Source organism: Mirounga leonina, unplaced genomic scaffold, assembly GCF_011800145.1.
Source record: "Mirounga leonina isolate KUSES-001 unplaced genomic scaffold, KU_Mleo_1.0 Mir_127, whole genome shotgun sequence".
In the NCBI taxonomy this organism is placed as follows: domain Eukaryota; kingdom Metazoa; phylum Chordata; class Mammalia; order Carnivora; family Phocidae; genus Mirounga; species Mirounga leonina.
In genome coordinates, this window is record NW_023270316.1 from 45,555,423 (window position 1) to 45,699,601 (window position 144,179).

Consider the following 144,179-nt stretch of genomic DNA (forward strand, 5'->3'; position numbering starts at 1 on the left):
TAGGACCGCCTCCCTCCAAGTCCCTGTGGCCAAGAGCTTGATGATTAAATCTCTGAGGGAAACCATTTTTGGCTGGGGCTTTGTCACAGGGCTGTAGGACTCTTTGGGAGTCTAGGTATTCATGGGACCTAAGTATTTGGTGGTTCATACCAACTGGACCTGTCTTCTTCCCTGGGAAAACAGACCGCCCTTGTTTAGGACGGTATTTGAGTATTAGGTTTACTCTTGAGCAGGAGAATTCTTCCTTGTGGGACACTTGTCCTGTGCCTTGCAGAACATCTAGCAGCATTCCTGGCCACTCTTCCGTAGATGCCAGTAGCCCTCTCCCCTGCTCCCAGTGTGGCTATCAAAAATGTCTCCAGACATTGCCGAATATCTCATGGGTGACAGAATCACTCCCCCCCCACCCCCCCCCCCGAAAACCAATGGGTTTAAAGGACTATTTCACAACATCCTGATGTTAGTACTTGGATTTTCCATCTCATTGGAGTTAACACATAGTAACAGTGTATTGCATATATAATTTGCAAAGTGCTTTTCACTTAGAGCATTATATTTAAGTCTCCCAAGAGCTCAAGACACATTTTGTTGATGTTCTTCTTTTAAAACTGAGAGACTGGCTCAGGGTGGGTAAGTAAGTACACTCTTAAAGTGACAGGTGACAAAACACTTAAGGTGGGATTTCTGAAACATTCATTTTGGCCCCCACCCCCACATTCCTGTCTTTCCGTTTGTCTGATGTAACTGCGCACTGGTTTGTCGTATTAATTTCTCTTATGCTAGTGCTGGAAGGGATTGTAGAGTTTCTCTGGTCCATCTTCCGTCTTGGGAGAAAACTGGGCTGTAGATGGAGGAACTAGGTGACTTGTCCAAGTAACGAATGTGACAAAGTCAGGACTTAAAGCCCAGTGTTCTTTTCATTAGGTGCTGCTTGGTCCATATTACAGAAATAAATGAAGAAATAAGATGCAAATAAATACATTTCAGGGTGTGTGTGTGTATGTGTGCGTACGTGCGTGCACTGATGAGGGTTGAGCTACTGTGTTCTTCAGTGTTCAAAATGGTTGTGGCTGATCTCTTCCACTATTATTAGGCATCATATTTCTGCCTTGGAATGAATATCAGAGGGTGAAAAAAGGTGGCGGGAGGAGGGGAGCCCTTTAGGAAAAGACTAATTATTGTGCTTAAGAAGACAGCCTTTCTAGTCAACCTCTTTCCACACCCCAACTCCCTAACCCCTCCCCTTTCTGTCGATGAGAAACTGTCAAATCCTATAAACTCAGCGGGTGTGGTGAAGGTGCTGGATTGTTTGCCAGGCTGGGCTGTCTGAAAATCCGAATGCTCTATGCTAATAGTACTCTAGTCATGCACACTGATCCTTTGTTTCCGTGCCCCCAAAGTCTTTGCTATGCAAATCAAACCACCGGGACACTTTAACATGTAAATCACATAATCTCCCTCACGTGGGATGGATTGACAGGATTTTAAGCTCCTTGACTGTGGGGAGGCAATGAACGGTACTTATTTAACCGGCATTATTGCACTGGGCGCATCTCCTACACTGGGCTTCTTTACTCGGTGGTGCCGCCACGCCAGGGGAAAACTGGTACAATTATTAACATCGCTGTCAAAGGAACCAGAGGACCTCAAACCTCAGAAATTCGGACCCCCTTTGGGGAGGAAAGAAATGGTCAGAAACGGTGCTGGGTTCTATGTCCCCCTTGGGGGCGGGTTTTTCTTCTTTGATTAGTGAATGAACACTGAACCTTCCTGGGAATGGCTGTTTCCAGCCTGTTTCACAGGTAACTGAGCCAAGGAGAGTGAGAGGGACATTTCCGGCCCCACAGCTGGGAGGGAGTCCAGGCGGAGGTGGGGAGACAAGCCGCGTGGAGGCGGGGGCAGGCTGGGCGTTCACCAGCTGCTTGCTGCAGGCTTGACCCCTAGTTTGGGGCTAAGTCACTTCAGCGCCTCATGCCAGCTTCCTTCCCAGTAAAACAGGGATAATGCTAGGGATAGAGGGAGCAGTGACCAGATCCTGTTTGTAATGACAGTTGAGCTGCCTGGGCAAGATGTGCTTGTTCCAGAAATGAAGTGTGATTCCATTAAAATGTGTGATCTCTCGAAACAGCCTACCTTGTTTTGGAGTGTGTGGTACTGGATTTATTTGTTGGGAACAAATTGATGAGAACAATATTTTGCCCTCCAGCGTCAGTTTGCACCGGGCACAGTTAAAAGGCAACTTCAGCTCTTAATGGGCTGATGCTCTCCCTACGTGTGTTTGAAGGGTTTGACAATTATAACGTGCTCGTTGCAGCCATTACCTGTGCGGCCAGCCCCACCTGGGCACTGTTCCAAGCCTTCTTTTGAGCTTTTGGAACTCAATATACATTTTCCCATAGAAACAACGGCTGTAAGGCTTCTTGGACGGTGGACAAAAATCAATTGGACCCAAATGTAGCCGAAATACTGTGCATTTGCAATTAAAAGCTAGCAATAAAAATTAGAAGCGAGTATTAGAAATTCCTTTTTTTCTAAAAAATATATATATATATCACCTAATCTATTTAAACCTATCAAAGCACTGCATTAAGTTTTGCAAACTTAACATCACAAGACCCATGGCCTAAGCCGCCTGCCTTAGTCTGACACTTTTGAAGGCGCGGAGACAGGAGTCCATTGGAGCACTCCTCTAACACACCACTAGAATTTAGGGCAGAGGAAAGGGGATAAAGGGGATGCTGATCTAAATAGAGAGGGGAGAAAAAGCAGCTAAATGGCCCTCAGCCAGATTCCCTCTACCCCTTGGGCTGCTCCTCACATTATTGGGGTGAGAGGATATGGAAGATGCTTGGGGCACCGTTCGAGTCCCCCTTTGGTCCAAGACACCCATTCCCCAGATTCTGGGGGTGTCTCTGCTGAGGCCTCACAGTTGAGCCCTCCCCAGAGATTGCCTTCCCCAAGGTCATGACCCTTTGCTGGAGCAGCCATCACCTAATCACCTCTCAGTTTAGGAATATAAAGCCCCGCCTCCCTGCCTTACTATGGGACAACTCTGAAAGGTGATGCTAGCTTCCGAGTTCCCTGTAAGATCTGCCTCTCCCGTGATTCCATATCAGTTCAACTTCTTCCTCCACCTGAAACCTGTTTGCTTCACTTCCTTGCACAAGTTGGTGGAAGGGCTGATAACTAATCGAGAGGAAAGAGGAGAACCTGGAAAGATATTAGCAGAGAGAATATAGCACTAGAAGTGATAATAGCTATTCTGGCAGGGTACTCATTTAATATCATTTCTATATGAAATAGATCCAATGCCTTGGCCAAGCTACCACAGAGCCTTACACAAAGCCTGGCAGAGAATTTCAAGCGAGCTGGTCCTTTCCGCCTGCACCATCTGATCTTCCTCCAGAATTTCAGCTGGGTTGATTGACATAGCTCTGTCTCTGAAGTAATTTGGGAGTCTCCTTGCTTTCTCAGGAAGATTCTCTCAGTGAGTTCCAAGCCTGATGTTTCTGAATAGGATATTCAAAGATCACTGATCACAGAAACATCTTTTCTCCAAACGACTTCTTGCTGTCAGCTGCAATCAGCCGTGGTGCCAGGTTTGGGTGGGGCTTTTCTCACCTTATCAACCTGAGGTTTGAGCCACAGTACTCATCCCATAGCTCTAGTTCTTAGTTTTATCCCTCTGAGCTTTCCCTTGTGCACCAGACACACACTATAGGAAATGGACGGTTTGAAAAAGTATTGTGAAGATATCCGAGAGCTAGCATCTTCCCCAAAGGCTGAGACTAAGGTATGTCCAGCATGTAGTGGACTCTCAATAGCCTTGAGTTCAGAGAGCTGTGGGGGGATTTTGGAGGTATCAAAGATCCTGAAATCAAAGTGTAACTATCTCACATGCTTGGGTGGCTGGAAGGATATACCTAAGAAACTGGCTATCAGGGTCCATCAACTCTTGTTTTCAAAGTCTGTTTTCCTGAAGATCAAATGTGGTGCAATGCTATTATGGGAGTTCACAGAACAATTCGAAGGCCAAAAAAAAGGAGAATTTGACCTGACATGCTTGGCAGACCCCTGAACAAAATATTATTTCATGCTCTGATATTTAGCTATTGTTTTCCGGCAGGATGAAAAATGTAAAACTGTAGTGGTAATACTCATCCAAGAATCAGCAGCTTGCAGAAGGTGCAAGAATACACAGAACTGTTCTGGAGGTCAGAGTGGATGTTTTAAACTTGATCTTCACAAATCCAGCACTGTCTTGGCTGGTCTGCAAGGGCTCAGTTTTAGGAGGCAACCCGAACGTGAACCTGAATTTTAGGGCAGAGTTATTATATGGATTGTTTCAGAGAAAGACTCTCTTACAATGTCAATAACAGATTAAAAAACCCTCTGATTTGGAACGTGGGCACACTGTGATGGTAAGACAAGGATTATAATATCCTCAGAAAAGGCCTAAACCCATCATTTATTAAACAAATGTCACTGAAAGCTAACCATGTGGTGCTGAGCAAATGTTTGAAAAACTGCAAAAGTGGAAATTTCCTTCCAGATAGTTTGCAAATTACATAAAACAAATGATTCCAGTTATTATTAATTTTTAATATCGTAGGAACATTATAGCATTTTTATGGATCTCAGGGTAAAACCTAAACTTCTTATGAAGGTTTATAAAAGACCTATTGTGCCTGCCACTGCTGATCTCTTCACGTGCTGTGCCCCTCCCACTTGATAGTCCACTCAGGGTGCACCTGCTCTTCTCCTCGCTTGGCAAACCGTCCCCACTCAGTACCTTCCCCCAGCCCCTCTACCACCTTTCCCTTTGACTTGCTAACTCTTACTCATCCTTTAGACCTAAGAGTAAATTTCATTTTCTCTTAGGAGGACTTTTATGAACTCTAAGATGGGGTTAGGCGCTCCTGTAACGCTCTGCAATTTTCCTATTATATTAGTCAGCTAAGGCTGCCATTACAAAACACCACAGACTCGGTGGCTTAAAGAACAGAAATTTTGGGGCACCTGGGTGGCTCAGTCGTTAAGCATCTGCCTTCGGCTCAGGTCATGATCCCAGCCCCGCATGGGGCTCCCTGCTCCGCGGGAAGCCTGCTTCTCCCTCTCCCACTCCCCCTGCTTGTGTTCCCTCTCTTGCTGTGTCTCTCTCCGTCAAATAAATAAATAAAATCTTAAAAAAAAAAAAAAGAACAGAAATTTATTTTCTCACAGTTCTGGAGCCTGGAAGTTTCAGATCAAGGTCTCTCAGCATTGGTTTCTCGTGAGATCTCTCCTCCTGGTTTGTAGACAGCTGACTTCTTGCTGTGTGCTCATGTGTTGGAAAGAGATCGTGAGCTCTCCCTAGTTACGTCACTTCATGTAAGGACACTAATCCTATCAGATTAAGGCTCTACTCTTTTGACCTCATTTGACCTTAAGTACTTTCATAAAGGTCCTATCTTTGAATATAGTCACATTAGGGATTGAGGCTTCACATATGAATTAGGAGAGGAGACACAAACATTCAGTCCACAATACCCATTATATTTCTCATTCAGAGCACCACAAACATTATGGTTTGTATTTCAAGGAAAATGCAAATGTACGCTGACAGAAAACAACGTGCCCTCTAAATAGTGCACTCAGCATATCACACTGTACTGCAACAGATTGTTGACTTGTCTTTATCCTTCACTAGAACTTAAGCTTCAGGCAGGCAGGATGATGCTTATCTTTTTTATCACTGTCTTCTCAGTACTGACCACAGAGCTTCATCAATATAGACACTCAATGAACATTTACGAGTAAATGACCTTGACAACAAACACAACGTAATCAAACTTGTTTGCAACATTTGTTCCATTCCTTTGGGGACCATTGATGTAATTGGATCATGAGTTCTGGTACAAAGTCTTTAGCTACACCCTCCTGTCCTATTGTTTTCCTCAAATGGATGTCTTTATCAGTTGCACTTTCTCTAGAATGTACTTCCTTCTGACATGTTATTTCCTCTCCGATGTTATCTTCCTCCATCAGCTTACTTTTTCCTTTTGTGCCTCACAGGTTCCGACTATCTGGACTTTTAATCTTGACTTCTCCAAATGTTTCTCTGGAAGTTTCTATAGGTAGAAAGAAACCCACGGAGGTTGAGACTTCCCCCAAAGCCATTTGGTAATGCAGAGGCAGTGCTAAAACTGGAAGCTGGGAGAGTTTTGAGCATGGCAAGACAGAGGTATTTGCAATCGTTTGGAAATTCCCAGGCTTTCTTCTCTATATTAGGTCAAGGGGTGGTGGGGGTTAGGCTGGGGAACCAGAAACAAGGTGGGCAGTATAGTGTACTGGAAAGAGCACTCCGCTAACCAGGGGCTATTTGAATAATTACTACATACAAAGCACAGAGCTAGGTGGAGTAGAGCTATAAAAAAACATTCTTGGAGATTATAACCATTTGGAAGATGCACATTTATGAAAAGTTAATCTTTGGTGCAAGACAGGATGTGTAGGACTGAATGATTATCCAGGGAGCTAGAATATTAGGAGTTAAAAGGAGGGAGACCACCCTGGGCAGGATAGTCCAGAGAAGAGTCGTGTATGAGGTGGAGCTAGAACTTTTCCTAAAGGATGGCTTTAGAAAGGTTGACTTTAAATGCCTCTCAAATTCATCCTTTCCACTCAAGGCCACAGAAGTAGGTCACTTGGTCATTATTTCTTTAATTTTCTGTCTTTAAATTTTACAACTCAAAATTTTCATTTAAAAAAATCAGACAGAATATATGTAGTAAAATGTGAAATGACACATAGGCACATAAATAATGAAGATTAAAAAAAACTAAAACAAGATCATATTATACAAATTATTTTGCAATGAGGTTTTATCCTTTAAAAGTATTCCTCTAAAATATTTTTTATGTCAGGATATATAAGCTCTTTCTTTTGACTTCCCTTCTTGTGTGGATTCTGGTGAAAGACTGTTCTACTCACTTCTGGCCTCTCTTGGTACATCTTTTTCCCAGCTGCTACAAGTAATATTTTTATAAAACATATATAGTGTTATGTTGCTTTGCTTAGAGTCTTTCATTGGCACCTATATCAGTTAAAAATCTTTTTCTTAAAAGTAACAGAAAACAGAACTCAAACTTGTTAATATAATAAATAGAATTTTATTGGTTCACGTAATTGAAGATCACAAAGTAGGTGGACTTCAGGCAAAGTTAGACTTAGGGGTTCAATATAGTCATCAGGAGCCTGGTTTCTTCCTCTCTCTCCAGTGCCTGCCAGGATGTCGACTTTATTCTAGAGCTGTTCTCCCTCTTGGCCACAAAGCTTTGTGTACAGTTGTTTCTGCATCATCAATAACATTCCTGGGTTTCATTCTGTTTGTACGGCCCTTAGGGCTATGCAAATCTCCAAATGAAAACAAGGAGCTGATAGAAAGTGTTGAAGGTATGTTAAAGCAACAATCATATATTTACACTAAAGCACTTTGTTGTTTTAAGAATGAAGTGCAAATTCTTTGGCATGGTTTGCAAGGCCATTCATCATGTGGTCTCGTTTATCTTTTCAATTTCATTTTTCTGTCTTATATATACTCTATCTACTATGGCAGTGGTGCTCTTACAATTCCATATTCGTTTCATGTATTCTCATGCACTTCTTCTCTTTTCTGAAGTGACCTAGATTCAACATGACCTCTATGAAGCCTTAATTAACCTTTTTCTGTTACCAGCAGGATTGCTGTGTATGGCTTCTTGGGTGGTGCATTACACCCCTCTAGGGTTGTCATCACTCACATACACTGGGACATAAAGGTTGTCCCCTGGATTGTGCAGTGTAAAACCTTCACAGCTATATGTGGTGGCCCTGGCCTGCTTTCCTTAATATCACACTACATTCTAATGGTTTATTTAAATGTCTACCATCCTTCATGTCTGTGAGCTTCGTGAAGGCTGGCACTGTATCTTAACAGGATAGCTGTATTACTTGCCTCTTCTAGATTTGTATTTTTTTGTCTGTCAACTGCTAAAAACAGTGAAGTATTTGCTGAACGAGTGGATGAATAAATAGCTATAATTTTTGAGTGCAGTTATTTCTTTTAAGTTTATTTAACTATCACACCACTCTTAAGAAGTAGGTATTATTTCCTTTATTTTGCAGTTGGGGAAACTGAGGCTCAGAGAAGTTTGGTCAGTTGTCCAGGGTTATACAGCTAGTAAGTAACAGAACTGAGTCTGTTTCTGTTTCTCTCTCTCAAGTTAGAGTTTTTTCATTGTGATGAATGGTGGACAATAAAGTTTCAGCATTGAGAACGATCATGTCTTGTTCAGCTGCCTTAATTACATAGTGGAAAGACTAATCATGCAATCTACCTCACCAAGTTCCCAGGATTAAGTGAGATTAGGTCCGTGACTGTGCTCTGAAGCACAGAGGTACATAACACTATGCAAATATAAGGTATTATTTTATAATGATGGCTTGGTATTAATAGCTTCCAACTTCATAATTAGTTTTGGATGCATGTTTTAAAGAGATGCATGTTTTAATATTTTTATGGATGCACAAATGGAATCTTCAAATACATTTGCAGATCAGTGCTGCGGTCCCAAAGGGAAGCAAGGCAGCCTAATTTTATGGCCCATATACAGGACCAAGACGAAGCAGCTTTGCTAGACGTCTTCCTTTGCTGTTAGTTCTCATTAGCTGAATTCAAATTCCAGTGGTGATAATACATAATTCTTCAGCTGCATATAGATTCTGCCTCTATAAAAGGAAAAAAAAATCTATAAATGTAATCATCTCTCCCTTGTCAGCTAATGTAACACAGTAGTAACTATAAAACAGTTTTCTTTAGGCTCTTTTGTGCAATTTGTTCCTCCTGGCATGGATGGGGATATGAGCAGCATTTTGTTTCAATAGAGCCTTTCTTTAGCTTTTAACCAGTCACAAAGGGTGTCTTTCTGTACCTGGACACAATCCGGCCACAGAAATCAAATAGGCTTTTTAAGCCTTGAAAGAAAAGAAACTAGAAGGCCAGTGGCAAATATTTCATCATTTTGTGGGGCAAATATTATATATCTGGGAAAAAGATTTTTTTTAAGTATATAATTTAGGAGTGTCTAAAGGTGTTTTGTTAGGTCAATTGTATATCAGGAATTTAAAAGGAAGGGCCTATAGATCTTTAAATGCCTCCCCAGATAAGGTGAGCCTAATCTATTGTAAATTACACTTCCCACTCTCTGATCTCCGAGAAAGGCTTTCTGTCTCGCTTTCAGTATTTAAAATCTGAAATAATATAGACCTGACTACCCAGGGGTCTGCCTCTTGGCCTGGTGCTTTGTCACCACAATTGAGACGGGCAAGTTGGAAGCAGCGGCATGTCCCCCAACGTAATTCATGAGAGCAAGAGGTAGTGTTGTCTGCGATTTTTCCTGAGGCTGGCTATAACTACACTCCCCTTGAGTTTCTGCCAAGGCACACCACTAAATAAGGAGGTAAAATAAGGATAAAATTTTAACTGCTTCTTTCCAGGGAAGCTTGGAGACAGTCTCGCTTCCTTTTTTAAAGTTGGAGGCAATTTTATTTGTTTAGGCAAATCCTATGGGAAATGAATAAGTAAAGTACCAACTGACATGCTTCACTAGGCTGAAAATAGATCCCAGTACACGATTTCTTTTTTATTTATCCGCCATATGTATTTATTTCAGGTTTCCTTCTCACAGACTCCCAGACTGGGAGAATCAGAGATAGTAATAGCTAGGAAGCACAGATTATTATTATTTTTTTGGTTTGTTTGTTTTGGGGGTTACCTTCCAAACTTTTTACTTTGAAAAAAATTTAAACCTACAGAATAGTTGAAAGACTAATATGAACATTTTGTACATTTGCTTTCTCTCTCTCTCTCTTTTTGCTTATAGTATGAAAGTAAGTTTCATGCAGAATCCTGATAGCTCATCTCTAAATACTTCAGCATGTATCTTCAAAGAACAAAGACACCCTATCATGATCATACCCAAGGAACTTAACATTGATATAATAATATGTTGTAACATACAGTCCACATGCAAATTTCCCCCAGTTGTCCCAACAATGGCCTTTATAGCTATTCTTCTGTTGAATGCAAGATCCAAAGAAGGAGCACACATATGTTCAGTTATTCCACCTTTTTGGTCTCTGTACATTCAGAACAGCCCCCCCACCCCATTCTGCCACCTAATTTGTCAATTGCAACATTAATATTTTTGAAGATTCCAGGGCACATGCCGTATAGAAAGACCCACCTCGGAACTGTCTGGTAAGTTTTCACCAAGTGTGTTGTCAGACTTCTGTGTTCAAAACCTACTACTTTTCTGTGTGGTTATATCATCAAGTTGATATATGGTTAGGTTCATTTGTTTCTGTCTGTATTCAATTTTGGGTTTTGCTTTTGGTCTATCTTTTTAAATTTAAATTTAATTTTTGGATATGTAAAACATTTACATGGCTCAAAAGGCAACAATTAAAAATAAAATTAAACATTAAAAATATCTACCAAGAGAAGTCTTCTTTCTATTTCTGTCTTTCTCCCAATTCCCATCCACCTCTTATGAGTAACTATTCTCATTAGTTTCTGGTTTATCCTTACCATATTTCATTCTGCAAAAACAAGTAAATAAGTTACATATATATGCATATGTATATATCTTTATATGTATAGCTATGTGTTTATATATGTGTATAGAGATATATATGTCTGATTTTCTTTATGATAAAGGTTATATAGATATATTATGATATTATTTTGCATTTACTTTTTTCATTTAATATATTATAAAAATCCCTCCATTGCAATTCATAGAAGTACTTCTCATTCTTTTCATAACTGCATAGTACTTCATTGTGTCAATGAGTCTTCTGTGATTACCCATTTTGTTTTTTTTCCATTATCTTGCTATTACAAATAAAGCCTTGACAAGTAACCTTGTACCTATGTTGTATTGTACTTATGGAGGTGCCCTTGTAGGTGTGATGCTGGGCCAAATGGTGAATGCTTGTGTAGTTTTGTTATATACTGCAAATTCCTCTCCATAGGGTTGCATTATTCTGCACCTTCCCAAAGAATATATGAGCATGTCTGGCACAAATAGGAACACTTTACCTTATCTTACTGAATCCTCATGACAACTTTCTCAGGAAGATACTTTTATTACCCCCATTTTATATGTAGGACGGTAAGGCTCAGAGAGCTTGACAAACATCTCCAGGTTCACATGGCTAGAAAATGGCACAGTAGGATTTGTACCCAAGCTCATGCAACTAACCACCTCACTGTGCCATATGTCGCTGCATTAAGCTACATGAATCATAATTTTGTGTCTTGATAAAATTAATGGAAATCTTTTGTTTCAGAAATGGTGTTCTTGAAAATATCAAGGAATACTGGGGAATCAAGAGAACTTACAATCTCAAGGAATGTTGGAGAAGTAAAAGAATAATCTTCATGTTTCTTAAGGAGGTCAGTGTTCAATCAAAGTTTCTAGGTACAAGCCAAAGATTCTGACCTCATGAGTTTAGCTATGATAGCAAGAGTTTCTTAAAGATAAGAAGTTTCAGGAAGGCCCCTCTGTGGAGACAAGGCATGAAGATATAGGATGTTATGTCTAGTTCTGAGACAGAGGGTGCTAGTAAGGGGAAGACAGGGATTAGGGCCAAACATGATCAGCTCAGGATTTTAGACAGGTTCCAGTCCCAGCAGAGAGTTGAGGGAAGAGACCAGAAACCTGGAGAGAATCTAGGGACCAGACTTAGATGATCAGGATGGAGGAGAAAGCCTCCCAAGGTGGAGAGAATGAGGCTATCCAGGGACTCATCCTAAGGCAGACAGCAACAAGTAAATAAATGATGTCAGATACAGATCAGGCTCTGATCCAGGGCAATGGCATGGAGAGTAGTTAGGATGTTTAGAGAAGACCTCTCCAAGGATGTGTCCTTTGAGGTCAGACATGAATGATGAGAAATAGCAGGCCATCTAAAGATTTGGGGGAAACAACTTTCCTGACAGAGGGAACAGCAAATGTAAGGGTTTTGAGGGGGAAAATTAGCCTTGCAAGTCATGTAACATGAAGACTGGTATGACTATAAGATACTAAATAAGGCAGTGATCATTTATGAGGGTGGGTGCATGGACAGATCAGGTAGGGCCTTGTCAGTCAGGTAAAAGAGTCTGGATTTATTCTAAGTGCATCTAGGCAGGTTTAGGGGAGGCTAGTTCCAATGGACTTCTGGAATGAGTTGCATTTTAGTCATTAAGAAATGTATTTAAATTCAATTCTATGAGGTATGATGAGTTCCAAGGAGATAGAAATAGAAAGAAGTGCTATTGATTCCCATATATTTATTTATTTTTAAGTCAGAATTATTTTTTGTAAAGCAGCCTATAAAATGAGGCTGAACATGAAGTTTGGTCAGCAGCGTGGTTAAAGGACATTTACACAAACATAAATACATTGCTATTTACATTTACCACCTCCAGATGATTCATCAAGAGATGCATGCTCTTCACTTTCAAGTATGAATAACTATTTGTTTCAGGGATATATGCATAGTAAACATATTTCATTTCATGGAAAGAAGTAAGAATTTAAAAATACCTTGTAATGTGCCACATGGGAAGCTCGAAATATATGCCACTGATGAATTGAAATAGTACCACATCCCCATCCTGTTCATCAATCTTCATATTTTTGTGAAATCAGGTAACAGAAACTTTCTTTTGATTTTATCTCTCATTTTGCACTTGGTATTTTTTATAGATTCCTGAAATCAAGGAAGTTTGTAACATGAAGTAAGAAATCAAGCTAAGTTAAAGACATAAATCCTTCAGAAATAAAGAGTGAAAAAAGTTAATGAAATGAATGACAGTAAATATATTTAAAAAGTCTGGGCGCCTGGGTGGCTCAGTCGTTAAGCGTCTGCCTTCGGCTCAGGTCATGATCCCAGCGTCCTGGGATCGAGCCCCACATCGGCCTCTCTGCTCCGCGGGAAGCCTGCTTCTCCCTCTCCCATTCCCCCTGCTTGTGTTCCCTCTCTCGCTGTGTCTCTCTCTGTCAAATAAATAAATAAAATCTTAAAAAATATATATATATATATTTAAAAAGTCATGAGAGGTACATCAAAAATAAGGATAATTTAGTATCAAGTCAACTTACAAAAAAAAAAAACCCAAACATAATATTTAACTTTAAAGCAAAATCATAATTAGCCTTTAAAGCAAAATCATAATTAGCCAAGTAAAAATTTAGCAGGAGCACTAAAAATATATAAATATGCTTTGAATCTCCCAATTTTCTTTCTTTCTTAGGCTGATCTATAAGATATATCAAAGGTCCAACTATTTTTATTTTTGTTTTTTTAAAGATCCATTTATTTATTTTAGAGAGAGAGAGAGAGCATGAGTCAGGGGAGGAGCAGAGGGAGAGGGACAAGCAGACTCTGCACTGAGCACAGCGCAGATGCAGGGCTAAATCCCAGGATCATGACCTGAGCCACAATCAAGTTGGACGCTTAACTGACTGTGCCATCTAGGTGCCCCCAGGTATTTTTAAATATCTAGGTGTTTGATTTCATGTAGACCAAAATGCAGACATTTGAGTGAATTTTGTACTTTCAGCTGGCTATTTGAAATCATATGGAGGGACGCCTGGGTGGCTCAGTCGGTTAAGCATCTGCCTTTGACGCAGGTCATGATCTCAGGGTCCTGGGATTGAGTCCTGCATGGGCTCCTTGTTCCGCAGGAGCCTGCTTCTTCTTCTGCCTGCTACTCCCCCTGCTTGTGCTCTCTCTCTCTCTCTTTTTCTCTTTGACAAACAAATAAATAAAATCTTTTTTTTTTTTTTAATAAAGATTTTGTTTATTTGACAGAGAGAGATACAGCTAGAGAGGGAACACAAGCAGGGAGAGTGATTGGTGAGAAGCAGGCTTCCCACGGACCAGGGAGCCCAATGTGGGGCTCGATCCCAGGACCCCGGGATCATGACCTGAGCCAAAGGCAGACGCTTAACATCTGAGCCACCCAGGTGCCCCCAAATAAATAAAATCTTAAAAAAATAAAATAAAATCATATGGAAATAGACTAAGCCACCTTTTTAAATCTATAAATTAGGCACAGATAATTTTCTTTGTAGGTAACATATAATGTAATGAAACCTGAAGAGTGATCATGCAATCAGCTAAAAATTATAACTGGTTGATTATGGAGGAACACTACCATAGATCTATTTAATAAGCAATTTTTAAAAAAGTCTTTCTGTGGAAATGAATCTGATAGATATGTGTGGTTGGTGGAAATACCCACTGAGACAAGAAAAATATTCAAGTTATTTTCAAATTATTTAAATGCAAGTAAAGGATACAACTTATTGTATATAGATGGCCTTCTCTAAAGAAGTATAATAACCCTCACTGTGAGAATGAATTTTTCATGGCCCTCAAATCCTCCTGAGGATATCTGATGGCTCCTGATAGCATGTAACTGGGGTGAGGATCACTTCAAGCTCTTCCAAGAAGCTTGCTCCATTTTTGGGGAGATTGCCTCTTGGTCTCTATGACATCTATGGAGACTCTGGCTCCCTGTCTTCTCTCTCCCTAGTATAGCACTTTCCAGAGTGTTTGCTGTGAGATTGGCTGAACCATGGGCCAGCTTCCCAAGCATCTCATTCCCATAACAGGTCTATTCCTATAGGCTGTTACCAGTTCTTTTTTAAAATAATGATCAGATCTACAAAATGGAAAAGTCAGTTCAAGACTATAAAATGTAGTCAGTCTAATTGGCTGAAGCCTAATGAAACCCAGGATCTGAGTTAGGAGTTTAGATCTGGTGTCTGGTAGGCAATAGGGAGTCACCATATATTCCTGAGGAAGGCAGTGCTAAGATGAAAATGATGTTTGAGAGACCGATGACCTCTGTGGACTGACCTGGAGATGGGAGAAATGGAAGAGAGGGAGAAGAAGTGATAACAATGATATGTATAGTTCTGTCTACTTATCTTTACTACCTTTGGTTTCAACAATTTTCTCAGCTGTGTTACAAGGCTGAGTACAAGGCTTTTACAGGTGATCTTGCAGAGAGGTAAGAAGCAAGGGGAAATGATTGGTGGCAACCAGGTATAAGAGACAACAGTCTAATAACTAGGAAACTTGGCATAGGTACTAGTTTGTGTGCTGGGTGTCATAAATAAAGCGGAGTGATGAGGGGACACTTGCCATGGGCATTCTTTGACAGAACATGATTGAGACAAATGATGAGCTCAGGGCCTCTTCCAGAGCAAAGACATATACATCTTGAGATTAGGAGAAGCTGATGGTGAATAATCACAATACTGTCACTAACACCATTTCATAAGCACCTTTCATGTGTTAGGGAAAGTTAGGAATATTATCTCACTTACTTTTCATATCCATGGAATGAGGGTAGATATTATTATCCCCATTTTGCAGATGAGGAAAGAGGAATGAGGAGGGACACCGAATATGATTGGTAGATCATGATTCAAACCAAAGTCTTTCTGATTCTAAAGCCTAGGAAGTAAACTAGTATTTGGGTTTGATTCATGATTTTTAGCTCTATCAAGTTCCTTAAAAATAGCTATTGGGTATTGCTTTAGTAAATTTTCAACTATCAACATGGGAGAGTGTGTCTAGAAGAACATGGAGAGAATCAAAATTTGTCTTGAAAATGGAAAAGCTCATTCAAAAAACGGTAGCTATTGCATGTGGGGACTTTGTGGCAACCCTGTGAATGTTCCATAAAATTGTTAAAAAACAACAACAACAACAACAACAAAAAAGAGAAACAAAAAATGAAGCACTGCTTTTTCCTATGTATGTTTTTTCTTCTTTCTACTTGTTTGTTTTGGCATGTTGTAAGTCTTCCTCAAAAGTTTGATGATATTTGGTTGATTATTCATACTTTAGTGTGAGGCACTGAAAATCTGATGAAATCTGTGTTTTGTTGGTAGAGCTTATTGACTGGGGTCTTCTGGCAGTTTATTGACTTTTTGGGGGGAGTCTCTAGATATCAGTAGCTGTAGGTATTTTCTCTGAGTACTAAAAGAGAAAAAAATTAAGTTTACAGAAACATTTTAAGAATAGTGCAAATACACCTCCCCCCCCACCCCGGCACCATTTGAGAGTAAGTGACTGCCATATTTTTGTGTGTATTTCCTATATACCCTGTAACCAAATTGTATCCATCAAAATCAGGACATTAACATTGCTACCATTTGATCTCTAGACCCATTATGTCCATTATAGGAAGAGTCCAAGAAGAATTATGTTTTGCCTTTTGTTGTCATATCTTTTAGTCCCCTTCAGTCTAGAAAAGTTCATCAGTTCTTGCTCCACTTCTTTGTTTTTTTAATATTTTTGAATGTCAGTTATTTTGTGGAATGTCTTTCAGTTTTATGTTTTATAAATATTTCTTCATGATTTTTTTCCAGTTATCATCTTCAGCAGGAATATCACAGTGGTGGCTTTTTATTGCATCTTCGCCTTGTGGTTGTGCACAATTTTGATTTGTCCTATTACTGATGATATTGAGTTTGATCACTTGAGTAAGGCAGTGTCTGCCAAGGTTCTCCACAGTAATGTTACTCTTTTTCTCTTTGTAATTAAGTGTTTTGTGTGGGAGGTACTTCAAAATTTGTAGATATCCTGTTTTTCATCAAATTTAATTAGTTAATGTTGGAATGAACTCACAGATTTATATTTTGTTCAATGGTTATAATTTGTTACTATATTATTTCTTTTGATGCTTAAATTGTCTCAGATTTGACCAGTAGGAGCCCCTTCAAGATGACCTCTATTTCCTTTTTTTTTTTTTTTAAGATTTATTTATTTATTTATTTGACAGAGAGAGACATAGCGAGAGCAGGAACACAAGCAGGGGGAGTGGGAGAGGGAGAAGCAGGCTTCCCGCAGAGCAGGGAGCCCGATGCGGGGCTCGATCCCAGGACCCAGGGATCATGACCTGAGCCGAAGGCAGACGCTTAACGACTGAGCCACCCAGGCGCCCTGTTTCCTTTTTTGAACCTCAACTGTTCTCATCCTACTTATTACCTAATTCCCCATGCGCTGTTGCTGTGGCTTCCCTCCTTCCTCATGCAAAACTACCTGCCTGGGCTGCCCCAGCTACTGATTTGAAGTGAAATTTTCAGGAAGGGAATAGAAGAGGAAGATCTAAGACCCATATTCTAGGTGAAACTTTCAGAGGAATGAAGAAACTTCTGGAATTTGGAATGGGAAGGCAGAACCACACTGTTGAGCTCCACTATCATTTCAACTCTAAGAATACATACACACAGACTTATGTACACATATACATAGTATACAGTCTCTAAATCAAGTCAATTATACTACCAGGTCCTCAGCCAAAAAGGAACAATTTGTTTCCATATTCACTGAATGAAAACACGGCTATAACGGATTTATCTAAAGGTGTCTTAGTTTGAATTCCCCAGAAGCTGACTCTGACACGAGCATTCAAATCTAAATAACGTATTTGGGGGTGGGGGGTTTCATCCCAGGAAATACTGGGAGAGTGGAGATGTAAATCAGGAAAGGGAATGAAGACAATAAAAGGTATGTTCTGTGCCAGTTATCTGAGGATATCCAGCTCAGCCCCTCAAGGGAACTCCGGGAGACAGTGAGAACACATCTAATTTATTCTGACTGATGGCCAAAGAAGCAGTGATATTTACCTTTCAACTCCTTGTTTGTCATTGGTTGAGGATTCTGAGAGACATTAACTCTCCAGACTTCTGGTTGACCTCCACCACAGGCTGAGGGTGCTCCCACTGCCAGATGAAAATCCTTACGCAGAGAGTTGCAGGTGTTTGCACGCGGTAAGTGACGCACAGAAGGGTATCAATAGGGCAGTGACAGTTTGCTGAAGATGTTGTTTCTTTTCAAGGCTCTGCACCTGAGAGAGTACATACTACTTTAGTGAGATTTTCAAGATCATGTTAGATTATGTTATAATTTTTGTTATACTCTGATGAGACTCCAGTGAACCAGAAAGAACTAATAATATATACATATAATATGCATAATAATAGCTTATAACATCTCATATTTTGAGAGCTTACTATAGTATTGTCATGTTTTTACAGATGAGTTAATGATCAAAGCAACTCCTTAAAGCCAGTACTGTTAAGTATTTACGTTCAATGTATAAGGAAACTAAGACTTTGAGGGGATTAGCAACTCGCTCAAGCTGACACTAATGGTAAGGGGTACTGTTGGGTTATAAATCGAGGCTCACACTCACAGTCATTTTCTTGGTTTACTAAAGCAAAGTCCATCAGAGTTTCCTAAAAAGCAATAGGAAGTAGACCTCTAAGGAGGAAACCTCTGAAATGCTCTCACAAGCAATCATCTAGTGGAGAAACATCGATCTAGTGATGAAGAGAGCTAGGATTTAGACAGGAGGCCTCTAAATGCAAGTAATCAGCCTTAGGTTCTAATTGGAGCCCTGGTGTAAAATTTTACCCTGAAGAAACCTATTGAGTTCAAAGCATCAGTCCCTTCTGTGGAACTTATGCCCAGCTTCTGGGAACTGCTAATGAGAGCATCCCAACAGATGCAACAGGGATCGCGAGGCTGGGGAAACACTGTTTGTGGCTCCAGCACTCAATTGAAAGTTGCTAAGTGCAAGCTGTGCGTTTGGGATCATTCACTCATTTTTCGGTTAAAAAAAAAAAAAAGTTGCCACGCATGTGCCTTTTGATCCTGATTCTGACAGGGTAGAAATTCTTAAGCAAGTAAGACTCTTATTTGCAACGTAGAGAAATAATTCTTGTCTCCAAAAAATCTAAAAAAGAATGGAAGATGAGTATTGATTGTAGAGTTAATCTAAGTTTCATTCTGAATGGAAGTGATTGAAATCCATGTTAAGATGCTATAGAATAACATACCGCATTTTAAATGTCTCTACGAAATTAGCAAACCGTCCTTGGAACATAGGTGCAGTATGATGTGAATATATTTTTGGTTGAAACTAGGTCACTTCCTATTTTAACTGGGAAACTTTTGTTTCAGCTTTAGTGTATTTTTACATACTGTATTGAAAAATACAGTTGTTCCGTCATTACTTATATCTGAGCTGATGATCACTTTAAGTATGTGCCTAGGAAAATGAGTATAGCTATGAATCTGATAAATGTGGATCTGAATTGAAGAGGTTAAAGGAGTTTATTAATCCAGCTTAAGCAGAAGCATTTACCAAGGGGAAGTAGATAAAAATTACTGGGGAATCAAGAGGAAAAAGAAAACCGTGGGAAGGATGATGCTAACCTGACATCAAAAAACTATTTATAACATCCATACCACTGTCCACCAGACTTTTCACACCGTAAAGCTATCAAACAATTATCTAATATTCTAGGTCCTCAACTGGACTAGTGCGTAAATCATTTAACTTTGATCACAGTGAGGACCCAAATGGAGCAGGAAGATGTTTTTTGGTTATATTCAATCCCATGGAAAAAAAAATGTGTACAAAGAAAAAAAAATCAAACATGTCTGCACCTTTTTTCCTTGAGGAAGACGGATACATTTTGGAAGTGCTGTACTTGGTTTTACTGAGACATATACTCCAGTGATCTAAGTGAGTAAACGCTAAAAATTTCCCACTTCCCTCTACAGATTTTGAGCAATTGTCTTAGCTTCTTTCTTAGCCCTGTAGAAGGAAACTTTCAAATAGTAACCACTAAAATCCCAATAAAGTAAAGAAATAATTAAAAAAAAAAAAGAAAATGTTTCCATCTGTAATCTCTTCAGATTTCAGGGTGAATAAATTGGCAGATACCTGGTAGAGCCCTGGGGCCAAAACTGAGCTTATTTTGTTTCTGTTTTCATTTCTCCTTTTTTTGCCTTGTCAGTTGAATAACATCTCTGCTGATTTTCTGGAGACTCAAGTCTTCCCAATGGCCATTTGTCACTCTCTCAGCTTCCATGGCTGCTGGCTATGGGTACTAAAAAAGCATCAAGGTGAAGGAAAAAAAAAAAAAATCAGGGAATAATGTTTATCTGAACATTCTCTTCCAGAATTTTGACTAAATTTGGAAACCCAAGCCAAGTGGGAAAGTAAAGATTTTCTTTCCATGGATCCTGTAATTGCCCCCAAAAGGCAGCCCTTGGGAGCATTGCGGATTTTAAGCATTCAAGGTGTGTTGACTGTAGACTGGTAGTCATAAGGCAGATGGCAGGGAATCTGCTGGAAGGCTGAATTTTCACTGGTGCCAAATAGGGCTGACTGCACAGTAGTTAAGTGGGTTAGCTGTCAAGGAAAGAGACGCTTTGCTTTCCCTCCCCTACAGGGACAGTTGAACCACACACTTCCCTCCTTCTCTGGTTCCCAGTTGCCCTGGGCATTTTTCTCTGTTACAGCATTTCACTCCTGAAATGAATGGCACTTAGCAGGGAAGGTGTCTTTGGTAAGTATTTTACAACAGTGCAGGAGTTAACAGTTTCTTTTTTCATTAAAAGTGAGTTTTTGGTGGCTTTGTGACTGGCAGCCTGGAAACTTCTTACTTCCCTTTGATGCAGTGATCTCATAAAAAGTCTCCTTTTCCCAGACATCTGCCAAAGGGAAGGTTATGCTCCTTACCTCCCTTCCTTCTGCCTTTGTTCCCTGCTTCCCTTCCCTCCCAAGAGTCATAGGAGAGATTTTTGTAAAATTCCTGTGAATATGCACCAGCGGTAGATGCCAGATAATACCACAAACAACACACAGACACCAAATGAATCGTTTACTAAGGGGTATGTGTATGTGTGTGTGTGTTTGTGTGTGTCTGTGTATGGGGGAGAGTTTCCAAAAAAGCGTTGGGGGACATGGGAGTTACAGCTCATTATAGAAGATAGCATAAAGAAGAAAAGAAGAGAAAAGTAGTATTTAGCCATCTTACAACATCAGTGGACATACCAATGGTAACTTTTTAAAATGTAGATCTGCTGCTGTTAATATTCCACTTACAGCCAATTAAATATTGACAAGGTAATGCTATTGCAAGGCGGATAATGTAGTGTTCCAAAGTCAGAATGTGTCCTCCTTAAAGACGGGCATTATATCACACTTATTACTGCTGCCCAGAGCTTACCACAGGGCTTGGCACAAAGAAAGCTCTAGATAAAGATTTGTTAACTTGAGTTGAAAAAAAAAAGTTAGATCACTACATCATGAACTCCACAAAAGTATTTATGAGAATTAGGATAGTGATTATGTGTAAGTGGAAGCTAATTTATCTGTTATTCTTTTGACCTACACTTCATTAGCACTATCAGTCTTCTGCAGGATGATGCACCTGAGACATTACAAGGGTTTAAAGTATCATCTGAAATGTCCAAGAAAAATTTGATTATATTCTGTATAATTTTAGTACTTTTAGTCTTTGGGGTATTTTACTAGACTTTAATTCTTTGAAAATTAGCAATCCATTAATGATATATAGGATAAATTGCTCTAATCGGAGGCTATAATTAACCAGAACTCCGAATGTGTAGCGATTAAAAAAATGTTTTTAGGTGGACAGAGCTGGGTTGGAATGTGGATTTGGCTGTCGCCACCTTTGTGATCTTGGGCAGACCCTTTAGCCTCTCTACACTTTGGATTCCTCGTCTCCGAAAATGGGGAGAAAAACACCTTCTCTCTCCAGGGCTGTTGGAAGATTAAAGGAGATAATGTATGTGCTTGGCATGGTGACAGGTACTTGGCAATCCCTCCTAAGTACTTGGAATAGGAACCAGTAGCCACCCCGTGTTCCCCACTTACTGTATGGACCATGTACTGGGAAAGAGGAAACCCTGGGTGTATGCCATTGGGCACCCTATATTCCTGCTCTAGGACTTGTAGCTTTATACTAAAAAGGGAAGTGCTAGGTACTGAAAAAGCTTTCCCGGTGTTTGGCAGCATGTTATTAGTATCACAAGTGGAATTAGTCTAGATGTATATTTTCCAAATATAATTTGTTATTTTCTAAGGTGGATCTAGACACATACCTGTATTTTTTCCTCCAGTCCCACAGGCAATTTTAGATCAGTACACGGAAAATGCCATCTGTTCTTCGTAGTCAGAAATGAAAAGAAACTGAGTTTTCAGCATCACTATGAGATTTGCATTTGAATAATAGGTGTCAGATACATTGGTACCCATTTCTTTTAAGTGTGAAGTTAAATGCTGGTGACTTCACTAAGTGTTGGGAAGCAAGATGTTAATATTGTAATTATCTTTTTCCTTAATGAGATATTGAGAAGCAGGTTTAGAAAAATTTACTGAATAAGATGCTGAATAGGAAAGAAAGATGAGTTGGCTGGCTTTCCTTTTTTCTCTTAGTGGAGCCCAGGTTAGAGAGATGGAGAAGAATCTATGTGTTGTTGCTTAGAAACTTGGGCTACCTTTTGCGGATCCCCCAGACCCCTTTCTGTGAGCTGGATAAGGACTGAAAGTCTGAGGACACTCTACCTTCTGACAACAGTGGCATTTTGTGGGGACAAAACCCTCAGAAAGCCACTGCAGACATTCTGGAGACTTCCATATTCTCCCCCATCCCTCTACCCACCTCCACCTGCATTTTCAGGAGTCCCCAAGACCACCCTCACTTCTGACACCAAATGCAAGTTCTAAGTTCCCCAAATCATCCCCAAGTTCAATAATTCACTAGATGGACTCATAGAACTTAGAAAAGCTGTTATACTTAGGGTTTGTTTCAGTGAAAGGATGCAAATAAAATTAACGGAGGAAAGACTAGGCATGGCACTTCTGGTTTTCTCCCAGTGGAGTTGTGGGAGGACTGCGTCTGTTTCTCTCAACAACAATGTGTGGCAATACACATGAAGTATTGCCAACCAGAGAAGCTTACTTGATTCTGGGTGGCCAGAATTTTATTGGGGCTTGGTCACAAAGACATGGTTGACCATTTATGCAGCTAACCTTAGTCTCCAGCCCTAGCTGATACCATGTGGAACAAGGCTTTCCACCATAAATCACTTTGTTAGTTAGCATAGCCTATCTAGTGTGGCTCAAATCCCGCTGATGAACAAAGACATTCATATCAGAGACGACATTCCAAGGGTTCAAAGATTACTTCCCGAGAGCTGATGGCAAACGCTAAACCTCGATCTGGGCAAAGATAATCCTCTAGTGCACACGACCCTGTCCTCTTCCAAAACAGAAACATAATTTAAGATCCTGATATAGAATTCAAGTGAGGGGGCTACACAGAGCAAGTCAAGAAGTATCACATCCAGGCTAGGTTCAACTTATTTCCCGTCCTTGATCTCCTCAACGAATTTGCAAGTGTCAGTGACACTTTCTATGTAGGTAGGATCCTGCCAAAATTGAGGAAAAGGACAAATTTTTGTAATTCCACTGCCCGTTTTCCTCAGACATTACCTTACCACACCATAAAACACAGTCTGAGAATCCATGCAATTTGATTTAAGAGATTATAAGTATTATTTTCCTGATCCTTGAGCACTGGAAAGCAGCATCCTCGTATTTGAGACAATGTGCGTATCCCTGCGAGTGTCTACTAAAGGAGAGCATTCTTCTAAGTATGCAGGCTTACTCATCCCCAACACTGCAGAAAGCTCTCTTGGGAAGGACCAAGAAAATAGAATGGCTTCCTTCCTTTAGGTCATCCTATTTATTCATCCATATGAAGAAGGTGTGGGAGAGTGAGCCTTAACCAAACTTTGCATTTTCTTACTGCATTTCAACCAAACCTAGTATTAGGATGTTTTGAGCTATTATCAAAAGCTCATGTCCCTCCATATCTCACCTCCCACTTGGGTCCAATTTTATACTCAAGAATCATAAATCCAAATGCCCATGGAATTAGGTGAGCATATCAACATGTGAAGTGTAACAAGAATGTGACAATAGATATTACTGGAGAAAGGAGAGTATGGCAAAGTGGAGATTAGCAGACTGTGTGAAAATTCATATACAAATTTTAAAATATTTTACAGGCAAATCAGACACATCTTTTGGTGGACAATGGCCCATGAAGCATTGGTTTGGGACTCTCGTAACAAGGATAGAAGAGCAAATGCCCAAATATTAGTAGGATAAAAGATAGAGCTTATCCTTTGCCTCAACATTTCAAATATTTTCAGATTACACAATCTGGCTTAATGTTGACTATAAAGATTCAGTTTTCCAATTTTCCTGAGAAATGTAAAAGAAAAGAGAGTTAAACAAAGAAATGTACTCAATACTGAATGGGAACATCAAGCAAAAGGAATTACCTTTGCTATCCCATTCATCTTTTGTTCTTGATGGTATGGATTTGACCCAGAAAGGGAGAGTCAATGAAGAGTTTTGATTTAAAAGCACCTAAGCTGCTCTGTGATGGGGATAATAGAAATACACATTATAAGGTAACAGGAAGTAAGTAATAATATCTAATCTTTAAATTAAATTCTAGACAGTGAAACAAGAGTGGTAGGGAGACTTATGCAGTAATATTTTTGACATTTCTAGTCTAATTTAAGGTCACACGAAATATACAATCTGTAAAATATATTTATGAAGAGTAAATCTGGAATTATGGAGATTGAAGTAAAGTCCAGCTTTTTGCATTTCCAGCACATAGTAGGCATCCAATAAATCTTTACTGAATGAATTAAAAAAAAAAATACCTTTTTACGTCCTCTCTGAGAGCCCTACTGGGTTTTCTAATCATGCATAGCCCATGTCAAATGAAAGATAAACTGTGCACAGTGAACAATGGCCATTGTCTTTTTACCTTACCCAAAATAAGAAGTAGAAAGGCCAGTGTTTGAGGGGAAATTATTCTCTTGATAAAACTTCAAGTACTTGAACTTTTATAAGGCAGGCCTTCCCAGTGAGATTTTAGATCCAAGGAGTTTCAGTAAAGAATCCGCATAAGCACTCACAAGTTTGGGTGCTTATCCAAACTGAAATTAATCTCTGAACCTTTTGAGGTTTTCTGAATTCTAAAGAAAGCTGAGAAAGCCAGAGAGGGCAGAGAAAACACAGAGAAAAACCAAGGAGAGTGATCATAGGAAACGCTGCAGAGGCCAGAAAGATCACAGGGGTGCGGGGGTGTGTGTGGGGGGCATAGAAGGGGTTACCGAAATGGAGGAGGAGGAAAACCGGGGAGCAGAGGTAGCTTGGAGGGAGCCAAGGAGTCCAGAGCAATCACAGCAGAGATGCTGAGGGCAGAGGGAGCACTAAGAAAACAGAGCTGAGTGGAGATTACACAGGTGCAATCAGTTCAGAGGAGGAGGGCAAGAAACGTGCCCTCAAGAAGAGCTCGACTCCAAACTCTGACTGCTTAAAGGGAAGAATGGCAAGAGCTTTCATTTGGATGTGATCCTTTGAAATCTGGAAAAACTTTTCCTCTCCCTCCCTTTCCTCTCTTTTCTTCTCCCCCCATCTCCTATAAAAAAGAGGTAAGAGAAGAAAGAAAGGAGGTGATTTGATTTTTTTTTTCCCATAGTTGTTTTGCAGTTTGATTACCAATATGTCATGCAAGACTTAAGATGAAATGCAATGTGAGGCTTAAAAGATGAAACTGACTTGAAACAGAATATAAGCTATCTTTCTTCCTTTGGAATATTCCCCATCCTTCTTCCTTCCGAAAATTCAAGGTGAACAAACTACTATATTTGGGAAGAAGCAAAAAAGCACATTTTTTAAATAAACAAAATGCTAGTAATACTACAGCAAACTAACTGTTTTGAGTATTAAACAATAATATTGTTTACTGGACAGACCCCCTTCATTCCATGATAAGAGAATAGTTTGAGTGAATCACGTCAGTGAAATGCACTCTGTTGTGGACTATTTAGGCATGCCCCTGTGCCCCGCATCACAGCTTTAGCTGATCTCCTTGGAGTGTATAGTGTATATCTTTTCCCAATTGGATCCCCTCTTTTACAGTGGAGAAATAGACATCCAGAGAAAATGGCATGCTGTCTTAAGGCCACTACTGAATAGTAAGACTTTAAACTCTATCTGTACTAAACACAATTCTGACAAGATGTGTAACTTTTTACACCTCAGTCTCTGAATCATGGTTCATTTGTAGGCTGTGTTGAGGTAGGCTGTCAGAGGTAATTGAAATTAAAAGCAGAAAAGCAGCTATTTTAGTCTGACCCATAAAATAACCCCCTTGGCCTAGCTTCTGGGTACTCTTGGTGGGATGTCTGTTCCATTGTAACATGTTGATAAAAGCCAGCTCTCTTTCTTTTCCCCAGATAGGTCTCATATGGACACCCTAACCCAGTCCATCCGGGTTTGTTTTGTTCTGTTCTGTGATTGTAAATGTGTGATGTTTATTGAGACTCGGGGTGGGAGGAAGGGGTCAAGTAAGAGAGTACATGAATAAACCATACCTACCACCAGTATAAAAATATGCAACTAAGATTATAACAGGGAAAGGCAGTTATCTTCATATTCAAAATACCATATGGAATTTTTATCATTATAAAACCTTCCTATTCTCTACCTTGTTTTATTGCTGAATAAGAAACCATAATGGCATAGTCCTTCCTCTTCCTGATTTCTTAGACTTGCTGGCTAAGCACATGCCACTGTTGAACTCCATCAATAATTTTCATTTCAGACCTTGGTCCTGAGTTAACACAATGGAAACTTTTTTTTTTTTTTAATCTTATTATTTGAGGGACAGAGAGAGGGAGAGAGCAAGTGTGGGGGAGGGAGAAGGATAAGCAGACTCTGTGCTGAGCAAGGACCTCATTGTGGGGCTCAATCCCAGGACCCTGAGTTCGTGACCTGAGCCGAAATCCAGAGTTGGACACTTAACTTACTGAGCCACCCAAGCGCCCCCAACACAATGGAAACTTTTAAAATGGCTTCTAACTTGCAGCGGCAACTGGATTACAATGGCTCCTCAAACTACAGCATTATTGTACTCATCAAAACAAAGCTTTTTCTATCCGTTCCAAGATCCTTTCAGCGACCTTATTATGCTATTTATTCTTTTCTCAATAATAATTTAATAATTTCTTTAGTATTAATCACATGCTAGTCATCTACTGGAGTGAAAGGATTCAAAAAGTTGGAAGGTGGTGACCATTTTCAAGTGTCTCCCCAGGAAATAAGTTGGAGCGATATGAAACCTTGTTCTCATTTATATTGACTTACATACATCTGTCTCTTCTTCAAATTGGAAGCTCTTTAAGTAGAGAGAGTTTGGTTTCTCCTCCTTATCTAGCTCCTTATCTAGCCCATGGTATGGCATACAGAACACAATCTTATGATTTGTTGGCTAACAGGCTTCTGCCTAGCCTCTCCAGGATAAACCATCATTTCTGTTCAGCAGAACAGAATGGTATGCGCAAGCCAGCTTGAATTTTTTCAGTCACTGTTCCATTGTTTTCCCTCCTTCTTATATTTTCCAGAACAGATCCTGGTGACTATTGTCTTTGATTTTCCCATGCCTAGTTCTTTGTCCTTTTTTCTGAGAAAATAACACCTATATTACTTCGTGGATTTGCTGGGAGGACCAAAAGCAATGCTGTATACATTTGGAAGGTAGCTATAGAAAACTTTACAAGCAGGTGTTATTTTTATAGAGCTGTTTCCTTTGGTGTGAAAGTAGAGAATATAAGCAATGTACTTGTGAAACTGGGTACAAATATATTATTCATAAATTTGGGATATAGAAATGTTAGCAATTCTATACATTTAATAACAATTAGAAACAAATTCTTATCAGGCCAACTATCAGTCATGGTAATCATGAAAAACAACAGGTAATAGAAAAGCAATTTTGTTTTACTACAGATGCAAGCACCACTTAAGTGTGCATGATGCATGATCATATGCACCCTCCGTTATCCTTGCAGGCTCAGTAAATATTGTCAGGTAAGAGTGTAGACTCTGGAGCAAGAATGCCTAAGTCAGAATCTGGCTCTTTCACTTAGCAGGTGAGAGATCTGTCTGCCCCCTTGTTCCCTATCTGTGAGAGTGAGGGGATGGAAATGAGAGTACCTAAATTTTCAGGTAGTTGAGTTGATTAAATGAGGTATCTATACAGTAATAATTTTAGAAAAGGGTCTGACATATAGCAAGCACTATGTAGTTGTTAGCTGGAATTGTTCTATTATTTCAGAACATCTCAATGAACGTTCAGAAGTGTAGCCAACCATTTTAGGTTTTGTTAAGACATTTAACATTAGGCCAGGTGAATATATCGATGGTAAGGTGGTGCTGCACGCTCACTTCCAGCCCTGGTTGAGCTTTCCTGGTGAAGGCAGGTGTCAGGTTCTGGATTCTGCTGATTGAGGATGAGGATGGGAAGGAGCAGAACACAGTAGACTGATTCAATAAGTGAATGTTGTACAAGATGAAATCAAACTAGATAACCTGCCACTGCCAAATGGCCAAGAGCACAAGCATTGGAGTTACCCCTGAGTTCTGATCCCAGCTCTACCCTTTGACCAGCTGCATGGATGACACGTTCCAAACTGGGCGGCTGGGTTGCTGTGGGCACAGCACTGAACATGAAGCATGGCTGCTAAGGCATCTGCATGAATGTTAGTTTCCGTTCAGTGTGGCCAACTACACATGGTTCTGTTTTGTTTCAACTCTCTGGCTTTGCTTTAATGACTTGAGAGAAATAGCAGATTTCCATTCCTTTTTGCAAATATTTTAGCACTTAAAGATTGTCATTCGCACAGTTGTTACATCGATAACAAAGCGAGCCTGAGCCCTGCTTGAGCAGGGTCTGTTCCTGGGGAAATAGCTTGTCTTTCTGCTTTGCCTCATCTGCCATGTATATTTCAGTTGTTAATTGGAGATGGAAACATTTCCAAGTTTTCTTCTTCCCTAGGTATTGATCTCTTGGGTGAACATAAAGTCTTAACCCCTTAAGCTTTATCACCATGCTTCCTCTACCTTATCAATTCAAATGGATTTAGCATGTATTATCGGTATTTAGATCTTGAATTTCTTTCTACTTCTTTCTCCTTTAAAGCAATCTGTCTAGCTGCAAACCTCTTGTTAGAAGAGATTATATGATTGTTTTTTGGTTTTATAATCTGTTTGAAGAAGTGGCTGCACACTTAAGGATTTAAAATGTCTCAACAGGAAACAGCTTCTCTGTTGAAAACCTGATTTCTCACAGAGCTGCTTTTTCTTTCTTTATAACAAAATTTTCAGATTTGATCACACTGCTACCAGGACATTTCGTTTTATTTAAGTGCGACAACACAAACATCACTAATCTGGTTTCCCCAAATTCATTTGCGCACTCCCTGTCAACAATGGTTTTATCAGCCATCAAAAATCTAATTGAAATGGCAGTGCTGCATGTAGTCATCCAATAATTATAAAATAAACAGACTGAAAATTCAGATGCATTTGAACAAAAGCCATCAAAGTAACATTAACAGGAGAAAAGGTAATTAAAGAGCTTTCTCTCTTCAGCTTTCAACATTACAGGTTTATTTAAATGCAGCTCTAGCAGGAGACCTGAGATGGATTGATTGGCCAAATTTGTTGGCTGACGCTATTCCTAAATGTGTCCCATTAAAAATGAGGTGAAGAAATTTAAAAAGCACGATAATCACAGCACCTCAAAAAGCATGCTTTACTTCCTCCTCTGAGAACTTCTATGGTCATGCGCACAGATGACAGATAATAATGGATGACAAAAGGCACTGCCCTTTATTTAAACAGCGCATCTTCAGAGGTTGGGGCAGATAGAGCAGTCTGGTCCCTGACTACAAAAGCATGATGTCAAAGGGTTGCCCAGCATATGCTGCAAACCGCCACTTGAATTTTTCACCTGCTGGAGAAAAGGAAGCTGCCTATCAGAGGCTGTAATGCTTGCATGCAAGCAGTTTAGCAATAAGAGATTCAAACTTTTGAAAGAGAGGTAACAAAGCCCTAAGAATAAGCCCCGGTCGGTCATGAATGTATATATAGTCCTAGGGCTGGTTGGCATAGCAACTGTTTCTGAGAACCCCGGTGCTGCTTAAGTAAACAGCTGAAGCACAGAGCGTGCCTCAGCTAAGCTGGGTCCATCTGTAGTATCAGCATGTGAGGATCAGAACAGGAACATTTTCTCCAGGGAATCGATGATATTTTGGTATCACCTCCTAATAACTCCATTGTTCTTAGCACGTTGTGGCAAGCCTCTGGTTCTCTCTCTTCTTCCGCATGGCCATTTTGTCGAGCAATCTCAATGTAGGTGAATCTGACTGAGTTGGTTTGGGGATAACTAAAAGGGATCTAAGCTTAGTACCTTGCCTCTGTTATTTGTCGAGAGCTTGCAAGGAAAACAATCGATGCTTCAACAGCAACTCATTATGATGATCCAACAGAAATGATAGCTGCCCAAGTTCTTACTTCAAAGTCCAGCACACTGGGTCATTGCAGAGGTTTTGGAATCAGACAAACCTAGCTATAGTTTGTGGTTCCACTATGAAAAGTGGTGTGACATTGAGCATATTGGGCATGTTCTCTCCTTTCGGCAACTGTTTTCTCAAATGTAACATGAAGATAGTAACAAACACCTCATGGGCACTGGAGGATTAAAGAAGATACTGTATTTAAAATGCTACATGCAGTACTCAAGAAATGGTAGTGCTCACACCCCCTGCTGGGTTCTTACCCAATGGCATTTTAGAAGGACGTGTCCAGTGCCTGCCCTTTTTCATGTGATTCAGCAGTAACTCCTGACTCCTTTAAGCCAAATGTTGTGGTCTAATTCCCCTCACCAGTGGCTGATTTGTGGTGGGTGTGTGGTCCTAGTTCTTGCCACTGATATAGGAGGGGAGTTCTTGGAAGACAGGTTAGTGGTAAGATATTAGATCCACTTGGACTATAGTAGTAAGAGGTCCCCACAGGATTTAAGGTACAGAATAGATGAAAAAACACATTATAAGAGCTTTAATGTGCTTGTAAGTGGATGCCCTTAGATATCTAGGATTTGTAAGTAACAACTGGAAATTTCTGTTTGGGCTGGGCTTCATTATTTGTGATATTCTTCTGGAACTGAACTATGCAAGCCATTGTTTTATAAGCATTTTAAAAGTACACACTATAATGCTTGGAAAAAATATGTAGTTGAATAATTCACCTGTGTCTTATCCCTGTGGAGAAAGGCAAAAAAAAAAAAAAAAAAAAAAAAAAGCAGCTATAGCTCTTGGAAACTTGAGTTCTTTCTGGAAAGTTCTTTTTGGACATGTGAGAGAATGTAAGGGTTATAACTAGTGGGTCTTTCCTTCCTTGAGGATCTTCTCTACCACCCATTTCTGATGCGGGAAGAGACTTTAATGGGAAAGAATCAGTAGTAAGGCCAATTGAAGTCTCTTTTATTGATATCAAAACATCTGTGCTTCCTGAGAAAAAAGAACGGAGAATCATCATAATTCTGAGTGTCTGGAAAAGAATTCTCAGTGTTTTATATTCACACTCCCATTCTTTGATCCCCCTTATAAATCTTTGCCCCCAAAAGAGTCCTTATCAGTCCAAAATGATTTATTTTTATCTTGCCTTTACCCCGATAATTTGAAAGTGTTGTGTTTCCAAAAATTTGTATTGTTTTCATGAATCACATCTTTTTTCTGATTATTGTAAGTTAAGATTTTTCTTACTTTGTACAACTCAATACTCTACAAACAAGGATGAGATAACAAAGGATGAAAGCTGGAGTCTGTTTGTGACCCATGAGTTCTTTTCCTTGGTAGTTTCACTGAATAATCTGCCACTAATATGATGCATGATATTGTCTTGGCAGTTTATTATTTTGAGGCAATAGAACACAACAGATTGGAAGGAACTATCTTGATCTATTATATCAAGAATCCACAATTTATAGCTCTGTCTATTTACTGGTAAAAAGACACTCCCTGAGAGTAGAAGGCATGTGCATCTATGTAGTGATAAGACTGTGGTCCTTTAAAAATTTTTTGATATCCTTACATTTGTACAGTGTCTGTGATTAGGGACAAAATTCCTTGTATTTTATGTAAACACACGAAATACATGTATTTGTTAAATATATATTATTACGTTGACTCTCCACAATAACCCTGTGAAATAAGTTCTGTAAATTGTCAATGCAGAGATGAAGAGCCTGAGATACAGAGGAAGTTAGATAACTTGCCTAAAGTCACATAGCAAATGAGTGGCAGAGGGATTCCACCCCGGGGTCTTTTGATTCTTAATGATATTGTTTAATTTATTTTTTCTTCACAGCTGCTTCTACGAGGGCTTTTGCGGTTTAGCCTAGGGCTAACACTATTTATTCATAACCACTTATAATATAATTTTTTGGAGATGCTGTCTTTGCCCAGTTTAAAGTCCATGGCTAAAGGCTGGTCAGTTTCCCTTTTCAAAGAAGAACAACTAGTTAAGTCCACATCTCAACCCTTATGGAACCCCCACACTCGGGCTACTGTGCATCCACCCCAATCGCAGGCCAGACACCAGACACCCCCTAGGGCAGCCCCTATGCCCTGGAACACGAGGAATCATTCAAATTATCCAATCCACAGGAAGCTCAAAAAACCTAGCTAACCCCACCCTACCTGCCTTACTTATGCTCCCTCCTCCATCTCCAGCCTGCTGTTCTTCTTCCATCCAGTTGCCTATGTGGCCCTACCTGGCAGACTTCTCCCATTTGGAGTCCAAGTAATAGAGTTTTGCCTTTCATCTACCCAAGTTTCATTGGGTTGTGTCTCACCCTCAAAAGAATCTTTAAATCTTATACACCACCACTTTGGAGTTTAGATTTGTCTCCAACCTTTTCAGATACACTGTGATATAACTGGAAAAGCTTTGGATAGAGAGACAGGTGTCTGAGCTTCTACTATAGGTTTGGTGTGGTCTTGAGCAGGTTTATTTAACCCCTTGGAGTCTCAGCATCTCACCTATAAAATGAACAATCACCCTCAATGCAGTGGTTCCTGTTCTGGATTGATCTATCATTTTGTGGTATAAATTTCTTTCATTTTGTGGTATAAATTGGTGTTGCCAAAGTACAAGGGTATCTGAGGACAAATTGAAAGAGAAATATTCAACCGGAAAGTAGTGCCTATGTCCTCTGGATGTGAATCTCTCAGTATGGCTGATTCACATTGAAGTCATGACAACATGATAAAAGGTATCATGAAGAAATCCTTTTGTCAAAATGATAGAATAGCACACAAAACTGGACTCTAGCTAATAAAACAATAATGACTGGTAACTCTCCAGGCTGGTTGGTAGCCCATCATTATAGCAACAGAAACTTGCTTGTTATTGGGTTTTGAAAGTCTCCTTTCCAGAATGTAGCCTATGAATTCTGAGACCATTTGTTAAAGTTCCTTTGAGATTGTATTTTTCTTTTTTTCATTCTCTCCCTCTCTTTCTTTTTCTTTTTCTTTTATTTTTCTGGTCAGGAACTTCAGAAGCTGCTGAAGCTGCAGATTTTGGTGTCATTGACCTGCCTTCCTCTTTGTTTGGTGGCTGATGAATCCTTGGGGAGAGGTGTCCGCAACCCTGATGGAGGGCTAGAAAATAGAGCTGCTGTGAACCGCACGCAGTTCCTGGACGCCTGATTTTTCTGAAAGATAGGCTCTTGATCAGGCAAGCAGGGACTTAATGATTTATGCCTTTATGCTCAACTCCAGATAAAGTTAGACTATATCCTAAAGCGTATATAGGAGGAAAAGCTATTACAGCATGTGGCTTGTCAGTGATAAATTTTAAAAAAAGAAAAGAGAGAGGGAGAATGAGAGAGAGAGAGAGAGAGACAGTAAATAGCCTGTACTTGAAATGATTTCCAAATTTCAGCAACCTAGGAATAATAATAGAAGAGAGAGACTTTTTTCTTTTTTTAAAGATTTTATTTATTTATTTGACAGAGAGAGAGAGAGGGAGAGAGAGGGAGAGTGGTAGAGGGAGAGGGAGAAGCAGACTCCCCACTGAGCAGGGAGGCCAACTCGGGGCTCGATCCCAGGACCTGAGCCGAAGGCAGACGCTTAACCAACTGAGCCACCCAGGTGCCCCTAGAAGAGAAAGTCTTAAAACACTTGTGTGGCCTCATCCTCTTTCACCAGGATTTCTTTTTATTCAAGGTTGAGGTCAGAGTTTTATGATGTATTTGTATTTTAGAACCAGAATGGATAAAAACTAGCATTGCAACGGCTTGGCAGAAGCATGAGTTTTTTGTTTTTGTTTTTTAACCTCTCCCTATCTCTTTTCCAAAGACAAATGATTGTGTTTTAATAACCTAAATAAGAGATGGGTTCAAAATCTCTCATCAAGATTAGAAATAGAATTAAGAGTCAAAGTTATAATACCAAATCATTCTAGAGTGCCTGAGAGGTTCTGCTAGTTTTGTAATTGGTTAGTTCTCCCATTTAGATTCTTTAAAATACTTTCTCCTTCATGTCTAGCCTAATTTTCCCTCTCCTGTAAGGGTTGGTACAGGTGAAGAGCCATCTCCTTGAAAGGAACTTTCTCTAAAGAGCAGACCTTCATACTCTATGCAGATGGTCTCACATCTCTTCACCATTTCTGTGTTCTCTGTTGGTTTCAGTGTGCTCTTCCTTCTGACCACGGACACCTGCTTTCTTCTTTGGAGGACTTCCCTCAGGCTACTGGAACCACTTTGCCTGCATGCTCAAGAGCTTCTGCAGACAGCTGGAGTGCCCGGGCACTTACCTATCCTTCAGGGGCATTTGGCCAGCGGGTGACTGGTGTACAAGTATGGAAGCGCATCTCCTCTGCCTCGGTGCATTCCAGATTTCCCATGCAGGATCAGGTTGAAGCCATCATCTATGAGACTTTGAAATATTACCCTGGCTTGGCTTCCTCCCCCTTCCCTGTCCTGCTTTCCTCCTTCCCTTAGCCCTTTATTTTGAGAGTACTTTCATAATGCAAATCCTATCTCAAGGTTTGCTTCCGGGGAACTTGACTTAAAACACAACCTTTCTGGTATCCCTTTTTGTGGAATTCTAATAACAATCTCTACATGGTTGGACACTAGTATTAGACCATGTCATAGGACTTGCTCTCTTTTCACTCCAAGGAAACTGTGATCTCTCTGATGGTTGATGGAATCCTAGCTGGTGTCTACTATTTTTACTTTATTGTTTCATCCTGCATCTATTTCCAAAAAAAGTCTGTAGGAGCTTTACAATAAATGAGTAGGTAAAATAAAACCAAAATCAGTGGACAGAAGATAAATGATGGGAACCAAAAAATAAAGGGAGGAGGAAGAAGGAAAAATCACCAACTCCAGACTGAGGAAAGCAGCCCAAATCAAGAATAATATTTAGATTGTACTTCTTAGCAGCTAGGATAAAGATGGAAATATGATCTTTTTTTTTTTTTTTTTGGTAGTTTTCAATGTTTAGTAGCATGAAGTTGTCTTAGTTATCCATTGCTGTGTAACAAATTATCCCAAAAGTAAGCAGTTTGAAACAACAAACATTTATTAGCTCTCACAGTTTCTAAGGCACAGGAAATGGGGAGCAGCTTAGCTGGATGGTTCTGGCTCATGGTCTCAAGCTGCAGTCAAGCTGTTGCGACAGCTGCAGTCACATCAAGTCTTGACTGGGAGTGGAGAATCCATTTCGAAGCTCACTCATGTGGTTGTTGGCGGGCCTCAGTTCCTCACTGTTTGTTGTCCAGAGGCCTCCCTTCTTTGCCACATTGCCTCCTCACATGTGGCCTGAAAGTCCTCAAGACATAGCAGCTGGCTTTCCCCAGAATGAGAGACCTGAGAGAAAGCCAAAACAGAGCTGCAGTCTTTTCTAAAGTACCCTGGACTATGATAACCCACCACTTCTGCTCTATGCCACTGGTCTCACGGAAAAACCCTCATACGGTGTTGGAGGGACTACACAGTGTACCAATGCCAGGGGGTGGAGATCCCTGGGGCCATCTTGGAGGATGAGGACCACAGAAGTATATTGCATGTATTCATTTCTCCTGAAAGAGTGAAAAAGATTGTTCAAAGGAGGACCCCATGTGTACATTTTTTTGGTATGTTCCATGTACTTGTCATATAAAAGGTTCTCAATGAATATTATGGATACTCAAATATACTAGTCTTCCAGGATGTTTTCTCCATAATGAAGAGTAAGACAACTAAAACTATTGAGGATATAGTATCTGTACTAGATACTACATTGGATGCTGATTTGGGTACTTATAAGTCAATCTTTAAAAAAGTATTGTAGATATGCCACTTCTATATTTCTAATGCTCGCACTCTAAAGCAGTGCTCAGATCGCTTCAATCTGAGCTTCAGCAGCCTCTCAATGTACCTTCCTTGGTCTCAATTCTCTTCATCTTATATTTCACTTTCATCATCATTATTGCTTAATGACTCATTACTAGTATAATAAAATCCAATGTCCTTGACTTTTCAAAAGCAGAATTCAAGTACCCAAGTCTCTATCCCATTGCTTCCATCATGAGCCTTGTCTTCAACCTGGTTGAAGTATTCTCACTGTATTCCAAGTGTCCATGCTAATTTTTAACTAATAACTTATTCTTGCTGCCATTTCACCTACTGAGAGTTTCTTATTCCATTATTTGTTATCTTCAAATCCTTGTTGAATTGTCTTCCTCAATATTTCTTTATCTTCACCACTTCTGCATTAGTTCAAGTCCTAGTACTTCTTAGGTGGATTACCTTCTTTTTTTTTTTTCTCCCATTTTTTTAGGTCCTTTCTGCTCCAATCCATTCTCCATATTGCTCCATTATTTTTTATAACATGTCACACTGATTACTGATTATATCATTTCCTTGCTTAAAGTGAACAAATCACTTTGAGGGCTTGACATTTAGTAGGTGCTCAGTAATTGTTAATTGCATGAATGAAAGGACCAGGTAAAGTCCCACTCTCTATTGCCATGAAGTCTTCCTATAATTCTGACTCTCACTTTGATCTTTCTCTCTTTTGAGGTCCTGTGATTGTCTGTGTTCTCTCTCTCATTTTGATGTTCTCCTGTTAATCACTTAACTCTTTCTTTCTTTCTTTCTTTCTTTCTTTCTTTCTTTCTTTCTTTCTTTCTTTCTTTCTTTCTTTCTTTCTTTCTTTCTTTCTTCAAAGATTTATTTATTTTAGAGAGAAAGAGAGCTTGGGGCTTGATCTCAGGACCCTGAGACCATGACTTGAGCCAAAATCAAGAGTCTGATGCTTAACTGACTGAGCCACCCAGGCACCCCCAACTCTCTCTTTCATTCATTTATTCTTCATTTGTTTATTAACTCCACACATTTCTTTAGTACCTACTATATGCCATATACCATGCTAAGTCTTGGGGTACAATTATTAGGAAAAACAGAGGCTTTCCACCTTCATGGCCCTTAGAGTCTAGTTGCAAATAAGGATGAAATTAAATAATCACATCAAGGAAGGTATAATGACAGACTGAGGAAAGTGCTGCAAAGGAGTGGTTGTATGGAGGCATGTCACACAGGACCCAGCCGTGGACTCAGACCTGAGAGAGGCTTCTCTGAAGAAGTGACTACTTTTGAGCTAAGATTGGAATGATGAGTAGAAACCACACAACAAAGAGGACTGGGGCAAGGAGTGAGGATAAAAGACCCTGTTGTAAGCAATGCAGTGGGAATACATAAGGACTGTGTAATGGGATAAAAATTTAAAAGAAGGCCAGGTTGATTGGGCCCAGGAAGAAAAAAAGGACATTAATGGAAAAACTGATGAAATCTGAATTATGCATGGAGTTTAGTTAATAGCAATGTACTAATGGTAATGTTAAAGGTTTCTAAGGTTTGACAAACATTGCAGTAATGGAAGATGATAATGTTAGGGGAAACGGAAACTGAGTGAGCAGTATATGGGAACTCTCTACTCTCTATGCAACTTTTATGCAAATCTAACATTATTCCCAATTAAAAGTTTATTTAAAAAAATAATAAGGCCAGAATGAAAGAAGCTCAGTGTGTAAAGGAAGAAGGGTGCAAGATAAGGCTGAAGATTAAGACAAGGCCAAGATTTCTGCAGACCTTGTGCACCATTTTAAGAATGTTAGTCTTCATCTTGCAGTAAGGGAGGACCATGATAGTTTTAAATAGAGGATGTCACAGCAGAGCTGCATTTGAAAGTATCGCTGGCCTGGGGGCAGTGTGGACAGTGGATTAGAGGGATACTGGGGTGGGACACTTGTAGTTAATCAGACAAGAAATTAATTAAAGATGGGGCAGACTCTTAGCAACGTGTATGTTTTTGGACTTCATTTACCTTTTATTTCTCTTTAATGTCTGTCACAGGATTCTGCACATAATATCTATGGGACACATTTATTGAACGAATAAATGAATAGGTAAATAGATGAATTCATGAAAAGGGATCAGATCAGGTTAAGCAGCCCCTTGGCAATATCATGGTGGCACGAGGGCTGGCACTGGTGATTTCTGAAAGAATCAATAGACTTTCCCTCATGGTTTCCCCTCTTGCTTTCAAAAACCCTTCATTACTCCAGAAATGAGTGATTTCTTGTCTTATGTTTGGAATACCTAGTGCTTGCACAAAGGTTTAAGGAGGAACACTGATGGAAAAGCGGAGGTTCAAGAACACTTTGAAAGAAAACTTGGAAGTGTTTGATACCTGGGAATGCAAGAAATAAGTCAAGACGTGGTGAGTCATCAATCGGCACAATGGCTTCTTTTTTTGAGCATTTTCATTCTGCATATAATTCATATTTCCCCCTTTTTCGGCACTAGAAGTAATCTTAGCTTTCTTAGAGACATCCTTAATTAGGAGTTCTTCTCCTAAGAGAAGAGGAAGAAATTAGGAGAAGACTCCTAATTTCCCAGTAGATAAAGGAAGCCCAGGGAAAGGCTGTAGCGTGTGTATGAGGAAGGCGCCATACCATGAGTTCTGTTTGCTCACTTCAGCTGAGAGCCAGCAGGTTAGGCAGTGGCAGGTCTGAGTTTTCTGGGAGCCTTTTAGCACAGGTTTCTGAAGAACATCTCTTGAGCTAATTGGTTTGAAGATCAGGAGACTGCTGAGTTCCTTTCAACCTAGAGGAAGAAGGAACTAAGAATGATTAACATTCCAAGATTGTTTCAGCCAGGCAACCCTAAAGATCCCGGTTTCTGTCCCAGAATCTTAGCTCGGAACACTTGCGCTCAGTGTTTGGGGAAGTCTATCCCTACCCATGTTTGTTTTCTAACACACGACCAATTTTAGCCAATGGAGCTTATATCATGGATCTCAGAGGTTAATCTTTTCCCTTTCTTGTCTCCTCTCCTTTCCAGACATGCATTCATTTGACTGGCAGCCTGGAAAATTGAAAAATGCCACAGGGGTTATTAAGGTTGAAATCGTTTCTGCTTTGAAGCTCTGCAAGCTAGTTATTGCTGCACTCTAATATCCAGGCCTCAGAATAGCACGTATTGTTCTTAGGCTTGCCTGACATAGGCCTGTACCAGCCGTAACACCCAAATAGAATGAAGGGGTCTCAAGATGTCATTTCTCCACTCTGAAATATATCCCTTTAGTCGATTAAAACAGAGTCCCTGAAGTTATTAGAATGTATTCTGTGTCTTTGTGCACACACGTTTGATTTACTTTTGTTCTTATTAAAAGGGTAAGCCTAGAGAAAAGGAGAAAAGAGAATCTTCCATAATCCATATTTTAATAATTGCCTGAGTGCACATTTACTATACAGAGACTTTCCTGTTTCTGTAACTATTTACTTGGCTCTTCTGCAAAATGTGTATTACTTACCTGGCCTGGTAGACCATGACACAGCTTCTGGCCTATCATGTAATCCTGTATTTGGCTCCCCCTGAGCCATTATGGTGTTCTGAGTCTGTCTGTAGGATGGAGATATTATTTTAATGGGTCTTTTTTTTTTTTCACAATAATGGTTCCATATTGTATAAATTGTATTGAGTCATTATGATGTTAACACATAAATATTAAGAAAACCATTGGGAAAAAGTAACTGTGTAATTGAGATAGCCTATTTTCCAATGTTAATAACTTCTTCTTTCATTTTTTTCTCTGTAAAAAATATCGAGGGAGTTTAATCCACATTAAAAACTTACAAACATTTATTAAAAAAAAAAAAAGAAATCATTTCATACCCTACCTCAATAACAGGAAATAATACCACCTCAGCCACTGGAAAACTTCTATGAATCATTTAAACAAAACAAAGAAGGAAAAGAAAACCACCCCAAAACCAAAGTACACCATGGTAACAAGAAACTTCAGAGATTCTTCAGGAGAGAGAATTTGTTTCAATTTAGCTTTAGGGCAATAATCTTTTTTACCATGTTGCTTCAGGCAAACAATTCAATATTAGCAGTGCTTATGACTAAGAATAGGAAGACGTAAAATAATCTATAATAACAAAAAACCCTGATCATGAAAGTGAACTTAAATTCATGTTCTTCAGGGGCACCTGGATGTCTCAGCCAGTTAAGCGTCTGACTCTTGGTTTCAGCTCAGGTCATGATCTCAGGGTCATGAGGTTGAGCCCCGCATCAGGCTCTGTGCTCCATTTCCATGCATGTAGTTGGCTTACTCCTATATTGGTATATCAATCAGGGTCCCGGTAGGAAACAGAACTCATTCCAGATGGTTCAAATAAGACTTTAATAAAAAGATAACTTACAGAGGTATGGGGGCTGCCATCCAACAGGAGTGCGTGAGGAATGGTGAAGTGTTCCCCTCAGGGAATGAAAATAGGAAGCCATTACCACACCCACTGCTGAGTGCCCAGAGGGGGAAGTGGTGTAACTGGAACCCAGTAAGCACTGGAAGGGCGGAGGGAGGGCTGCTGTCACAGTGAATCAGCACAGTTGTCACCGTAGCTGTGGCATGAAAATAGAATGAGTGGGGAAGAAATACTCCAACTTCTGTCCTTCTGCCACCCGTCTCCTGCTGTACATCTGTTGGACAACCTCACCCAGGAGGCAGCCGGAGAGAGAGCCCAGGAGATGTAGTCTGCCAGGGCCACCTCCTGAACATCAAAGTAAGGGGGAGCAAAGAAGGAAGGTGGCAACAAAATGGGAAATGTTCAGAACAGTTGGTTTTTGCATCACTAAAGTTAGCATTATTGATGTCTAAAGAAATTACTGCTAAGGGATTACACTTTTTATCCTTCTTGAGAAAGAAGCTAGAAGTTTCATATGTTCTTTCACGAGATAAGAATTTCAAAATGATCTTCGGCAAGTTTTTTTCTTGCTTTGCAAAAATATTCAAAAATTTATCCAATAGTCTAATTAATATCCATATAGGAAATTGCAATTTTCAAAGGATTTTATCTTTGAGATAAAGTATCTCATTTAACCCTAACCCAAGCCCTAAGAGGTAGCTATTATTTGATTTATTTTCCAGCTGAGGAGACTGGAGCTCAGAGCATCAAATGACTTTCCCAATATCCTAAGTCAGAATGAACAGCATCAAGATGCAAACCTGGGTCTCCTGACTCCAGCCACCTGGCTCTTGGCATTATACCACTCTGCCTTTCTCAAAATAAGAATGTCATACACTTGTGACAGCAGACACACTGAAAGAACAGAACTGTCCATACCTTGCAGGAAATCGCATTTGTAGGGGAACTAGGCATCTTTGCATCACACAAGCTCGGTCTCAGGAAGTCAAGGGCAGTCTGAAACATCAAGGCCAGTGGAAGGAAATGGTTCAGGGAGAGATGCGAGATTTGAGGCAGAGACTGGAGGTATATCCTGAGGAAACAGTAAGCAGGAGTCTTTCCTGAGGAGTGTACATTCCTGAGAGTGGTTGGGAAGAGAATATTAAGGATGTAAAGCAAGGCTTCTCAAGTGTTAAACAGATGGCTACAACATTTCTCAAAATAGTGTTCATGGACCACTTCAGTCAGAATCACCAGGGTTACTAATTAAAACAGTCTACACTGGATCCCCCTCTGACTTACAGGGTTAGAGTCTATTTGAGAGGAACTACACGGTATGACATTTTGACATGTCCTCTACATTAGGCCCCTACTCTCCCACCCCTACTGCATCCCTCCCCAGCTACACAGACACACAGACACACAGACACACACACACACAGAGGTTGAGAACAACTGAGAGCAAATTCAGGCAGCTTGACTAAAAAGAGCTCTGTGATGGGACTGTAAATATTTGGTCTGGCATGGCTGAAAATAAGCCATCTGATTACTCATCTATCATACCAACTTCTGTTTCTTTGCTTCAATCATACCTTTTGAATAAGCTTTTGAAATGTATTTTCTAATTTTATGCTTTAATAAACAAGGTATTAAAGACAAAATGACTTTTCAGACTCTTACAGTGACTTGAGTTAAATATTTTAAACATCAATTATGGTGAACGTTGAGGATATTTACATCTTTAGTAAATCTGTAGTAAATGGAGAAATTTGGTTGAAACTGTGGATGCTAAGATTGCTTTTAAAAAGGAATCCCTAAGACAGGCATGTGTTCTTGTTTTTTAATCTCATTTTCATAAAAGTAACTTGAAAAATAAGCAACTGCAAGAACTCTAAGGTGAGATAATATGGCTGCCTTCTTCTTTTGTAAAATTAATTATCGACAACAGATGAAGTCATCTGCAAGATGTTTTCTAATCAACACTAAAAGCTTCTTTTCTGTTTTTATCATCATCCTTTTGCAGTATTCAAAACACTATGTATTGTTTCGGCATCAATAACACTTCAACTTCCTGTCAGCTTGCTTTAGGACTCAAGTTTCTGGGTGCCAGATTATCTGGGGTTATCGTGTTTATGGTATGGGATGGAATATTGATTTTCATTCTTTTCAGTAAAGGTTTTGTTGTCATTTGGAACTTCATTCTGTGGAATATGGGTGCTCTACCTTCCTACCCTTTGAGAACTTCCTTGTCAGTTGGAACCCTATAATCTGAGTCATGTCTCAAACAAATGGCATTTTAAATCCTATTTAATAACAGTTTTAAAACAGTGACTAAGGCTGACTATAATATAACTTAACTGTGAATCTACAGGCCACATCTACAATCAGCCCTGCTGATTTATAGAGAGGCACAGATACTTTATAACTGGTAACCTTAGGTTGAATTTGAGCCAATTGTAGAATTTTCCCTTTTTTATTGCAATTCAGAATGGCAAACATATAGTTTTTTCCCCCTAAATGATGGTAGCATTAGCCACAAGAACAAGATATGCTGGTTGATTTTTTGCCCCATTAATGGATCATTAGGGAAGGTCTATATACTTGGAATTGTTTTTAGGGAGGGTCTATGTACTCAGAATTGTTTTTCCAGTAATGGTTGTGGGTTTGAGTTGATTCATTTATACTAGAGGGTAGTCCCTCTTGGACTAACATCTGTAGTTTTGAGTTGGCTGGCCTGGGTTGAAACTACAATTTATAGTCATGGAAGTAGACCAAAATAAACAGCTTATTCCAGAATTACTCAAGAGTTTGACCTCATTTGCAACATGCTCTACACCAGAGTTTATTGGTTTTAACCTAATGGCTATTTTTAAAATTAAAGTCCTTATCTTTGGGGACTTTTCCAGAAAATCCACCAATTACTTTTTCAAATATCCATTATTTCTTCAGGGACATATTTGATAAGAGACAGAAGAAAATATAAGCATTATATATTTTGGTATAAAGATAACAGTGCAATCTCTATAGTAATTTCCTGTAAGTTCTTATCAATGCAATTTAAAGCAAACAATTGGAAAGTGAAAATTAAATGTGATCACCTTTTTAGGAGAGGTGTGTTCACAATGCCAAATAATCAATTTTATTCATTTTCCCCCTTTCTGAGCTGACCAGTTGCTCTGGTTCCCCATAGTATCACCTTAGCATGTATCTCCGAGAGCTCTCTATAAATTGAGAGATCTTAACAGGTGTTACCACCGGACCAAGCCATTATATCTACCATAGCACTTTTATAAGACATGACACTTACTTGAGTATTATTAATTCTTAGACTGGTACAAAAAAAAAAATCATTCAGCTATTCTTTTAAGGTTTAATTACATATATGCACGAGTGTATGCTGTTTCTCACACCCAATTTTCTTTGCCGTCTGTTACGCTATTACAGGAAAGCGGATGTTTATTATGAATTATATTTCTTTAATATATAACAAAGTAAAGATATGGGGTTGAATTATTTATTTTTTGAACTTCTGCCTAAAACATTAAAACTATACTAATATCAACTCTGTAGAATCTGTTTAAAAATAGGAGCAACTGGGGTGCTGTATTTCAGGACTGAATGCCAGAGCTTTCATACTGAAAGAAAGCCGGGAGGTAGGAACAATTGAAAGACTCCAAATGCATCATGTCTAAAAAAGCCAAAAGACAAGCTAAGTCTATAAAGACTTCCTGTCATATTCATTTCTTTTTTCCATCCATACAGTAAGGGTACTGTAAGCCTATTGAGTTCTTTCAAATACCTTGGGTGGAAATTTATTTTCAAACTATAACAAGTTTGTTTGTTTTTTTTTTTTTAGAAATAGAGATTCTTTATTCTTAATTTGGTCATATCCTGAAATTAAATAAAATCAAGGTACAGTCCAAGACTTTCTCCCAAAGTTATCTTTCTTTGCACTATTGCTGAGAAAATCAACAAAGAACTACTGATTGCCATCCCCTCTAGTTGACAGTCATTGCTATTTTTCCTTTTTCTGTTTACCATTTGAAATTTTGGCATTTTTCCCCCTTATATTGATATGAAACAGAAAAGCCTGACATAACAAGAAATTGAAACTATTTATATATTTCTTTCCTTGTGGTTTAAAACATACACAGGTCTCTGCATTCTAAAGCAGTGGCTTTCTTTTTTTTTTTTTTTTAAGATTTTATTCATTTATTTGAGAGAGAATGAGATAGAGAGAGCATGAGAGGGGGGAGGGTCAGCGGGAGAAGCAGACTCCCTGCCGAGCAGGGAACCCGATGCGGGACTCGATCCCAGGACTCCAGGATCATGACCTGAGCTGAAGGCAGTCGCTTAACCAACTGAGCCACCCAGGCGCCCAGGCAGTGGCTTTCTGTAGGAAGTAATTCTGTAGCATGTTCCTCGCTCTGTACCCCGCCCTCCAAGGACTTTCGGCAATGTCTGGAGACATCTTTTATTGTGACTTGCAGGTGGGAGGGTCTCCTGGCATCCAGCGAGTAGAGGCCAGGGATGCTGCTAAACATTCTGCAATGCACAGAACAGCTCCCACAACAAAGAATATTTAGCCCCAAACATCAACAGCACACCCAGGTTGAGAAACCCTGTTCTAAAGCAAGCCCTCTGAAACCTTGCTTGACCTTTGTCTGCAACTCTGGCTTTCAACTGCCAAGCTTTCACTGCTTATTCGGCCATTTCCTAGTTATCACAGGCAATCCCATTCCACGTCACTCTTGGGAGTAACAGTTTTATGAAATTCAAAGGCTTTAATTTTTTTTTTTAACCTCACCTTCTTTAATTGTGGTGCATTCGATTCTCCCCACAGATCTTTCTCTGTTTTTTTTTTTTTTCTTTCTGATTTTCTTCATGCCTCCCTTATCACTCCATTTTTAAGTCCTTTTGGATCTCCCTTTCATCTTTCCATTCTCTAAACTGTTGGTATCTTTGACATCCTCTCTCTAACTGCATTTCTTGTGTACTCTGGAACACTCCTGACACTAGATTAGCTACATTCTTTTCATTAGGCAGCACTGAACCCCGGATTGCCCTATTCTGGGTTGTCAGGGGCCTGGGGAACTGTCCTACTGACTCTATTTCCCTCAGGGTCACACCTGGGGAGGTTCTGGACCCACAGAATATCAATCTGTGGAGACCGTGGTGGTAACAGAGGGCTTACCCTACTAATGTTTGTTGTCCTTCGTAGAGTGCCAACCATATGTGTTAGGCACTGTGCAAAGTGCTCTTCATACATTATCTCCACCGGGTAGACATGACCAACCTTATCTGCACACAAGAGGAGAAGAAGACTCAGAGAACTTCAGCAAGTAGCTGAGGGCATTGGCTAGCAATGGGTAGAACTAGGATTTGCACCTAGGACTGTTTGGTTTAAAGTTCCCACTCTTTCCACAGGGTCCTGTTGCCTCCATGCCCTGTAAATAGTTAGGGACATCCTGACATGCTTAGGTTTGTCTAAGGTAGACCTTGGTGACCTTCTCTGAACCATAAAAAGGCTTTCAGAATGGCTTGAATCAAATGGACTTGGTATTCTCAGAACTGGAAAATCTTTTCATTGGTTTTATGCTCTTTTTTGAGGCCAAAGTGGAATTGGTTTCATTCACTTATTTAATATCTAGCATAATCCGGCAATTATGCTAGTTGCTGCAGTCCTTGGCAAGTCCCTGAGAATTCCAGAGTCAGGGCGGTGCCCAGGAAAAGCTCTGTAGTCTGACTGGTGGTTTGTGCACCAGTCTGCCCCTCTGTGATGTGCTCCTTCTCAGTTACCTAACTTTACTTCTCTACCCCTCAGGCTGCTCACCTTTCAAATAAGAATAGTAACATTTCAAATCACATCATTGTGGAGAGCCTCAAAAGACCCAATGCATAAAGACTCCATGCACAGGGAATAAGCAGAGCGTAGAATTCCCACCTTCTCCCTCCCCATTCAAGGTGACAGGACATGGGTCCCCAGCAAGGCGTGTTGTGCCTGCAAATCAATAAAACATCCACAAATAAGACGAAGTGCCTTGGCTCTACATAAAACAGATGTCACTTGTTTGATAACAGTGCAGAGAAGAGATAGGGTGAGATGTGGAACGTGAGCGGGAGATTCTTTAAGTAGATGCATTCTATTCTTATAACCCATTTTTGTAGTATTGCTCTGATGAAAGTGGTTTCTCTTTCCCTGCTTAACCTGTGTCAGAGAATTCCTGTGTGCAGCATGGCGAATTACTGCCATATCCTGTTTCAGAGATGGCTGCTCTTCTGTCACGGGTGGAAAATTTTCCAGTGCATAAAAGTGTGAAAGTATATTATAAGGGTGTGAATGTTTTTGTAAACAAGATATTCTAGATGTTATTTCTACCCACAATTTACTTTTGTGCTGTGTGTATGTGTGTGTGTGTGTGCGTGCGCGTGCGTGCTTTGGCAGGATCTTTCAAAATACCAGCCAGAGAGTTTCAGTTCCTCAAACTAATCTCACCATCTCCTGTATTTTCTATCATTTTTCTGTCCAATGATAGCAGGCATTAACCTTGGTAGATCATCAGGCATTCCCAACCTCTTTCTGCCAACCATTATGGAGACTGGAAAAACTCAAGGCTCACCTTATCAGATTCTCTGTGATAAATAAATGAAAATAGTTCTGGTCAATGAGATACAAGTAGTAGCCTGCAGAGGGAACAGGGGCTCTGGGAATGCTTTTACTTTTCCTAACAAAAGTGGCCTATATTACATATACCATGACTACTATTCACTCCTCCTTTCCCCACTCCCATCTTCTATCTGCCTTTTATTCTTTCTTTGCTTTTGTTGTTGTTATTGCCTTGAATGAAGTTATGATGACTGGAGCTGCAGCAGCCATCTTGCAGCCAAGAGGGAGGGCCAAGAAAATCACAAAAATTCCAGCTCTTATCTTTTGAGACTGCAAAACTGATACCAGCAGCTGCCCATCTCCAGACTTCTTGTTTTGTGAGACAAAGGAATCTCCACTGCTTTGAATTGCTGTCCATCACATTTTTCTGTGACCTGTAGCTAGTTATATTCTGATACAGTACCTTTAAACAACATATTGCACTCGCCTGTGAATTCTCATGGATCTTCTCTATCGATTCCTTCTCTGCTAAAAACACCTCTCTTTCAGGGAAGGTGTAAATGATTGAATCCACATCCTCATCTCAAGTATATTCTCCTCATTTCATGGTACTTACTGGACACTACCAGTGGGCATCCCTTTACTTTTGACTTTTCACTATTAATATATTGCACTCTGCAATATTAATGCCTTCTATTTGTTGCTGTTTTTCCCTGAAGAGATATTTTTCTTTTCATGTTTTGCTTTTTGTTTTTGAGTCATAATGTCTAGTTTTTTTTTTTTTTTTTAATTCCCTTAAGATGCATAATACTGAGCTCTCTTCTTATTAGACCCATCCAAAGGTATTTTTGACGGATGGACAAGTGGCCCATTGAATTTTGCTAGCGGCTACTAGGCAACCAGAAAGGGTGCCAATGTGTGGTGATATTCACACACACAGCTAGGCCTCAACGTACTTTCATAGTGTCACTTACTTCAGCTGGGAAAGAGCCAGACTTGAATCTGGCTTTGCCCCCCTCCTCTTTTGCTCAGAACCGCTTTTCTCAATAGCTCCCCACTGCAGGATTCCTTTCAGAGCTCAAGCCCTGAACGTTTATGTGGCATGTACATTAAGAGAGTTCTTTTTTTCAAAGTACAGATCCTTTCTTCTTGATTTGCCATCTGACTGTGGTTATTTCTATTATTAAACATCAATGATTCATATTATATAACAGTAGTTATTTAGAATGAGAAGGTATAATATAAAGTAATAAGGTACCTTCAGCTGTGCGTTGCTTCATGGTACCTGGATGACTTAATTTTTTTTCATATTTCATTTTTAGCTATCCCTATCATTTCCATTGAATTGTACACACAGCATTTCCTTTTTTTTTTTCCTTAAAGAAAAACATAGAAAAGGGCAAAAGATTCCAACCTTTTGAATGTTGACTTCTTTTCTTTACACAAATATTTGAAAACCCTTGCTAATTAGAAACAAAACAGTACCTCCCACATTCATTTGGCTTCCCTGCGTCATCTCTGACAGTTATGAGAGACAAATACGTTTCTGCTCATTACTGGCACTGTTCAAGCAGTAAAGCTCAGGGAGAAGAAGATGTGAACAAATTGGTGAAATATGCTCATGGCTAACACACACAATGACTCAGTCCCAGGGGGAGACAGGAAACACCCAACATCATCCTATTTTTCCACATCATCAAGAATTTAAAGTCTTAAATAGCTTTCCTATGTCATTTCTTCAGGAACTGACTTCATATCCTTGTTTCTGATCTGAAAGAAATAAGCGCAAGACAGAGAGAGCCTTCCATTTTCCTTTTTAAATATAAAAGGAATGCAAGCTGGGAAAGACTAGCTGGAATGGATTGTTCAAGCCCATGAGGAAGACCATGACACATCTTTAAAAACTCTCGTGCTCCTTGGGCCCTCAGCACAGGACTGTCCCACGCTTGTCCTACTGACATAGACAGAAATCTGACTTCCAAATAGTTCCCTTTTAGCAGCCTGCCTGCTAGATTCCCTCTTGATGGGCAGGAAAGCTGCCGGCAAATGCACGGGATGCACAAGTGTGCCGCGAGGTGAAGGTGTTACGGATCTAGCACTACACTCACACCCCGCTCTGTCGTATTTTCACTTGTGCCTCCACTATCTCCTACACATAGCTTCCTGACAGTCCGCTCGATTACGGTGTAGAAATACCTAAGGTCAAAGTCAGGCTTATGTCCTGATCTACTTGTGGAGGTTGTTTTTTCCTCCCTCTGTATACTGCTTTGTTCTGACCTCTTTGAATGAAAAGAGCAGAATCTTTTGACTTCTGAATTCCAGATTTCACTCCTTCTTATTGTTAATACGTGGAAACGTCACAGCAAGGCTGCCTGGAGACGTGTTGCTGAAGAGAAAACACTGCTGGCTGGAGACACATCTGGGCATGTGTGCCTCAGACGTCTGTCTGGAGATCACAGGACCACCACCCAGAGCACCCAGAGCACCCAGAGCTGCTACCGCCATCACCTTTTACTGCTGGAGTGACATTTCTTTGTAACCAATCTTCCCTGCTGCATTTCCCTCTCCTTATACTCAACTGTCTCTGTCTTTGTAAACACAGCAGGGGCACCAGTTATGGGTGTGGAAGCCTCCTGCCCAGCTTGTCTCACTTGTCGCTCTGGAAGGGGATGTTTCCTGAGAACACAGCTCCTTGGAGTGAGTGGGTATGCTCTCCTGAACCAGTTGTGGGAGAAAATGTTTGAGAAGTCTCTAATAAGAACAGCTGCCACTAACATCTGGAAACTCCTTACCATTACAGAGTACCATTTCACAGAGCATGGCATTCTGAATCCTTACACGATCCCTCACAGGAAATGAGATTATGAAGATGGTGTTACTGTCCCCACTTTAAAGAGAGAAGACACTTTTAGATAAGTCACACAGCTAGTGAAGACAGGACCAGAATGAAGTCTGTTGCTGATATTGTGCTCTCAGCCATGCCATCCCCTCTCATTTAGAACAGAGATTCATGACCTTTCTGAGGCCATTTGTGCCTTTGAATATCTAATAAAAGCTATGAACATTTCTGAACAAATAGGCACGTATAGTTCTACACACAACCTTTTCATACAAGGTTAACCTGCTTATGGTCAACTGCACCCTACTTATGCGCCCTGATCTGAAGAAAGGCAGCCACATTTTGGGATGGAGAGGTGGAAACAGCAATGGGACAACCCAGGCCACCAATAAAGCCTACCAGGGAGAGGAGCCCTCCCAAAATAAACAAATACGCTTATGTATTTCAAGAATGATTATGATTATGCAATATTATTATTTCTATTAAGTGCTTTTTTGTGTCAGACGTTCTGCGAAGTGCTCCCATCTCATGTTCATCACAACTCTGTAAGTCAGGTGCCTTTACTGTCCCATTTTTCAAAAAGAAACGAGGTGTAAGCAATATACCCAGTGTCACAAAATCACTGAGCTTGTCGGTGACTGAGCTGGAATTTGAACCCAGGTAGTCTACCTCCAGATCCTACCACCTTATCCACTATACAAACCTTCTCTTTGAGTTATGATATGAAGCCGACCTGTCCTCATTATGATTTAGATGCAGGTGTGCTGGGCAATGAGCTCACTACCAGTCTTTTGCACACAGCACCTCAATTGAGGGCTCCGTCTTCTCTGCCTAAGAAATACTGCAATACTTTATTCTCTGTGGCTTCCAATTTACATCAGTGTTGTTCTTCCTTTGCTGATATTGTTTTATAGTGCTAAGTTACTGTATTTTATGACCAGGATGATTTTCTTTCTCTTTAACTCAGATTGCAAGTCTCTTAGGTGGGAATCACATCTCCATACATACTGTATATTCTAGAGTTAGTGCTTCCCAAATTTCACCATGTCCACTAGTCACTCAGGGAGCTTGATGAAATGCAAATTCTGATTTAGTAGGTCTGGGCAGGGCCTGAGATCCTACATTTCTAACAGGCTCCCTGGTGAGGATGATCCCACTGGCCCACAGATCGCAACCTGAGTGGCAATGTTCTAGAGCATACAATGCTCACTGTTAAACTATGCAAGCAGCAAAGAACACAGGAGGCAGGGGCTATCTATATGATAGAACCAGACTTATTTATTCAATAAACACTTGTAATAGAGTTCCTACTCTGCCTGATATTAGAAACAATAGATTTGAATTCTGGTTCTCCCATCATCTAATTCAAGGATGACTGACCGAATAATCTTATCTCCACTTTACGAATGGAGTAAGGACATTCATTCCTGATGAGCTGGGAGCTAGTATAATACACTGGAAGAGGAAGGCCTTGGAAATCAGGTAGACTTGTGTTGTAATCCCTCCACTACCCACGACTACATACCTATATGACATTTATTTATTCCTGAGGGAGTCAACAAACTTTTCTTGAACGCCTTCCAAGGACCAGGCATTAGGGTAAACACTGGGAATCTAAAGGGCTTGTGGGCTTTTTGCCAACACTGGAGCAAAGATGCTCAAGCAAATCAAGCGGTGCAGATGAGCATGATGAGTGCTGTGATACAGGAATAGGCAGCCTGTTTAGAGAGAATACTGAACTGCATCTAAATCAAATTACGGAGTAAGGGAAAGTTTGTTTGAGGTGTGAGTCAGCCAGACAGAAGGCAGGGCATGGCATGATACATGATGAAATGAACTTTGGAGGCAGGTCACAGAGAGTTAGCCCTTAATTCAACTCATGGCTATGAAGAATTGGGCAAGTGTCTAACTCTTTAAGTCTCAGTTTCCTTGTCTATAAAATAGTAATAATCACTGTAACCTTTTCATGGGGATTATATGAGCAATTCACATTGAGCACTTGGCACAACGCCGAGCATATGTGAGAACTCATCAAACAGAGGCTTGGGTGGGAAGATGTAAGCGTGAAAGAGCATGTTGCATGTGCAGATCTGAAATTGCTTCCATCTGGCTCGGGTGAAGAGTGAGAGTAGAGAAAAGGCAGGAGGTGATGGGGAGGAATGCACTGAGAAATCTTTTTTGTACTAATATAAGGGGTTTGAGCAGAAATGCACAAAGACGGGAGTGAGGATGGGATGAGAGTAGGGTGATATGGGGGCTGATACGGAACTAAGCAAGATGGAATATGATTTTGGTCAGCTTTAGTTTCCTCCCTCTGTGATACAAGAGCTTTCCCGAATTTAGAAGAAGCACCTCTCTGCAAAGCTTGGCGGGTCCAGTGGCCTGAGGGCCCAGGTTCTCTCCTTTGGCTTCATTACTTCACCCAGGTGTCTGATCCTTGTCTTTCTTCTCATTAGCCTGAATTTCTGATTCCTGTTGACTGCCTCCCAGATATGTCACCTTTGGCCAGCTGGACAAGGTTATCTGTGAAGTCACTGAAAGCAGTGCTTGAGCTTGGAATATTATAGGTGCTCACTATTTATGAGTGTTGAGTGGATGAAGCATGATATTTAATAAGGTCTGGCTGAATACCTTGTTTGTCTGCACCTTGTCTTGGCTGATTTTCCTAAACTGACCACTGCTTGATTTATGCCCCTTGTCTGGCCATCTCTCATTCAGCTAGACTCACACAGAGTCCTACTTGGAAAGATTTTTTTCCCCCAATTCTAACATGAAATTTCCCCCCCTGAATCAAATATATTATTATTTAGTAATTACTAAGTACTTGAACATTACAAAGAACAAAAAAAAAATTGTTCAGTCTCCTTTGGGTTCTCTCTTTGTCCATTTGCTATAGTTTTTTTTTTTTTTCCTCTCTCTCTCTTTCACATGTATGTGCATACATGTGCTTATGCCAGGCTTAATGAGAAAAGTGTGACAAATTTAGAATTTGCTTATTAGTGTGTGTGTAGTCTACTATGTTTCCACAAGAACAAATCCATAATTTATTTGAACTTGGTGTCACAGCTTTGCACAGTGGCAGTATCGTAGCCAATGAGGTTTATCCGAGGCATGATTATTGCTAATTGAACTTGGTGTCAATGCAACATGGAATTTTGGTTTTGTCCTCCGGATTTCAAAGTGACTGGCTCCCAAGGCTTCAGCTGTCTGCTTGTAAAGATTTGTTGTAAACTTTGCCCGTTTAAATCGTGAACACAGACTTCCTCACAGAAGAAAGTCAGAGACGAAGCTGCAATATGGCTGTAGAGAGTAGTCTGTGTAAAATGAGAAATGAGAAACCCCAGAGAAAGAATGTCCATTCTTATTTTCTGCTGATCTCTTCTGGCTGTTCGGCTAACGGCTGCTCCTGGGACAAGTTGGCTTCCTACACTCCCGTTGCTTGACCTATCCATGCATCCCCTCTGACTACGAGAAAGAAATCTCTCTCTCTTAGGTTTCATTGTCTCTGCTCACTGAACAGCTTGGGTTTTCTTCTTCCCAACTTTTTCTGTAAGAAGGTCAGGTAGAAGTTACTGTTCCTAGCTGACTGCTGGAATCTTCACTGGACTCATACCCGCCGTAGACTTCCAAACTGAGCTTATGAGTGCAAAAAAGGAAGGATGTAGGCAAACCTAAGACAACTAAAATTAAACCTTAACATAGGAATGATTTTAGTGGTTGGGTCACTTGAAGTTTGCAGTAAATGACCTCTTTCTTTTTTGGGTTTGTCACAAGGTGTCCAGTCCTGTGTGGCTTTCTTCTCACTAATCATACAAACATTAAATGAGAAATTGAGACTGTTACGGTGACAGATTCAGCTCTGATTATTTACATCTTTCACTTTACATATTATTTTTGAGTCCAGTATACATTAGCAACTTTTGAGACATACACGTTAGGTAACTTTATGGCGAATGGAATGACATAATTTCTACCTGCCACCTTTAAAAACTGGCAGGGCTTCGGTACGTTTCCCCCTTCCCCATTCCTCATTTTTTTCCTTTCCACCAGCCATTCCTTAAACAGGTGTTCTTTATTAGATATAAAAAGAATAGTCCAAAGTCCAATATTTAAAAATTCCCTACAAAAGCTACATTAAAAATAAATTGTTCATAAGGAAAAGTATAAATTTTTTCTACATTAACTGTCAGCACAGCTTGGGACTTTTTTCCTAGATGCAAGGTCAGTTCATATATCAGCACCTGACTCTTCACTGAGAGAGCCCCGGTGTGTGGTGTGTGTGTGTGTGTGTGTGTTATGTATGTGTGCGTGCGTTTCAATGAGATAATGAACTTTAGATCATTCTAGGAAAATAAGAATTCTCAACTCAAAATCATTTTTTTATGTTTTTTATGTTTAAATCATTTTTTAATGTTTAAATCATTTTACATAATCAAACCAAAGCATTAAATCATTGTATGAAATTACTTAGTTTGATATTTGTGTGGCAAAAACTCTAGGGGTAATGCTTATCATTTGTTAATTTCGTGTACATAGAGTCAAGAGACGAAGGTAAAAAGGACTCCATTATAGATCATCCATCCCACCCTGACCTGGAACAAAGGTCAGACTTCTGAGTCCTTGTCTCTACTGTCTGAATGAGTCAATCAATATGTACTCTTGGCAAAGATGGAGGGAGGAGAGAATCAGGTATAATTTTAATGCTTTCCCTGCCATTTACCAAAATGTGTTTCGAATTTTTCTGAAAACACATTTACTTCTCTGATTTGTAACTGCCAGTGCTTATGCAAATATTGCATAAACCTTAATTTCTTTTTTGAGCACTTTCCACATCTGGTCTTTGCCCTTCTTTTTATTATTTAACTTCACAAGGCTTAACCTTACTACAGACAATATTCTCCCCCAAAATTGCTGTGCTGAGGTAGACTGATTATCATTGCATAAATATCATCTCCAGATAAGATGTATTGACTGCCCACCCGTGGAAGGCACTGAACTAGGCCTCGCAATAAATGTTATTGAATAGCTTCCGCCTCTGTTCATAAGATCTGTGCCGCTCAAAAAGTAAGGCAGAAATGACCTCATCTCCTATTTCCCCTGCTGTACTCTGAATATAGATTTATAGTTGGATTTCTTCTTTCTACTTTGTGATCTGGAAACTCTCATTATGAAGCAGTTGTTCTTTCCATAAACTTTTTAGATCTTTGTGAGCTCTCTTTTATTACTTTTTTATGCTGATACCCTCTGGCATCAAGGAATCCTTATAAGGGATATCTATAGGCCTATTCCCTTGGTCATTATAAAAAAGAAGACTTTTTTTTCATCAAGTAAGAATCTGGTGCAAATGTGAATCATAACCTAAAGTTTCCTTCATTCATCAGAAAGTTCATCACTGTCCATCTATCCGATAGTGTTTCAGGTACTTTTGATTTTAAAAATTATTATTACATTTAGATACAGGATTTAGATTCTTTGAAACAGTAAAACAAGTTGGGTTTAAAAGGAAAAAAAAAATAAAAGTCAGGTTTGATGACATGAAATGCTTGCTTGAGTTGAGCATCATTTAAGAAATACATTAAACGATTTGTATGAGAACATTTTGGATGTAGGTAAGTCATAAATATACCCATAAATCTGTATCCTAGAGGAGGACAGGGGGACACTGCCTCCTTTGCTTTTTCTCTTTTAGAGAGTATTTTATTCAGTATCACACTCAGGGCACGGCACCGAACAGACTAATTCAAATCGTGGTTTTGTCCTGCTTTACGGCATGACTTTGGACAATTCAACTTTTCTGACCCTCAATTTCCTTACCTCTAAAATTGGAGCAGTGGTATCTATTTAGCAGGGAGGTTGTTATGAATATTTATAGGTGGTGTAAAATGCCTTATACGTAGTCAGTCTTAGATATATTGGTAACTATTAGTATAGCTTTTAGCAGCCCTTGAAAATGTGTTTAAAAAATCATTTAGGCCTCCAAAATTATATTTGATCTGTAAATGTTATCAAACCTATTGTGTTCAGAGTGATGTCCTTCCTGCTACTCTCTTAGTTCTCTTATTGCTGTATATTGCTTTCGCTAACCAATTAGTTTATAGAAAATATGCAGTGTGTAATCACAAATGAATTTTTTAAAAGCCTACATAGCAGGACTTAAACATCCAAATGAGTCCTTTAAAGTGCCCCATAGGGAAACTCTACATTACACTAACATCATTACCATTGTTGAAGATCATTTTCAAGCCTCCCTTTGAAAAATGCCTTCAAAGTCAATATGCAAGCCACCTAAGAAAATCGATGACATTGCTTTAGAGTCACTCTTTATTCCTATCAAAAAGAAAAAGTGTCACCTAGCTTGACTCTTCACTTTATTAAGATAATATTTACCCTCAATTACGTTTAGCTCTTCCCCTTTTCTTTCTTTTATTTTTTTTTCTTTTCTTCTTTTTGTATGTGTGGTGGTGAATTTAGTTAAAACAGCTCGAGTAGTGAAAGTCATCAAGCATCTCAACAAGATGGACATCCAAACATTTGCCTGGATAACTTGACATGCAACAAAGAATCCCAGAACCTCCAAAATAAGCCACAATTAGACCACCGTCCCCTTTAGGCATCAATAATACTGGGAAATATCTGGAAATCTAGGCTTTGAAGTTTTAAGTAGCACATTCAATTTCTCTGGTCTTCAGACATATGCTTAACCACGCAATAGACATTCAACCTCTTCATTTTTCCTCAGAGCAAGCTATTGAGTGTGAGTGTGTTGATGCTCTTGGGGGCAGTTTTGTGGGTAGAAAAGACCAGTCAATAGTTAACATGCTTTTAAGGAATAGTGGTCAATCTATTCAAGTTTGAGATTTAGAAGCCTAGTTCTTCCTGAAGCTTTAGGTTCATTTTATAAAACTGACTATATGTTTATATGTCTACAATAACTTTTAAGGGCCTTTGAACAACAGTTGGATCTGTTGGCAAGTGTATACACCTTTGAATCACTTAAATGTCATGGATAGAGAACACTTTCTTGTCTTTTCAACTGTGTCAGTGATATGACTGGAAAGTCTCAAGAATTTAATAATTTCTTACGAGACCTAATAAATTAAAAATACAAATATGGAAAGCTTTAAGTTCTTTTAAATGATCTGATATTATATAAAAGCCAAAATTTCCACTTAAAATCACCAATCTATTTAAATTCTGCTTATACATTTTATTTATTCATTTTGCTTATACATTTTAGCTCATAATTACAAGGCTGACATGTTACTCTAATAAACTAAATTCTCTTAAACTTAACACATACTTAAAATACTGATTGTTCACTGTTCACTGATATGAAAATAATAATGCAATGGGTGTGATACTAGCCTGACCTTTGTCCTGCATGCTAGACATTTCAAAATTCTCTTGACTATTAAATACACAGCTCAAACTTATATTCAAAACTAAACTCTTAATCTTCTACCCTAAGTATGTTCTAACTGCAATCTTCCTGTACCTATAAATGGCAAATTTATTCCTATAGCTGCTCAAGCCCAAAACTTTGAAGTCCTTTTTTACACTTCACACTGACATCTGGTCCTGAAATTCTCCTGATACCACCTATAAAATATGTCCACAATCCTACCATTCTCATCACCTTCATTACTAGTCCTCTGGTTCAAACCATCATTATTTTTTTAAGTATTTTTTTTTCCTTTTTAAGTTTTTTTTTTAATTGAGGTGAAGATCACATAACATAAAATTAACCATTTTAGAGTTAATTATTCAGTGGCATTGAGTACATTCCCAATGTTGTCAACCATGCTCTTTATCTAGTTCCAAAATATTTTCATCATCTCAAAGTAAAACCCTACACCCACTCACATGTTACTTCCAAATCTGCTTCCACCCAACCCCTAGAAATAATCTGCTTTCTGTCTCTATGGATTCACTTATTTTGGGCATTTCTTATACATGAAATCATGCAACATGCAACCTTTTGTGTCTGGCCTTTTTCATTTACCATAATATCTTTGATGCCTTTTTATGGCTAAATAATATTTCATTGTATGTAAATGCCACAATCTATTAATCCATTCATCTGTTGATGGACTGCCGCATGCATTTTTGTAATAGATGTCTATCTGCTCTTCCTGCTTCTGTCTTTGACCTCTTGTAGTCTTTCTCAACACAGTAACTAAAGAGAAGCTTTTAAGATGTGTCAGATTATGTTACTCCTCTGCTCAAATTCTTCCATATCACTCTATCACTTAGGCTAGCATCCAAAGTCTTTATAAGACCTTATAAAATTTTTAATGCCTCCCTACAACTGTTACCTCTCTCATACCCTATTTTCTATGACTCTCTTCTTTACACACTCTATGATGGTCACAAGGTCTCCTCCAAAGTCTCGAATGCACCAGACATACTCCACTTTAGGACCTCTACATTACCTTTCCTCTAGACATCCCCACAGTTTACTCCTTTGTCTCCTTCAAGTCTCTGTTCAAATGCCCTCTACTACATTGTCTCTTCTAATCTAGATCCTCCTTAATGTGCTTTATGTTTTTATTTCTATTTTCTATATTTTTCATAACATATCACCTTTTAATATACTATAAAATTTACTTGTCTGGTATTAAACAGGTTCTTTTAGAAGCAAATCCTAAGACAAAATTTCAGTGCAATAATTTACTGGGAGGTGACCTCAAGATAAAGAGGCAGGGCAGTAAGGTAGTGAGTCAAGGAGAGGTAGGTTATTAAGCAGATTATCTCTGTGGACAATTGAGGCTCAATTGCTTCCCACCAAGAGATGAGGAAACTAGGGGTATGTACCTATCAGCACCCTTCCTGCCATTGGCCGAGGGCTGTTTTCAGGACTTCAACACTCATTTCTATCTTTCCTCTAGTGTGGGAAGAGTGCTCCTGGGGCTCAGGCAGAAAGTTGCAGTTGTTCGTTCATAGTTAATAGTCTTCAACTAATGAGTGTGGAGGAAATGTAAACAGGGCATTGGCATGATCAGTTCTACTCATTTATTATGTTTATTGCATTTATTCCTTGACTAGAAGGTAAGGTTTGCAAAGGGAGAGATTTTTCTGCTTTGCTCATGAGTGTATCCACATTGCCCAGAACAGTACCTGGCACCTAGCTTATAGTCAATAGATATTTTTGAAGAAAGGAAGGAAGGAAAGAAAGAAGGAGGGTTGTCTTAAATATCTTATATTTAATTCTATATCTGCATGACTTGAACAATGTTTCTTCTGGGGGTTACAATTTTGTTGCCTAAAACGTTTTTTAGAGTCCATTTCTCAAGAGTGATGTTTTTGGTTGCCTTCTCAGTTTGCTGAAGTTATAAACAATCAAAAGTTCTGGTCAGGAAACAACTGATTCTTTGTCTGTGATGTGGCTAGGATGGACTGACCCCTACTTATTGTATGTGACAAGGACTTCACAACTTTTTCTTTTTTATTGCAGTAGAGTTGACACACAATGTCACATTAGTTTCAGGTGTACAAAATTATGCTGTGCTCACCCAAGTGGAGCTACCATTTGTCACCACACAATGCTATTATAATACCATTGACTATACTCTCTACTGTAACTTTTATCCCCGTGACTTATTCATTCCATAACTGGAAGCCCATATCTCCCACTTCCTTTCATCCATTTTGCCCACCTTCCCACCCACCTCTCCTCTGGCAACCATTAATTCTCCGTATTTATGGGTCTATTTCTGGTTTTTTGTTTCTTCATTTTTTTGTTTTGTTTTTTAGAGTCCACATGTAAGAGAAATCATATGGTAGTTGTCTTTCTCTGCAGGACTTCATAACTTAAAGCCAAAGCTAATCATATACTCCACAAGTCAAATTACTCTATAATCCTCTCTCCAGTGGCTAAGCCTCTTGATTGGATTTTGCATTGCTTTGACTCTTAAAATATGCAGAATATTTTTCCTTCTAACATTAGAGACCCCTGAACTTGACAAATTGTGCATTTTTTAAATACTTAAAGAATTAATACATATGTATGTACATATACATATATACGTATGTTTGAATTTTGGACACCTCTTGCAGCTTCCAAGGTTATTCCACTAAAAGGAATATTTTATCAGATAAAAGCTTATGTGGAAGCCCAAACAAATAACCTCTGAGGTTCTTTGATGGAAGAAGTAGGGAGTTTGGAATCCTGTCCTCTTGAAACTATCTAACCAGTAAAGAAGTCTTAGAAGCACAAAGTAGGTCCATAGGAATGGAATACTGGAAGAGACCCTTCCAATCCCAACTTCCAGATTTTCTGTGCAAGAATCTGCTGCCTTCTTTTGGACTCTTCTTTGGCTTTCTAATGCACTTTAGACTTAATTAGATTATAAATATAATTTTAAAAGCTATCATTCATTGTGTATCTGCTGTATGCAAGATAGCCATAGTAATTTGATTTGATCTCTAACCTTCAAAGTCTTCATGCAACATAAGTAAAATTAAACATGCAGAAATAGGTGAAGAGTTGTCAATTTATATAGCTAGAAAGTGGAAGAATCAATATTTGAACCAATCCTGTCTGTTCTAAACCTTGCTAGGTATGAACAGTGTTTTATCAATTAGTGGATAGTCAATAAAGAACAGTGAAGAAACAGTATTTTATATAAACAATGTTACTGTTTTTTTTTTTTTGTTGTTGTTGTTGTTGTTTGTTTTGGTTTTTTTTGAGAAGTCTCAAGATTTAGATTCCAGAGAAAGCATGCTGTTCCTGACTCTGGCATCCAGTTCATAAATTCACAGTATTATATGTGAGAATTAAACATTGCATTGGACAAAAGTCTTTAATCTCCAAAACAGGAGTTTTGTGAGAAAACTCCTTGAGCAGAAAGGGAATGATCACTTATCTATGCAATTTTATCCACAGTGGGCAGATGAATGAGCCCATCATGAAAGAATATGATGTTCTAAATGTCCTTCAAGATCTTTATAGAGTGAGGAAGACCAGAATAATGGGGCAGGTGGGGAAACATCTCCAGTGGAATGGAGTTGCTGTGTACATGTTTCAAGTGGTAATGGACATTAGAGTTGAAAGAAGAAGTCCTATATCAACTGTAAGATCATTAGTCTGGCCAGAAATGAAATATTCTTTCAATGATACCTGTTCAGGGAAGCGGGGGGGAAAGAGAGAGAAACAGAATACCAAGGCATATTGAAATATCTGGAAGCTATATGGCAAGAGGAAATTATTTATAATCATTGGATTTTTATAAGAATCAGCATGAATGCAATGTCTGTTTTGCAGCTAGAACTCTTCCGTATACCACAAATAATATCTTTGGATAATGTTTCTAAATTTGGTGTGCTTATCCTATAAGTGATATAATTTAGGTAATTGTTATTAATCATGACCATATTCTAGATTGCTTTCCTATTCCCATTTCTAACTGCCTATTCTTTCAATGGGACCCAAGAGATACAAAATTTGGGGATATGATTATGTAGCCAGCTGCCTCTATTAATGAGATTAATCTATAGTAGACAGAAACTAAAAATTAAATTAATCTATATCAGACAGACATTAAATATTCCCTTAGAAGTCCCCTGGTATGATGTTTCCAAAGCAGTGTTATGATTTATGTAAATCATATGCTATAAAAGAGTTTAGGAGGACTTAATGTAATACTCCACATCCAGAAAAAAAATTTCACAGATCATCACAACAGATCATCACAAAAAGATGAAAACTAAACTATTTAAAATTTTAGAAAGTCTCTAGAGAGAATATTCCTTAGCCTTTTACAATGTGTGTGCTAATGTTAATCTCCGTCATTAAGCATAAAATTATCCTTATTCCTAATTATAATTTCTTTTCTGCATCGTAAGTTTATTTCTTTAGTCACCAACTGTTATTATCTATTAATACTATCACCCTTGCTCATCCTAAATAGTTCCTTCAGAGTCTATGGTAAATTCCTAGGTTACTGAGGGGCAATATAGCCTTCTAGGCCCTGCAACTAGCCCGCCAGAGTTCAAATTCTGACCACTGGAACTTGTGGGCAAAATTACTTAATTTCCCTATACCTAAGATTCTCCTTTGTAAAATGGAGGTAATAATAGTATATATCTCTTATTGGTTGGGTACTAAATGAGATTTTTTAAGTAAAAAATATAGGACAGTACTTGATATATGGTAAGTTCTCAATGAAATTAGCTAATATTTTCCCTATCTTTTTATTCTGAGATAACTGATTTTTTACAAAGTGGGGATTCATCAATCCCTGGAGTTTGTAACTTTAAGCTGAATTTTTCCAGCTGTTTCTTTCAATTTTGTTCTTTTAGTAAGTAATCTGACTAGATGTCATATTATATAGACCATAAAACAACTATAAATATTTGAATGTATCATCAGCCATGTGCTCATTGATCCAGATCACTTTTGAAAGGTTGAGTACACTAATTATTTTGAATATACATCCAATGACTGGGAGCCCAGACATACCTTTAAGTCATTGCATGCTTGGCTATGTGCTAGGGATTTTCTTTTCTGATTAATGTAGATCGTTATCTGAAATAACTAGAATCCATTTTTTGTTGGTTCTACCACTGTCTGATGAAAGCAATGGGTCCCTATCCTCTTTCTGGATCTTGTTCCCTTTATGCATTTGGTTTGAACAGTAATTCTGTCTTCCCTTATCTGGTTTTGGCTTTGGTTTTGACTGAACGTAGACTTAGTTCACCTTGATCTCTCAAAGCTAGTCTGTTTTTTTTTTAACTTTGTGTTTTACAGTCTGGCAATCAAGCAATCAATCAATGTATCTTAATGTATTTTTTTTCTTTGTGTTTGCTTTTGTTCTCTGCAAATCCTATACAGCTTTTTGTGCAACATTTGGGCCCCAAAGTAGCGGTGCTTTTCTAAGTTTCGCCTAACCAGTAGTGTTCAGAACGGCTGCTGCTGAAAAATCGCCTTGCTTGTTTTACATGATATGTCTATTAATGGAATCCAATATAGCACTTGCCTTTTGGTGACAGTGTTACACTGCTGAATCATATTCAATTTTTCATCCATTATTTCTTCCCTTGTGCATCACAGAACATTTGTCTTTATTAGCTCTCCCAGTATTGATTTCCGCTCCTCCCTTCTTCTATTGATATCAAACCACATTTTAATCATATCTTCCCAACTAGATTCTTGTGTTTTAACATAAAAAATGTCCAAGAGGGAAACATCTTCTTCAGTGGATTTAAGCAAGGTATATTCCGTTGCATGACATTGCGAAGTACTAGGTATTGAGAATCTTGGAGAATGGTTGGAAGACTTCAAGAAATGACTACACTAATTTTCCTTTGCCCTGAGGAGGGCTTCATAGATATAAATTGCCAATGGTAATGGGTTTAGGCTAATTTACCAGGAAAAAATCAGTTGAATTTTAGGTTTACAAAGTCTCTAGGATGGGCAGAATTGTGCTTATCAGCAGCCCACTTTATTGAGTGTCTACTGTATGTAGGGCTTCATTCTGGAAGTAATGTTGAATAGCATAGTTTTCTTTTTATAATGAATTTAAAACATACTTCCAAAGTTATTTGAGTGTAATGGGAGCAATTTTGAGATTTATTTCCAGCCAATTAAATGTTAAAACTATGCAACAATTATAGAATGTAATGCTTTTTCAAAATATAAACACAATCATGTTACGTTACATGCTCCATGCCATTTTCCTTTAGTCTCTATATTTCAGAAAAGAGTTCCTTTTTCATTTTTTTAATGAAATAGTTGGCTATTTATAACTTGGCCATTAGAAACTTCTAAAATTTTTTCAATGAAAAAAAACCCTTCATTTTGAAAAAGTTTATCTGGTATTAAATAACCGAGTAGGATCCAAATTACCAGCTAACAGTTCACATCTCAATAGAAACAAAACATTAGAAAGTTTCATGACAGAGTTACTACAAAGAATGATTACTTGGATCGGGTTTCTTTGACATATGACTATGCTTTCTTTATGGCCTCATTTATTTGTGGCCTCTAAAGGGGTGTTTCAGTCATAGTAGCTATAGGCAATTCATTATTCCTTTTAAGAAAAAAAAATGAAAATGACAACCCTTTATTTTTAAACGATCAACTGCATTGTCCTTGCTATTTCTAATGATAGCTATTTGTTGAAAGTGACTGTAAAAGCTGGCAGAACCTAAAAAGACTACTGGTTGTATCTCCTCTAGCTGTGAAGATTTTTCAAACAGGAAAAGCCTAATTTCATTTGGTTCTCCATTTTTGCTATTAAATTCACAGAACTTGACAATAGTCTCAGGTGGGCTCAATCGAGGTGCAGAGGCTGGATGCGTCACTGTAAAAATCCAACACCATCTCACAGGGCCACGGGGGCGCAGCTGGCTCCTACTACCCAGACAGAAAACAGGAGGCCAAAATCCCCGTTTGTTTCTTTTGAGTATAATTTACTGTGCAACTTAAACTCTGGACCTGTTTAATGGTCCTAACAGCAGAGTTTCTAGGCCAACGACTAAATCAGCGGCAGTGCTCTGCATTTGGAGACAAGCCTTATGATTTACAAAATTTAATAAGCTGGGCCCTCATGACATTTCCCCCCAAGATTCTGCTTTTATAGTCACTGCCAAGAAGCCTGTCAAAGAAGCATATACCCATTGGCATAATGAGAGCTTACTTTAAAAAAAATTTTTTTTTGCACAAAAGCATATAAATATACTCCTACTATTGATAATTCATCAACAACAAATAAATTCTAGAGCATTCCCCTTGCCGGATATGGTAATACATTAGTGACTTTTTTGCATTGCTTTATGGGAGTGATATTTCCTGGGTAGTATTTTTGTGAGTGTCTGCCAAATAGAGTACAGACGAAGATGACTTAACAGTTTCTCATCGGCACACTGATTTTTTAAGTCAAGGTTTGCCATAAGTCAAAGTCCCTTGAAAGTTCTTTTGTATTGTGAGAACACACAGTGTTTTGATTTCTTCGTCTTTATTTTCTTAAAAGTTACAACTGTTTAGCAGCTTTGCCTAAGAGGCTTCTACTAAATCAGCCTGGATTGTGTTGCTTTGTTGTATCAAGATGGCTCTTTGGGGTCAACTTTGGTTTTCAAATATAAAACCCCAAAATGCATTGGGATGATTCTGGTTTATTAAAATAGGCACCACTCTCACCAATCATGCTTTGATTGTCTTGGGTGCCTCGGTGTGTCCATCATGTGATATTGCTAAGTGAGAAGCTTGCAAAAATCACAACCTGATCCACCTGGAATTTCTGGCTCAGTTGCTAGTCTCTTGGTAACTGACACACCTGGTGGTGTTATTTTCTATTAAATAAAATTATGCAATTCATCAAACTTGAATTAGAAGTAGCCCTGAGGTTACTCTTTTGAAGGGATGTTCCTGTTGAGATTGCATACAAAAAATAATGTATCTTCCATTGTTTTAGGCTTAATCACCCTTCCTTTTAAAGATAGATTTCCTGATACCAAAATAGGCACATACTCCAAATCTTTGAATCGGTTTGTCTTCTGTGTCCTGTTTCCTGTCTCCCATTGTTCTTGTCTCCTTTATTTCTTCCAATCAACGTCTTGTTTTCTCTGTTACATGATTCACATTCATGTAGATTAGTTCTGCAGCTTTTCCCCCCTATTCAACTCAGTCCTGGGGGAATTTTATTTATGATACAAATGTATACATTTTACACTGTTTGGGAAGCCTGGCTTACATATAATGATAAATGTGAGGAAAAATAGGTATATTCTATTATCATAACCTGCCTGCTCTATTTTCTTTCCACTAGGGAGTTTTCATGGGTGCATGGCAAAACAAATTGCAATCACCTGGGTGTTTTCCACTCTAGTTCTGTCATTCTGAATGATGTATTTATTCTTTAGTTGAGAATTAATATATTTTTCTATCTATCTATCTCTATGTACACACACATAACTTTGTATATGCATGGTCAGATGATAAGCAACAACTAAAGAGAACAGTGAAAATATTTTTTTTTCCTGGGATCAATGAAAAAATGTTTTATGTTCACATTTAAACGTTTAAGGCCTGGGGTAAGACAGCTTTTAAGGTCAACCAGACAGGAAGATTTTCCTCTCCTAAGCATCTATCAACAGTCCTTGGAAGAGCAGTCAGCACTAGCATAATTTAATATGCCTTCTCTGTGAAAAGAATGCCTCTTTGACATGTCTCAACTTGTGCTTCAACTGAAGATTTTCAGGTGGTCTATGTTTTGCCGCATTGATTTATTTTTATCATTTTAGTCACAAACAGTTTCAAATCCCTTTTTTTCTTATGTGTTCTAGAAGCCAGGAAAATAAAGACTCCTAAAAATTATGCATTTCGCTGGTGCTCCCTTTCTACACTGAAAACAAGGAACAGTTGCTACCCTGCAGATGGTAGGCAGCCCTGTTCCAGGATATGCTGAACCTGCAGGTCATTTGTGGCTAGACTGTGGCATGGTTTGGGATTAAGCACCAGGCTTGACAAGCGCAGCTGGGAAGGGACAGAAAATAAATTGGATGATGTCTTTTACCAGCAGGGGGCGCTGCAGAGCAAGAGTAGTTGGGGATGTTCAGCCAGTTAATCCAAAATAAAATATGTAAGACTGTTCCTTCTGTTGGGGCAAAAGATGTGGGAGGGGGAAGAGGACAGAAGAAGAATACAATTGAAACCAATCAGGGAAGTAAAGTGTGTGTGTGTGTGTGTGTGTGTGTATCTAGCAATATATAATATAAAATTCTTGGGAAAAGTATGAAGCAATATCAGGAGAGTTCAAAATCCATACTGGTAAAGACAACTTTTTTTTTTTTAATTTAAGAATCATAATGTTTTTGCAAATATAACTAAAGATGTCAATTTAAGATTGCCGAAAAATGACCCTCCCCTCACCCCTGCCCTCCTCCTCCAAAGACAAACCGTATGCCTTGAAGATATTGCAATGCATTTTCTTCTGGGGAGGTACTTGCTCAGAGAAATAAATCAAACATTTGTATACTTTTCCCATTGTTTGTTTCTATAAGACAGTGTTCTGTGAATTGTGGTGCTTTAAAAATATATGACCGTTGCAAAGAGGGATAACACAAGTTATATATTTACTGAAGAAAGTTATCTGGAATATATGGACTTAAACTGGTATGTCATATTTGGAAGGGGAAAATTAAGCTATATTTTCTTAGAGCAGGATTTTCCTCTGTGTTTGGAATATTGAGAGTTGTGAATATAAAGACATGTTCCTGGAATATCTCCTCCCCTGCAGAAACTCAGAGCTGAGTGAGGGTGTAGGAAAACAAACAAACAAACAAACAAAAACCCTACCAGGATATTATCTGACCACAAATCATACAATGCTGGGGAGCCACTGGTCCTTAAATTTGCAGTCTCTATGTAATCTAGAAGAATCTTATTTATTTAAATAGATCCAGTCTTTATAGTAATCACAGTAAATTCTTTAATAAAGAATTCTAATTCTAGTAATAAAGCAAGTAAAGGGAAAATGTACATAGAATGAAGAAGCTGGAGCACCTGTTGGCAGAATCTCATGGGGGAATACTGGTTCTAATATAAATGCATTTGCTTTACCCAGCAGTTCAGGAACATCAGCTAAAATATCATGCTAAATGAAGGAAAGGAAATGGAAGAAACTGTTGAGTTTAGCTTTATATAAATACTGCAAACGTTTATGCATGCATTGGATTTTTTGATATCTATTTAAACTAGTATTGATCAGAATTCTTTAAAAATGACATTTGGTACTTTGAAAATGGTCCAGAAAGTCTTTATGACATGATATGTTATCATTCCTTCCAGGTATGGACAGGGATTAGCTGAAAACTGGCTGAAAGCTAATGCATGAGTGAATCAGGTTATAAAATTGATACCATCTATGAAAGTCTTCAAGAATTCAGTTCAACAAAAACTTATTTAACATCTACTAAGTGCCAGATACTATGTTAGGAATTAGCGACCATTAGAAGAATAAGACAATTTCACTGGCCTGAGGACCTTAAAGAGTGGTGGGAAAGACATCAGTGATTTTCAAAACAATAGGGCAAAGTGTGGTTTGAGATATTTCTACAGTGCAGCAGAAGTTCAAGGGGTGGTTTTTGTGTTTGTATTGGGGAGTGTGATGAGTACTTAACCCAGGCGGGGGGAGTCATGACCAACTTTCTGGAGCAGATGATGCCCAAGCTGGTTTTCAAGGATTAAGTTAGAGGGTGATGAGAATTGCTATTGCAATTAACTAGTGACATAGGTCTTGAGGTTATCTTAAAGGGATCATTTGTGTGTTTTACCATCTTAATTTTTAAAAACCACTTCATATATGTGACTCTGTCTTATTTTTCAGAATCTTTCAATTAAATCTCTCTAAGGACAGCCTGATACTTTAGAGAATAGGATTCGATCATTCAATAGCATATTCCATTAATTTAACTTATTTTAATATGAGGAACAGCCATTTATTCATTGACAATTAGTGAGCATCTACTACATGCCAGGCACTGTTCTACACCCTGAATTTGAATGAAAGCCTTTCTCTTTTCTCATTAATCTTATATCACATTATGGGATTAACCCAAATCTATGAACAACAGCTATTACAGCTTATAAAACACTTTCTCATGCATACTTTAATTTTTACAACAGTTCTGTGAGATGGTAGACTGTCTTTGCTTCCTTACTCTGAAGCTGACTGTCTCACTTGCACATCTGTGAAACATTAAACCTGAGGTACAGAACCCCAGGAATACCTCTCCTCTAGTTTGACCCCAACATGACCCTGAAATTTGATTTTTAGAACTACAGCCTCTTGGTCCAATTTAACAGATCAAATTTAATAAATACTTGTTGTTACTATGGGCCAAGCCCTGTTTAATATTAGGAATACTATCTCAGGGAGCTTATAGATAAAACTAAAAGAAAGTCACATTGTGCTATGAGGAGGTATAATGGGGTAAGAGAAAGACAAAGGGAAGTATGTTAGCGAAGGTTTCTGGTAAAAATTTGTTCATGTGGGTATTCAGGAAGAATGTGTTGGAGTCAACAAAGAGAAGGTTTGTACATTGTGTGTGTGTGTGTGTGTGTGTATGAGAGAGAGAGAGAAAGAGTGAGAGAGATTGAGAGACAGAGAGACAGGGCGGGGGAGGGAGAAGAGGATTCCAGGAAGAGATAAAGAGTGTGAGCAAAACTATAGAGGCGGGTTGGATTATACAAATGACATTCACTGGAAGAAAGAACTCTGCAAGAAAACCAGGTTTGGAATGGAAGAAGGTCTTGAGTTCATTTTGGGGTGCGATGAGCTTGAGCTTGAAGAGTCTTTACACTAATAGAGATTTTTAAGTAGGAGGTTGGGTTTCTAGGACTAAAGGTCAGTGGGGGGAGCACTGGAGTGAGTATATACAACTGGAATCCTTAATATACAGATGTCATTGAAACTACAGTCATGGAAAAGATCACTTGGGGAGAAAGAGAAAAGGGCATGGAAATGATACTACCCGTAGCCAAATATTAATAGCCAAGAAAAAGAAGATGATCAACAAAGAAGACTGAGAAGAAAGAAACAAAACAAAATAAAATGAAACAGAAGAATGTGGATATTGTCACTCAGGCTAGGGGAAGAGGCTTTCTAGAGGGAGTGACCAATGGTATCAAATATTTCAAAGAGGTCAAATAGGATGAAAAATGAAAATGCCAATTGAATTTGGCTCAAGGTAGGTGGATCATAATGAGAACCATTTCAGTGGGGTGATGGCGATGGGCTGGGAGCCAGTGGAGAGGGTTATAGAAGCTGATGACAACAGAGGGCCAATGAAGCCAAACCTTTCTACTGATAAATCTGGCTTTGAAAGGTGAGAGATAGGTATTAACCTGAGGGGGATGCAGGCCTACGGAGGGTTTCTAAAATGTAAAGAGAGGCTTGGGCATTTTTAAGAATAAAAAGGATCCAGTTGAGAGGGCAAAGAGGAAGATAAAAGGAAGAGAGAGGAAAATGAACAGGTTATGGTAGAAGAAAGAGAAGTTTCCTAAGAAGGCAGGAGGGATAGAACCCAAAGTGTGGATAAAAGGATTGACCTAAGATGGGAAAAAGGACCCTCCCGTATAATAAGAGGAGGGAAGTGGGGAGGAAAATGGGTGCAGTGCAGGCAGTTTTAAGCGTCTGGCAATGGAAGTGATGGCATTCCCCTGTGGTACTTTCTATTTTCTCTGCTAAGTGGGAGTGGAGGCCATTAGCTAAAACTGAGCCGGTGGTTGATGATGGTATATGGCCTTTATGCTGTTTGAATCTTAGTTTCCCCTATGGAGTTTGACTTGGTTTGTCCCTTTTTCTTGAGACATTGCAGGCTACTTTCCCCTATCAAAATCTGGCCTTGGAAGTTGGGGTGGCCAGATAGCCAGGGGATCCAGAAATATCCTATTCCAGACCAAAGTCAACTTTCCCAATGAGAGAGATATGCAATAAGAAGTTATGAAAGGGGAAAAAAGGAACATATTGCCAACTTGACTTGGATCAGACCTTAATCTGAAGGGTTCCGGGAGGTTAGACTGGAGCACATGGCCCAGAGGCCAAGCCCTACTCTGTCCAGCCTTCCCTTGCCATCATCAAAACAAACAAACAGCACACTTGAATTTCAGATCTTCTCTCATTCCAGCTGATCACATGTAAATGAGAAGGCTATATGAGGGTACCTGTGTCCTGAATGCCTTGGACAAGCTGGCTCCAAGCCCAACATGGGGCAAAAGTCCTGGCTTAGCTGTTACAGCAAGAAGAGTATGAGCTCTTTTATTCCAAGGTGGTCCCACGTATCGGGGCAGCATCCAGGGACTGGAGCCCCGATCATCACTTCTGGAGAGGCGTCACAGTATTTTATGTTTGGGACATATACCCCAACTTTTCTCCTGCAAATGTATACTTCCCTGAATCACACAAACAAAAACTATGCATGAATCTTAAGTTTGGTGGAAGCCATTTCTGGGTTTGGGTAAATTGTTTTATAGTTAAAATAAATTATTATGCTTCCCCACTTACTTAGTGTTAGCAAAATACTCCAAAGAGAGTAGGAATGAAAACACCTTCTATTGACCTTGTTGATCCAGGTGCTACTACCTTTTCTCCCCTTTCTTTCATAGCCAAACTTCTCTGAGCTCTACATCTGCTTCCTTCCTTTTCTTACTGACTTCATCAACTCCTATCATCTGCTTCTATCCCAGAAAATACTCTCAGGATTCACCAGTAACTTTTCAATTATTAAATCCAATTTTTTTCTTAGTGCATATTACCTTTCATGATTATAGAATTGGACTCCACTAATTTGCCTTCTGTGGCAGTTTATCTTCCTGGTTCTGCTTCTGTCTAAATACTCTGTTATGTCTACCTGTTCCTTTTTCCTCCCATCCTGCCTCTGTGGATATCTGCCCTCAGCCTCTATTCCTTACCCCCTCTATTTCTTCCTGGAAGACATTTCATGACTCCAACTATCACCTCCTTTCAAATAAATCCCAAATTTATTTCTCTACTTCGGACATTTCTTCCCAGGTCTGGTCTCCTATCTCCAGCTAAATCATGCAGAGATCCTACTAGGTGTCCTTCCACTATCTCAAATTTAATAGATCAAATGCTGAATTAATTATCCTTTGCACTTGGTTTCTTTTTCAGTAACCAGAAGATCATCTGGATGACAGCAGAGGTTCCCACACCCGATTGATCATCAGAATCCTTCTTATGTGTGATGCTGGACTCTGTGTTCTAAAGAGCTCTTCAGGTGTTTCCAGTGATCAGCCAAATTGGAAGCACTGTTCAAGGGAGAGGATCATCAAAGTAACTGATCTGAGGTCCTAGGATGTCATAAATTTATTCTATAATCTCTCTTCCCCCCAATTAGCACTGATATTTAATAGCAATATGATACTGAAAGCGCTATTTTATTTCCTTGAGCCTCAGTTCTCTCATCTATAAAATGAATATCAAAATAGCTACAGCAGATTATTGTCACGATGAGAAAGTAAGGGTAGATATGTAAAATATGCAGTAAGGTGGCTTGTATATAACATGGGCTTTCTATTTTGTTTGCTCCACCTCCATTTTTTTCTAGTTCATTCTCCACACCACTAGCAAATTGATTTTCTGTAAGTGTCACTTTTATTTTGTCACTCTTCCTCATGACCTCTGTGGTTTCCCATTACTCTCAGCAATAATACTCGGACCCCTGCTCCAAAGGCAACTATGTTTCTTTACGAGTAGTTTTGTGGTGTTTAACCACCTTTAATTTCTGACTTGTTATCCATGTAATACAAAATTTAGAAAGATTGTTTTTTATAAGTATGAATGTCAGTAATTTGGAAATTTGAGTCACGCCCCCCCATTGAACAATATAAAAGAATAATCATTATCTTGTCATGCTAGTCCACAAAAATGCAATTGACCCTTTGTAGCAAAAAACCATACCCAGTCATAAAAATATTAAAAATAGACGAAATAGCAAAAAGCAGTTCCACTGCGCATGTATATTAAGTACTTGCGCTCCCTGTACGTCTCCATCCCAGAACTTCTGGGGATGGGCCCCTGAGCGATATAGCCAAGTGTACGTTGGCTCTGAAACACATTCCCACTAAGCTGTCAATGACTGATTTCAGATCAGCCTTTGAGCTGATAGCAGGAAGGGAGAGGGAGAGCGTGAAAACGTCGGATGCCTGGATGGAATGAAAGGTAGCCGCAAAAATAAATGTCTTACTAGCCTGGTTTTACTTGGTTGGCCTCCTTCAATCCATGCGGGCCATTCACGTTTTATATTGTCAGGTATTGTCACTTTATTTCTTCCAGTTCCCCTTAATGATGAGGGTTGCAGAATGGTGGTATTAGCTGTTTGGTTAAAAGGCTTTTTCCAGAACTCCCCAAATAGCTTGCTGACCCCTCTGGTTAGGATGGTCTTTCCCAAACCCGGGAAAGGGAAGGCGTTTTTTCTCTCTCTCAGCACAGTGGTGTGCATGCTGCACACAGAAGCCGTGTGACCCAATAAATTTGCTTCCAAAATGAGTGTTTACCTCCAAATTTGCTTTTATAAAGAAGTGATTAGTGGGGCCTCAGGCTTTCCAAGCTACTCACTTCTTTGAAAGTCTCCTTCTTTGTTACTCTCTCACCTCAGCTCTGGGAGCGACTGGGAGGAGGAGGAAAAGGGGAGTTACTAATCAAGGGGTATAAAGTTTCAGTTAAGCAAGATGAATAAGCTCTAGAAATCTACTCTACAATATTGCACCTATAGTCAACAATAATGTATTGTACACTCCCAATTTGTTAAGAGGGCAAATATCATGTTAAGTGTTCTTACCACAATAAATACAATAAATTTAAATAAATAAGTAAAACTGCTATTAAAAAAAAAAAAAAGAACCTACATGAATAGAGAAAACTGGCTAAGAAACCCAGCCTGCCACTAATGAATTTTGCTGACCTGAGCAAAGGACTTAATTGTCCAGAGCCTCAATTTCTCGACCTGGAAAGTGGTGATGCCGGAATCCTCCTCAAACAGGGATATTGAAGGATTCAGATGAGAGTCTAGGAGATCATAATGGTATTTATCTGTTATCTAAACCTGCTCTGGCTCCTGCTAGGTACTGGGAACAGGTTTTGGTGACTTTTTAACGAGTACAGGCTTTAGTTGATACCAAACTGCTTTCCCTTTTGATATAACACATGCTGCTGAAGAGCGGAACACAGGTAGCAGGAGTAAATAGCAGAGATTATTGACGACTTCTCCTAATTCCCTGAGGTCTACTTTTACGTCTCTCCTTTGTTTAGGGCTCTCTTTTACTTTTAACCTGCAGGCAAGGCAAATAAACACTGTTTACAAGATATTTGAGTTCCTCCATTCCCTGACAAAATTTCCTTTCACCTCCTCTCCACCAAAAAGGCCATAGCAATGACCAAAAAGGCTTAAACAAAAGGAGGCTGTCAGTGGAGAAGCACCTGTCCATTTGCCCAGAAAGCATTCTGATTCACGGTATTACTCTTTATGAGGACTTGGGGAGTTACTAATTTGATTTTGGTTTTATCTGATTTTGATTTGATTTTATCTGATCATACCGTAAACATAAAATTCTTCCTAAAGTGAAAATGTCCCCATTAATTTTTTTCTCATATACCTATGCATATTCTCATATACATATCTCTGTTTTGAAAAAACAGAGAAATGAGGATAAAGTATAGGAAAGAACTAGAAACAACCCACACGAGTGTCACCTAGAGATTCTTTTAATTAATAGAAAGTATTTCACCCTATGAGTCTATCGTGACATTTCTGCCAGAAATATTTAAGTTGTTTACAGTTTTTAAAGATAAAAACCTGTACATCCATGTCTATAGCAGTATTGTTCACGATAGCCAAAAAGTGGAAACAGCTCAAATGCACATCAATAGTTTAATGGATAAACATTATGTGATATATTCATGCAATGGAATATTATTCAGCCATAAAGTCCTGATTCATGCTCTAACAGCATGAACCTTCAAAATACGCTGAGCGAAAGAAGTCAAACACAAAAGGCCACATATTGTATGATTCCATTTATATGAAATGAACAGAATCAGCAACTCCACAGAGACAGAAAACAGATTAATGCTTTCCAGGGGAGAAAACAGTGAGTGACTGTTAATGGCTACAAGGTTTCTTTTGGGGGGTGGGGGAGAGTGATAAAATATTCTGATATTGGATAGTGGTGAATGATGCAAAACTTTGTCAATCTACTAAAAACCATTGAATTGACTCTTCAAAAGGGTGAACTTTATGGTATGTGAATTACATCTTAATAAAACTGTTATTAAAAAAAAAAAACTCAAGGGAAGAAAGCATTCAAGAAAAATATCTGGAGGTCAAAACGTCAATTGCTGCCAAAATGCCAAGCTTCTGTTGTAACAAGTAACATTGGCAAGAGCAATTTGATTTGTCTGGTGAGGTTGAATATCATATTGAAGAGTAAATGAGAGGGGACAAAATATAGACTGAGTCTATACAACTCAAGAACTTTTGATGGGAAAGGAGGAGAGAACTAGGGCAATAACTAGAGAGGAAGTAAAGAGGAAAGATGTATTTAACTTTGAGTTCTAGTTTTGTTTTCAGTTGGGCAGAAGAGAGACTCATGCATGACTCAGTGCTGATGGAGAAGGTCCAGTAGAGTAGGACAGTGGAGTGAGAAGAAAATTCACAAATGGCAATTCTTGAGAAAGCAGGAGGTAGGGCTTGGAATCTGATTATGATAGAGGGTTTGAAAGAACTGCTTTGGGAAAAAGAAGAGAGATGACTAGGACACTAGGAAATAAAACTTTGAGGCAGCTCTGAGAGTCCCATCAAGGCCTTGAATTTATGGTAACATTCATTCATTCATTCATTCATTCACAATGCTATTCACGCTATCCTAAGGACAGCATACCAAGTCATATGCCTTTCAGGTGTGTGTGTGGTGATCTAGGGCTGGGTTTTGCAGGGAGAGTGCAGTGGAAGACCAGTGGAGGATAAGAACTGAGGATGCTGGCAGGAGAGGGACCATAGTGAAAGACTATACCAATAAAGACAGAGAGGGAGGAAAGTGCATTCAGAAATGGGTAAATACAGAAGAAATTAGAAGAGCAAGTGATTAGATGTCTTGGTAAGGTCAAATAATAATAAAAAGGGCTGATTTATTGCATGCTTTCTCAGTAGCATCATGCTAAATGTTATGGGGTATATTATTCATTCAGCAACAACTATTATTTTCATTAAAAACAGAACAAAACAAAAAAGAGGCTTAGAGAGATTAAGAAACCTCTTCAAGTTCATACATCTTGAACATGGCAGAATTGCTACTCAGCCTAGGGCATCTGAGTCCAGAGCATTTGCTCTAACTGTTGGGCTACTTCACAGCTACAGGTATTATATAAGTAGCTGAGTCAGAGAATTGGAAGGAAAGGAGTTGTGCTTGTTAAATGGTGATCTTTACACTTACATCAGACATGAACATTTCAAATGCTGACAAAAGAACAGGGCCTATCCATGGGATGTGGGCAGCAGAAATAGAATGGTAGGGAAGACCACTGAAATTATGGAAATAAAGGGAGGTTTGGGACCAGCTTTTGGATATATTCTTCACCCGTATTCTCAACTCCCTGGGAATGTTAGCAGGACTTGGAATGGAGAGGAAGACTGTGAATTAGGTTCTAAAGTCTATAGTAAATGAAGGGCGATGAAAAGGAAGTTGGTGGAGGGCAACAATGCCAGAAGGGTAAGCACGCTATGGGATGATGGGTGAGAAATGGTTTGGAGGTGTCAGTGGGGACCACGTCCCAATACTGAGGTGTGTGAAGTTTGAGAAAATTAACACTCTACTGGAAAGAGCAGAGGAGCTATTCTCAGAACAAAGCAGCGTTCACTTTCAGGCAGTAAGTAGGCCTTGAATTTTTTTTTTTTTTTTTTTTTGATTCCTTTGAAAGGCACTTGAGAATTTGACGGAAGCCACAGACTTGTTCCCAGGAAACTGAATGCAAACACATATATACACAAAAATTGCATACAATGTATTCTATTGGATGGAAAATTGATTTCTTTTCAGAGACAGAATGGAAAATCAATCTCTGCAAATAAGTGTATCTTTTAATCTTGCTTTACCGTACAAACAAGGAATGGTCATTTCCTAAAAAAATAACATAATTCCAATCTATGCAGATTTTAAAGCAAATTTTAATGTGCTTTAAAGAAAACCTTAATGAGAAAGCTCAGGTTTATTCACAAAAAAAGGAGAGAGTGAAAGTCAGGAAGGATGGAAGAAGGGAAGGAAGGAAGGGAGGGAGGGAGGGAGGAGATTGAGAAATGTTGCAGGACTTCAATATGGAAATACATTTGTCCACGGATTTATTGAACATTTATCTTTATTTTGATGCCAAGAAATATGGAACACTCTGACTTTAAAAGGTTGAGGCGGAATGTGGAACCAACCCTCTCATAGTTCACTTTGCCAGATGAGGGTGGGCTTATATAGGGAATTCCAGAGGCCATCTGAGCTTCCGTGTTGAGTAGCTGAATTCATGTAACATCATTTTCTTTGTCCTCAAACCAAAGAAGCCACCTTTAAGAAGGACTATGACACGAATGTTGCCAGTGTCAGTGAGAAAATTATAATGAAGTCATGTTTTGATTTCAAAGTCGCCTGAGAAGAAGTAACTTCAAAAATTTTTTGTTTTGTTTTGTTTTTTTAATTTCCAGGTATATCTGCAACTTTCTGCTTATAGAGACATTAAAGCTTTGCCATTCTTAATTCTAGGCTGTAGAAACACTTCATTACCATGACATATATATAGTCCTCTCTCTCTCCAGTCTTCTCTGAATGCACGTATTCTTGCAATAGACTCCCTGGCAATGAGGAAAGACCTTGAATAAAATGATATGCCACATGCATGTGTCTAAACATGGCTTCCAAATAAGGCAAATCATAATGGACTCTGTTCTGAAAAACTGCTCTTGGAATTGTCTTTCCTTTTCTCTGTCCAAAAAAAATAAGAGAGAGAGAGAGATAAATATCTGCATGGAGATTAATCAGATGCTTTAAGATCTGCCCTGTGGAAAATCAGAAAACTCTGGTATACTAGTAAAGAATTTCACATTCTGCTTCCATTTCATGATGAAACTTTGGGATTAGCTGGCCAATCGTGTTCAGTTTTGATGAAATTAATGACTTTCTCAGTGGAAAACAAGATTTGGTGCCAATATATACTGATGGAGATAGCAGTGAGTCACATGGACATATGGAGTTTCTTTCTTTTCTTAGCTATCAAAAATATCAGGCACACTCCAGTCTCAAGTCTTTTCTACTTGTTCCCTTTGCCTAGAACATTCTTCTTGCAGACATCTGTATAGATCACTCACAACTTCCTTCAGATCTCTAGCAAATGTCATTCTCTTAGAGAGAGAGATCCCCCTAGCCTCCTTTTATAAAATGGCATGGAGCCCTCCCCCTGGCAGATGCTGCTCCTTACACCATGCTGTTTTCTCTATGGCTCTTATCACCATATGACATCATTTATGCTTGTTTGTTTATTGTCTGTTTCTTCCACAGGGACTTGTGCTCCACAAAGCCTGAGCCATGGTAGTTTTGTTCACACCTGTTATCCCCAGCACCGAGAATGGTGTTAGGCACAGACAATATAAATTTGTTGAACACATGTTTCATCTGTTTAAAGCACAAATTTTTGTCTGATGATCTCAACAAAAAGGAGGGTTTCTCTTTTTTCCAGTTGCCCTTCACTGTTCACTCCTTACTCCTGCTTGAGGCTTCTCACTAACCCTTCTGGGCTTTCCATCACGGCTCTGCAAGCTGCTGTCCTCTCCCCATGCTGTTCTGCCTCAAGCATAAATAGAGCCTATTTATTTCCTTCTCCAAGACTATACTAACATGTTTTACTAAATATGTGAGGCTTTCATAAGAGGATTACAAAGGAGAAAAAGAAAACTTGGAAGTCAGTTCATTTGTCATTATCTGTCATAAAGAGTTTCTTGCTGACTTGTCTTGGCTCTAGCCATCCCATAGGTCGATGCAATCTGTGATCTGTTCTCCTTTAGAGCAGAGCCTTTTCTCCAACTTCCTCCCTTTCCTGAGCCTCAACTACCCCATGAATCTCAATCCCAAAGAAAACAAAGAAAGAGGGGTGCCTGGGTGGCTCAGTTGGTTAAGTGACTGCCTTTGGCTCAGGTCATGATCCTGGAGTCTCAGGATCGAATCCCGAGTGAGGCTCCCTACTCAGCGGGGAGTCTGCTGCTCTCTCTGACCCTCTCCCCTCTCGTGTTCTCTCTCTCTCTCCTCTTTCTCAAATAAATAAATAAAATCTAAAAAAAAAACCAAAAAAGAAAGAACTTCTTTCTCTGGCTGAACAGGTGACAAATTAACATACCCTAGCCTTAAAAATAAAAACAGAAACAAAACAAAAAACCAAGTCACTGCCATGATCCATACCTTCCCCAAGGTTAAATACAACCCTCCCACCATGCCCAGGATCATGAAGCTCTCTACATCACCACCCATTATATACAAATTTGCAGATGAAACTCTGATTCTGTACATGGAAGTTACATCATTTTTTCCATACAGTGTCTTAATGGCAGGAAGTTTTTTTGTCAAGGCCACTACAGTTATCTTTCTTAACCTGCTTTCGGATCCCAGAAGAACTGCTCATCTTTTGTATCATCACATACAAAGATGTGGTCCAGGGGTGCATGGGTAGCTCAGTCAGTTAAGTGTCTGCCTTCAGCTCAGGTCGTGATCCTGGGATCCTGGGATTGAGCCCCATGTTGGGCTCCCTGCTGAGCAAGGGTCTGCTTTTCCCTCTGCCCCTCCCCCTGCTCGTATGCTCTCTCTCTCTCAAATAAATAAAATCTTTGAACAACAATAACAACAACAAAGAGTGTGGTCCAGCCAAAATGCAGCAATAATCAGGTCATCCCATGAGTCAGGGAGCTAATAAATGTGGGGTGAAGAGTGAAAGACACTGAAAGTCAAGGATGAATCTTGGTTCCTGGCTTGGCAAATTTTTGTAATGTTTTAGTCATTCCAATGCAGTGTTTTCATTAAAAAAACCCAAAACCGAAAACCAAAAACAGTCCACGAATTCAAGGTAAACATTTGTATTTGCTAGATTCATGCTTCCTTTCATACAAACCTTTCAGCACAAAAAATATTATGGCTGCTGTGTCCCACTTCAAAGGTAAAAGTAAAACCAAAGGATATGGAAGTGTCCTTCTAATTTATTTCCTTTGAAGTTTTCTGTAACTTTATGCTTACAATAAGCAATGATAGATCTCTTTAATCATAAGGCAGAGACATTTATTTAATTTTTGTCAATAGGAAACAATTCTAGACATTGTAATATGGTTTTAATGATGATCTTATGTTACTTGATTATATACACAAAGCAACCTAGACCTTTTTTAGTAAGACAATATTCTTATAATATGGCAACTTTTTTTTTACAGTCATATTTCAAAATAATAGGAAGAAAACTTAAAAATCAATCTTTTTAAGCATGTTACTGAGCCCATGGAATGTAGTTCACAGACCTCACTTCAGAACCTTTGAGTTCTAACCAAAGTGGAAGATGGAGTTTTCAGGAAGGGCTTGAGGATGTAATGGCTAATCAGACTGGTGTTCCAGAGAATACAGTTGAAAGATTTGGGAGGGAGAGGGAATGGTAGGGCGTGGGTTGGTGAGAACAAGTACCAAGCAGTTTGGGGGTTAGAGGACGGGATGAACAAGAAGCCTGAGTATGTCTACTAACAAAGATGACTGGAATGTGAAGTAACTGATTTGAAGATTGATGCACAATTCATCTTGGCCATTTTCTCACTGATGGGAAAATGCATGTGTCTCAGAAATTACCAAGGACTGGGACTGGTTGCAGCTTCAAAGAAACCTTAGTTTCTCAGGATGGGGAAACTTCGCCTTGTAGAAGGAGTAAGTAGGGCTCCATATTGATAACTTGGAGTCTTGGGGGCAGCTAACATACCTTGAAAGCATTTCTGAATTATTTAATGCTTCTTTCTTTTAATGTTTCACTTGGGCCTAGGTAGTCTCTTATAAGGGCATGTAAATGAAGCACACTGCTCCTTGTTTTCATTAATCTAGAAATAAGAAACAGGGATTCCTTAAAAGAAAATCCACCCAATTTTCCTTTCATATCTGTTACCAAACTGCCTCATAGAATGCGTATCTCTTTTGAGAATCTCTTTTCATTCCAAGGTTCCTGAATCTAGACATTTCCTCATGTCTTTCATACAAATGACATACATTTCTTATGTGATTTCATATAATGACACTTAATTATGTTGTTCCTGTTTTTCTCGGCCATGGTTCCCTGCTCCTTTCCTCTACATACTTATAATTTAACAAATCAATATTTGCAAATTTGATTAATATCTATCTCTCACTAGACTATAGATATCAAGGGAGCAGGAATGTTTGTTCTAGTTCCTCTTGTATCCCCAGTACCTAAGCCAGTGCCCAGTGGGGGTAGTTGCATTAAGACAAAATTTCTTGATTGATTAAATGTATGCTTAAAGAAATATTGTTGCCCCTTTTCCATCTTTTTTTTTTTAACATAATTTCTAGGAAGAAAACATTTTAATCTCACTGTAACAGAACATTTTCTCACTTGGTGGGGGCATCTGACCATGTTTACAAGGAACAAATTGTGCGAGATGGTTAACAGTGTATATGTAAATAATTAATTAAAAAAATATTTGGGTGTTCATTATTCAAGTCAGATATTTGCATTGTCAAATTCTAATTGATAGGGCTTGATTTTCTCTTTGATGGGATAACTGAACTTTTGTCTGTTGCTGAAAAGAGAAAAGAGTCAGGTGTCATTAGATCTTGGTTTCATTTCTGGCTTTATACATGACTTTGGGTAAGTCATGAACTGTGAGCCTAAGCCTTGTCAGCTGTAAAACAGGGAAAAACTCACATGACTGTATTTTTTTTTTCCCCACTGAATGCTGTCAGGATAAAAGGAGATAATTATACATGAATATTTTGTTGGTAAAAGTATCATTATATATCTATATACATCACCCAATATATATATCTATTCATATATATGAATACATACATATATATTAAACACTTTTACCAATAAAATATCCATGTATAAATATACACACACATAAATAATTATTTCTCTTGGTCTGGCTGTCCATACTATTAATATTCAAATGATGGGGAATGACTACATAACAATGATAAAAATAATGATGATAACTATTTATTGCCATCTTGTTATATGCCAAGCATTGGGTTAAATGCTTCATATATATTTTAATTCTCACAAAAATATGTTTATCATTTTTTTCCCTTTCCACTTCTACTCCTCTTGTTCTCTCTTGCACTCACTCCATGAAATTAGGTGTTGTATCCATCAAGCCACCGAATCTTTTCTTCTCAAGGTCACCAGTGGCCTCTGTGTTGACAATGTCAATGGTCAATTCTGCTCTCCTCTCACTCCACTCTTCTGTAGCACATGACAGTAGATCATTCCGTTTTGTGCCGCACTTTATTTGCTTGGCTCTATGACACTACTCCCATGATTTTCATCTTCTTGACCTCTGAATATTGGAAATCCCTAGAGGTCAGACCCGGGACCTCTTTTCTTTTCTATTTTAGCACATTCCTACTGGGATCTCACTCAGTCCTGATAGCTTAACTATATTTATACCCTGACAATGCCCACATTTCAAGATACCCTCTTGACCTTTTTCCTGAATGTATACTTGCATATCCAATGGCCTACTGAATATTCCCACATGGCCGTCTAATGAGTGTCTCTTAACTAAGCTCTTTATAGTTTCCTTCCTTTTTATCCATTTCTTCAGTCTCCATTCACCCAGGTGCGTAGGCCCAGAACTTTGGAGTCATTCTCATTTTCTTTCTCACAATTCACATTAAATCTATCACAAGTTACATTCAGTCTGCCTTCAAATGCACCGTGAATCCAACCACTCTTAGCAGCTGCTAAATGCCATCTTCCTATTCGAAGCCACCACTGTCCCTTACCTGCACTATTGCAGTTACCTTTACTTGGTCATCTCGTATCTATTTCTGGTTCCCTAGAGTCTGTTCTCCACATAAGAGCCCAAAATTATTCCTTCAAAACATAAATTGGATCATGATACAGAGATCAAAAATGTTCAATGGCTTCCCATCACAGAGTAAAATTCAAAATACTACGATGGCATATACGTTTCTAGGAGTTATTCCTTGGCTACCTTTTTAGTTCAATTCATAAGTCACTGAGCACCAGTCTCACAGATCTTTCTCTTTCTCAAAAATGCCCAAGTATTCCAGACTGAGGATGTTTGCATTTGTTCTTTCTTCTGCGTGGAAAGGTCTTCTCCACACACTCACGTGGATCACTGCCTCGCCTCCTTCGGGTCTCTGCTGAAATGGTACCGCCTCTGAGGCCTTGTCAGCCCCTGCTCTTGTCGGGCTACTATCGGATTATCCAAAACTATTTTCTTCGGAACAATTACTGCTACTCGAGATGACATTTCATTTTAACTTTTTAATTATAAGGTGCATGAGGGTAGTTCACTGTAGTATCCTTATATCTAAAACAGTGCTTGGGATATGGCAGTGTGAAATAAAAACAAACATTTTATTTTTGGAGAACGCTGTGGGGTCAATCTGATTTTTGTTTTTGTTTTTAATAGGAAAGGTAACTGAGACTCTGAATAGTCAAGTGATTTTGCCAAGATCCCATCATTAGTAAATGGTATAGTTAGGATTTGAATACTGGTCTTGCTCTTTAAGCCACTATGCCATACTATACTATACTGTCTTCACTCGCTATGCAATTATCTTAACAATTCAGGAACCCCAAATTTTCAGAAACATTTTATCAAAATACTCGTGTGTGTGCTCACATTTCAGCACTTGTTGCCTTTATAGGATTTTTTTGAAGGTCCACACACATCCACATTCGACAGCTTATATTTCAGAGTCCCTGAAGGGAGATTTAAAGAAGAGAAAACCACTTTCTGAAACACATCGATGCAAAGATTGTTAAAAACAACCAATGACACTTCCCTGACAATTGGATAAATGCACACATGCTAAGAATTTCAGACTATAAAGTGAAAGCGATACAGCCAGGTGAACTTTTATCTCTCTGATTCCGTGTTTGAGCTTTGCAGAGGCCTGAAGCGGTACTTAAACCATAACACCGTTACAGAAAAAGCCATTGACTTCAGCATTAGACAAGAGCTAAGGCCAGTTCCTGAAGTCAGGTTTTACTGATTTTTAACACTAAGAAGATTTCTCTAAAAGCATATCTGGCAATTGTCTTTTTAAGGTGCTCTTAAGAAATGCTAAATTTTCTTCTCTTTCAACCATTATGCCATTTTCATTTTGTGTACATTTAAAGAAAACCTTGAGTCTGGAAGTCAAAGCATGCAACATTATCAGTTTTGTCTAGATTTATGTCAATGATTGGATGAAAGTTGAAAAAACCAATTTTTTGGTTATGTGATGCCAAGAGTCGGATATTTGAAAATACCTGAATATTATCTGAATAATTTTTCATTTGTCCATGAAATATGATAATCGTTAACATTGAGTGTGCTATGCTAAGTGAAGTAAGTCAGTCAGAGAAAGGCAAATACCATATGATTTCATTCATATGTGGAATTTAAGAAACAAAACAGATGAACACAGGGGAAGGGAAAGAAAAATAAAATAAGATAAAAACAGAGAGGGAGGCAAGAGACTTTTTTTTTTTTAAAGATTTTATTCATTTATTTGAGAGAGAGAATGAGATAGAGAGAGCATGAGAGGGGGGAGGGTCAGAGGGAGAAGCAGACTCCCTGCCGAGCAGGGAGCCCGATGCGGGACTCGATCTAGGGACTCCAGGATCATGACCTGAGCCGAAGGCAGTCGCTCAACCAACTGAGCCACCCAGGCACCCTTTTTTCCTTTCCTAAGAACCTTCGGGTAAAATCACATTTTTGAAAATCATAACTCTTTTTTTTTTTAAAGATTTTATTTATTTATTTGAGAGAGAGAGAATGAGAGACAGAGAGCACGAGAGGGAAGAGGGCAGGAGAAGCAGACCCCCCGCTGAGCAGGGAGCCCGATGTGGGACTCGATCCTGGGACTCCGGGGTCATGACCTGAGCCGAAGGCAGTCGCTCAACCAACTGAGCTACCCAGGCGCCCTTTTTTCCTTTCCTAAGAACCTTCGGGTAGAATCACATTTTTGAAAATCATAACTTTTTTTTTTTAAAGATTTTATTTATTTATTTGCGAGAGAGAATGAGAGACAGCACAAGAGGGAAGAGGGCAGAGGGAGAAACAGACCCCCCGCTGAGCAGGGAGCCCAATGTGGGACTCCATCCAGGGACTCCAGGATCATGACCTGAGCCGAAGGCAGTCGCTTAACCGACTGAGCCACCCAGGCGCCCAAGAGACTCTTAAATATAGGGAACAAACAGAGGGTGGGTGGAGGGGACATGAGTGGGGGCATAGGGTAACTGGGTGATGGGCATTAAGGGGGGCACTTGATGGAATGAGCACTGGGTGTTATATGCAACTGATGCATCATTAAGTTCTACCCCCGAAACTAAACTAAAACAAAACAAAACAAAAAACTAATAATTAACATTTGTGGAATCCTGGTTCTACCACTGCTAGTGTATGACCTTGCGTATATTATTTAACTTCTTTTTTGCATGTCAGTTTCCTAATTTGTAGACTGGGGATAATACTAGTGCCAATCTCATGGGATTTTGGTGAGGGTCAGATGACACAAATGTTAAGCACTTAGTATCTAGCAGGGTGTGAGGGTTCCAGAAACACCAGCTATTATAATTTATACATGTGGCTACTAGATCAGAGTTTCTTATCCTTGGCACCGTTGACATTTTGGATCAGATAACTCACTGTTGTTGGGTGCTGTACTGTCTTGTAGAGTGTCTAGCATCATCCCTGGCCTCTACAAATAGATCCCAGTAACAGCCACCCCCTCCCAGCTGTGACAACCAAAAATGTCTCCAGACATTGCCAGATGTCCCCTGGGGGACAAATCACTCCATGGTGAGAACAACTACTAGACAAATGCTTTATATACAGTATCTCATTAGATTCTTCGTAACAAGTTTAGGGGGTAATTAATAATTTCATCCCACTTTAATAAATGAAGAAAGTAGAATTTAGGAACATCAATTATTTGCCCTAAGACACACAAGACATAACTTGCGAAGACTGAGTTGTTACTAGAATCTGATCGCCTGCCAACAAAGCTGCGGCGGTGTGTCAGTTAGGTGTGTCTCCAGTTGATGGGGTTCTCCCGTGCACAATGCCAAGAAGTCAACATTCCATTGTATTTCCACTCTCCCCTGCTCAGGAGCCTGCAGTGGGCTTGCTCTATGTGGCTTTACAGCTCAGTGTCCTCCTTCTTTACGTCCTGCTGTTCTTCTCTGCGCTGAAGAATGCTATGCTTTTCTATTAGGATCAGCTGACGAGTGAGGCTTCTCTCTCAGGAGCATTCTCAGCTTAATGTCGAAGCAGTTTCCACCCTTAACTGCCAGTAGATATAATCTGCACTCCTGATACTTTTCAATGAGAGGAGCAGTGAGTTGACTTTTGCTTAACATTTGTTGCAAACTTAATTGAAAAGAATGAATTCAGGAATTTTATCTAAAGAATTTGTGGTACTTTGAGAATGAGGTAGAGAATAAACAAATAAACAAAATAAACTGATAAGCCTTCCCTTGCTTAAAAATTAAGAACAGACAACCCCTAAGTAATCTGTGAGTATGCTGACCTTGGCTTTTCCTAAATGTTTCCTCGTCTTAGGTTTTCAAGTTTTATTTTTTTTTTAAGATTTTTGTTTATTTATTTGACAGAGAGAGACACAGCGAGAGAGGGAACACAAGCAGGAGGAGTGGGAGAGGGAGAAGCAGGCTTCCCAACGAGCAGGCAGCCTGATGCGGGGCTCGATCCCAGGACCCTGGGATCATGACCTGAGCCTAAGGCAGATGCTTAAGGACTGAGCCACCCAGGCATCCCAAGTTCTTTCTATTTTTAATGATGTAGATTTGTATTCAGGTAAGAGGAGGCAGAGGGGGAGAGTAATTTCTTTTTCCATCTTCATCTTACTGGATTCATCTGCTGCATTTTTCACTTTTGTGGCTCCCATACTAGTTTATGGCCTTCTCCTCTTACCTCTGGTCAACTCCTCGCTGTTTCCTTTCTTGGCTACTTTGGTTTTGGCAATCTCTTAAATTACTGAACCCCAGGGTGGGGTCCTTAATCTATAACTCGTCTCACTTTCCTATATTCTTTGGGCAATCTTATCCAGTCTCATGCTTTCAGATATCGTTATTTTCCAGTGGATTCCAAGTCTATGTCCTTAATTTGGGCGTGTGCCCTGAGCTTCAGACTCATCTATCCAATTACTAGCTGGGCATCTCCATAGGAATGTTCCATGGACACTTGTTGCAACATGTTCCCCCTAAAGAGGATCCTTTCCCTCAGTTAGTGGCACTACCATCCACCCAGTTGCTCAAGGTAGAATTTGTGCATCATACAAAATCTGCAATCTCTCATCTCTCTGTGAGATTACTTCCTCTACATAGATTTGATTCATCTTCTTCTTGCACATTTACTGTCACTGTCATTATCTTCCCTTGGAATCACTGCCTTCACCTCCCAAAAGGGCCATGAGGACAAGCCAGCATGCAGGTTATTAATAGTGACTGTGAGCCCTCCTTGTTGTGGCTTCTGCCTACCTCTCCGTCACTGTTTCCCCAGCTTGCCTTACACTGGGCACTCAGGCAACACTGAGCTGTTTGTGGTTGTCTCTGCCTAATGGATTGATTTTCACTTCCTGCCGCTGTTCAGCTGTCCCCTTTGTATGGAATGCTCTTTCCCTAATTATCTCATTCAGAAAGCTTTTGTTAAACCTTACTGATCTCTCTCCAATAACCCCTCCCTACAATTACAATTACTTTGGTTGCCTTTCTATAGTTCTCTGCCATATTGCTTTATAATCATTAGATTCTCTATCTCTACTTCTATATATCTTCTGTACACACACAATCAACTTTTGGGGGGCAAAACCATAGCGAATACATCTAAATGTTTGTTGAGTGAATGACTGCACCAGCTATCTTGCTGAATTTGGTAGCAATCTATTTTACTAAAAGAACTTTTCAAAATAATGATCATCTCTCTGTGCAGTTAAAATTTTATGTGATTTACAGATAGGGGTTTGCCCTGACTCATAAATTAAGTAGAAGACTATTACTTCTGTTCACCTAAGCATCATCCAGGGCTACCAACTCTTGGCTTGTGGCAGAGATTTTTGAGCTGTCAAACTGGACAGTGGTATAAACCTTTTATGTCACAGGGAGCCACATGTGGCCTACAGGATTAGATTCTCTATAGGAAAGTGGGAATTGGATCCCGGGCCAGGACTCTTGATCAAATCTCTTTGCATCAACATGCTGCTCTTGTTGCTCTTGAAGCTCAGTATCACCTCCCACCGAAGGAGTGGGAAAAAATGCCTACAACAAAAACATGTACCTGCTTTAAACTTTTTATATTAAATACATTTTAAAATCATAAGTATAAAAATTGTAAGTTACAAAACAGATATAAAAAGAATAGTTTTTCATACTACAAACATATTTCTGGTTTTACTAAAAGGATCATCGCAAAATTTATTTGTGTAGAGTTCTCAGTAAATTAAGAAACTACGTGATTAAAAAATATTGCACACAACCTTTTAGGAACAGATTGGAAGTATTAGAAGATACCTGCTCTTTAGATTCATAAATGTATATTTTCTTATTAGTGCTTATATTCCTATATGATATGCATTCAATATCCACATTTAAATGTGACCACACTTATGATAAATGTTATGTATTTGTATATTATGTTCGTGCACAAAGTAATAAGCCTTTTTAAATGTCATTGTCCTGAATATTCATAAAATGTCCTTTCAGTGTTCAAAACAATTTTATGTGATAGTCTGTGATACATGCAACATATGGGATAGTTGCTGAGCACATCACTTAATATGTATGATGAAATAAAAATTATTGGAGCTTATAGTATGTTTTGTTATTGACCAGTTTTACCCCCAAACCCAAGAAGTTTCCTGATTATTTTCTTTGTCAAAAATCTCTCTCACTAATGCCTGAAAGACATTGATACAGTTGTAAATAGTGTCACAAGGATGTCAAACTTGACTCAGGTGGATCAACAAGCCATTATTCCTCTCATTTGTACTCATTTTTAATGATCAGCAACTGAGCCTGACAGTATTTTTGTGACACTTTCAATCTACAGGACTGAGAGAGCTGCTGTTTATCCCTATCTCATCGGGGACATTAGCATTAACAAGCTGACTCCTGCATGGCCTGGTGCCAGCCACAGGTCACATCCATGTGAAAGCAGCTGTCTCTTGGGTGGGCCATGCCATCTCTATTTTCCAGACAACGTTGGCTGAGGGATCTCACACTATTAACATCCATGTGAACTGAATGCCAGCTACCTGCATTACAACCTTCGGGGTCAGAAGGGAAGCATGGTGCTGCTAGCAGAACCCACCCACGTTGCCCATAAGAAGCAGGAGTTACATATGGCAGGTGAACAAAAGAAGTCATCAGACCTCCCCTTGACCAAATCCAGTCAACTGACACTCTTGCCCCCACTGTTTTAAATCAAGAGGAACAAATTCAGGGCTACCAACTCACTGATTTTAGAGTGGCATGGTTTCCTTTTCTAATAGTTTATAGATGTCTGCTGCCAAACAACCAGAGTTTAATCATTAAAACAATTACTTTGATTTTCAATCATGTACATTCTTTGAGATCCATTAATATTAATAATATTTTTTGTGCTTTGGTGTTAAAGAGGGAGGAAAAGAAAATTACCATATTATTTTCAATATGAGAATTCTCTATGTTCTGGGTAGAGAAATTAAGTTCTCAGAGCAAATATGACCCCGAAGAACAGTTCTTAACAGAAAAATATATTATTGCATTACTATTTATTGAAATTTTTAAAAAGTAGTTCTGATTGGCAGATCTTTGCATAATAAGTGTTAAATAGTTTTCTTCTTTACTGCCTGTGAATCTCAGGGTCCTTTGCACTTTCAGTCTTAGATTAATATCTGATCGGTTTGCTAATTATTGGCAGTCTAGGACTTCTCCCTAAAATTTCTTCCTGCTTCAAGCAAAGGATAAATAAATTTGGAAAAGAGTGTAAGTGTTCTTTAAATCTGTGGCTACACAATGCCAGAACAAAACAGTTGGAAGTTGAAAACTGGTTATTTGCCTTGTTTTAAGTGAAAAGAAAGACAAGGGGAAAAAATCCATTATTTGAACTTAATTTTTAAAACGCACTAAATTAGTTACTTGCTGAGATACAAATTTAAGCTAGATTAGAAATACATGTTTTGAGGGGACATTTTTCTTACTTCATAGTTCAAGAAAATAGTTGCATATCCAATTTTTTCTGGTATGGATAGACGAGTTCTTTTTGTATTTTCATCATTTGGAAAACAAAACCATCAGAATTTCTTTTTTATTTTTTGATCCCCCAGGAAATAGTAGTGTTATCATCAAATTCAGGAAGTGGATAAATGCTGGAATAACATAAACAGAAACCATTGTATATAAATAAGCCAATTTAAAGTAATTTAGTCAAGGAAAGGCTCTATTGCTTTCTTAATTTTTTTCCTAAACATTTTGTTTCATTGTAACATGTACCAGGCCTACATGTTTTAATGCTCTTTTTCTCTTTACGTCCCCCTCTGCAGTTTCAGTCCAGTAAATTCAAAAATCATTGTCTTCAGGGGATTTACTGTATTTAAAAGCAGATCTCAACATCATAGAAATCGCAGTTGTAGTCTGGGTAAGGTAATGGTCAATAAATAAGGGAGAATAGGAACACTAAAACTAGATTGTGAGGAAAGAAAGGAAAAAAGAAGCTTACTACATTCTTTCTAAACAAACAAAAAGGCGTAATTGGAAAAATTCATTTTTATGTTTCCTTACATTAGATGGGGACCACTGAGTGAAACATTCACTGATGAATTACTCCTGTAATCTGTGTAGGAAAAACAGCTACTGGCAAATTAAAGAGTCCTGGAACAGAGCCACGAGAACTAAATGGCTAAAAATGAAAACAGGCAAACATTTGAGAGTATTCTACAGAATACAGATCTTTCAGCACCTCCTCCTTTTCACTGGTTAATTCATCGTCATGGAAACAGAATTTATCAAAATGTTCTTGCTCACTCCTAGTGACCCAGTGAGTAGACTTACAGAGCTGGTGAAAGGTAACTCAGACTGAAGCAATTTTTACAAATGATATGCTGCAGTTCATAAATTGGGGAATTTTGAATGGTGCCATTGTGTCCAGAGAACAGGTTTCCAAGTCTCAAGGGGTGCACTTTTTTATTTGTTTTTTTTTTTTTAAATCTGCCAGGCAGAGAAACCAGAAACCTTTGCTAGTGATTGAGCACGGATGACTAACCCCGAGGAAAGTGGCCGACTTTAGGTTTTAACTCACCTTTTCCCCTCAGTTTGTTTTTCCCCCCTTGTCTAAAAGATGTTCAAATCTGGTATTTGGTAGCATTTCTTTGGTTTCTTCATCAGCCACAGCAGCAATCTCTGCTGTTCTATAGCTCAAAGATGCAAAAATCCTTCCCTCTTCATCATAACTGTCTTCCCTTATCTCTAGTGGAAGCTAGGTGTTGGCAATCATGGCCTAACAAATTTGGAGAGCTTTAAGTTGACACCTTTCCCAGATCAGAGTTAACCCCACGATGGAGTGGCTTCTTGGTTTTGGGAAAATGACTTGAGGAATTCCCTAAGGAAAAGTGCCATTTTACTATTAAAAAAAAAAAAAAGACATCATCCATGCAGCTGCCAAATTCAGGGAAGGTTGATTTTTTACTTTATGTTTTCAATTAGTGACTTGTTGTCATGGAAACCATGCTTCAGATGATTCTTGAACTTAAATGGCTGGATGGGATCAGGCAAAAGCCCTCCCCTTTTTAGGCTGAGTAGTCAATGTCTCTCTCTTTGGTTATTCTGATAACAGAATCACATAAAACATCTATAAACATGTAAAATAATAGCATGAGGCAACATCAATTAAAACTGAATATTCAATAATTCATTCTTCAATTAAGGCTCTTTCCTTTTTTCCTGAAGCTGTAACCTTTCAAGTGTTAAAACAGACATAAGAACTAAATCATTTAGTAAAAGAAATCTTTTCTAATTAGCAGTTTGTGATACACTAATGAAAAAAAACCCTAGGATTTGAAATTCCTTTTTGGTTTTCAATGTTTAATATAGAAAGCAAAATGAAAGGGCTATATTTGGAAAGTCTACTCAAGGTGAAATAACTATGGATTGAGGCGCTAGCCTTCTACGGGTGTGTGTGTGTTTCTTTTGTCTCTTGAGTAGGGAGAGTTGGGGTTTATCAGGGAAATAGCATAGCCCACTCAAGGTTCCTGGCAGCCAGAAATAATTAATCTATATTGAGACTGCCGGCATAGTGTCCGTGTTTGCATATGTGACTAACCTGTGTCAGAGCTGGGAAATTAAAACCTCTAACCATAAGAGCAGCTCATCTTTAAAAAGGAAAAATCAAACACTCAGGCACTCTGGATTTATTTGCTGACCTCTGTTTGAATACAGAATTCACTCCTCTTCAGAAATACTATTATGCAGCATGTACACTAAGCTCTCTGTACGTGTCCGGGTTTCTTTACTCTCCCGGTAATGGGGAATTCACTTCCCTCACTACCTCTATTAATGCTAATTCAGGGACAAGAGGCCCATAGGAGAGGGAGCAAAGTGAGCCTGGTCAATTTCCTTTTTATATTTAAAGAACATACTGGCTTTTGTTTTTTTGTTGTTTGTTTTGGTTTTGTTTTGTTTTTGCTAGTGGAAAAAAAGTTGACTTCAAACATCTTTTCAATTAATTCAAACTGAATGTAAATTCATACTAAGTTTTCTGTAGCTGAAGGGAAAACAACTACATTATGTTACATGAGATACAGCAGATGTGACATTTATGTTGCATGATACACATATATCACGGGTCCTGAAGTATGGTAATATTTGTAGTTGCTGTGTGAAAAGGTAAGTGAAATTATTTGGCTGACAATCAGTGAACCAGACTCCTCATTATTGTAATGATAACTCCATTTCTTAGTTTAGACAGATCATCTGACCTTTCTGTGACTTGGTTTCTTCAACTTTAAAATGGGAAACCTATCTGACCATTTTTTAAGTTCCCAAAGACATGTATTAAGGCCATTTGTGTTGAAGCACTCAATATATTTTGATGAATGAATGACTTTGGTATTTTCTTTTGCAAACTGAATAGTGACAACTCTAACAGCTTTTTTTTTTTTTTTTGGTAGGGGGACAACAGTGTTTGCCTTTTCCCCCCTAAAAATCTGTCCTAAGAAACAGATTAGGATGAGATACATTGTCTGTGGTCAGGTAGCCACCAGGTTATAAGGTATGTGGGGCCAGAGAAGACTGGTAAAATGGGAACACAGGACTGCTGCCCATTTTGTGTCTCTTTCTTAAATACAGATCTCTATTGAAAAGCAGAAGGTTTCACTGTTTCTTGCCCAGAAACAGTATGCACAGTGGACAAAGATAATAGAAAAGATGTGATGCAGGAGGGCACCTCTTTTGATTGTGAGGCCAGAGAGAGTTAGTTAAACAGGAACAGGGTTCTTATCTTCTATCTTGTAGCCTTTACTCGTACCCTGCCCTCTACGTGGAGGTAGAGCAAAGCACACTTTTCCTCTCTTAGAGAGGTGCCCCTGAAGGTCAAACACAGTCAAGAACTAAGAAGAATGATGCTGGTGCCTCTCCCTCACTGCTGTGTGTCATCTGTGCAGAGAGAAGTTAGCTGAATATGATCCCTTGAAAACTAGTGAGGAGGAAGCATATTCATATTTAACTTGAATTCAAGTGAGAAGTAAGCACTAAGAATACTGTGCTTTCTTCCTACGTTGATTTTATCTGCTTCAGAAAATTAACAGCCTACACTGAAATCAGGTAGATGAAAAATATATTTGTTCAAACATATTGTGCTCTGGAGGAGAAAATTACACACACACACACACACACAGTACACATACACATACACATACCCCTATGTTTTAGCATATGCCCCTTTTTGTCTCTTCCTTTTCCAGCCACATGTTTAGTAGAAGAGAGTCAAAAATATTTTGGGACAGGTGACACAATGAAATAACTAAGGGAATGGGACCATCGAGGAATGGGGATGTCACATCAATCTTTGTACTCTTTGCAGCTGTCTGCTCTGACTTGGGGTGATATGAGCAGCCTAGTCCTGCTCTGATGACTCTCAAGAGTATACCTTGGGATGGTCACCAGGGGTGTTACATTGTACACTCCCTGTCCCCCTGTCCCTGTCCATTGGTGGTGGTGGTGGGGTGATATGTAAACCAGAAATGATATAAACCAGACATGAAACTCAAGGAGATAAATAATACGTTAAATCAAAGTTCCCATTTTATTTGGGAACTAAGTTTGTTTTTTGCAACCTGCTACCAAAATGCCTGGGAATTCAGATAAATTCATAACATGCTAAGAGACTACCTTGCTAATAGTCCCTTCTAAACATGAACCAGGAAGCAGCTTCTTGTTCTTAATTCATTTTAACCCATGATCTGTTTGCTTAGCTCAGAGATGACTGGATCAAGAATTAGCACCTGAGCCAAATACAGCCAGCTTATGAGTTGGCCAGCAGCCTTGTCAGGTGGTTTGATGAAGTGATTTGACTCTGTTCAATGCAGATGCTGACGCTGGAGGGCGAGGAACCAAGCTGGATTCTCTCTTACTGAGTAGAATAGGGACATGTAGAGAGGGACACAGACAACCAACTGATCAAAGGCTAAGAGACACACAGAGAAAAGGCAGGTGTGAGATAATGAAAGCCATGTAGACAAAGAACATGAGGTAGAGAAGAAGAAAGAAAATACAGTTGACCCTTGAACAACACAGGGATTGGGGCTTCCACACCCCACACAGTTGAAAATCTGCGGATAACTTTTGACTCTCCAAAAACTTAACGACGAATAGCCTACTGTTGACCAGAAGACTTACCGTCGTTAACATAGTCAATTAACACATATTCTGTATATGTATTACATACTGTATTCTTACAATGAAGTAGGCTAGAGAAAAGAAAATGTTACTAAGAAATCATAAGAAAGAATACATTTACAGTACTGTACTGTGTTTACTGAAAAAAATCCATGTATAAGTGGATGTGTGCAGTTCAAACTCATGTTGTTTAAGGGTCAACTGCAGTCAGAAAACAGACCAGACCCACTCAGAGTAGAAAAGTGATCTGTGTGGGGTGCCTGGGTGGCTCAGTCAGTTAAGTGTCTGCCTTTGGCTCAGTCATGATCTTGGGGTCCTGGGATCGAGTCCCACATCGGGCTCCCTGCTCAGCTGGGAGCCTGCTTCTCTCTCTCCCTCTGCTGCCCCACCACCCTAGCTTGTGCGTACTCTCTCTCAAATGAATAAATAAAATCTTAAAAAACAACGAAGAAAAGTGATCTATGAGAATAGCGGGGGCTAGATTATGGTGTGTGGCCAGTAGATTATGTTGTGTGCTATGATGGGACAAAAGGCATCTTAATTTTCTATGAAACTGGTTCCCTTGATGGCTGAGAAGGCTTTCTGCACTCCCTCATTTCCCCTTGTGTCCTCACAGCACATCTCCATAATTTGAAAATTCTCAGCTATTCATATTTCAAATATTTATTCTGTTCCTTTCTCTCTTTCTTCTCCTTCAGGTATTCCTGTTATGTGTACGTTATATTTTTGTATTTGTCCCACAGTGTTTGGATATTGTATTCTCCTTTTTGTTTTCGGTTAAAAAAATCTCTTTGCTTTTCAAATTGAGAAGTTTCTACTGACATATCTTCAAGTTCCTGAGTTCTTTTCTTGGCTGGGTACAGTCTACTGAGGAGCTCATCAAAGGCATTTTTTTCATTTCTGTGACAGGATTTTTGATTTCTAGTCTTTCCTTTTGACTCTTTCCTGGAGTTTCCATCTCTCAGCTTACATTATTCCCCTGTTCTTACACATCATCTCTTTGTTTCATGGAAGACCTTAACATATAAATTATAGTTAAATTTCAGGTCTGATCATTCCCAATACCTGACATATCTGAATCTGGTTCTGATGCTTGCCATGTCTCTTCAGACAGTGTCTTTTTTGCCTTTTGGCATGCTTGCAATTTTTTGTTGAAAGCCAGACGTGATGTCTTGGGTGGGAGAACTGAGCTAATCTGACCTTTAGTGTGAGATTTTCTGTTTATCTGGCTAGGTGTTGGGCTATGTTTACTGTTGGCTGTAGCTGTAGATGTCAGAGACTGAAATTTCTTGTGGTGTCCTTGCTTTTGTCATCTCTGTTGTCTTTGAGTCTTCTTTGTTGTGTTTGAGTTTTCCTGAAGGCTCCTTTGTAAATAAGGTCTAAGCCATGCAGTTCTTTTTAGCTGTACTCCTCTGTTATTATTCAGGGGCCCTATTTGTGTGGTGCAGGATATGCATGTGGGGGTGGGGAAATCATTTTAGTGCCCATGATTATGTCTAAGTCTCAATTTTATTTATTTATTTATTTATTTATTTATTTATTTTATTTTTAAAAAGATTTTATTTATTTATTTGAGAGAGAGAGAGAGTGAGAGACAGAGAGCACGAGAGGGAAGAGGGCAGAGGGGGAAGCAGACCCCCCGCTGAGCAGGGAGCCCGACGCAGGACTCGATCCCGGGACTCCAGGATCATGACCTGAGCCGAAGGCAGTCGCTTAACTAACCGAGCCACCCAGGCGCCCCTCAATTTTATTTTCTTTACCCACCCTCGGGTGAGACCTAAAGCCTAGAGGGCGCTGGAATTGGGTATTTCCCTTCTTCCACATCTGTTAGACTCTGATAAAACCCAAATCAGTTTAGCTTTTCCCTCAAGGAAAGATTTTGTTAAGTAGAACAAAATGCTCTAGGTATATTTCAGAATGGTTACTTCTCTCTTTTCCTTTTGGGAGCATGAGGAGATTTTTCCTCAGTTTCTAAGAACCTGGGCGGGGGGCTACTGGAGTTAAAACTCAGAAAAAGTGTGGGGGACACCCCAAAGGCTGGGTCTCCAGGGGTTTTTATTTCTTATGCTTGTCTATGCTCACTCTTCAGCAATTAGTCAGTTACCCTTAAAGTATCCCTAATGGATGCTGGCTCTAGCTGAGGTTTCTCCTCAGTATCCAGTGAGCTGTGATTCCCTATATCTGCCTGTCTCTCCAGTGTTTGGGGTAGTGTTTGCTCCATGATCTCAATTCTCTGGTGGATCTGAGAAAAGTTGTTGATTTTCAGTTTGTTCACCTGTTTACTTATTGTGAGGATGGGAGTGATGACTTCCAAGCTCTTTATATGCTGGACCGGAGACCGGAAGTGAACCCTGTCACTTGAAATAACCTAAATTCCCCTCTGTCCTTTGCAACCAATAAAAGTATAAAGAACAAACATTGTTTAAGCCACTGGTTGAAGCTTGTTTGTTCGTTTCTTTCTTTAAGTCCTAACATGATCCCTCTTATATTTGAAAATTCTCTTATTAGATGTTTAAAAACTTGTCTTTATTCAGTATGAGCTGACGCAAGTAACTTGACTCATGTTTTCCTCAATTTCTTCATTGGAGAGACAGAAACAGAGACAGAGAGAAAGATTGAGCTAATACATAATCAGGTAATCACAGAAGAACCCTACTGATAATTCATGCATAGATGGTATTTGAAAAAGGTGGGGTGCTATATAAATTTATATAATGTAATCTTGCATGCCACTTTTGGACTATTTTGAACGAAGCACTTTTATGCAGAGTATTAAAAAAACATTTTAAGGTGATATATTTTAGCGTCATTTTCTTCCCTTAAATTCCTCTGCCCACCTCTCATTTTTAGATAGGCCATTATTCCAGAAAACTCTCTCATGTCTACAATTTTATAAGAATAATATATGGGCAGTTATACTCTTGAGAAAGTATTTTCTTATTATCATTTTTGACAATAGACCTGTTCTATAAAGGGAGTCTTTGAAATAGAAGCTATAATACCAATCATCATTTTAACAATGTAATTTATATACTACAATAGGGAATCTATCACTTTCTCTGCATTTTGGTTTGTTTTATACATTTTCGGTGCCAATACTTTATTAACACCTCTTACTTTTTGTACTAAAGTGATTGTTTTCATGAACTTATCAACTTTTATCTCTCTATGCACTAAAAACATGCTGGTGAAGAGGATCAACTTACTAATTCAAGTTTATAAAGGATGAAGCATTTGCCCTTGAATTTATATTATCGTGATTGCTTTGCAGTGTCTTCAAAGAGAAAAAAAAAAGTCCTTCAGAATAGCACTGTTTGTTTTTCTTTTTGTTTATTTAGCCACAAAGTAGCCTTGAAAGATCAGCTATCACACAATCCTGGAGATATTTTTTTTCTGTTTATTTATTTATTTTATACCAGGGGGAGGGAAGGATGTGTATAAAGAAAAATAATGAGGTATGACAGGTTATTTGACAGTTTGCTAACGCAAATTAACCTTCTTTTAAGACTGGCTGCATGTGAACATCCAGTTTCACTCCAGCTTGACAACATAGCCTCTGTTTGTGGGACTGTCCTAAAAGAAGGTAAAGTTTGGAAGGTGGCAGTGGCAGAGAGCGATGACACTTCTGCCTAATCTGAGCGCTGTGAAGCTTTCCATGAACAATACGATATTTTTGCTTGGTTTGGGATCTGTCTATTGATGTGCTCATCTCAAGAGCCATCTCCTGAGGATAGGAGTACTTTGGGCAAGAATGCCGTTTTTCCTTTCTTATTTAATGGTTGAAGAAACTAATGCACAATGAAATGATGTGGCTGAGGCAGGGCAGTAAAATTGAGATCTGCACTCACTGTGCTCATGTTTGAATCCTGTTGTTTCGCCATTAGCCATTGTCTTAGTCCATTCTTAGCAGCTCAGGCTGCTATAACAAAACACTATGGGCTAGATGGTTTATAGACAACCACAATTTATTCTTCACAGTTTGGGATACCGGAAAATCCAAGATCAAGGCGTTAGCAAGGTCACCTTCTGGTGAGGTCCCTCTTTCTGGTTCATAGCCAGTGCCTTCTCACTCTGTCCTCACACGGTACAAGGGGTTAGAGATCTCTCTGAAGCCTCTTTTATAAGGGCACTAATCCCATCTGTGAGGGCTCTCCACCCTCATGACCTAAACACCTCCCAAAGGCCCAACCTTTCAATATCATCACACTGGGCATTAGGATTTCAACATATGAACTTTGGGGGGACATAAACATTCATATCATAGTAGCCGTTTCGCTTATGGTGTTCTTGAGTTCAGAATTAATCTCTCCTTTCTCTAAACCTCTGGGCTCTTTATATCTCTCTTAAGGCACACACCACACTATAGATTATGTATTACGTATTCATGTATGTCTTATCTTCTCTCCCAAGTCTGTGGGGTCTTTGAAGACAGAAGAAACATATCTTTATTCCTGTACATAGAATGTCAATGACCCGCAAAGCTAATAATAAAAATAAGTTATCCTCCATATAATAGTTGCATAATTTAAGCAATTATTTCTTAAATGCCATATGAATGAGAATTCCAAATAGTATCTTACTAACATGTTCTAACATATCTTTTTCTGTTTTGTTGTTGTTGTTTGCTTGTTTGTTTTTAACATGAGAGGAAAAAGTCGATCCATGCTGAAGTGAAAGCCAGTGACAAACATGAGGAAACTTACAGACCAAACTCACCTTTCCCTCCTATACCTTGGACAGCAAATTTCTGGGATCGTAAGAAACGACTTTTTTAGGACGCATATGATTCAAAAACAATTTCTTATAGCATTCAGCAGGGGAGAAAATGAGTCCCAGAGCTTGCGGAGTCTTTATCTCAATTCTGAGTATGCACTGCCTTGTCTTCTATGTACGTAACCCTCTCTAGGCACATCTGTCTCTGACATCAACAGCATAAACCTCAAATAACCCAACTCTCATCTTCTCCTGATCCCATCCCAATTCATACTTATCAGGTGAAAAACTGATATCACCACTGTGGTCATCATCAGCTTTCCTTTTTTCCAGCATGTCAGCATCTGACCTCTCCCCTACCTGACAGTTAGGTTTGAGGGATTTGAAGTTTAAACTATATTTTATCTCTGTACCTTCCTGATATTGGTAATAAAATAGGTTGGCTGGAAGACAGATTGTGAATAGAAAACTATGTTTCTCTTAAACTGTGAACTGGGCTTTATACTCTTAAAAATCTAGCCTGAAAAATGACTTCTGCTCTCCTGGTATGGGGTAACTGCAGTTCCTGACCATTTTCATTTTGCCTGTTTGACATAATACCAGTGGTAGAAGCAGAGAAAAGTGGCAGAAGTTTCCTATAGGATGTCTGCCCTTAGGTGTCAAACCCAGATTAGTTCCAGATTAAATTTACAATGCCCTCGCTATTGGCTAAATTTCTACTTCTTTTTTTTTTTTTTAATTTTAAAAACAACTATTTCAGGTTACATTTATTTTTATTATCAGTACATCCTGTGGACTCAATATATTTGATTATAGCAGGTAACCTAGCAAATTAGGTATCATAACACAGATGGTAAATATCTCACCAGTGTCACCAAAGTTTGGTGAGCAGGGTCTGTTTGAAATATGGTAAGGGAGGGGCGCCTGGGTGGCTCAGTCGTTAAGCGTCTGCCTTCGGCTCAGGTCATGATCCCAGGGTCCTGGGATCGAGTCCCACATCGGGCTCCCTGCTCAGCGGGAAGCCTGCTTCTCCCTCTCCCACTCCCCCTGCTTGTGTTCCCTCTCTCACTGTCTCTCTCTGTCATATAAATAAATAAAATCTTTAAAAAAAAAAAAGAAATATGGTAAGGGAGAATAGATGTAATTGAGTAGAGACAGACTTTGTTGAGTAGAGAAATTTGCAATGTCACTTATGCCCACTAAGAAATCCAAAATCCTAAGAGCAGAAATTTACTAGAGATAGCTGGAGTGTGAAGGAAAGGTGAAAGGACAGGTGTGATATTATTGTGAAGATGTATTAAGTGTTATTTGGCCTGATGTAAGAAATAAATGACTTATTTCTGATTTAGGTCAGACATGTTGCACAGGTCTAATATATTGCAAAAAGGGGGATTTCAAATATTGGGGATGTATAAAGAGACGCTCATCCAGCTAGTAGAACCACCTCTGACAAGTTCTTTACCTGTTTTGTCTCAAAACGTATCTCCCAGAGTTACTGAAAGCAATTGGAAATAATGCTGACTCTGTATTTGAGTAACTCAGAGAACATTTTTGGCAGAATAGAAGGTTATGCATCCGGGGGAGACATGGCAGTATTCTTTCAAGGTGTATGATAGCAAGGAAAGGAAAGAGTAGGTACAGTCACACCTATTCCCTGGATTCTGGGAAAGTAGATCTCAACATGTTTAGAAACATGATCAGCATGATTTCCTGGCATGAAAATCCAGAAGGGCAGCTGTCTCAAGAGGAGTGTGATAATTGAAGGCTTGTCATTTAGAACAGAAATTGGAAGTACTGAATATGGCTCTGAAGATGAAAGCTAGGATGAGTGGATAGAAGCTAGAGGAAAACAGATTTTCAGCTCAGTGTAAGAAACAACATTCTAACTTTTAGAACTGTCCAAAGATAAAAATGGGCTGGCGTGGGAAGTAGAGAGTTATTCATCACTTGATGTAGCCAAGCATAAGCTGGATGACTTCTTACCTAAATATTCTGGAGAAGAGTTGAGCCTCAAATGGGTAATTGGACTAGGTGATTGATGATTCTTTTCCATACTGAAATGTGCCGATTATTGACAAAAACACTTACTATGGTACAGCTCAACTGTTCAACTCCACAGTGGGTAACGGTGTTCTTACAAGAAGTACTTCTTTAAATTGCACACCGTATTCTTCTACACTGTTAATAATTACTAAGAATTCCGCTTAAAAATTCAAATTTCCTTTTTTCTTCAAAGTACACACAGTTAGCTTCTACTGATGCAACTATACATACACGTCATCTAATGGAGCACACCATGGAAATTGTGTTGGCTACTGACCTAACTATAGTCACTTCAGCAAGATAGAGTTTTGTTTTTCTCCCACACAAATTAAGTCTGGAGACAGATGCTGGTAAGGCAGCTCCAGAAAATCATCAGAGACTCAGCCTCCTTATATCTTTCTGTTCATCATCCTCAAAATCACTAAGTTGACTCTCAGAGCTCCAACCATTCTATCTTCATTCCAGGCAGGAATAGAAAAGCAAGGGGCAAAAGGGTCTCCTGGAGGACTCTTACATCTCAGGGGACACCTCTGTTTACAGACGTGCTTTGGAAATATAGTTCTTCAGCTTGGCACATTTCCCTGGCTTCTCTTATTAAGCATGAAAGGGAGGAAAGCAACTTCCGATCTTTGCTATAGGCATCTTATTTCACGTTTTCATAGTTGGACAAGCAATGACTTCTTTTCTTTGTATGGATATAATTTTCAGTGACATATAGCCAAGGTCTAACAGATTCATAGAGCTCCTGAACAAGTTTATAATTTGGCATCCTTTTAAAAAAATCATTATTCTTTATTTGTTCAACAACTATTTAGAGGAGACACCTTAATGAAGAAGAGGGAGATGAGGAGAGTAGCCGTAGGTGGGCCCAGGCTTCCTTCTATAGACTTGAAAGAATCGGACCTGCCCCCTAATCTATTTACCCCTTTCAGCAAGAGAGAGGGCCTAAGTTTCTTAATTTTTTTTTTCTTAAGCAGCTAAGTTTCTTAATTGGTCTTTTGAATTTATCAATGTATTCATTCATTTATCCTGTAATCTAATGGTTCTGTTGAATAGTTAACCATTTGCTAGGCAGTGTTCTAGGCACTGGGAATACGGAAGTGACTGAAATGGACAAAACTTCTTATCTCCATGGTATGCACATAAAGTACTCTTCCTGAGAGATGTTCTAGGGAAAATATTCTTTCTTTACATTTCATGTGATGTTTTAGCTGCCTGACATTTATAGATTGGCAGCTTCCGCAACTCTTCAGCTGGCCCACCCTTTTATCTAGCTCTCTACTTGATGATTGTCTCCACAAAGAAAATCAGTCAAGGTGATAGTTCACCCCCCCCAGCTCCCTTTATCCCTTTATCCCTCAGAGTCCTTATGCACCCCTCTGGCAGTTCCAAAACTCCTGTACACACCCACGTCATCAGACCTCTTCTAAGGGCCATACCCTCCAAAATTACCTCTCTCTCCTTTTCCCAAAAATTCTCTTAAAAAGTACTCATATCAGGGTGCCTGGGTGGCTCAGTCAGTTAAGCATCTGCCTTCGGCTCAGGTCATGATCCCAGGGTCCTGGGATCGAGCCCCGCATCAGGCTCCCTGCTTGGTGGGGATCCTGCTTCTCCCTCTCCTTCTGCCCCACCCCACTTGTGCACACTCTCTCTCTCTCTCAAATAAATAAAATCTTAAAAAAATTTTTTTTAAAGTATTCATCTCTTGTCAGGTGTGTTAGGCAATTTGGTTACAGTGGTTTTTTAAAGGTCATAGTTATTGTTTGTGCCCCTGTGCTAAAGCTCATTGAATTCTCACAAGGAGTCTATGTAGTTGGTATTAATATTTGCAACTTAACAATTAGGAAATTGAACCTTAAAGAGGTTAGAAAAACATATTCAAGATCATTGAGTGGTTTGCTGGACTCTAACTCAATTCTACCTGGCTCAGAATCCCCACTTCACTTCATCACTACATGCATATGCTCAACACCTGATGAGCTTTATTCCCTCAGAAAGCATTTGGATTATATTTCCTTAAAAAGGTTGCCTATTAGCCTAAATACCTAAATGTATATGATATATCATTTTCTTTCACTCTCATGTTGTTTTGCAAAGATCTATTGTCCATATGAAGGCCAAAGTGCAGTTGGCATCTATTCTTCACTCTTTAGGAGGGTGAATGTCAAAAAGTTTTGAGAAAAAAAAAAAAGTAACTAACCCTAGACTGATATAGGTAGCAGTTACAGATGATTGGAATTAGTAGAGTAAGCTTTAAATGGGGCAAAGTTTGACATCAAGAATAATGAGCTGAACTGAAAAGGAAGAAAGCTGGGGCAATGAAACTAGGTTAGATTTCAGAGAGGTAGCTCAGAGCTTCTGTCTTGCCTTCACTAGCTGTAAAAACACATGTTACTATGTCATTCCAATTATCAATTTCTTCGTATTCCAATGGGAATAATAATATCTGCTTCTTAGCCATATTGTGTGAACTAGGGATAATATGCTTAGTAGATTTTCATTGAATTTGTGTGTGGTGGGACCTAGGTATCAGCATTAAAAAAAAAAAACAAAACACCTCACGTGGAATTCCAATTAATAAATGTTGAAGGAAATAGGGAAAGAGAAACTCATTTCTGGACAGAGACCACAGCAATAATTGTTGTAGATCAGATCTAGTGATGGATGTCAAAATAGTGGGTAAATGTTTGATAAGAAACAGGATTTGTGTGGTTTCAAAGTATCAAGATATTTATTAACTCCTGAAGGAAAGATAACAACTTTACAGTGGAGAAACCCGTTAGATATGACTAACCAAGTTATCAAAGGTAGTATTGCCAAAAATAATACATCAACATTATGAACTCCTTGATATGATGCATTGAGAAGGAAAGGTGTATCACTTCTGTGGTATTCTTACAAAAATGCATCACTTTGTTCTGATCATGAGAAAAACATCAGACAAACCCAAATTAACTCCAAAATAATGGATTAGTACTCTTCAAAAGATCAAGGCTATGAAAGACAAGAAAAGGCTGAGGAAAAATCACAGATTGGACAAGGCTAAGAAGAAATACCAGTTCAATGCAGTCCTGAATCAAAAAAGGAAATTAGTGGAACTGGTAAAATTCTAATAGGACCTATAATTTATTTAATAATATTGTATCATTAATGTTAGTTTCTTGGTTCTGATAATTGTATAATGGTCATGTAAGGGGTTAATGTTATAGGAAGCAGGTGAGGGACCTATGAGAACTCTCTGTATTATTTTTGCAACTTTTCCGTAAGTCAACAATTAATTCAAAATAAAAAGTTTAAAAAATATGTCTCCAGGGGCGCCTGGGTGGCTCAGTTGGTTAAGCGACTGCCTTCGGCTCAGGTCATGATCCCAGGGTCCTGGGATCGAGTCCCGCATCGGGCTCCCGGCTCAGCAGGAAGCCTGCTTCTCCCTCTCCCACTCCCCCTGCTTGTGTTCCTGCTCTCACTGTCTCTGTCTCTGTCAAATAAATAAATAAAATCTTAAAAAAAAAAAAAAAATGTCTCCAGTGACTCTAATGCATAACCAAGAATGAGAATCTCTGGTTTAGAATGTAGTAAATTCTAAACAATTGATAGCTATTACCAAATCTGGCTAAATGTCATGCACGACCAATCTGTTTTACTGCTCAGGAAGCATGGTTCATTTTTTATGTTTGCCTGACCTGGATTTGTCTTTCCAGATAGTGATAGTTGAATTTATTCAAATATAACATAGTCTTGAAAAATATAAGTATAGTCGAAGGGACTTTTTACATGATTCAGCTTTAGAAAATGAATGTTTTTCTAGATAACAAGGGAACAATGAAACACTCCCAATTTCCCAAATTTTCCACATTAAGAATGTGAATGACCTTCACCTCTGTACAACCCTTGCTTTAAAGCCTGAGTTCTCTCATTCCTTGCTAATTTTGTGATTTTTGATGAATAGGATGGGCTGCCTCTTTAAGTTTCTCTCATAGGAAAAAAAACCCAACACAATAGTATCTGTTAGTCATTGGACATTTTCTAGGGTAGAACAATTATCTTAGTTTGATTAGCAAGCAAGGAAGGAAGACGAGTTAAGGAGGGAAACTTCTGTTTATTCTCCAGGCCCAAATTTAGAAATTCAGATTATTTCTCTTAAACAGAAAATGTTAGGTAAAGCATTAAGTATTTTCTTAAGCGTGTGTCACCCGCAAGAGAGTTTGGGAAGGAAGAACAGAGTAGCTGTTTACCTGTTTGCAGAGTTTTAAAATAATTACTTGCATAGTCAAGACTGTTCAATTTACAAAATTAAATAATTTGAAATAATAATTTCACTCAAGTTTATAGAAGAGTTTAAAGCTCTTCTTCCAAAGAATCTTCAAATAAAAAACTAGTTGCTTATGCATTGAAGTGGAAATGGGAAATTTAAAATATTTTAATTGAAAATGCTTTATTTTTTTCCCCAAGTGACAAAGACTTAACCTGTAGAAGCAAGGGGCTCTAAAGCCAGTAGTTTTGAAGGTGATATTTTGAGGTTGCTCAATATCTTCATATTCTTTTTCCTCATCTGCAAGTAGGGCTAATAATAGTAACTTCCTCATAGCATTCACATAAGGAGCAATAAGATCATGTTTTTAAAAAAAGGCCTAGCGTAGTACCTGACACATGGTAAATATTAAATATCTGTCACCAATTTTTTTTTGTTTTTTGTTTTTTCCAAGAAGGATGACAAGAGAAGAAAAAAGAAGGATGAGTTAAATAGAAAATCTGCACCTAGCTCTGGTGGAATCCCTAGATAGTGGCCTGCACCTACATCTCCCTATCATTTAGCCGGGACTTTTTGACTAGTTCTTGACATATATTGGGCGTTCGAGGATTATTATTGAATAAATTAATATAATCATGCTCTTGCAAATGCCCTCAATTCCTTTGGCCCTCTATTTCTCCTCCATCTTGAGCCAGCGATAATCCCTATTGACTTGAAACCAAATACCTAGCTTTTCCCTGGATATCCTTGAGTATCTGCATATTGCTAGAGAAAGTGACATGACTGGGCTGACTGCTTTCGCGTTAAATTAACGCATCTCAAATGGACCTTCAGTAGTACTAAGAAATTTTTTCCTCAGTAACTTTGCTTCCCAGCAAGATTTTAATTTCAAGTGTTCTCTCTTTTCACACCTCCCACCCTCTCATTCTTAGCTGAATACTTCACTTCATTTTTCATTCAGAAAATAGAAAACATAGAATGAAAACTCCATCTGCCCACAACTAAATCGAGAAACCTAAGTTCCTTTACCCCCAACTCTGTTATGTTCCCACCTGTTACTATGGCGGCCTGTATTTCCACTGAGGCTTCGAATCCTATCCACTGACTCCCAGTCACCTTTACTGATACACATCCACTTTCCTACATCCTCAATCTCTCCCCTTTTCCTTCATTATTTCCACACACATGTAAACATGTCCCATTACTTTCCATCTTAAAACCTAACCTTCCATGGATTTGACATCTCCTTCAGCTATTGTGTCATTCTTCATTTGTCTTCAGAGCCCAACTTTGTGAACGATCAAGTCTTATTTTCTATCTCTGCTTCTTTGCCTTCTGCTTGTTCTTCATCCCACTCTAATCTGATTGCACCTTCACCATTCCAGTGGAGGTGGTAGGTTTGTAGTTTGGTGGGTTCAGTGTAGTTCAAAAAGATATATTAGGAAAGCCATTTGGGGGGCACCTGGGTGGCTCATTTGGTTAAGCGTCTGCCTTTGGCTCAGTTCATGATCCCAGGGTCCTGGGATCGAGCCCCGCTTCCTGCTCAGCAGGGAGTCAGCTTCTCCCTCTGCCTCTCTCCACCCACCCCCCGCTTATGCTCTCTCTCTCTCACTCACTCTCTTTCCTTCAAATAAATAAAATCTTTAAAAAAATAAAAATAAAAAAGGAAAGCCATTTGGCCTTAAATCCAAGCCAAGGTCTCTAGTTTAGATCCATCAGTAAATGATAATTTGATTTCTAGTTCAGAATCCCATTCAGCACTTGGGAAAGGAAGAAAGGAAGATCATTTTATTGAACCCTTAAAACTGCAACATCTTTACAGGTTGGCTAGGAACACTGAAAAATAGACAAGGGCTAGAAATTGGGACTCAAAATAATATGGAGATAAGATTTTCTAAATGACTGGTTATTTGGCTTTGGTAAGTAGGGATCATGTTGATTTTGACCTTGGTGAATCACAGTGGCTAAATATGGCTGATGTCTCAGAAGCAAGGATAATTTTGGTTAGATGTGGGCCTTGGTAAGCACAGGCTTTATGGACAGGCTGGGACAGCAGATGCTGACCTGAGCCTGGCAGGTGCGGCTTCCACCTAAACGGCATAGTCAATGCCTGGATTAGATTATCTGGAAAATCACCCTTTTCATCCTAATTAAGATTTGCCTCAAAATAAGCAGAGCTTTAACATATGGAGTGAAAGTAATTGGAGTTGAAGAACTCAAGAAATTGACAGAGAATGTGTCAGATGGCATACAAAAATGGAGAATAGGACCCTGAGTCAAAATAGCAGTTCATAAATTTGGTTGGGATTTTCCATAGAAGATCAAGGAATGTTTTGTATAATTTTCAATTATTTCCATGAAAAATAACAAGAATATTTTAAAACAATTTTGGTGTTGAGAGTGTGCTAGATATTTGGAAAATTTACTCAAATGAATTACATGAAGCATCCTAATCTTAATGGGTACTGTTGGCTCATCCTGCAGCTCTTATCTTGAATACAGTCACTTCTCACCATCTCCACTGTTTCAACCACAATCCCAGGCATCCTCATCTTTTACCCTACTGCTGTAGTAGCCTCCTGGTCTCCCTCATATGCTTGTCCCCCTAGAGTCTATTCCTCTGCACAACAGCCAGAATGACCTTTTACAAATGTAAATCAAATCATACCATCTCCGGCTTAAAATCCTACAGTGGTTCCATAGTAATTAAGTTCAAATCCATATTACTTACCATGATTTGCAGGGACCCTGCGTAACCAGTCCCAATCATCTCTTGTCATCTTTCCTCCTGACGATTATGTGTCAGCTATGATCCCAGACCATTCTCTTATCAGAGATTTTCCATGTTTTATTCCTTCTGCCTTGGAATGCTTCCTCTTCCTTCTCCTCCCCTCTCCATCCTTCCAGATCTTAGTTCAAATTACCTGACCTCATTATCAAAAGCAGTACCTAACCTCAACCTCTCATCTTGTCACCTTCTTATTTATGACCTTGTGTTCTTAATTTCATAACCCTTATCACTCTCTGAAATCATCTTGTTTATGTATTTGTTTATTGTCTGTCTTGTCTCACTAGAATGCAAGCTGTATGAGGACAGGGACTTTGGTTCATGCTTGTGCCCCTGATATCTAAAACCATGCCTGACAGACAATGACTCTTCGTTGTGCTGGTGATGAAGCTACTCACCTCTCAACATCAAACTCATCTTTCCATATTCTGCTTTGTCCAGCTGGGGCTGGGACCCTGCAAATCACATTTCTCCCTTAGAGTTGGGTCTGCCAGTTATGCCTTAGGCTCTGCCAACTGGGAGCAATGGAGGAAAATTGCAAGGAGTGGGGAAGGAAAAGACCTACCTCTTCCTCCTTGTTTTTCTGGTGCTCCTGTCAGCAGCACTGCAGTAGCATTGCTTTGGCGGGGACGGTTGATTCATGACAATTGGCTCCAGTTTACAGATTTCACACAGCCTGAACCAGGCCCAGCATCTTCTCTCAGATATACCAATATCGTCCTGCAGTACCCTTCTCAAAAGACTGAGTCCCAGCTTTACGGGGTCCTTGTTCTAGACCTGTCAGCCAGCACCATCCAATAGAAAGAAAATGCAAGTCGCTTATAAAATTTTAAGTTCAAGTGGTTACATCAAAAAAGCAAAAAAAAAAAAAGTAAAATAAACATGTTACTTAACCCAGTGTACCCCTAAATATTGTCATCTCAACACATAATCAATACAAAAATTATTAATGGGATATTTTACCTTCCTTTTTTCATTCTTAGTCTTTGAAATCTGGTGTGTATTTTATACTTTTGGTGCACCTCAATTTGGACCAGGGGCATTTTAAGTTGCTCAAAACCAAATGTGGCTGGTGGCTACCATGTTTGACCATGCGGCTCAACGCAGTTTAACATTCCTAACATCTCCCCTCATTTTCCAGGCCTAGAGGACAGCTTAACTACCTGTGATGCCTCCACGTTTTTCGTTTTGTAATACCTAATTGATCATTATTTGTATAAATTCCTTTTGTTGAAATAACTGGCCTGCTTTCTATTCCTTAACTGGATCCTACCCAATTCTTTTGTCCAATAAATGAATGATGCTGCTGGAAAAATAAGATCATTATATCTTAAAATGCTATACAGATGATACAGTTCAATCATCCATTTGGGACAGGGTAAAAGAACTGAGTACTACTGAAAAATCAGAGCATGGCAGAGCGGATACGTAATCTGAGATCTGCTCATACAGGAGCGGGGGACATTTTGTCTTTCCTTTGGTCTGTGGAACAGTACAATTTTGTCACCTTCCCTCTCTGCTCCCCATTATGCCTCCCATCACAAAGAGAGATGTAACTATTATCTGATGGATTTTGGCCAAGGTTTTTACAAAACCATGAGATGGGTTTTGGAATTGTCTAGCACAAAGACAAAATGAGGTATGTAATACCTTTGCCTCTCACAATTTAGGTGAATTTAAAAATGTTACCTTTTGTAGGCTCTATTGTCAGCTACATCTGTGTAAAGCTTAGACAATTTAGATTAAAAAACAAACACACAGATAAACAAAAAACCTAACCATTTGCTTGATTATAGAAGCCTGGAAACCAATTTAGTTGTATTCAACTTTTTAACGGAATTCTGCCAAATTGTGTGTGTGTGTGTGTGTGCAAATACTGCTTTTGGGTGGTCAGTGTATTTTATGTTAGGAGTTCCTAATGTGAGTCAAATGTTTCTTTTTGCCATACGCCAAGAGGCTAGACCATATCTCCACTTGGTTTGGTCAAATCACTTTTGAAGCAGGAGGGTGACAGCATGGACCAGCTCTGACTTCATAAAATCAGGGCAACAATTCTTGCCCTTAAAATGTATTGGGGACGAAAGGGCTCTTCTCCTAGATCCTGTTATAGATGCTATGAATTTCATTCTCTATTGTCTTATTATGTCCCTTACCCTCTCTTAACCTTTTTGTTCTTTGCCCTCTTTTTTTCTTCTGTCACGCCCTCGTATTCTCCTGCTGCCTTTTCTCCACTTGGAATCATTATTCTTTTGTTGCTAAAGGATATACTTCCCTTTAGGACTTGTAGAACATGCCTAAGCCAACACAGATGGAGGAAAAGTCTTTCTTTTTTGGCCACTTTTCCTACCCCCCACCTTCTTGCATCTGATCTCTCATCTTTCTCTTAGACCTGCTTCAATTTATATTTCTCATTATAACGTTCTGTAACTTTCCATCCCTTTTGCCATTCTCCAGTCTTTGCCCTCCCACTAATATAAATTTTCAGCACTTAAATCAAGACTTTTCTCTTCAAGGCAGTATGTGAACTTTAGTTAATCCTCGGTGTATGCTCTTTTATTACCACTGCCATATAAGGCAGGAAGGAGATTGAGACTTTCCCAGCTCCCAGAGGGGTCAATTTGGTGTCTGAACTAGAAGTCTGAGAGGCCTTATGCTTAGTTCTTTATTAAGACCAGGAGATAAAGGCTCTGTCTCTCTCACATAATAGTTCCCTGGATTTCTACAGTGCCCTTTTCCTGAAGATCCGAAAGCATCTGAACGCAATTTGCCAACCGCCTCAGAGTCCAAGGACATAAATGTTTACCCATATCTGTTTGCTAAACAGAATCAGAATATGTCAAATAGCGTTTAGTCAGTGGGACCAAAGCGAATGTTAAGTCTCCCTCTTCCTGTCTTTCATTTTATTTGGACCTTGCAGGGAATATGTGTTTTTAAGAGGACTCCGCCTTTGTACTTACCGCAGGCAGATGCTTGTTTCCTGGGTATGCAAATCAGTAGCTCTGGGAGCTACAAATCTCACAGGCTGAAAGGATTTTCTGTGGGCCAAAGGGCATATGCAAATTAATTGCAAAGCTGCCCCACGACACTGTTGCGACGTAGGTTAGCAACTTGCCCGAAGTCACGGTGCTTCCGAACCCCGGGCCTGAGAGAAGCGGAGCGTATCCTCTCTGGAAGCCTTCCCATCGCTCCACACTTGGCTGTCTGATTTCTCCTAACCCGTGAGTCATCCGCACGCACGTGCTCCCAGAATGGTTTCAGCTGCGACTGGCAGCCGTTAATTGTCCCGACAGGGATGCAGTCTCTTACCCACCGCTGACTCCGCTCCAGAGCCGGGGGCAGCAGTTCCGTGTGCCTCTGCGGAGGGAAGTTTCGGTTTCCTCTGACCTGAAGGCGCCCAGGGAACTGTCTTCAGCGAAAGCCGTAAAAGTTCAGCTTCCTTAATGAGGTTAGGCGCCCAGGGCGCATGCGCGTGGCGTCGGAGACCTGCGAGCGGCAGAGCGAGCGATGAGGCTTGTGTCCCTCCCGGGCTCTACACGGCCTTCCCGTGGCTGCTGTAATAAGGCCTCCCAGACTCGATGGCTTCAAACAGGAGAAATGCATTCTCTCAGTTCTGCAGGTCGGAGGTCCCAAGTCGGGATCACTGGGCTGGAAGCAAGATGTCGGCAGGGCGGGCTCCCTTTGCAGGCGCTAGGGGAGCCGCTGTTCTTGCCTCTTCCAGCGTCTCGAGAGGAGACGCAGGGGTGCCTTGGCTCGTGGCCTCCTCCCCGCTTCCTCTGCCTCGGGGCCACTTCACCTTCCCCTCTTCTGTATCAAGTCTCTTGCCGCCTTTCTCTACAAAGACGTTTGTGATTGCAGTTGGGAGCTGCCCTGCTAACCCAGGAACATCTTCCCTTCTCAAGATCTTTCACTTAGTCACATTTGCGAAGATGCTTTTTCCACATAAGGTCACATTCACAAGGGCCCTTAATATTCTAACAAGGTAGGGGCTAGGTCAAGGTAGGTGTTTAATTTCTAGCCGCTCTAAAAATAGCGTTTTGTTTTAACACAGTTTTACCTCAAAAATTTAAGCCAGTTTCTTTCTTTAGGGATGTGATCCAATGAATACTGGTCAGAGAAACTTAAAATCCTCCTGGTGTTTATTGTACAGTTCTGATGTAATGGTTGGAGAGTTTTCTGGTTTGCTCATCTATTTGCCAGGCTATAGCCAAGGGTTGTAATGTAGAATATTGTTTCTCCCAGACTCAAACCTGTTAACATGCATTTACTGGATTAGTACTTTTGATCATTCAGAGAAAGGGCCGTATGAAAATAAAGTTCGTTGAGTATTATGCAGGTTAGTTTGTTATGTGGGGCTTGGGGAAGATTTTTCTTTATGAACAACTCCCTTTGTCTCTTCTCCCTTCTTGTTATGTAACTGATATTTATAGTACCCCATGGCATTTATGCCTTATCAGAAGTCTGTGTTACTTTTATTTCCTTAAAGGAGACTATCAGGGTGGTATGTTTGTTTTATTTTTGATTTTGTTTATATTTTTAAAAATTAATTTATTTGAAATTGAAACATAGTTGGTATACAATATAATGTTAGTGGTAAGTATACAACATAGTGATTCAACAGTCCCGTACATTATGCAGTGCTCACCAAGGTAAGTCTAGTTACCCTCTGTCATCATGCAAAGGTATTACAATATTGTTGACTATATTTCCTATGCTGTACTTTACATCCCTGTGACTTATTTCTTTCGTAGCTGGAAGTTTGTGCTTCTTAATCTCTTTCAGCTATTTTGCCCACCTCCCAAGCCCTCCCCTCTGGCAACCATCATGGTTCTCTGTACTTATGACTGTTTCTGATTTGTTTGTTCTTTTGTGTTGTTTTTTAGATTCCACATAAGTGAAATCATATATTTGTTTTTCTCCGACTCATTTCACTTAGCCTAATAAAGGTGGTATGTTTAGATTTTCAGTGTTATTCCTCTTTGTTTGCTCAAGGCACAAAGTACTTTTTTCCTATGTTTTTTGTTGTTGTTTGTTTCATAGTTGATGTAATAAAAAGGAGACTGGATAATGCTTGGGACATTTTGAAATTTGCTTGCATTTATCTTTGGGCGAGAAGTCTCTTAGTAGGGAACCATACTTTCCATATAGATTTCATGCAAATGTGAGAAAAATTTAAATTTATTCTCAGATTTTGGAGGAAAAAACCCTAAAGGCTTATGATTAGCCTTGAAGTTTGTCTGAATTATAGGTCCAAAGAACTTATATATGAAATAATAATTATAGAAACTTTTTGTTTTGAGCAGAAATAGCAACACTAAATTCAGAAACACATCACATCAGATTCACTGAGGCATGTATGGCTGGCTTATAAACTATTAGTAACTTATATGGGGAATAATAATCGCAAATCTCAGGTTTTTTTTTTTTTAAGATTTATTTATGTATTTTGAGAGAGAGAGCACACACTCATGGGCCTGGGGGGCAGGGAGGGGCAGAGGGAGATGGAGAGAGAATCCTCTAGGGGCCTCCCTGCCATCGAGGAGCCCGACTCAGGCCTTGATCCCAGGACCCTGAGATTATGACCTGAGCCAAAATCAAGAGTCAGCCACCCAACCTACTGAGCCACCCAGGTGCCCCTCAGTTATTAGTATTCTTATCTTTTCAGATATTTTTCATTCAGCTTCCTAGGTGTAGTGTTGAACATTCCATTTTCCTAAACCAATGAAAAGATACCTGCGAATTGGATAAAAAATTTTGTTTCTTCTACCAGTATTCTTAGCCCATCAATAGAAATAACTAGATGTAGCCCACACAGCTGCCTTGGGTGACTTCATAGGATGTGTGACCACCATTAGTGCTTAGGTTCCATAGATCATGTAGAAAAAAAAAAAAGAGACAGGGTATAAGGAACCTGGAGGGCAATTTCTTCCTTTTTAAATTCCCACACCTACATATCAAGTCCTGTTACAGCTTTTTTCTCCTTGATATCATTCCAATTTATCCAGGTCTTTCCACATCATTACTGCTTTCTTGAGTTAGGCCATCACTGCCTCTTACCTAGGTTATCAGAACAATCTCCAAACCATCTCAAGTCTTGTCTTTTTCTACACTAATAGCCTATATGGTCTTTCTAAAATCCAAACTACATGATGAAAACTTTTCAGTGTAACCCACAGTCCTTAGGATAAAATCCAACTCCTTTACTTGCCCTATCAGAATTTTCATAATCCTGTTTATCTTTTCAGACTCCTCTCATATCTCTTCGTCTATCACAGTATTACAAGAGAATTGATATGTTTGTAAACCTCTTCAAAATATGCTTTTCCTTTCTTTTGCAGATGCTGTTCCCTCAGATAGGAAAATCTCTCTGTCCTCTGATTTCTTTTCCTCATGGCTCCACCACCCTCCTTTGCTTGATTAACTCAGTTTAGCAATGACCTTCACTGGGAAGTCCTTACTAAAACCCCCTTCCCCAGATTAGATTATTTTATCTCTCCACCTGCCTCTTCAATTTAGCTCTTATCACACCTTGATTTTGTCTTTGGTTTCTTTAATTTACCTGCTAAAGCTTCAGGGCAAGGAATGCATTTCATTAACCATTGTGTTCATATAATAGGCACACAATAAACATTTATTGACTGAATGAAGAACCCTCCTCAAATAGGTTTGTCAGGAAAATGAAAACAGACAAGATGCTGAGTGGAAGTGTCAGCAGTTACATATTTGCTATCACTGGGAGGAACTTTAATTGTCTTTGTTCTGCTTTCTTCTCCAAAGAAGCAAAAGTGCTAACAGCTGAACATTGCAGAACAAAGCTTCTTGTTTTCTTAAAACTTATTTATCATCTAGCACTCTAAATTGGTCTTAAGAGATAATATGGTATGACCATAAACTCTTCCTCCAGCTTTACCTTATTTAACTACAGTGATTTTTTTGAAGTATTTCGTGTGTTCTTGTTTTTTCCTATAAGAATTTTTTGAAGGAACCTTGACTTTCATCAGAGAAAAAATAGACTATAGTTTAATTTTTGGAATGTTGTCTTTCATGATTGTGACCATGATTATGAAATGCAGTTGCCCAGAGAGGAGGCAGCAACCAGACAATGTACTGAAGGGATGTGATACTTTTTCAGTGGTATAGGGAATTGTCAAATACTTAATAAATGTAGTTGAATTTGACCTTACTTAACTTTTTATAGTTGCACCTTTTAATTGGGCAGTAGACGTTTTCTGACTTGCCTAATTCCACAGGCCTTAAGCCAAAATGAAGAAAGTTAAGTATTTAATAAAACATGGCTTTCCTTAAAAGGTTTGTTTTTACTCTTTCTTACAACTTAAAATGCAACTTAGAATGAACCCTCTAGTTACTGAATTGTTTCTGAATGTCTAGTAAAACAGTAATTAGGAAGACAGAGGAGTAGATGCTCAACCTTCTGTCCACTCCACCCTGTGGATCTATTGGACATTTCTTAATGAATGTTCTGTTGAAAAACTCATTATGTAGAATATCGAGCTTGCTTTTTCTCCCCCCCTCTGATTCCTTCCTTTCTTTTGTTCTTTTGTTCTTTCGTCATTTACTGTGTATGTGTCATTCAGTCCTACTTCCAGAGATGAAGACCTGTGAACCATTAAGGAACTTGGCATTTATGTGGAAAGAAGAAAGTGAACCACTATTATGAAGCAGTTTGATAAATGCAGGGTTAGTGCTATGCATATTGGAAGAGTCATCTACTCAGTCTGGGCTCAGTGGTCTGATGAGAAGGAAGAATGAAGATTAGGAAAGGCTATTTGGAGAAAGGCGGGTATGAGCTGATAGTTGGGAGTATAGGTAATATGTAGGAAATAATATCAAAGTAGAAAAGAAGAACAAAGAGAAGGGGGCAAAGACAGGGTACAAATGTGAGGAAAGAGAAGATAATACTCAGGCACCTGCAAATAGTTAGGTATCTCTGGAATTAGAGCTTGCATGAGAATTAAGCAGGGGTCAATGTGGCTGTGGCAGACAGGACCCAGAGTTGGAGAAATGGGAAGGGCCAGATGTAGAAGGGTTTTGTACAGGTCAAAATATATTTTTGAACACTGAGATGCATTACTAGGCATTGGCAATACACAAATAAATTAGGAAAAGTCCCTGCAATAAATGAACCCCAAATTTTGTAGAATAGGAAGACATGACAGCAAATATTTGCAATAAATTCAATACCAACAAGTATTTGGATGTTATTCAAATGACTGGGAGCATGTGGAGAGTTTTAAGTGTCAGCAGAATGTGATTACATTGCATTTGTGTTTTTTGGCATTGTACAGAATGAAATGGAAGGTTGTGAAGCCAGAGATTAAGACATCACTTAGGAGATTCTACTGCACTGATCTAGGGGAGATTCGAAGAAACCATCAGTGGGGATGGGCAAGTTGTGTTGCATTCAAGAGATAGAATTGATAGGACTACTTGAGGATTATTTGACTCTTATGGGAGAAGGGAATGTTGCAGAAGAAGGTGACTTCCAGATTTCTGACTTAGGAAATGGAGCAAGGAAGTTTTCTGTTCTTTTTCCTCTGTTGGAAGTATTGCTTTTGCAGAGGCACGCTGGGAAGGACGCTTCCACCTCTCTCCCTGTCTCTCTTTCCTTTGAGGAGGCGGATTGGTTATTCAGCTTGGTCAGAGTTTGATACTCACGTGTAATGATTTATGAGAGGGTGCGGCTATTGTCCTCAAAATGAAGAATCAGGTAGGAGACCTCCCCTTCCTTTGTTGGCTCTTCTGGGGAAGGCTTCTCCTCTGTTATCTTGTTTCCATCTGGGTTGTGAAGCTGCCCTTGATGCTGACTGGGAAGTTGATTCAGGCTCTGCCCTGTAGATATATTACCTGTTGCCCAAACACTTGACTTAGGGCAAAGAAAAATAAAAAAGTAAGAGTTCTCTTGGTAAATCTCCAGTACTGTGCCCCAAAGCTTACTTTTTGTTTTTCTTCATCAATCATTAATAACGGGGATGTTTCGGCCCCCATTCACCACTGATCTTTGCATGTATGCTCTAAGGGCCAGAAACTTGGAGCAGAGACTTAGGTTGCAGCCTCTGTTGAGTGACTGAGTGCCATTCGCCAACATAAGGGGACACAGAGTTAACTGTTTTATCCCTCTAAGTCTTTTATTCAACCCCCCTTTCCTTTCTCAGGTGATGGGGTAGCATCTGCCTTTGCTCAGGCTCTGGAGCTTGATCATCTTCTTTTTTGCTCTCTCTCATCACCAAGTTGCAGCAATTTCATCCTTGAAATGACACTTGAATCCATCACTTCCTTTCTATTTCAGTCATCACAATTCTGGTTCAGACTCCCATTATCTCTGACTTAGATGACTGCAGAAGCTTTTTAACCAGTCTTTCTCTCTCCAGTCTCTTCTCACTGCTTTTGGAGTTTTCTCAAGTGTATGCGTATCTGGTCATATCACCGTCCTGCTTAAAAACTTCAAACTTGTTATTGCTTATAAGAACCACCTGCCATGGTGTGGTGCCAGACTACACATGGGGTGATGCAAAGGAACTGGTTTGGATGGTGGAAGGTTTGGGTTCACTTTTGGCCAGGTCTAGTTATCCTTGTGACCTTACAAGTTTCTCTAGTACTTCTTGTTTCTTCATCTATAAAACAGGAGGGTAGGGGCGCCTGGGTGGCTCAGTTGGTTAAGCGACTGCCTTTGGCTCAGGTCATGATCCTGGAGTCCCTGGATCGAGTCCCGCATCAGGCTCCCTGCTCAGCAGGGAGTCTGCTTCTCCCTCTCCCGCTCCTCCCTCTTGTGCTCTCTCTCTCTCTCTGACTCTCTCTGTCAAATAAATAAATAAAATCTTAAAAAAAAAAAACAAAACAGGAGGGTAGAAGTAGATGTTCTCACAGGCCCTCTCCAGTTGTACATTTCTCAGTTGGCCACATTGCTACTTTTCTAGCCTCCCTAGTTTGCCAATAAGTCTTGACTTACAATAGGATAACTGTGGTACCTTAAACACACTCTGTGCTCTCTCGTGTGTCATGGCTTCACAATCAACACATTTGTTTAACAAGTGCTTCCTTTCTTACCCATCACTGATGTCCCCTGTTGAAATCTCACTTATCTCTCAAGGCCCGCATCAAATTCAACTTTCTTCACCAGTCCTCTCATGATCTCTTCAGTTGGAATTAATCATTCCTTTGTAGATGCTGTCAGAACATTTTGTTTATAAAGCACTGGTGGTTTTCTGCAATTGTCCAAGTATCTATTTATTTCTCCCTAGTATACTTTAAAATTCTTATTGGGGAGGATGCAATGTATTCTTACTTATATGTCTCCATCTTAACACTTTACGCCTGGCAGGATCTCAGTTGATAAATGTTGCTTAACTGAATGGACGTAATAAACATGCTATTCATTAAGGAGTGTTGTTTTTTAGTGTGGTCACTTCGGGGGCCCTCATTCATCAGACTTGACTGATGGATTTCTATATGAATTTTGGAAGTTTTCAAAAATCACATTTGGCATCAAGGGACAAGTATTTGGAAAGTGAATATATTCTAATCTTTAAATTAAATTCCAGAATAAAATATCAAATAGGTCTAGCACAATGGAAGAATGCTTGGATTGAGTGTAGCCTCTTAGACTAACACTAATGGATTAATACCCTCTTGGTTGCATGGTCTTTGCTCTGTTTTATGGAATTCCTAACAATATATTTATTAGTACTTTATAACCCTTCAAAGATGACTGAACAACTTTCTCGTTTTTTTGTTTCTGTTTTTTTTTTTTTTAAACCTTTTCGCTGAAATGACTTATTCTCGTGTGGACTAAAAATTGCTTGGTCCTTATACTCTGCATAAACTCTTAATTTAATGGTAAAGATTCTGACCATGTTGATGATTCTTTACCCTAAATACTCATCAACTTGGAGTTAGAATACAAAGCTCTAATTGTCTTTGTAAGCGGAGAGGAGTGATTTACTGCTGCCTATTCAAAAAGTCTGTTAATGGAAAGAAAAAGAAACCAGCCTAGTGTGGGATTGTGTCCTCCTTTTCTCAACCAGAAATGCTCATCGGGCACATGTCTGTTTTAGGATTTTCAGATGTGGAGATAAAAACTGCAGCTAATTGTATCTTTAGAATGGAATAAACACTTGGGCCTTTCTCTGAGTTTCAGCAGAGAAGTTCAGTGTTATTGATGATGCTTGCCATCTGAAATTGTACTTTCGCAATCAGAGTAATTTTCCATTTAGGAGCCTCCTGCAGCAGCTGAATGCTGGCGGAACACTCTAGTCCCCTGTGCTTGATAACTTCGTGGCCTTTGTAGCACTGGGGGTGAGGAAGAGGATAGAGAAAATCTTCTTATATCTTAGTAACTAATTGATTTAGTAGGATTCATGCCATTCAACAGACATCCTTATTACTTGCGTTGTCTTGTCCTAAATCCATCTCAGACCACTGTGACATGGAAATGCAATTTCTTGCTGGAGCTACTTAAGTAATCCCACAGTGTCTAATAATGTCCACTGTTCAGTCTGTTTTCCCAGCATGCTACATCTTCAGTTTTGTGACCTGATTTGAGTGAATGACATGCATTTGGGGGGAAGAAGGGCTGATGTGTGGATGATTAAAAAAAAAAAAAGAAAAGAAAAGAAAAGAAAGGAAAAAGAACTTTCAGAAAGATTTCATTTTAAAATGGGAGAAATGATGAAGTACCAAGATTTTGATATGCAAATCAGCCAAAATAAACCATGCTGTACAGTGTTTGACATGCACAATGTCATTTAATGAGGCATAGTTATCCAAGTTATTTGAACTGCTTAAAAATCATTGTTAGCATCTGGTGAGAGTCTGCCAAGTTTTACAGCTAATCTTCACACACACGGGGCTGCATATCGCTTACAAGACAGAATAGATACACTTGCTCATTTTGCCACATGAACTTCCTTCTCCCCTTTTCCCATAAATTTTAAACTAAATTCTCAGTGGTCACTCCCTGATTCAGGAAATAGTACTTTGTGCCAAGGCCCCTTCTACTTATGGTCCTGTAGTTAAATATTGGGAAAAAGGTGTGTAAGTACCCGAGAAAGCTGGCTTAAGGTGGAACTAAGTAAATGGTGTGTAGGTGAGAAAAATAAAAAAGGGGATCAGATTTATCCAGTGAGATGAGGAGGGGTTACCAGGGCTTCTAGGCACAAATGTTCCCTGCATCATACATTAATTATCAGTGATACAAATAACTGTCCTGGCTACATTGGAGGGTAGGGTAAGATCTTGGAGTGTAGGGAGAGGATAAAATATTTAAGTGGAAGGCTCAAAGAGGAGGCTGCGTTTAATGATTTATTTCATGGAAAACACATTTCCAAGTTGATTTTTAATAGTCACATTTGGGGGAGTTGCCACATTAATTTAAAAATACAAATTTATCTGAGTAGCCTAATCTATATAAGAATCTTAGTTTCCTTTCCTATATAAATGTTGTCAAAATTTTTCACCACATTGCCAAACCAATTTCCTCTTTCTTGGAGCATGTAAAAATGGTTTTCTAGTGGTTCCCATAAGTGGAGTTTGTTTGAAAACATCATTCTTTTGTCCTTTTGGCTGGCCTTAATTATTTTTAATTTTCCTCTGGGGGAATCAGAAGATTTGGCTGCTTTTTCTCCTTAAGGATAAAGCAGGAACTTCCAAATGCCCAGGAAAATAAATGTGTTCCTGACTAGGTGCCCAGTAGAATAATGTAGCTGAAATTATTGTTTCTTTATGATTATTAATACTGAATTATGCTGGTAAAATGGCCTAAGATCCTATGATGAGAAGAGCTGTATAAATATGAAATCACAGTGTTTAACAACAGTTGCATCCTCAAAGGATATTGGAAATCCACTTATCTAGATTTAAATATGAGAAAGAGCATGAAATGTGTTAGCTTTTGAGATAGGGATGTGGATAAATTTTCAGGTTCATATATAGTGATTATCTGAAGTCTATTCTGATTTATCCAGCTGGCTCTTCCCTACTGGATTGATAGTAGATTTTAATATACTGCATTTCTTTCATGTTTCAGCTGTCATACGACTCTTGCCATTAGGTAGTATGACACAGGGTGTGCTCTGGTAACTGCTGACCTTCAATAATCAGGGAGCATCATCTTTGCTCTAACTAAATAGAATACAAGTGGCAGTCTTACTGTGCTGTCCTAGATTCGCTACATTTAAATCAGGAATTTTAAGACGTTTCATTAGGAAAGATTTCTTCCGTCTTTCCTTTTTCTTAAAAACTGTTTAGGGTAAGAAGGTGTAGAATATTTATTTATCCAGGGCTAAGCCAGAGACCCCACAGGGGAGGCCAGTGCTATGAAAGACCTGTAGCAGGGTGGGGGTCTATGCCTGAGGGTGTTTCTTTTTTATCCCATTCCTCTGGACTCTCAGTGACACTACCTTCTAATGGTTGTCACATCTGATCTCACGTAGTGCTTCTTTCTTCATTCCCTAAACCATCACTTGAAATTGTGGGGACATAGGGAATTAATGGAGTGCATGAGGCAAAGCAGAGAGGGAATAACTTAGGTGACTATTACCTTATTTCAGCTTTGCATCTATCTTTTCAAACTCAGTTGGTGACATAGGGACCCTAGAATGGGTACTTTAGGAGAAGGAGGCTTTAAAACTTTTTCACTATTTCTGAGGCATATTCATTTGGGGTTTGCTACTTTAAGACATACCCAGCTTAGCTATTCTCTCAATTTTATAAAATTCTTTGGGGGTAGGGTTGTCAAATACAGCAAATAAACATACAATAAATAAAAATACTACGTGGGACATACTTATACTAAAAAAAAATTCATAGTTTATCTAAAATCCAAATTTCACTGGCCATTCTATATTTTATCTAGCAATCCTACCTAGGAGACATTCTGGAGTTTACTACCATCCCCCAGTTTCCTCAGTTGATCTTGATGTGTTAACACTCAGAAAACATTTTAATAATCAAAGGAAACCAGATAGATCAGGGTAGGAGTCAGAATTCATTTGTGTCATTGGCTGTAGGCCTCTCAATATTCCTTCCTTCCAGCATTGATTTTGGTGAATATTTCATATACCCAATTGAACAGAACAGATGTACATAGTTGGGGTTTTCTTTAAAACTCCTGAAGCCTCCCCAACTATCTCACTTTCTGTGGACAACGTTGGCATCACTTGAGAGAGAGGTGGAAACCAGGGAGGAGCCATCACTGCGGCCTTCATGGTCTCAGCAGCCTAGAAGCCTTGCTGGCAGAAGTCAGAAAGGGTCAGAAGGCTAGGGACAGCCACTAATCCGCCGGGCACAGTGGCAGGGTTTAGGAGAATAGCTGTGCCATTGGGATAAGGCTGTTCCTCTGTAATGTCCATGTTTCCATTATTAGAAGTCTAGAACTCTTCAAACACCTGAAGAAGAGCTCATTCACCTGCATAAGAGCCTACTCTTAAAGGAGGAGAGAGCTCATGACCCATTGAGGACTCATCTCACCATGCCCTTTACTCCTATTCAGGTCATTTACCCAGAGAAGCCCAGGAATGTCAGATCATTCCAGACTCATGCCCATTGCCTCACTTATTTCCTGAGCCTTGTTAACTTTTCTGGAACAAAAGTTTAATCAGCTAAAATGCCCTTATGTCTTCAACCTCTTCTGTGTAAGTTCCTTTCATTTTTCTTGCCTACCTAAAGCATGGCTTTCCTCTGATGGCATTATTTCCCCCGGAGGCCCCTCAAATATGGCAGATTTCTCTCCTATATGCCTTGTAGAAGGAGACAAGAGGTGGGTTAGGCAGTTTGCTTGCTCCTTCTGATCACTTATAGATCATTCTTTCTATCCTCCTCTTCCTTAAAAATACTCAACTTTTACCCCCTGTCATCAGAGTACAGTATCATCTGTACACCTTTCGTTTACAAGCCCATCCTCCCTTTGAGTAGCATCCCTCACCTCTTGAAGATTTTAGTTTAGTGCTCCTTACACCAGTGCCACTCGCGTCCCATTCTTGGCAGTTTCAAAGCCAGGTATATGAGCTCTCCAGTACGCTGTACTCTGTTTCTTTGCCTCACTGGACCTCAGTCAACCACTCCTCTGGCTATAATCCGATCTTTTCGTTACCCATGCACATCTGTTACCTCAATTTCAGACTTCCCATTAACTCCTTACCACTCCATCCCTGTCTCCCCAGTTTACTCCCTCAATTACCGGTTTCCCCATTATCTGAAAGTAGAGCATTCCTATGAAACCTTTCCTAAGCTAAATCCCATAAAACAGAGAAGCAGTTGCCATTCATTTATATGGAAACGTTTTTGAGTGTTGAAAGACTCAACAAAAAACCCCTCCCTGGCTTTTCTGAAACCTTAGGACACATCTTGCTAACAGATGCACAAAATAAATCGAAAAAGCACAGATGCTCACAGACGCAGTTAAAAGCTATGGTGGCTCAGGGCTGAGATGCTGGGCGTAGCTCCTGGGAAAGGAGAGTGGGGTGCCCCTCTCGCTGCTCGCTGTGTGTGCTGCCTCCGTAACTGCTCACTGCAAAACCACAGTTTCCTTTTTCATCATAAAAGCAAAAACCCTCTTGGATTTCTTTCAGGTAGTGATACAGGTACTAATGTTGGTCTTTCCTAAGAGTGATATGGAGTAACATGAACTTTAGGAAGGCAAGGGATACCCGTACCTCAACTGCAGCAATCTTTTAAACCTCCCCCCACCCCAATTGTTCCTACTACCTTTTCACTATCCCTAAATCCCAAACCTCCTCTCCTCATCCCTTATCCAGTTTAAAATATATGGCCCATCATTGTACTCATTCACTTGCATACTCTCAACTCCCTTGCCCACTTTCCCTTTGTTATACTGGGCTAAATCATACTCAGCTAAATCACAACCTTGGTTAAAACAAGCTTTCTGAGCACTTCTGCGATTGAATCCACGTTGATACAAGTGGGACAAAATGCACAATCACTGATGACTTGTTTCACATGATCATTACTTTCAAGGCAGACCTTAATGCTACCAGCCATCCTACCAATCTACTCATTCTCCCAGGCTCCTAGCTTAGTGCTGTGTACTTCTTCCTCTCTTTCAGTCCTCCCAGCACCCTCCACCCTCTCTCTCACCTAACAACCCTGCTTTCTACTTCCCTGGTAACAGAAAAGCCATCAGAAGAAACTTCCACATGCTCTAATTGCCTATTTTCATCTTAACCTGTATACTCTACCCTCTTTTCTTTGATTATAAATAAGCATGATATTCCTGGTGAAGGCCAAATATGCCTTGAATGATTAGACCCCATCCTGTCTTCCCTATTCAGAGACATTTTGACAACTCACCCTTTTCTTTTGTAGCTCCCAGTCCCCCTCTGTTGGATTATTCTAATTAGCTTGTAGTTGTGTTGTTATTTTCCCAATATTTAAAAAAAAAAAACCCTCATGACTTTAGTTTCTCCTCTGGATATTATCCCATTTTTCCTCCAGAGAGTTATCTCTGCCTACTGACTTGCTGTTTCTAATTACTCCTTTCTCTTCTTAACCTGCTCAAATCATCTTTTAACTCCCACTGTACCACTGAAACTGGTCTTATCAGAGTCACCTGTGATTTCCTTATTGCTTAATCTAAAAATTAGATCTCACTTACTAGAGTTTTCAGAAGCATTTGACATAAATATCCTCTCTGTCCTTGAAATATTTTCTCCATTTGACTTCCAAGACACCTAGCTTTCCTTCTACTTTTCTAGGTACTGCATTACTACATTCTTCATCTTTTTAATTTCTTTTTTTTTAATAACAGCTCATTCTTCTTTTCTTTTTTTAATTTAATTTTATTATGTTATGTTAGTCACCATATATTACACCATTAGTTTTTGATGTAGTGTTCCATGATTCATTGTTTGCGTGTAACAGTGCTCCATTCAATACATGTCCTCTTTAATACCCATCACCAGGCTAACCCATCCCCTCACCCCCTCCTCTCTAGAACCCTCAGTTTTTTTCTCAGAGTCCATAGTCTCTCATGGTTCGTCTCCCTGTCTGATATCCCCCCCTTCATTTTTCCCTTCCTACTATCTTCTCTCTCTCTTTTTTTAAACATATAATGCATTATTTGTTTCAGAGGTACAGGTCTGTGATTCATCAGTCTTACACAATTCACAGCGCTCACCATAGCACATACCCTCCCCAATGTCTATCACCCAGCCACCCCATCCCTCTCACCCCCCACCAGTCCAGCAACCCTCAGTTTGTTTCTTTAATTTCTACATGTTGGAATGTGCCAGGCCTTACTCCTTAACCTTTTTCTCATTTCCATTCATTTTCTCCATTCCCCAGAGGATGTCATCCTGATTCATGATTTTTTTTTAATTTTTAATTTTAATTTTTTAAAAAGATTTTATTTAGTTATCTGTCAGAGAGAGAGAGAGAGAGAGAGAAAGAGCAAGCGCACAAGCAGGGGGGAGCAGCAGGCAAAGGGAGAAGCAGGCTCCCCGCTGAGCAAGGATCCCAATGTGGGACTCGATCCCAGGACCCTGGGATCATGACCTGAGCCAAAGGCAGACGCTTAACCGACTGCGCCACCCAGGCATCCCTCATGATTCTTTTTTTTTTTTTTTTTTAAGATTTATTCATTTATTTCAGAGAGAAAGAGTCAGCAGGAGGAGGAGTGGAGGGGAAAGGAGAGAGAGAATCCTAAGTAGACTCCCCACCCAGCACAGAGCCTATGGGGCTCAATCCCGTGACCCTGAGATCTCGGCCTGAGCTGAAATAAAAAGAAGTCAGTCCCAGACTAAGCCACTCAGGCACTCCACTGATATGATTTTAAATATCATCTATATGTTTATGATGTTTATATTTATGTCTCCTGCCTGGACCCCTTCTCTGAACTTCAGTATTTCTTTTTTTTTTAAAGATTTTATTTATTTATTTGAGAGAGAGAGAATGAGAGACAGAGAGCACGAGAGGGAAGAGGGCAGAGGGAGAAGCAGACCCCCTGCTGAGCAGGGAGCCGGATGCGGGACTCGATCCCAGGACTCCAGGATCACGACCTGAGCCGAAGGCAGTTGCTTAACCAACTGAGCCACCCAGGCGCCCTGAACTTCAGTATTTAAATGCATCTGAATATATTCCATATACACAATGCTTACCTGATGTTCTATGGGGATGTCACTTAACATTTCCCAAATATATCTGCTGACATCCCCCCACCTCCAAATCTGTTCTTACAGTTGTTTTCCTATCTTTTTTTTAAATGGAAAATTCATCTACCTACTTGTTCTGACCAAAATCTTTGTGTTACCCTTGACCTGTCTTATTTTCTGATATTCTACATAAGATTTGTCACAAATTCTATTGATTTTACCTTCAAAATATGTCCTAAAATTATCCCATTCTTACCACCCCTGCCACAATTCCTGAATCACATGCCTGAATTAATGCAGTAGACTCCTAACTGATTTTCTTGCACATGCTCTTGCCCTTTTTGTCTTATTTTCAACCAAGGAGATAGAGGTGTTGCTAAGTATAACTTAGTTCATCACATTCTCTGCCCACATGGTTCTCCATCTTTTACCAGGCCCTATATTATTGTCTACGGTGCCTCTCTGCCTTTACTTTCTACCACTATTGTCCTCACTCATTCCAGTGTGACCGCACAGGCTTCTTTGCTGTTGCTTGAAACACATAGACACAGCTCCACCTTGGGGCCTTTGAACTTGCTATTCCTTTGTCTGGAGTGGTCTTTTGACAAATATCCACAGGGCTAGCTCTTTTGCTTCATTCAGGTTCTCACTCAAAAGTCGTCTTCTCAGTTGAGGGCTTATCTACCCACTTTATTTAAATTTCATATCCTTGCCTCTGTCCCAACACTTCTTTCCTTCTTTATCAAATTTATATCTTTTTAGACTACCTAATAATTCCATAAATTTCTTAGTTAACTTTGTTTACTGTCTGTCTTCTCTGCTAGAATCTAAGCTCAATACAGGCAAGAATGTTAGTCTGTTTTATCCTCTGCTACATATCCTCAATGTCTTGGCACATAGGAGGTGCTCAAATATTTATTGAATAAATGAGTGAAAATATGAACACTCATGGAAGATGTTCCTGAATCTGTGAAGCATATAAAATGAGCAACATTGTGGGTTTTATTCACTTTATTCTTTACTATTTTATGGATGCAAATATGCTTATTCAGAAGCCTTGGAAAACAGCCCTAGAGAAATGTGTGTATTAGGGATCATTGCCTAGGATATGAGATTATTTTAAGAGAATGAAGGTTGTTTTTGTGGAGCAAATAGCATTCCAGGGGCTAAAATTATTAGAAAGAAAAGCAGGCCATCCTAAATGTGGTAGAACATTTAAATGAAGTGGAAGAGGAAGGGGGGAGGTTTGTGAATAAAATGACCAACTTGCTTAGCTATAGTAAATCATCTTTCATATTGAAAGGGTCCAAGAATCAGAAGATGTAAGCACTTGAGCAGAAATAAGGCTTGATTTCTTGTTTTTCAAAAGGAGATATTAGTATTTGGCCTACCCTGACTTTTGTAGTGAGCTTCTGTTATTATCAAATGATACGGTTATAGAAATATACTGTAGCTTCTGAAATGCTACACAAATGCAAGGGATTATTTTAGGGTGCCACCATCCAAGAAATAATCCAGTAGGGAGTGTGAAGCAATCAACAGTCAACAGAATGAAAATCCCAATTTATCTAGAGGCTTATTGTTGGCTATTAGGGAGAGGTAGAATGTGGTTAAACCAGCGTGGTCTGATGGATTATTGTGGTCTACCGGGCGTAAGAGGTTAAGGCAACTGATTTGAAATCTAATGGAATTTCTGTGTGCAGTTTGGAGTCTGCTCCCAGTAACTCCTCTGGGCTATAATGTGATTTGAAGTGGAGGAGGGATTGAAGGCATAACGCAGGTTTCAGGAATCTGTGTGCAAAGTAAACAGCATCTGGCCAATCACTTTGGTGGGTATGAATTCCAGAGAAGGGATCACCAGAGAGTTCATGATAAATGCCTTGGTAATGTTATGTGAAAGAAAAAAAGATGGTAGGGCAACATGGAACAAAACAAAAGGTCGTGGGCTTAGAGGTTGAGCGGATCTTGGGTTTGGCTAATAGGAAAGAGAAATCCTGGTGAAGCCACAGAAGATGTGGCAAATCAAAATACTCTGATCTTACTACCTTTGTAGTTATGAGGTTTTTCCTCATTTCCTACCCTCCTGCAGCAATTTAAGCCTGTCTCCTCTTTTATAGTGGTCATAAAATTATTCAGCCACCTTTTAAAATACAGCTCCTGCATTTGACTCTCTGATCTCCTGCAGCACTGAATTCCACTGTGTGCAGAAGTATTTCATTTTATTGGTTTTTAAATTTTCTTGCTGCGCCATTCGTATGAGTACTTGTTCTCATATTGTGCAATGGCATTTTAAGCTTGGAATTGATAACTTTGTTCCCCCTGTACTTTTCCTAATCTTAAATGGTGCAATTAAGTTCCTTTCTAACTATGCTCATTGTCAGGCTGGAGAGACCAGGTTTTATAATCTTCCATTGCGTGTCAGTCCTGCCAGACACCTCACCTCCCTCACGGGCCTAATCTGGACCTTTCTGCTAAGCACACTGTGCCCTACCCTATAATCACCACCAGGCAGCAATTGTGAAATACTCTGAAAATTGTGAGGTCATTACCTGACAAAATCTTACATTTTAGGTAATGCTTTTATCCCTGAAGATACCTGTTCTTTGCCAACCATCTCAACGCTCCCGACAGCATCTGTACATGTCAAAAATGGGCGTCAGAAATGTACATGTCAGCGTGTGTCTGTGTGCAGCTCTTCAAAAGGGCATCTTTCTGTCCCTGCCAGGCGGGGGATGTGAGGATAGATAGAATGGTCTTGTGGGTCTCGTGGAAAAGAACCATGTTTGCTGTCGCTGCAGGCTGGTCATTTTGGGTGGCCAACCAAAAGCCAAATAATGAAGGCAAATAAAATAAAACAGAACATTGAGCAGTTGCTAGAGGCAAAGAGAAGTGTTAGTCTAGGCTTTTGTCATGGCTGTGCTGTGAGGATCAGTGGATGGGGGGGAGGCCCTGGACTGGCACTAGGATGATGCTGTGTGATTTGAAGCAGGCAAAGCACAGACACTGGTTCTTATTAAATATCTGCAGGTTTTAGTAGTTTTGTGTACCTTCCTTTTAAAAAGAAGAAAACAGTCCCTCCGAAGGGGTTCACAATTTTCTGTTCACCTGATTTGAAGCTCTTTGAAGTGTCTGTGTGGCTCTTACCTTGGGGGTGGTTTGACCAACTATTACGAATCTGCCTACGGGAGGTAGAGGACTTGTATTTTTGAGGACAACAACAAAATTGCTTCGAGGATCTTTAATGCCAACTTTTTCAGAGATCAATAGTTTTTGATATTCTGATCAAACAGGCTTTTTTGATGATCAAATGATAACGTGAAGCAGAGAAGCATCTACTGGTATTAGATGTTCTAAGGTCCAGAAATGCAGATGAACTTGACAGAATTCACACACATAACCAGTGCTAGACGTGGAAATGCAGAGCCAGGGCTAGGTGATACCCCTGAGACCATTTTATTTATCCTCACACGTTTTCGTCTCGGGTGCCAAATTTAGGGAGGAGCTAATAAACTCAGCTCAGCACTTGAGAGGAATAATATTCCAATGCAATATTTAAATCAAAAGTAGTGTAAAAAATCCATAATGAACAAACTATCAAAATTTTAAATAAAGACAATCTAGGATAACTGAGTTTTTTTCCTTTTTCCTCAGGCTCCAGCATAGGTTGGCATGATACCGTTGCAGTGGTGCAGACCTACTCATCCCTCATCTGCTGGGATGTGCTAACACCTAACTGTGCTCAGCCATGTAAGACTTATTTCCTGGCACATTTCTTAGGAATATCTCAAGTTTGGTATCTGTGTTTCCAAAAAACCGTTGAACGCTGGAGTTTTACTCATGTTTCCCTGAGCATTACATTCCTATTGGTATCATTGAAGACATTGCTCAGGGGATTGAAAGTGGTACTATTTTGTTTTGTGCTTGTTCTCAAGCTCAGATCATTAATATGTAGAGTGGTGATGCTTTTGAATATTGTTTTGTTGGGTATTTTTTTTAACACACTGCCCCGAAGAAGAAGAAAGAAGAATATAGCGTTTTTATGGAATTTTTTATAGAATTGAAATTACTTAAAATGAACAAATATATAGAACTTGAGAATTAAAGTGCACTTAGGTTCCTGATGTGACTTTGCACTGATACACTGTGGAAAAAAGCTCAGAATATCATTTCTAGGGTAGCCTCATCAGTCACTCCTTTTCTACTTAAGGCTCTACCTAAATTGATAACAGTCACAATAGGGTAGGATGGGGATTAAAGTGACTGTCCTATTCATAGTTTAGCTCAATTGCAGAATTGGGCTCAGCCCAGAGGCTGAAATGGGCCCTTCCCCTTCATCCCCACTGTCTTGAATTAATCTACCCAGTTACAGGGGGGTACAGGATGGGAGAGACTGACTTACTTTATTCTTTCTTGGGTGGTTGAGAATAAATGTTCATTGTTTTCAGGCAGACACAGCCAAGAAACTGAGCCATGAATGAATAGAGCCATCCCCATGTTAACTCCACCCAATAGATAAATGTGGCTGGTGCAAATGAGGTTCTTACCAGAATTAGTCACTGGGAAAGAGAGCGTAAAAGTATAGGCGGGTAGATGTCTTTCCAGAGAAGGCAGAGATATTGATGGAAAAGCTAATTTTGTAAGCCTGGCTTCTTCTTTTCCTAAGCAACAACCATGTACCTCCTTGAGACCACTCTCCAAATAAGTCATTATCAATAATTTAAAGGGTCATGGTTATCAGCACACCACAGAAAAGATTAGATTCAGCTCTTCAAGGTAAAACAAAACAGAAGAGAACTTAACAGTGGCTTAGACAAGATGAAAATATATTTATTTTCACAGAAAAGTCTAGAGTTGATCATTCATGGGTGCTATGGTGTCAGGGCTCAAATCTCTTCTGTCTTGCTCTACCATTTGTGTCGTCCATTCTTGAGGTCACCTTACAGTATAGAATGGTCAGTCCAGCTTCTGTTGGCAAAGCAGCATTCCAGACAACATCAAGAAGAAACAGAGTAAAATAGGGTAAAAGGTGGACATTAGCTGACCTTTAAAAAAGCATTAAAAAACTACCATTTGACTTGTGTTTATATCTCACTGTAAATTTAGGCTCATGGTCACACATAGCTGCAAGGGAGGCTAGAAAGTTGAAGTATTCTGGGTGAGCAGGCACCCAGGAAAATTTGGAAGAAGGAAGTATTAAGGAAGAAAAAGAAAATACTCATTGGGGTACAGCTGACAGTCTTCATATGAGAAGTATTGGTTCAGAACTTTGAAATATGGAACTTACTATGGCAACAGCTTCATTCCTTGTTGAAGACTGAATCACCACATTCGAAGGGCTGGATTCTCAATGACAGCAGCCCAGTTATTCAAACATTAGGTGGTTGAAATTGTAAATGCATTAATTTTTGTGTCCTGCTCTTTATCTTTTACCTTTGATAAACCTGTTTTTGTTATGTGATTGCATTATTAGTACATGATAATACTTAAATTCTTGCTTCCTTTGTATTTCTTAATGATCATCTGTTTGATTGTTTTCTCTTTGTTTCCTTTAACTTTGTTTCTCTAGATAAAATTAGGTGTGACCTTGTTTACTACTACATTCTAGTTTACTGTAACTATAGTTGAACCTCAACCACTTCCTGCTTTGCAGATTACTTGAATAGATTCCAAAGCAATGTATAAAACTACTACATGGAAACAAAACCACATGGATCTATATGCATTCATACGTGAAACATGAAGGGTTACTCTTTGGTATTCAATGGAAATGCATAAAACTTTACTCATGTCTACTTTAATGTTACATCAGGTTTAAGGTATTATTGCTTTAACATTAAAAATATATTTGCTCCTACCAAAAGCAAAAAATACTAAGTTGGGGCTTTTGCAATTGTTAGCTTTAGTAAGTTAAGCATTTATGATTCTCACATTTCTTTCTTTTTTTTTTTAAAAAGATCTTATTTATTTATTTATTTTAGTGAGATAGAACGGGAGCAGGGGGAGGAGCAGAGGGGGGAGGCGGTGGGGGAGAGGGAGGGGGAAAGAATCTCCAGCAGATTCTACCCTGAGTCCTACAGGGGCTCACCAACACAGAGCTCGATTCAGGGTTTGATTTCATGATTCTGATATCATGACCTGAGCCAAAACCAAGAGTCAGACACTTAACTGACTGAGCCACCCAGGTGCTGATCATTCTCACATTTCTTTCTTTCTTTCTTTTTTTTAGTGTTATGTTAATCACCATACATTACATCATTAGTTTTGATGCAGTGTTCCATGATTCATTGTTTGCGCATAACACCCAGTGCTCCATTCAATACGTGCCCTCTTTAAAACCCATCACCAGGCTAACCCATGGGATCCAAATGTCCATAAGCAGAATGAGGAAAAACATCCCTACTTCCTAAAGACACCAAATGATATACCCCTTGAAAATACCAATATATTTTGAGTCATATGGCTGCTAGGCTAGAAACTGGATGAATTCGATTTACTGGTGAGGAAACCCAGCCAGATGTCCAGCATATGTATCTCAACTAATGGAGTTTATAATTTTGAGGATTATAGAGTTCTAAGGATGTCTCCATTAAGAAATAGCATCATTTCAATTTCATGATGGTCAAAACCTACATAAGATAATATCTCTTATAATTTAGAAATAAGAGAGTCAATTATGTTAGAAGCTGCATAATGGTTATGATTCGCCAGCTTTTTGCCAGAAGGAATTCTTAAATAGCCAGGTGAATAGAGAGAAAATTTGTCTGCTCAGGTAAATAAATGGTAAATTTAGCAATTTTGGAATGGGGCAATATTAAGATGTGGTGAGAATATGCATTTATTAAATTCTAATGACCTAATAGTAATAACTTTAATGATACCCATTATTAGGGATATGGCAGCAAATTTCTCTTCTTGACCCTTGGTTTAACTCATTATTTTGGGCATCATATGGCCAGAATCTATTCTGTACTATTCTGTTCAGTCTATTCCTGCATAATTAATGATAATTGATATATTGGCAGGAGGTGGGAAAATCAGTAGAACGGGTTAATATTGAGACAACCTCAACTTGTCACAAAGCAATATCCTATGTGTTTTCCTGTGGCGGATTTCCAGTTTCAGAAGTCCTAGCACTGCTGCCCCTTAAAACTTTACTTTACCTGGATGAGAGTGATGAATCTCCGTCAAGTCTTTGATCCTCAAGCTTAAGTGGCTATTTTTTTTTTTAAATTTAAGTTCCTCTGATAAAGGTAGGATCTGTGCTTATTAAAGTTAGACCTAAAATGTGACTTTGCACTCAAGATTAACAGTGTGAAGCCAGTGAGATTTTTGTCTTCCATAAATAAAAGATAGTCTCAAAGTCAGATTTTAAGGATCGTCCAGGAGGCATAAGCAAGCTCCTTATATCTTGTGGATCTTATTAATGTTCCCTCTGGATAATTGCTGCTACATAAGCTAAATTTATCTGCCAATGAGAAAAAACTAAATCAATACAATTGGCCAAAAGAAAGAAAGCATATGATGCTCTTGACTGTGGAATTCATTACCTAAGTTGATAACAAGTAAGTAAATAACACTGAAATACAGCCAACCTCACCACACACTGGAAAGTACAGAGAAACAGAATGATGGGGGCAAACTTTGGTGCTTTGTTATTTGTTGCTTTGATTAGCACTAAGCTTGATGCTGGCCAAAGGACTTAGAAGCTTCGATTAACAACCCACTAACATTTCCAGTCATGCTATCTTTGGTTCCAGTTTTGAACTTGTACATCTCCTGTTTCTCTTTGTATTAAATGTTTGTAACCTTTTCTAATCATTAAAAAAATTAGATTGGTTTTGAATGTTGTAAAATAATATTAATTTGCAACTATCTTTTACACTTTTACTCTGTCATCCTTTTACTATTTGTAAAGTAAATAAGGAATTTATAAAAGCACCAATGGGGCAGCATGAGTTTTTGTTTTCCTTGAGTAAGAAAATCCTTGTAATCTGAGACTGCCTCAAGCAGTGTTTATAATAAGTTCCTGATAAAGGGAGTATAACAATAGTCCCCACAAAAATCTTTCTTAAGGCACCATGAATATATACATGAGTGAGCGTATACAGAGTCAAAAATGTCTATACAGAGTCAAAAAATGTCTATTCTCTCCTTGTTTGGAAATTTTAAGCAGATCTTCCTCACTGAATACTTTTCCATTGCTTGAGGGACTGTATGGGACTGTTTTAAGTATTTTTGGCTCTCAGAGAGTTTGCTTCTCAAGAAGCATCTTGTCCTGAAGAAATGTTTGGAGATCCGTGGCTGTGATACAGAAGGAAGTGCTGTGCAGTGAAAACACACTTTATGATAACTCGTCAGCTGGCAATGCCAGGAAACTTTCTAAAACATGAGCATTCCTGTTTTGTTTTACTTATTTTTTCATTTTTCATTTTTTAATTTTTTTTTTTTTTTTTTTGGTAGGGAGCTAGTGACCTAACACGTTCTTTCAAGCTGTATCATTAGGACTTTACACAGACACACACAGGTCCAGACATGTACACACACATACACAGACTCACATTCACAAACGAAGCTAATTGAAGATACAGTCACGGGACTGAGTGTAATTTGCTGTCTCCTTGCTAATGTCTGCTTGTGGCCACTTTGCTACAGGCGATCATTTTTATTGCCAGTGGGAGTCAGTGATAGGCATAGAATTATTGCCCGATAATGACACTATTACGGTGTGTCACGACTGTATTTGGACTTGGGGCTGTTTGTAACTTGTTTGATTCCCAGCGCAGAGCTGTAACTGAACAGAATATTCTAAATGTGCACATTTGTTATCCAGATACCACAGATCAGGGTCAGCTGAGAAGCAACAGACAGTACATTCAGGGTTGCCGTAAACTCACGTTGAGTTATGTCTGTGCACCCAACTCAACACCGTTCACTCTTGGCATTTTCAGGTGGCACAGCCTCTGCACTGGTAATTTGTGCGTATTTGTGATCAAAAGTAGGTCCAGTAAGGGAAGCCATATGGTTTGTCGTTCAAGTCTGATGCACTTGTGAAGGAACAGATGCAAAATCGAGCACACCTGGAATTCAGAGGCAGGAGCCCTGACAGAGCAGTCTGTTGTATAAGGCTATATATGCTTGAGGATTTGTGGGGATGAGGTCCCTACAGACAAAACCTGCCTCCATATAACCCACATCTTAATACATAATCTACATTGGCTGCTAGGCATTTATTTTTCATGGTTGGCTACGTTTACGCTCACATTAGTTCTGTGTGACAATTGAATAAATATGGTAGCAAACAGTTTACTTGAAGGAATAAAAAGAGTAAGATGTATCGTATGAAAATTCAGGCAGTGCCTTAGCTATATTGTTTTGCAATGTTAGAATAGGGTCTTGGTGAAGACAGAGAGTGCACTTCCATACAGTGAGTGGTGTGTGTGGTCATTGCAGAGTTGTGGAACTACATGTGGGTGGCTTCTTTTGCATTATTTTTGTGTTCCACCACTAGTGGGAGGGCCTCTGGTACAGAGGTAGACAGTTTTGCAGAATGTCACATGGGTGACACTAGATTATTGAGGTCAAATATTATCATAATAAAGCTGGACTCAGGAGGGAACTGAACCAAGGCACAATCTAGTTCTAGTGCATTTGGCAGTTAAAAATCCCTCTTCTTTCTCTGTTGCATGTTAATGCAGTAACCCTGAATGACTGACAGTCAGAGGGGGTAGTATAGGCAGGAACAGACATAGAAACTTCATGATGTGGGGATATATAGAAAAGGCTCCTTTGGTCAGGACAGTATGTTAACATCCGAGCTGACCCCTGAGGATACATTAGCCCATCTTGGAAGAAACTTCAAGATTTTTTTGACTGGAAAAAACAGCAGAACAGAGAAAAAGTTCAAGGATAGCCACAGTGGTCAAAAGATGTGCTTCTGTATCCAGCAATTGTGTTAGGTTAGGGGAATGTCACTGTGTAGATTAAGAAGAAATGTCAAGTTTTAACAAGTTTTATGTAGTTTTTTTTTTTAAGATTTTTTAAAATTATTTATTTGAGAGAGAGAGAGGGATAGAGCACAAGCAGGGGGAGCAGCAGAGAGAAAGGGAGAAGCAGGCTCCCCACTGAGCAGGGAGCCCGATGCGGGGCTGGATCCCAGGACCCTGGGATCATGACCTGAGCCGAAGGCAGACGCTTAACGGACTGAGCCACCCAGGCGCCCCAAGTTTTATGTAGTTTTATATGAGAATTAGGATAAAGGAGAGTATCATTATTCTTGAACTGATCCTATATTCTAATAGCAGTAATACAAGGTGAAAAAAGTGAACCAAGCAATTTTTTATTTTTTAAGTAAAACACAACCATGGGCTTTTTTCTTTTTTTACTGAGGAAATACAATTAGAAATTTCTTAAAGAATGGGGAGATGTTAAGGAGGAAGTGTGGGTCAGAGAGACGAATCGACACAGGTCATCTAGAGAGGAATGAGGGAACAAACTAGGAGAGAAGTGGCTTGACTGTGGGAGGATTTGCAGTCCTCTAACGCAAGTGGGAGGACAGTCAGTAACAGGAAATACACTGACCAAATGGAGTTAAGTTCTTGATCAGAGTTGTCCCATTGATGAAAGATACCCCATTCCTGGTTGCCTTGGCAATAGGACATTTATCTTATGTTAATGGCATTATAATCAGGAACAAAACATGCAGATTTTTAAGGGGGTGGGGCACTGAATTACCTCCACTTTGGGGAGAGTCTGGGAGTAATTTGGGAGATTTTTGTCCCACAAGGTATGTAATTAATGGAAAGAATATTACTTTTATATAGATATATTAATGAGAGTACATGCACAAGAGGCTTCCAGGTACTGCCGATCCATTGCTACCCTACTGAATCTTATCATGTCAATATTTTATATCCACCCAACCTCCCTGATACTTACTATCACTGTGGTGGTTTGGAAGAAAAGCCAAGAAATCAGAAACTCTGGACTGGGAAAGGCAGAAGCTCACACTCTTGGGGTCCTGAGAAGGGTTTGGAGAAATACAGGTAGTTGCTGCTTGAGTTTCTCCCTGGTCCTGGACATCATAGCCATAACATGCCCCCACAGCTCTGTGTCTTCATGCCTTTTTTTTTTTTTTCATAGTATTATGTATTTGGAAAATACTTACCAGGACATATATTTTGTTTCACTAGTAACTAGGCCATGTGACATCGATATATCTTGAGCAGCTACAAAGAGGATTAGGGTTATTTCAAAACAGTTTTATTTATTTAATGTCTTCGTCAAACCCATATAGTGCTCAGTATGTGCCAGGCACTGTTCTTAACATTTCCCAGTATTAACATATTGTCATAGGTATGATTAGATGGATAATTCCTGGTGGGTTGTGGCAAAATTTATTTTGCCTTGGATAATTCAGATTATTGAAAAATTTATTATGTGTATGTTGAGAGAGGTTCAAAATGTTAATGTGGAGAAGTTGGACCTAAAATCCACATTTATTCAGGGTTCCTTCTGTGTGGACCATGCTTCTCAAAGAAGTCCATGTATGGGCTTTCAGGACACTGCATTTATGAGTCTGCTTATAAAAGTCCGCCTAGTCATTTTTTATGGGGGAAAGGGAGTATCTTCTTTATTAGATTCCCAAAGGCATCTGCAATTCCCAGTGGCAGTGGTGGTTTACATTGCTTAGCTCCCATCATCATCTCTTCCTTTTAAGTTCAGTCTTATGCAAATTGAAGAGGAAAATTAAAATATTTACTGTGTACGCAGATGCAAATTGATGATGTTGGCTTGGAAGGATTTTAGTTAAATTTTCTCTCTAAAAATGCATCAAAGCCAGGAATAGTAAGAAAAAGAAAAATAGAGGTAAACTTGGTAAAAACCATCAACAGTGCAATAAGAATAGAGAGCCACAAACTGCAAAACATGAAGCATAACTCTCAAATCCTTGATGCCTAGCTTGAAACAAGAGTGTTTACTGGCATCTGACATAAGTCTTCTCCAAACTGAAGAAAAGTGTAGATTTCCTCAAAAGTGTCACAGTGAGGGGGCGCTTGGGTGGCTCATTTGGTTAAGCGTCTGATTCTTGATTTCAGCTCAGGTCATGATCTTAGGGTCATGAGATCAAGCCCTACATTGTGCTCCTTGCTGGGCATGGAGCCTGCTTAAGATTCTCTCTCTCCCTCTCCCCCCTCCCCACAACTGTGTTCTCTCTCTCAAAAAAAAAAAAAAAAAAAGTGTCACAGTGAGAATAAAATTGGTAAACAAAGCATTCCTGCTATCATAGCATTTATATGATAGTGTGGGAAGACAGAAAATACAGTGCTCAACAAGGGAATTTTGTGATCATGATAAATACTCCAAAGAAAATAAAATGAGGTGATCTCTGTTAAGTATCTGAGGATCCGGGGTCTCTGAGATGGTGACATTTGAATTGAGACCTGACTGACAGAAAGATGACAACCTGGCAAATATTTGGGGCCAGAGTTTGCCAGAAAGGAGGAAAAGTAAGTAAAAGAAATCCAAGTCAGGGATGATCTTGGCAGGGATATGGAATAATAAGAAGGTCATTACATCTGGCTTAAGCCACTGGAAGAAGTGGTAGGAAATATAAATGTTATAAACCATGATGAAATAATTGAATACCATTTATTATTATTATTATTTTTACTCTGGAGGTGGAAAGAACTAGTAGTTGACTAATTTCTTCATCTTCTGTAGCAGGGCATTTGTATGTACTTTTAAAGTTAACACATGTTGTTAAATAGCATAATAATTCCAACCTCTTAAAAATTTAGAACTAATTTCTTAATATTTAAATATTAATATCTCTGTGATAAAGAAAATGTTAAAGTTGTTCAGCATTTCCTTTAGTTGCATTTTTTTTCTTCTGGTAAAGTCAAAGGAAATTTAATATTTGTTTGTTAAAAGTAACATTAGTGTGGTTATAGTTTTGTAAAATTATGCTCTATTTCTTTCCTTCCTATTTTCCTTCCTTCCTCCTTGCCTCCTTCCTTCCTTCTTCCTTCTTCCTTACTCTTACACAGGCAGGATATGCACAAAATTTCTGAAATGATGTCCATCTAATGGCAATGATGAATATTTTCACTTCTGAAACTTGTTTATTCTTAGTTTTACAATAGGCATGAATTGTAACTTAATTATGTTATTCATTAATATTTTGTGGGTTTTTGTTGCTATAATTTTTGTTTTTACTTTCTTTGGCCTAAGAGATTGAGTGATTTTTGTGTTTCTTTCTTTCTCACTTCATTTCTAGCATTTAAACATGTTACCCAAGATCTTTGATCATGTTTTATAAACTGTAGCTTTCTTACTTTTTTCAGAGACACTGCAGTATGAACAACTTCGTCAAGATATTTCCTAGCCTTTTCTACACTCATGAATTTGAACTTTCTTCCAGCCCATCATATTCAATAGAATCTTATTATTTTTGCATTGATCTTTAATATCTTTCTACTGATGAGACCTATACATTGGCACTTTATGATAAATTTTAGTAGCTAATGGCTGTTGATATGACAAGTTTAAAAATGACTCTTGCTGTTCATCAATTTTTCTTTGGATATGGGAGTTTTAAAACTACCTGCTTCTATTTTTGATATATTCTGTTTAATAATATTCTCAAAATAGTTGTACGTGCTTATCTTTAAGTTTGTATGTAAACACGTTTTAGAATAAACATTTTTGTCAGTAAATTCATTTTTTAAAGGATTGATCTAATCTATTCATTTTATCTCATTTTTAAGTAACTGGATCCAAGATTGCTCCTTGAAGTAATTATGAATGCCTTGGTACATTGTATTATTGTTCCCAGCTCTTCACTTTCTTCATATTACAGGGTTATACATCCATGCCTTTTACTATGTATTATTGTAGGTACCTCACGTAGTCCACTCGATGAAATGTTATTTCTTGCTTACTTGACTTTGGACCTGGTCATGTTCTTTGGACTTGCTTTGGCCAGTGAAATGTGGAAGTAAGCCAAAGCTTTAAATGTGTTTCCATTTGTTGCCATTTGGTTTAGTCTCTTGTGGATTTGCAGCCTGCCCCAGGTAGTTCTTGCCTCAGAATGATGAAAAAAAAAAATAGAACAGACCTGAATTTGACCAGCATTTGGAGTCTGGTCAAGCACAGAAGAATCTAAGTGAGACCAGCCAAGATCAACCAAACTGCAGGTGGCACATAGGACCATGAATGAAAAGAAACAGATGCTTATTGCTGTAAGCCACTGAGATCTTGGAGTTGTTTTTTTCTGCAGCATTAGTGCCACAATGGGTGATGAATCTGATCATTTAAAAACTTAGATATCTTTACGTACATTCTAGTCCCATAAACACAATTGAAAAACTAAGATCGTCATTCATGAAACTGGCTTCAGTTTGTGATTCCAGTTGTGGTTCTGCCAATTACTAGATATATGCAATTGAAAAAATTTTCTTGATCTCAGTGAGCCTAAGTTTTCTCTTTTATAAAATTTGGATAATAATCTCTCTATAGGACTAAAGATATATGTGAAATGATTTAACATAAACATACGTATTAAATAGGTGTTCAATAGATATTAAATAGATATTCAATAAAACTATTATTTAATATTCACACTGGATTTATTGTTAACAGCATAATTTTTAAAGGTACTATTCACTGCTTTATTTATTTTTAAAGATTTTATTTATTTATTTATTTATTTATTTATTTATTTATTTATTTAGTGAGAGAGAGAATGTGCCCCGGGGGATGAGGGGCAGTGGGAGAGAGAGAAAGAGAGTCTCAAGCAGACTCCATGCTCAGTGTGGAGCCCTATGTGGGGCCCAATGTGGGACTTGATCCCCTGACACTGAGATCATGACCTGAACTGAAATCAAGAGTCAGATGCTTAACTGACTGAGCCACCAGGTACCCCAACTACTCACCACTTTATAATAAGTCCTTACCTGGGATTTTTGAAAATTAATGCAAATAGTGTACAAATAACAATTTTAGGTTGAATAAATGCAGACTTCTGAAATAAATTTCATTAAAGAAGAAGTCAGGCTTATTAGATCCTGTTTTTTATCACACCATCAGTAAATATTTATAAAATATTTGTAAGGCCTTTGTCTGGGTAGCAGGTCAGACAAAGAAATGCCAAGATACTTATTTTTCTGAGTGCCATGTCAGTCAAGAGAGACCACATGACATTTCAGATCAACCCACAGCCTGTGGAGAACAAAGCTTAGGGGGGGGCACAGTAGAGAGGAAAGAATGAGTTATGGATTCACTAAATGGAAGTTAAGTCTGAACCAAGATAACAAAATCATGCACAGATAAGCACCAGTGACTACAAATAAACCATGTGTATGTGAGGTAGTTAAATACAAGTTTCTGCAGAGAACACCACGTATTTTCTGTGCTGTTGAGAAAAGAGATTAAACTGAGTAAATATTAATCAGTAACATCCAAAGTGACTGTTACACTTGATTTCAAAGGTGATAAGTCGTGTCCTGCACCTGTCCCCGGTGACTCTTACGTATCAGGCAGTTTCTATCAGCGTAGGGGAATTGGTGAATAAGACAGAATGGTTCTGCCTCCATGGAGTCCACAGTCTTTGCAGGGAGACGCAAAGACTGCCTTTTAGAATTTTGTTTTTCAATTTTTTGAGCATACATAGCTCTTTCTCACCTCTGATCAGAACCCTTGCACAGGTTTACAGCTGCTCTTACCTCTGCTTGGAAAGCTCTTCTTTCCCTTGGCAGTCAACTAGATGCAGTTGCAAACTGGAATTGCTACAAAGCAACGGAAAGGAGTATAGAGATGGAGAGGTAATGTGTACACAGAAACTGGAAGGATGACAAGGAGCAGGGCATGTGAGGAAGAGGGGAGGGAGTGTGACAACTCAGAGAAGGAGTTTGCCTCCCTTGGAAGTGAAGGGATGCCTCTGGTGCATGGAGAGTAAAGGTGAGAGCAAGACCCAGGTCATGCCAGCTTGTGGGTAAGTGTACCTTCCTGAAAAGGGTAGGGATGTTGTTGGAGGAGCAGGGAGAAGCTAAGGAAGTTATTTTAAAGGAAAGGGGTGTGTATCATTAGTTTCTACTTTAAAAATCTTACTTTGCTAACTAAGGAATAAATTGGGAGTGGGGAAGAGAGAAAACGGGGAGAAATCCAGGTGACAGGTGGTTCATGACCAGAAGTAGGATGATGGTTATAGAAATTGAAGTGGGGATGTTCAAAAGATATTTTAGATCTAGAAACAACAGCACTTGATGATGGATTGGACGATAGCAGTGACTTAGGTGGGAAACTTAAAGATGACTTCTAGGTTTCTACAAAGTTGAATAACAGTAGTCAAAGGAGATTGCTGGCTAGATTTGCAGACCAGGCTGCTGGCTGCAGACATGCTTAGATGACTGATCAGGAATAACATTGATTTAAAGAAGGGCTTTGATCATAAAAACTGAAGTACAGACAGAGCACAGTGGCAGGTGGGACTCAGAGAAGAGAGAGGCATAGACAGGCAAAAGTCTAGACAGGTCATGTTCACAGGCTATTCTTAGTCTGGAGACCTGGTCCCACCATCATGTTTCAAAACAGCACTAGGCACCCAGCGAGGGTGGGAAGCAGCATCAAGGGAGAGAAAGAGGTTGCAGAATCAGGCATGGCTGCGAAACAATTACGGGTGCATGATCTTGTGTGAATTACTTGAATTACTTAACCTTTCAGAAGCTCCGATTCCTTATTTATAAAATAGGATGAGAATATTTACCTTGTATGTTTGTTATGGAGATTAATTTGAGCAACACTTACAAAATACCTTGCATATAGTAGATGCTAAAAATGTAGTTCTCTCGGCCTCCCCACTGCGTAAATTAATTCATATCAATTGAGAGCTCACTCATTCAGCTACATGACTAATCAACCTGACACTAAAGGGCTTGGTTCTCGTCCAGCTCCCCTCAAGCTGCGGAGTGGGGAGTGGGGAGATGAAAAAGAAAGGATGGAACTAAACATTATGGTATAGTCTAAATCAAATGGTAGAGTCTAAATCCCACTTCATTATGTACCATATTACATGGTGTTAAATTCTTTGATTTTTATGTCTTTGCAGCAACTTTGTGAGAACAGTATTACTTGGTTTCTTTTATAAGTAAGGACAGTTGGGCAGAATTTGGGAGATCTGAGCAAGGTTACCAAGCACCTGCCAGGAGAGCCAGGATTGGAATGTGCTGAGCCTGATGCTTGTGCATTTCTCCCTCCACAGTGCGCGGTTTCTGCAAAAGATGGGCCCCAACACAAGTCCAATTCCCAAAGGAGGAAACTTGTCATGTACAAAATATTTTTTTTTTTTTTTTCCTGGAGTGGACAGGAGGGCTCTATTTGAGGGGAATGGTTTGGGAGGATTTATATCATCCTCTCTGAATTTGAAAGGGCTGAGTCATTCATTCATGGACTTAGTTATACTTTATTTCAGAGAGGAGAGACTTCTGAGTCCCTGAAAAGTTGACACCCTGAGATCATTCAGCTGGTGGCATTTTGGCATTTTCACTATTTCAGTTCAATAGTGTTTCAGTGTT

At 39.1% G+C, this 144,179-nt stretch overlaps 1 long non-coding RNA gene and 1 pseudogene across 1 annotated transcript; one reads left to right on the forward strand and one right to left on the reverse strand.

Annotated features, from left to right (window-relative positions):
* Window positions 1-7,940: 7,940 nt before the first annotated feature.
* Window positions 7,941-112,463, reverse strand: LOC118009355. The gene is made up of 9 exons (XR_004678895.1): window positions 111,448-112,463; window positions 109,056-109,267; window positions 40,613-41,732; window positions 39,718-39,806; window positions 38,858-39,008; window positions 19,829-19,994; window positions 17,721-17,941; window positions 12,615-12,780; window positions 7,941-8,748 (listed from the first exon to the last, which is right to left on the reverse strand). It is a non-coding gene; the product is annotated as an uncharacterized LOC118009355 (long non-coding RNA).
* On the forward strand, window positions 53,105-53,214 carry LOC118009750 (annotated as a pseudogene).
* Window positions 112,464-144,179: the final 31,716 nt, after the last annotated feature.